Raw genomic sequence first — 144,179 nt, 5'->3', positions numbered from 1 at the left:
GTTGGGACCAATTCTTTTAACTCTTTTTATCATTGACCTTATGGATGGGACTGAGTGTAAAGAGTCAGTTTTTGCTGATGATACAAAACTTTGCAAAATACTCAAAATATAGTTTGATTCTAAAATATTACAGAAAGGCGTAGATAAGCATTGTCAAGAAGGTGGCAGATGAAACTTAATGTTGATAAATGTAAAGTAAAAGTACTTTATAAATGTAAAGTAAAAGTGTTACTGCATATACATTACATGGAATACAACTGGGGACAAAAAGAACAAAGAAGGACCTGGGTACAGGTAAGCTAAACAGCAGTACTCAATGTCAAGCAGCAATGCAAAAGCACGTAACATTTTAGGGTGTATTAAAATAAAATAAAAAGATTATTAAAATGGAATATTGCCCCCTGGAATATGTTTTGGGCTCTACATGGTGAAAAGGATATAGGAAAGATGGAGGGGGTTCAAAAGCAGGAGACTAGAATATTAAAAATAAGATAGGAGGTTTCCCTTACAACGAGAGGCTACAAAAATTAGGCGTGTTCAGCTTGGATATTTTAAAGACTATTAAATTAACATGTAAAAATATAATACAAAGAACTGGTACATGATTTACCTATTCCAAGAACTGTGCAAAGGACCCGGGGTACATAGAGTAATTGAAGTGAACCCATCACTAAATTTTCAGGCACTTGACCACTAGCAGGTCATTATACTGCTGAAATAGAGTCCTGAACATGCCCAATTCAATACTGTCCGTTTTAGCATTTTGCCTAAAAAGAAGTTATAATGTAGCGTGCACAGTATGTAAATTACCAGAGAATAATCGACATTGAGGGTTATAATTTATTTTGCAAAATATGTATTTTTGCGTTTCAATAATTTTTATTGAAGGTTTACAAGAAAAAAGGTAAACTGTACATCAAACAAGGCAAATAACAGTCGGGGGCATTCCCGGTACATCTAATCATTACATACAAATATGTTTCAAGGAATTGCTATATGTCGTAAAAGAGAAGAGGGAGGGAGAAAAAAAATAAAAAAGGAATAAAAAGGGGGAGGGAAAAAGGAGGGTCAAGTGTCCTCTAGGCAAAATGAACCGTGGTATCTAAGCCATGGCTGCCAAACTTGAAGGAAGAGCTCCTCCTTATCGGAGACCAAACAGTGTAAACGGTCATCGACCATAATCCAGTTCAAAAATATGTATTTTTATCTAAGAAAGGTTGAACGTCTTATTTTTCAACCTAAGTAACCGTATCAATTTTTTATTACTCGTCTGCATTCATGTTGTGAAAGAATTTTTTTTCCCTCATCACCTCACGCCACGTCCATCATAATTCTATCAGTGCCTTATACCTTTAGTTTAGTGGAATCACATCCATGTTTTAATAGATTTATGTACTCAACTCCATGTGCAGATTCAATATCAAGCCCTATCCTAGTAGTCTTAAGCTTTTCTTAATAAAGGAATAAAGCCTTTTGGTGAAGGCGTACACAAGTACTAGCAAAGTATTTCAACATAACTTAACCCCTTACTACAGTTTGTAGTAAACTTCATTGTAAAGATGCATACTTGTGTATCAAGGAGTGATCTATACCAGATGATGCTGGCACAGGACACGAATGGTCTTACTGGTTTGTTTTAGGCGACAGCGGTTGTTAACGGTGTGGTTATAAAATGGACTTTAGCAAAAACATTGCACCCTTCGTTTTGGCCCTATGCTTAGCGAGTACATCAGGAAAGCTCCTGATTTACATGCTAAATGTGTCCACAGGGCTCCATAAGCCCGGCAGAGGCCAAAAGAGTGTCCTTTTGGCCTCCGTTGGGCTGGTATACGTCAGTATACCTTTTTTATTTTATGAATGAATAGCGTAGCAGTCTATGCTTTTCCATCCCAAGGGATACCTAAAAAGAACGTAAACCACGCGGTATCAGATTTTTTTTTTTAACATGGTAGTCGCTGGATGATGTATGCCACTGTATGGCATATGTCACAGGTACACGTTAAACATATACATCATAAGCTTTTATAGTATATGGCGACGTGTGCGATAAACAGATGCTTAACAGTGGCATCCACATCGAAGTTAAGGCACCAGTCTACGTTTAACGTATACGTCTGGAGTTTCCCGGCTAGATGTTAAACGTAGGCAAAAAACTAAATGTGCACATTGCATTACAGGTAAGTTTAAAACTAAAAAGGAAACAAAAATATAGTTTAGAAACAGAAAACAAAAGTAAAAGCACAAAAAATTTATTGCATGAGTATAGAATTAAAACTTGCGTTTGAACCATTATTTTCTAGTATGGCCTCTTGTGCCGCCCAATAGAAAGCAGCAGAGGGACACAAGCCCTGCACACAGCGCCGTACATGCCTTCACACAGACAAATATACTGTATACTGTGTGCTGCCAAGTCAGAAGATCAATGAGGCCACCACCATTGACATCATTACAGCCACATAAACTGCGGTGTGTGAGAGTGAAGGACTTTAGAGCATACCAGGCCACATTATAGCAGATATGTCAGTCACATTGAAGCCCCACCCACATTCAGTGACACAGCTTGTAAACATTGGGCACAACACAGCAGTGGCCAGCGCAGAAGGGGTTTTCTTTCTGCTGGATATACACAGTTGTCCTTTTATTATAGTGCGCCATATTACAACATTCTTAACCCCTTAAGGACGCAGCCTAGTTTGGGCCTTAAGGCTCAGAGCCCATTTTTCAAATCTGACATATTTCACTTTATGTGGTAATAACGTCGGAATGCTTAAACCTATCCAAGCGATTCTGAGATTGTTTTCTCGTGACACTTTGGGCTTCATGTTCGTGGTAAAATTTGGTCGATATATTCAGTCTTTATGTGTGAAAAATTGCAAAATTTAGAGAAAATGTACAAAAAATAGCATTTTTCAGAATTTAAATGCATCTGCTTGAAAAACAGACGGTTATACCACCCAAAATAGTTACTAGTTCACATTTCCCATATGTCTACTTTAAATTGGCATCGTTTTTTGAACATTATTTTATTTTTCTTGGACGCTACAAGGCTTAGAACATAAACAGCAATTTCTCATATTCTTAAGAAAATTTCAAAAGCCTTTTTTTGAAGGTACCAGCTCAGTTCTGAAGTGGATTTGAGGGGCCTATGTATTAGAAACCCCCATAAAACAACCCATTTTAAAAACTAGACCCCTCAAAGTATTCAAAACAGCATATAGAAAGTTTTTTAACCCTACAGGCATTTCACAGGAATTAAAGCAAAGTGGAAATGAAATTTGCAAATTTCATTTTTTCTGCTGAATTTCAATTTTATTCAATTTTTTTTCTGTAACAGAGAAGGTTTTACCAGAGAAACACAACTAAATATGTATTGTCCAGATTCTTCAGTTTTTAGAAATGTCCCACATGTGGCTCTAGTGCGCTCGTGGACTAAAACACAAGCCCTAGAAGCAAAGAAGCACCTAGTGCATTTTGAAGCCTCTTTTTTATTAGAATATATTTTAGGCAGCATGCCAGGTTTGAAGAGGTGTTGAGGTATCAAAACAATGGAAACCCACCAGAAGTGACCCCATTTTGGAAACTACACCCCTCAAGGAATTCATTTATGGTTTTTGTTATCATTTTGACCGCACAGTTTTTTCACAGCACCTATTTGAATTGGGCTGTGAAATGAAAAAAAATGAAATTTTTTCCAATAAGATGTCATTTTTGATCAAAATTTCTTATTTTCACAGGGAACAACATACCCCATTTTGTTGCCCAATTTGTCCTTAGTGCGGCAATACCCCATTTGTGGTGATAAACTGCCGTTTGGGCCCATGGGAGGGCTCAGAAGGAAAGGACCACCATTTGGCCTACTGGAGCTTTTCTGGTGCTATGTCATGTATGCAGAAGCCCCTGAGGTACCAGCACAGTTGAAACCCCCGAGAAGTGACTGCATTTTAAAAACTACACCCCTTAAGACATTCATCTAGAGGTGTAGTGAGCATTTTGATACCACAGGTACTGTGTAAAAGATAATGCGCAGCAGATGGTGCAGAGTGAGATTTGCAATTTTATATATATATATATATGGCATGTCAGTGTCCGATATAGTGTGCCCAGCATGCGCCACCAGAGATATACACCCCTTAAATTGTAATGTGGGTTCTCCTGGGTACGGCAATACCCTACATGTGGCTGTTATCAGCTGCCTGGGCATACGGCAGGGCTCAGAAGGGAAAGATGAGGGGGATAAGCTGTGCGGAGTGCATCAGGGTAAATTAAAAATCAAGGGATGTATGATACATTTTAAAACAATCTTTCATACAGAGCCCTGGTTTTTCGGGACACGTGTCACATTGATATATTGTGTTCTTCCTTATCCCCCTCTTATAGCAGACTCTGCACCTCTTTTGACTCTTTCCCTTTCCACTGGTTTGGGGAACTTCTCCTGAAAAGTGTTGCCCTGGTACGATGCGTGTGGCCTCGCTTCCAGAAGTACTGGGTGCCCCCCCCTTCCTGGTCCCTAAAGATTAGATTTTTGATAACCACCTCTTGAAATTCCAGGAAAGTTCCCCTCTGACCTGCACATCGACGTAGCACGTACGCGTTGTACAATGCCATCTGTATGATGTGCCCGGCCAGCTTCTTATACTAAACCGCATGGCGCTGTAGGGCTTCAGGACTTGATCTGACAAGTCCATCCCTCCCATGTACCTATTGTAGTCCAGGATGCAGACTGGTTTGGGAGTGGCCTTTCCTTCATAAATCCTAAATCTGTAGGTATACCCTGATGCACTCTCGCATAGCTTATACATCTTCACGCCATACCTTGCCCTCTTACCCGGCAGGTACTCGCGGAATTGAACCCTCCCTTTAAAATGTACCAGGGACTCATCAATAGAAATACACTTCTCGGGGGTGAAAGCTTGGGAAAACCGGGCACTGAAACGGTCTAATAGGGGTCTCCGTTTATACAAACGGTCAAAACTGGGGTCATCTCAGGGTGGGCACGGCTCATTATCAGTATAATGTAAGAAGCGAAGTATTGCCTCATTTATTTATTTTTTTAGGTTACAGTTCAGTTCTGAAGTTGCTTTGAGGGGCCCATATATTAGAAACCCCTATCAAACACCCCATTTTAGAAACTAGACCCCTCAAAGTATTCACAACAGCATGTAGAAAGTTTATGAACCCTTTAGGTGTTTCACAGAAATTTAGAGCAAAGTAGAGGTGAAATGTACATTTTTTTTTTGTCAGAAAATCCTCTTTATACCATTTTTTTTTATAACACAAAAGGATTTATCAGAGAAACGCAACTCAATACTTATTGCCCAGATTCTGCAGTTTTGAGAAATATCCCACATGTGGCCCTCGGGCGGTAATGGACTGAAGCACCGGCCTCCGAAGCAAAGGAGCACCTAGTGGATTTTGAGGCCTCTTTTTTATTAGGCACCATGTCCGGTTTGAAGAGGTCTTGTGGTGCCAAAACATTGGAAACTGCCCAAAAGTGACCCCAATTTGGAAACTAGACCCCTTGAGGAATCCATTGCAGTTTTCTTGGGGTGCATGCGGCTGTTTGGTCAGTTTTGATTCTATTTTTAGGTGGCGTGGTGACTAAAAAACAGCAATTCTACTATTGTTTTTTTATTCTATTTTTTTTACAGCAATCACCGTGCGCTATAAATGACATATTCACTTTATTCTGCGGGGCGATACGATTACGGCGATACCAGATGTTTATAGTTTTTTTTTATGTCTTATGGCGTTTGCACAATAAAATACGTTTGGTAAAAAATCATTCACTTTTTGTGTTACCTTATTCTAAGCGCCAGAACTTTTTTATTTTTCAATCAATAAAGCCGTGCGAGGACTTATTTTTTGCGTAACGAACTGTAGTTTCGATCAGCACCATTTTTCGGTACATGCGACTTTTTGATCTCCTTTTATTCCATTTTTTGGGAGGTGAAGTGACCAAAGAATTGTGATTCTGGTACGGTTTATTATTATTTTCTTTTACGGCGTTCACCGTGCGGGATAAATAACAAAATAATTTTGTAGTTCAGGCCGTTGCGGATGCGGCGATACCAATTATGTATAGTTTATTTATATATTTTTATTAATAATAAATGACTGATAAGGTAAAAAGGGGGATTTTTACTTTTAATTCTTTTAAAACTTTTATTTTCTTATTTTTACACATCTTTTTTTCACTTTATTACTTTGTCCCACTAGGGGACTTGAGGGCAGGAGGCCCTGATCGCTATTCTAATACACTGCACTACATGTGTAGTGCAGTGTATTAGAACTGTCAGCTACTCACTGACAGCAAGCATAGTGGGTCCTGACGTTGTCAGGACCCACTAGGCTTCCGTCTATGGCATAGCCGGACGCCATTGTTTGGTGTGTGGTTGCCATAGTCACCATCGCCGGCCGCTATCGTGTAGCAGGCCGGCGATGGCGGATTAACCCCTAAGAAGCCGCAATCGCTATTGAACGCGGCTTCTGAGGGGTTAATCTGCGGGGACCACCGCGATCGGTCTCTGCACATTGAGCTGTGATAGCCTGCTGTCGGAAACAGCAGCTATCACAGCTCATGAACGCGCCCCGCGCGAACGGCGCCGTGTTTACTCCATGACCTACTATTAGGTCACTGAGCGCGAACGCTACAGTTAGCATGACCTAATAGTAGGTCATGGAGCGTTAAGGGGTTAATATGCGTTATGCTCCTCGAAAACCCGATATGACACGGATAAGTGACAGGTGCAACAATACAGTAATGGACACATCAGTCAGTAGAAATACTGGTAGTTCTCATTCACACTAAGAAAGTGACAGGCATACCATACAAAATAAGAACCATATGAATTGTGTAGAAGTATAAAATCATAGCTTACATCTCAAGATACCATTTAAACACATTTTAATGATTTAAATGTGATTAGATTTTAGATCCTGTCCAGCTGCATAGAATACATATAAAAATACAATGTCGGTTTAGAAGAATAGGCCATAGAAAATCTAAAAATACAGGACAGGATCACATTCATAGAAAATACAGGCATTGGCACAGAAATCTCATTAAAAAAGTGATCTGTAGAAGACAAAATAATTGTAACATGTATATTGGAGAACTCTTTTTTCACATGATATATGATACATGAAATTCAAATGTAGCATGCTTAATGTTCGAACAATATGGATATTGTCATTTTACACAGTTCTTACATCATACCTCTTATAGTAATGATGTCTCATGTTAAACCCTTGAAGGGGTATTCCCATCTCAAAGATCATATTTATATGTGTTTCTTATGTAAAGTTATGAATACTAATAATAATTTTTGTTCCGTTCTTGAGATATTGTTTCTGTTGTATCCCAGGTCCCTTTGTGAGTTTACACTCTGTTTCTTATGGATACGACCACCGCCGAGATGCTGATGCAGTGGCCGCGCTTGCGCAGATGCTACTGAATGGTTTAAGAGTATGGCCGGGTTCTCGGGCGTGCACATTTGAAGAGCGCGCGCAGTAGCGCCTGACCCGACCACCTCTCTGCTGCGCTATAGAAGTGAATAGGAAAGCTCTCAGGCAAGCGCAGTAGTCAGAGAGCCGTCCTATTCAGAAGTACAGCTAATGTCTGCACATCCCAGATGAGACGTAGCAGAGTCCTCAGGGCTGGTACAACGCTCAGAAGCACGGTCATCGCTATATGCAAATATAGAGAGAACAGTGTGAACGTTGCAAAGTCAGTAAAGTAAGCTCATGGGGACAGCCCTGATAATGGACTCTGCTACAGTCATCTCCTCAGGAACGTGTCGCGATCAGCTGAAACCGATGCTGACCGGGAAGTCCACTCCACCAATGTTTATTACTGACATTATTACACTGAAACAGGAGATGGTAGCGAGAGGGGAATGGGAAACCTCCTTTACCATTCCTGTTAGAACATAGTGGCACAGAATTGTACCCCCTGATGCTGCATGTAGTAATACTCATAGCAGCGGTGTCGGGAGCGCGCACACACATACAAACAGTGATGTGATAATATCACAGCGCCACTTGCCGGATTTGTACAGAAAAGCGGCTTAGTACCGCCTACTAAGTCAGAAAAGCCAGGGAACGAGGAGCAGGACCATGCCATGAAAAAGTGGAAAAGGAGAGGTATGAAAATATTATGAAGTGGTATAACAGGTTTATTTTTAATAGAAAATTAGTTTTGGGGAAGATAATTTTTAAAAGTGAAGATGGGAATAACCCTTTAAGTTTAAATGCAATACCATGCCTAACCTCACGGTGTGCTGTTAAGGGGAAACATTTATTAACTACACAGAGCCTAAAGCACAACCATCTAGGCAAATATAGGCAAACATCCTATAGCACCACAAGGTGGTAGAAAAGTTCAGTAAAGTAATTTACAATTTTTGTTCTCAATACCACAAATGGAACATCAGGATTTGGTTTCTCATATGTCGAGGCACAGTCTTTGATAACCATTTAATGCATACTTGATTATCATATATATTGTCAGATAGATCTAACAGTCGCATTTACTAATACTGTAAGTTTTACACAGTGTAAACTTAGGCAAGGCAGTCAGAACATGCCCCAAATTTATCACAGTGGTGCATACTATATGATGAATTTACCGCTTCTAGCTACACGTTAGACAATTTTGTCTTCCTTATACCACCTCTTGGTTGGCTTAGCGTACGCTATTTTTTTTGCGCCAGAATTTTGGTGCATTGGTGTAGAAAAGTTAGCAAACTTCCCTCATAGTGTCTCTGCATGGATCATGTGCAGAACGTGCTGCCCTGGTGGTTTTCACTTTGAATTAGCATCTTAATATATCGTCACTTTGTTTTAGCATGAACATGCCTACAAAATGCCAGTTGGTCATCAATTTCTGAGAAGCCTATTCAAAGGTGACAACTAATATGGCTACACGTCCGGTCGTCACTTTTGCAAAAATCGCTATATACTATACATAGTTTATAAAATCTGCCTACATACATGCATTTTTTTTTGCGCAATGTGCCTGAATACCCAAGATGTGTTTCACTGGATGAATACCAATGGGAATTCCCATTGGTATTCATCCAGTGAAACACATATATTACTCAAGGGAAAAACCACGTATATTTACTATTGCACAGTGAATACCCAAGATGAAAGTAAAGGAAGCGTGCCAATAATTAAGCCTTTTGTATGCCACACAATCTCAATTGTAGGATTGCATTGCCATATAAAAATGTGGTCAGTGTGGGCATAAGCATGGGTTAATTGACTAGCAGGAAGCAGTCTATGCAGATGTGGCAATAGAAACCCCTTTTTTTCTGTTCTGTCACAGGAGCTGAAAAATGGATCGGATTCATCATATGACGCCAACATTGACTTTAATAGGGTATGTCGGGTTTTCGTCATGATGTCCATTATCTTACCGGAAAAAGTAGCACAGAATGCTGCTCTTTTTTCAACATTTTTACAGAATCTGCAACGTGGGCTTCTGATGGAACCTCCAATGCAGATGTGTACACAGCCTCTGGTTGGGTTCCCACAGTGCAGATTTGCTGCAGATTTTGCCTGCATTTTGTAAGTCAAACACAGAATTCTATCCAGGGGAGCAGACCTGTAAGACCTTCCTTTATATATTTCTTCTGTTTAGGTTTCTTTCCTGGTTTTGGCTTGAACAATAATGGAAAATCTGCAGCAAATCTGTACTGTGTGAACCCAGCCTAACACGGTTGATTAATCTTCCAGTCTAAAACGAATGTATCAAAAATAATTATAGCTAAAAAATAGAGCGCTGTAAAACGTATTGAACATTATCAATACGGTGAAAACTACAAGCGTTGCGGTTGGTTAAAAGCTCATTAGAAAATGCACTAACTGTTACATTGTTATTTCAGACCATTTGGACATAGACACTTTTCCTGAGTCAGTCTATGATGATAAAATGTAACCATCATACTATGGTATTCAGTGGCTCCTGTAATAATGTGCGGGAAATATTTTAAGTACGTACAAAAAAATAAAATAAACCATTAACAAATTATAAAAGTTTACCACCTAAAACTATTTCTAGACAACATAAATCTTGACTGTTACCAAGTGGCTTTTCCCTTTCACAGTCTTCAGAAGAATACCAATCTCTCTCTGAAGAGTTGGTAAAAGGCCAGGAAACACCATTGCCATGTTTAATACGTGCATTGTGGTACAACAGATACCAATGGTGCCAGACTTACAATATTTAATCATCCTTGGCAATCGCAATACCACAAGTGTCTCTCTCTCTGATATATTATTAACCCCTTAGTGACCAGCCCATTTTAGGCCTTAATGACCAAGCTATTTTATTCGTTTTTCTATAGTCGCATTTTTGCACAATAAAAACACTTTTGAACTAAAATTATTTGTTTTTGCATCGTCGCTTTCCAAGAGCCGTAATTTTTTTATTTTTCCATCAATGTAGTGATTTTTTGGGCTTGTTTTCTGCGGGACAAGACGTAGTTTTGAATGGTACTGTTTTGGGGTACATGGGACTTATTGATTCATTTTTATTATGACTTTTTTGGGGGGCAATGGAAAAAAATTGCAATTTCGCCATAGTTTTTGGCGTTTTTTTTTTTACGGTGTTCACTTTGCGGTTTAAATTACATATTAACTTTATTAATGGAGTCATTACGGTCGCGGCGATACCACATATGTGTACTTTTTTTTTTTTTTTTTACACTTTTACTAAATAAAACCACTTTTTATGGAAAAAAAATGGATTTATTTTTTTACTGTACTTTTTATTAATAATCTTTATTTCACTTTGATGACTGATTTTATTAGTCCCACTAGGGGACTTTACTGTGCGATGTTCCGATCGCTGCTATAATGCTCTGGTATACCCAGGCATATGTCCAGGGCAGACCTGGGGGCTTTTATCAGTTCCCCGGCTGCCATGACACCCCATCGGAGACCCGCGATTTCATTCGCGGGCCGCCGATGGGTGAGAGAGGGAGCGCACTCCCTCTGTAAACAAAGTTAAATGCCGCGGTCGCTATTGACGGCGGCATTTAACGGGATAAACGGCCGCGATCGAAGTAAACTTCGATCGCGGGCGTTGGAGCAGGAGCTCAGCTGTCATCAGACAGCAGAGCCCCGGCTCCTGCCTGCACGGGAGACCCGTGCAGGACTTAGACTAGGCTGACGTGAAAAGGCGTCAGCCTAGCCTAAAGCCCAGTAGTGAATCACGTTAAAAGGCGTATTAGTGGTCACTAAGGGGTTAAGATTATTTTAAAAATAAATTTAGGTGGAGAATCTTTTTAAGTGGACAAAATTCACACATATACATAACCACCAAACAATTAAACATAGTACAAACTAAAAATTTGTGATACAAATTAATTCTGAAAAATGTATTGACAAAAATGGTGTGTTTTTGGTGAAAGCAGCTGATACTATTAACATAAAATCTTGTGGAATTAAAGGGGGGTGTCTGGTTTTGAACAATGACCAGCTCCGAATGCTGCTCTACTGAGACAAACTCATTACGAACTGATCAGCAATGCAACCACTGTAATTGCAGTAATAGTATTGCAGAGTGAAAATCAATAGGTATCTTTTCTTTCAATAGATTCCCCTCATCCTCTAGAGATTAGTCGTACTAAATTTGCCACCTAGATTCTAGATCTACCAAGCAGACAATCCCTTTAAAGAGGACCTACCACCTCTCCGGACAGGTCTGCTTCAGAAAAAAATTCTATTCTCTGTGAAACAACAATTCTAGAACATCATTTCTTAGAACTTGTTATTCCTCCTAGAAATTTATGAATTAATTCAAAACTGGGTGTTACCAGTTGGGGGGGGGGGTGCCCCTACACAGACTGGCACTGGCCAATCAGTCCTGACAGAGCGAGACTGCATAGGGAAACCCTTTGCTAAGGGGAATGGGGAAACTCACTTGCCAATTTATTTATACATTTCTCGGAAGAATAACAGAGGGACAGCACAACAAAAAGTTCTAAGAAAAGATGCTCCAGAATTATTATTTCATGGGGAATACAACTATTTAGGGAAAACAGACATGTCAGGAAAGGTGACAGGTTCTCTTTAAGGGTCCACAAACTCAACAGTGTCTAATAAAACATAGAACAAAGGGCTTCATGAAGTAGACAAACCCTTTAAAAGGACATTGATCGACGTGATTATTTACTAAAATTACATGTTAAGATATGGAAATGTTGTTGTCTTTGTGTATAGATAAAAATAGTATATTCCTGCATGTGAATAATGCACCTATGAATTGCGATGTAATGGATTGTATGGCTTCAATTCATATCAAGTTTTCACTTTGTGGTCAATGAGGCAGCATTTTTTTCCCCCGTGCTCCACAGGTTTTCTTCAGATCAAGTAGATCTGTACATGACACATAAGTTTATGAAAACTTCTTCAGCAACTGAATGATTTCATTGTACATACGCTCTGGAGCATCCAGGCCCCAGATAAAGTCCAGATGTTCCCAGTCTGGAATCTCTTTGTGGTATACCAAGTTACTGACTTGAGTAAGTAATAAAGCCATATCCTTGCGATCGGCCAGCCAGTCGTTGCCTCCACTCCATAGAGCAGTAGGAATCTTCATATCCTTCACGTTATAAAAGGGAGGAGTAGTCTAGAAGACAATAGTCCAACAGTTAAGGAGAATAAAGTCATAACTTTTTAAAAAAGAGTGCGGAGAACAACAATGGCATTCTCTATAGTGACTATTATATTATATTATTGATGTCATTTTATAGTGTACCTTTGAATAGAGAAGCAAAGGGCTGATTTGTAGGGATGGGCACCTTCTATCCGAATACTAGTTTTTGTAGACTTACTGTGTGCATCTGGTAGATGCAACTGGAATAATGGCGTTATTGTCTACATCTGGATAATCTTGTTTTATTACCTGGTTGTAGTGAAGAATATTGCCCTTTTGTCCAAAGTCTAATGCCTTTAGTTCACCACTTTTTACCGCCTAAAAAAGAAGAGACATGAAAATGTTGTCAGTCACTTAAGATACCTCGAGTTAAACATTATTTCAGTGTACCTGTCAGCAGGCAGTGCTCATTTATTTTAGGGCACAAAAGAAGATAAACAAGCCATTCTACCTCGAATGCGAGCACATGAGCCCCCCCCCCCCCAGCACTTCTTACTGGCAGAGGGGGGGGGTTCATTGGAGGGCTCGATGCAGCTGATCATAGTCAGTAAGAGAAACCAGCAGGGCTCATGGGCCCGAATTAGCATTCAGCGCAAGTAAACGTTTAGTTCTTCGTCTTGTCTTTATCAGGACATCATAGAGACACCCCAAAAAAAGAGCTGTCTGGTGAAAGAGGAGTTTTAAACCATATTTCTAGGATCTGTCATCAGTCGTGGTCCGACTGTTCCCAGACACCCGCTGTGCAGGGACATGCCACACAGCTTGCACAGCGGGTACTGGGAGCGGCACGGGTCCCAGAAGTCAGATCTGCAACAGTCAGAATGTTACGTCATAAACTAGCAATATGCCATTTCAATCTATGATGGGAATACCCCTGTAAGAACAACAACTATAGGTACTTTACCAAACAGATATTTCAAATGAACATGTAATTTGTGTTCATTAATATACATCAAAACCACATTAATAACGTAAAAACCCATTTTTACCTGGGCCCAGTGGATCATATTTTGCACAGATGTTCCTGAGGGACAATGGGCGGAATATACATTTACTCGGCTCTAAAAGGAAAAAAAATATAAAACATTTACAGCTTAACAGAATATAAGGACCCCCCTCCACCACAACAAGTTACATTTCTGCCAAGACTGGTTGACTAGAGCCGGCTATTTTCTTGCAATACTCTATATTACTCTAAAATGTATCCCAACCACCCATCAATGAGTATCCATACATATCAGCACTAAGGGACAATGTATTACTTGCAAGTATTTCTACTTAGAACACTGCACTGTAGCAGCCCACACTGCCCTGGGCCATCTGTGCCATTTTTTCCCCCAGGAATGTGTTGATTGTGGCTGTATACTCCTAACACTATCATCTATCTATACCTGCAGCCTGGCACATGTATGCATAGAGATATGTTGGGATGCAATGACCCTATTGTGATCTGGACAAAATCCTGCTATCCAAAACAAGTGCCAAATAGCCAGATCGAATTGTGGAAGTGAGCCAGTACCTTGACGTTCCGGCTGAGTACCTCTGACCCATGTGTGTCAGCCTCGTGTCCTGATATGCACCATGTCTGGTCTATTGTAAAACAATATAGGTAAAATAAAAAGTAATGATTAACTTACCATGTTGAGGTTTTTCTCGTTAAATCCACATAGAACAAAAAAAACATTGCCACATATTTCCTCAATCACTTCACGGGTGCAGAAGTGAGTGGCAAGCCATTTAATGAGCTCTGTCTGGGGTAAAAATTCCTTCCTGCCAAACAGTTCCTAAATATGAGGAAACTAGTCAAATTATACTGAAAAGTATCATACAAAAATATATCGATTGAGGTGAATGGGATTTTCCAGAATTATTATATTTACAGCCTATCCTTAGGATAAGAGAATCAGATCAGTGGGATTCAACTCCCGAGACCCCCTGCGATCAACTGACTGAAGGGGACATGGTGCGGTGTTTCCTTCATTGTTTACCAGAAAAAGTACTATACATTTGGTAGTGGTTGTGCACGGTATTGCATCCCCCTCTCGTTCATATGAATAAGAGTGAGCTGCAGTACCAGGCACAGCCACTGGCAAATGTATGGCGCTGTGTACACAATTAAGGGGGCGCAGCCATGGGCCCTTCAGACAGCTGATTGGCGGGGTGCCAGGAGTCAAACCACAACCGATAGGCTATCATTATTAAAGTCCTGGGAAACCCCTTTAAGCATTACACAAAGCTCAGAATTACCATAGGTTCCTCAACAAGAAATATAATTTTAAGGGGCTATGAGGTTTTGTATAAATAGAAATTGTCCCCTGCATAAAATTAGATTTTTTTTTTTTTTAAATATACCATTCTGGCAATCTGCAGTCACCACAAGAGGGAGCTTCGGAGCTTGATGAACATCTACTTAAAATAAAGTTTGCTAAAAGGTGGTTTACTGAATAATGTGTACTTATATTTGGTTTACTTTTTGGAAAAAAGGACTACATATTATTAAAGGGGTTTTCCCATCAGAGACATTTATGACATATCCACATGATATGTCATAAATGACAGATAGATGCGGATCCCACCTCTGGCCCCCTAATCCCCGTTCTGCTGCTCTGTGTTGTGGCTGAAGTGTGTGATTTCCGACCATGAATTATGGAAACAGAATAGCTCGCTGAACTATGCCGTTTCCGTAACTCCCATAGTAGTGAACGGCAATTACAGAAGCAGCGTAGCATGCGAGCTACGCTGTTTCCATAAACTACCAGTCCGTTCTATGGGACTTCCCGAAACAGCGTAGCTCAGCGTGCTACACAATTTCCGTAATTCATGGTCGGAAATCACACACTTCAGCCACAACACAGAGCAGCAGAACGGGGATTAGGTGGCCCCACTCTAGAGATAGGTGCGGGTCCCAGAGGTAGGAATCGCATCTATCTGACATTTATGACATATCCAAATTTCTCCGATGGGAAAATCCCTTTAAAATCTGAACTTATATGTTTGTTTCTAGAAGTTTGTGAGGACCTCACCATTGGTATTTAGGCCCTGATAAATAAGGACGGAAGTGACTAAACATGAAAACACTATCTGGACCACATGCTGCAACATCATTGGTCGATCAGTATGGTCTTTGATGAAACTCCATCATTATTCTGTGTTAACAAATTCACAACTACCATAATCATTCTAGCCAATAGGACATCCTGAGATCCATAATATATCAATTTAATTATAGCAGATACCTTGATGACAAATTCTGGAAAAACACCCAACTTTGCCAATGGACTGCTGGAGAATTTGATTGTAGCCACAGGAGCCAGACCAAAAAACATTTTCACTCTTTTTGCCAGCTGGGGCAAACTCGAAAATGCAATAAATCCTAAAGCACAAAACAAAATATACATTTTATCCAGTTGTCCAAATGCAGACTAATAGAAATAACAAATCCGTGCGTAGTACGGTGCTCAATACTAAGAATCAAAGAGTATGGGAATTATGGGGACAATTAATAAATGCCATTTAGTGTCCACAAATTTTAAACCGCTTAGGCTTCGTTCACATCTGCTTCAGGGCTCCGTTCTGGCGTTCCGTCGGAGCTTTCCATCAGAACGGAACCCTCATTGAAAGAAACGGAAACCATAGGTTTGCGTTTGCATCACCATTGATTTCAATTGTGATGGATCCAGTGCAAATGGTTTCCGTTTGTCTCCGTCGTGCAGGGGTTCCCTGGTTTTGATGGAATCAATACTGCAGTCGACTATGGTTTCCGTTTGTTTCAGTCAGGGTTCTGTTCTGATGGAAAGCTCAGACGAAGCGCCAGAACGGAGCCCTGACGCAGATGTGAACGAAGCATTAATAATGTTGCATGAGATCAGAAACAAATTATTTAAAAAAAAAAAAACAAAAAAACATTTTTATTGTGCAAAGTAAAACAAAACAATGACCTGCTTAAAAAAGTTAACATGTTATTTATACAGCATGGTAAACAGCGTAAAAACAAATTCCAAAACACATGGCAGAATTGCAGGGTTTTCTTCTACGTCGACAGAAAAATAAGGTTATAGCTTTCAGAATGCAGATGAAAAAAAACAAAAGACAAAAATAAAACACTCCATCTTTATAAAGGTCCAAAATATGCTTTGACCTTAAAATAGGTATTCCTAGCTTAGACATTTATGGCATATGCACAGGATACCGAATACATGTCTGATAGATGGGGGGGGGGGGGGGGTGTCCCAGCTCTCACTCAACCCCATATTTGCCTGGTGCGGCACCTGCAAACTGCTGGTTCGAGGCTGGGATTAAAGGAGAGGGGGTCGGGCACGCGCCTCTCTCTCCATTCTGTAATATCGGATCCATTCTGTAATATCGGAGTTAGGGAGGGAAACAGCCGAGCAAGCACTGTTTGGTGGTATCCGCAACTCCCCTTGCTGCCGCGGCACCAGGCATAATGGGTGTCACAGATCACCCATGCTTGATATAGGTGCGCTCCCACAGTGGTCTATCAGACATTTATTAAACACATTTAATGGGTTAATAATGAAAAAAAATTATATAGTTATTTTTTCATTTTTTTTGGAGCACATACCTATAGTGGTTCCCTGAGAATGTCCAATGTAATAGATTTGCTCCTGTCCAGTTTTCTGTAATATAAAGTTTATGACTGCAGGAAGATCAAGCTTAGCCATCTCGTCATAGCTGGAAGAAAGCACACATATATATATTAAAATTAATTACAAGACTAATCAGCAAAATTAGAAGGTTAATTAACAAAACGTATTATTAGTTATTGGATTCATTTTATATCCACCTTTAAACAGTATTGTGCAATTTTCATAAATAATTTACATACAAAAACGGAGTAACTTTGTAAAGACATTGCTTTACTTATCTCGTACCGATTTTCAATTAATTATTACGGTCCAGAACATTCACAATTCTGCAGGCCTCTGAGCTGAAATCTCTCTGCATTCCCTGCTGGCTCAATGTCTGCACAGGATTTGTATCCTGGAAAAGTGTCAAGACTCTTAAAGGTTTCCAATGACAACTTGCATAACTGAAGACAAGTTAATTCCCCCAGTAGTCACAGCAGTGTTTAAAGTCCCCCTTCTCCCACAGTGTTCATAGAATGCCTGGTCATCCCTCCAGCATCCACCTTGTTCATAGTCATGCCTTCCACCCTCACTGCCCGCACAGTGGTCACAGCATTGATGCCCTATTTCCACCATATACTTACTTCTAGCACACTCCCATCATGCCTCCTCTGCTGGCCTGTTTTGTAACCTTAAATAAACTGCTGAGCAACACTGAATGGGATTGGTTAAACCCCATACTGTACAAATCTACAAGCTCCACCCCATAGACTTGTTCAGAAATAGACAGACTCCACAGACTTATTTAAATAAAAAAAAAAAAAAAGCTCAATTGGGCAAAAAAAGTCAAAGTTTTAATTGAATATTCTTAAGAGAATATGTTCTAAGCCAGGGGTCTCAAAAGTTGCCAGGTAAATGGGCCACATATAGAAAAAATGTGAAGTTGACGGGCCGCATTACTTTAAAATTTGATACATTACAAAATTATTGTTAATCAATTAGTTATTTGAACTACTATAACAATACTACATTACTATAATAACACCGCTAGGTTTAAACTTAATGGAAATTTGTGAGTTTTCTCCACGTGCTTATTTCAACAATCCAGTTTTACAGTTTAAGTGTCGCTAAATGCTGTCCGGCAGCTCAGTTGGCAGCGTTTGTCAGACACACAAATGTCAAGATTAGTCAGCCTCTTTTTAGTTCGTGCCACAGTGCCCTCTATAGATGCTGCCACAGTGCCCTCTGTAGATGCTGCCACACCCCCCCATGTAGATAGTGCCACAGACACCCCCAGTAGATAGCTCCATTGGGGCTCCCTCTAGGAGCGGATTCCCCAGCCAGAGCGTTGCCGACGCTTTGGCCAGGGATTCCTCTGCTGGAGGAGCCTCTGAGGTCACTGTCCAGGATCCTCCTGGACCGGAATGTGATGTCAGGGGCAACCCCAGAGCCGGTGTCCCAGAGCGGAGCACTAGTATAGGCTCTGCTCCGGAACTCTGGGGAAGCAACTGACATCAGTGTCCATATATGGACAGTGATGTCAGGGGCTTGCCCAGAGCTGGAGTCCTGGAGCAGAGTTGCTTCTAGCACCCTGCCTGGGATTTCAGGTCTGCTCCTGACATCACTGTTCATATATGGACAGAGATGTCAGGGGCAACCCCAGAGCTGGAGTCCCGGGCAGAGCGCCACTAGAGCTCTTACTGGGACTCCAGCTGTGATCCTGACATCACTGTCCAGCTCTGGGGAAGCCCTAGACATCGCTGTTCATATGAGGACAGCAATGTCAGGGGATTCCACAGAGTCCCGGAGCAGAGCCTATGCTAGCGCTCTGCCCAGGACTCCGCTCTGGGGAAGACCCTGACAAAATTGTCCATATATGGACAGCGATGTCAGAGGATTACACAAAGTACCGGAGCAGAACCGATACTAGCAGCTCTGTGTCCGCGGGCCACAGATGACAGCCTCAGGGGCTGCATGAGGCCCGCGTGCTTGAGACCCCTGTTCTAAGCTAACCCAGATTCTAAATCATAAAATAATATATAAATAGATGTTGTTTAAAACTTATTCAAACAGTTTATAGTTGTACAATTGTGAATTGTTTATCGTTGTTTGGCCATACCTAAATGCCCAAAATTCTTCCTCATCAGGTGTGAGAGTCTTGTGCTTCTGAGACCAGGTATTTCCCCGACTATTTCCCATCCACACATCATAACCTGCATCTGCCAGGATGAATCCCAAACTGTTGTTCTCCAGATTAGTGACCCAGTTACTTCCATCTGCCAGCAGGCCATGCTGCAGGAACACCACGGGCTTAGGTCCTAAAATGTGTGGGGAAAAAAAAAACCACATACAAATATCATGAAATATAATAAAAATCAGACAGAGTTACAGATTTTTGGGATTTCAAGAAGGGGGCTTTTGTTTTGAATATCTACCAATAAACAACAAAGACACATTCTCTATACCTGGTCTAAGCCGGGGAAAAACAAAGTCAATGGTGCAGTACCCACAGTACACTGCTATACGGTATTGGAAGTACTGCATAAAATTACAACTTCCAAATTATTTGCTATGTTGCAAATTACTTTCTCAAATGCAATTTAAAGTATTTAAAAAAGGTGTTGTACTAAAACATGGCTGCTTTTTCCAAGAATTGGCACCACACCTGTCCATGGGTTGTGTGTGGTATTGCTGCTCAGCTCCATTGAAGTGAATGGAGATGAGCTGCAATACCACACACAACCTGTGGAGAGTGGTGACACTGTTTTTGAAAAGTGCACAAAATACGTTTCCCTTCATGACCCCCATATGCCCAATTGGGGTACGAAAAAAAAGAAAAAAAGGGTCTGCTGGGTTGTATGTAACAAACACATACAATTCTTTTGTAGAAGGAGAGACCCTTGCAAGTTATTCTACCCCTTTACTGTCAATTTGTTTGCACAGATTGCAGTAGAACATATGCAAATTAATGCATTATGGCATTTATGTGAACCCCATAGAATTGGAAAAATCATGTCATCAATTCCCTCTTCCCTATAAAAAACAAACCTGCTGTGAACAGTCTTATTTTGACTGCTAATTTGTTTGTTTTATAAAAGTCTGTATAAAAATCAAAATACAATAGTGATTGGTCTATAAAGGACAGTATTTTTATTAATTGTCAATAATAAATAATAATGTTTGTCAATAATCAATGCCTTTATCATCATTTTATTAGTGAGAAGTTGTTTGGCAGGGAAACACATAACAGGTCCAATTGTCCCTTATTCTCCCCTATTGGATCTCATAGTTACACCATCATATACTGTAACATTAGGGGGGGGGGGGGTTGATACCGTATAGTAGAATGCAGACAAATTGCTCTCTTCACAAGTTGTAGTACAAATGTCATCTTGCTTGGGTGTTTTTAAGGTTTAAAATGCCAGAGACTTGGGCACATGAGTGATATACAGGACCAACTAATGATGCTTACCATTAGCGGTATATAACCAATAGCCGTTTTGTGATTTAGTATTAAATTTCAACTCTTTAGTCCTGACGGCAAATTAAAGGGCAGGAAAAGCACCCAATCTCCCTGAGCCAGTGCCACCTCCGTTACCAGGCACCACGACTCGTAATCCGGTCTAGGTTATTATAACGCTCAGCGATCCTGGCATTTGTCTTCAGAGCTTATCAGATCTTACAGTGCGTAATAAATAAATAATTTCTTGCAACAGGAAAACAACGTAACATCCTGACACCGAAGAAAAGGGGAACTGAAAACCCCATTTAATCTTTAGCTCCACCAAGATTAAATCATGCAATGACACAACGTGGTATAACCAAGTTCCCATCTGTATCATCATCACCATCATAAAAGCCAAGTTTGAGTCACGAATCACAGTGACAATACCTTTCCAAAATATCCAGCTTTCAAAGGCTTCATGGTACTAGAGGAAAAACAAAGTCTGAATTCTAAAGAGTATAAAATCCGAATGTTCATTGTCGTGATTATACCAGATTAGCTCAACATTGCCGTGTCCAAAGGATAAAGGAGATTAATAGAACTACCCGTTTCCATGAAGTAGACATTGGCACGTTCTTTTGGGTCGTCTAATGGAAGTCATGTTTGGTCATCGTTCCTCAGAGAGTCTTCTATTCAGTCTCAGTTTCACGCATCTCCAAATGAAACGTTGCTCTTCCTATGTTATTTCCAAGAACACGGTTGGTCATGGACATAGTGTCCTAGCCGCAAGGAATCCTCATGTTAGAACTTGGCTTGGCTATAGATGATGTTACTGATGCATCATAGTCCACGGCCAAGTGAGAAAGAGAAGAGTACAGATGAAACCCTGTCCTTGTGACCGGCCAACATTGGCATCTGCGTGAGGCCCGGGTCACTGAACCAGATCAATGCCCAACTTTTCACACTTCACTAACTAAAAGAGCAGAATGTACGTAACGAAAGAGAAAAATAATGACATTTCAAACGGAAAATATAATTCCTGCTCATAAAAATATATTTTATGGGCACGTATTCCAACAAGCTACTGTGTTTAGGGATGAAAGCCAGAATACCACAGTAACAAGACAGCTGTCCTCTAGAACGGTCTAAAAGAATGAAAGGAAAAAGTCTTCCCTCACTTGCAAAGAAGACATGTTCACAGATCTGGCTGGAAAACTGACTCATGGGTTAAATTCTGTCCTCAAGCAGCAGAAAAAAGGAAAAACTAAACCTACATTAGTACCCAGGCATAAAAAGTCATTTTGCGGTTCGCAAAAACAAAAAAACAAACAAAAACAAACAAAACGGAAAAAAATAAAAATAAAAAAAAAAAAAATAAATTACCAGGTGTGTGGCAAATGCATTGTTTGTCAATAGTATTCCCCTTACTATATGTAGACGAGTCAGGTCCGAACTTCCTTTCCAGCAGCTTCTGTCATGCCCAGCGGTGCTCCCATAACCCCCCTGGCGGCATACAGCGTAAAGCCACGAGATCTCACAGCTATGACTAAAACAGTGCTGTATATTGAAGTGATACAGATGTAGCAGTTATAACTGCTGTATACAGCGCCTGGGGGGGTTTTGAAAGCAGCGATAGGCATAACGGGAGTTGGTCTAAAGGAAGCTGGGAGCCAACTCTGGTGATTTGTCAGGTTATTTTTTTTAAAAGTCTGCCACCTTAAAAATTATTTTATTTTTTTAAATGAATTATATTTAGTTAATATTTTTTTTTGTGAGGGCTAATGATTTTTTAAATAATAAAAAAAAAAATATCGACCTCCCCTTGATAGGTCCTCGTTAAATGTATCTTTTTTATTATTATTAATGTTGTATTTCTATGTTGTAGCTATTTTTTTTTTTTATCTTAAATAATTTCTATGGAGCAGCCAAATTGGTGGCACACACTTCCTTCCTCTATTCTGTATAGAGAGGGCAGAAAGGTGACGGCGTGCTTAAACAGGGCTTTGCATGCATTTATTTCTTTTTTACCTAGAGCTCTTAATTGTGAAGAATGAGAGGGTTTCCTAATGGTTTTAAAAAAATACTGTCAGTATGTAACACGGCTGCAGTGGGAAAACCCCCCTGTGGGTAGTAAAAGGCCTTAGTGCCTGTTCACATCTGCGTTGGAGGCTCAGTTAGGGGCCTCCGTCGCAGATTCCGCCCAAAAAAAAAGCAGCATGATGTGCTATTGTTTCCAGTAAATCCACGGGCACTCCGATGGAACCCATTAAAGTCAATGAGTTTCATAGGGCGCTGTTGTGTCCGTTATTCAACGGAGCCTGCGCTTTCTGTATTTTCGTTCTTCTGCTCATCTGGCGAAGCAGAATAACAAAAATCCGAACGCAGATGTGAACAGGCCTTATTCTTCATGAACACTAGTATTTATGCAACAAAATATTAGATAATACCATGCTTTAACACCCACACGTACCTGTAAAAGGATATTTGAGGCCATGTGGTATTCGGTTGACGCTCAGGATATAGCCGTCTTCAGTAGTCACCGCATATTCTTCACTGGGATACCCCCTATATTTAATCAGTTCACTCTGCAAAAAAATAAAATAAAACGCAACGTCGCTGTCAATTTTAAAGCAAATATGTTGTGCGAGATACACAGAGGCGTTGAAGAAGAAGGCCAAAATGACCAATTTGGAAGGCCGTTTGTAAGGCATAAAACGATGCTGCAGAATGGAATGGGCAGGTGGAAGGGGGTGGTGAACGACCTCCGTTACAGGTGTCAGGATAGTCTAAGACTACTACCCCCCCACATATTGTCAATGGAGAGAAGCAGTAGCCATGACAGCCGCAGGGATCTCAGTAACAGGGAAGAGCAGATATCAGGATTCTAACGAAAAACAGACGTCATTTCTAAAGCGACTGTCCATCCGGTTATACCCGCTTACTAATATATTAGGGCAACTGCCTAAAAGGATACTACTCAACCTGCCTTATTTATGACCAAGAGGAAAATATCTCATGGCTAAAGGCAGCTGACGGGAAATCAAGTAGCTCAAGGCTGGCCTCTTGGCACAGTTATTGAAACGAATAGCAACAGACCCTCTAATCTCTCCATTTATAGAATGAAGGCACTGACCATGGGTTATTCAGCTAATAAAAGCATATTAGGGTATGGATCAGTTAAAGGTAGAGTTTCACTTTAAGTATATCTACAAGATGCCTAATGTGCACAGTGACTAACCCTAACCTTGTCGATTGACAGATATGCCAAGTAGCGCACGCATTTATTTTCAAAGAACAGTAAGTAAAAGCCTGCTTATATGGACGCTGAGAAGCAATATTCACTGGACACACCGAGAGAAAAGTTATTTCATTGCACAAACAGAAAGTACAAAGTTGAAACTGAATGAAGACTCTTTCGTAACACTTAACTACCTCAAGGGTAGGTCAAAGATTGCATAGGATGACATCATGGATCTTATGAAATACATTTTTTAAATGAATCACCTAACCATGAAGGTACACTATAAGGCCATGTTCACACATAGCGAGTTATTGCAGATTTTTTTAGCCAAAGCCAGAAGTGGTTTCAAAAGGAATGGGAAATATAAAAGGAGAACACATACTTCTCCTACCTTCTGGTTCCACTTCTGGCTTGGACTAAAAAATCTGCAACAAACTGTGATATGTGAACGTAGCCTAAGGAAGAAAGACTAGGCACCATTGGCAAAGCTCCATACAAATAAAGTTTCTCAGGAATAAAAACAGAATACATTGTGGAGGGTAAATCTTCATTGCACACATCTGCACTGGGCCTCTAGTTTTAACAGATGTCACGACGCTCTCTCGGATGCACCCGATACCTTAGGCACCCAACAAAATTAACTGACTTATAAATAAGGTCGTCGTTTTAACTTCAAGCCTAGCCCTGTGTTATTCTTGCCGAACGGAAATCTGACGGAACAGAGCCTTACCCATAGCAGCCCAATATATCAAAGTAAACATGACAGCACATCCCTAACACGGCGCGCGTGCATCCCTAACACGGCGCGCACATCTCCTTCTGATGTCATGAGTGGGGGGGGGGGGGCAACTGTTTAGAAATCGGCTGCATTATTTTCTTCACCACACAGAATTACAAAAGTGTTCCTTTTGGGATTAATAAAATTATCCAATCCAATCCATCAATACAGGGAAAAACACCCCGTGCAAACATAGCCTATGACTACAGCTGTACGCCTCTCTTGAGGGTGGACAGTCTCCCAGTCACAAGACTTTTCTATTCTCTAGAATATCCCGAGTTCTGTCTTTGCAGTGTCAAATAAGAAAGGTTTGGAATGAAAATCGTCCCCGTTTAGCTTGACACACACTTTACTGACATCGGTTTTGTTTATTTATTTTTTTTAAACCGATGGATCTGAAGTTTTCCCCAACTTCTTTATAGAAAACTTTCCAATACAACCTCGGTAGTGGCCGGCCCGGAGTTAGTATACAAATATCTTGTTGAGAAAGTGTAATACATACAGTACTGCCATGTTATAACTTCCCCCATGGCATAAAAAGAAGGGATGTGTGTGATCACAAGACTCTCACATGTCTCTAATAAAATTAACCCTTCCAATATAGACTTGGAAAAACAATTCAATCACTGTTCAATTTAAAAACCATTTTTCCAAAGACAGATTTGACTGTTTTAGGTCGGTCTCTACTACGGTTTCTAGTAAGTGATCTACTGTATGCAGTTACACCACACATCACTCCATATATATATATATATATATATATATATATATACATATATACACACACACACACACACTTTTTAACCAACATTCTTGCTTTCTCTGTATACATTGCGATGTTACATAAATAACAAGATATAATGCCAAAAAAGGATTGACTCAAGGGGGGATGAGAATTTCACATGCTCAGGACCCCACTCTATGAGCCAGAATGGAGAGCAGCATTGGCACCTCTGGGACCCGCACCTATTTATAGAACATGGCCCCCTGATCCCCATCTTACCTTCTGCCGCTGTCAATAGGCTCCAGCCACGGAGTTACGAGGTGACCGGGTTTTACGGAAACAGCCACGTTTCCAGAGCCCAATAGCGAAGGAAACCGCATAGCTCACTGTGCTGCGTGGTTTCTGTAAGGGCTTATTCACACGAACGTTGTATATGTCTGTGTGACGGCCGCTAAAACAACGGCCGTCACATGAACGCATGTATTTCAATAGGGGCGTTCACACGGCCGTTGTTTCAACGTGTGAAGGGTCCGTTGAGAACTAGAACTTCCTATTTTCTTCCATTTTCACGGATCCCTCGGTAGACTCAAATCTAAGAGGGATCCGTGAAAACCGGTCCTGCACTGAACACTTGCTGCTAGATTACCCCTTCTGAGATCCTAACCTCGTGCAGCATTAAGAAAACCACAAATATCTGACAATTTAGAGATGAGATTCTAGGAGTAGGAAGATACTTTCAGAGTTTCCCCACCTAATATTATTCTTAGAGATATATGACCAATATCCATGAGGTTGCTAAGCAGCACGTCCCTAGCAACCAGTCAGTCTCAAATTAATCAGGTAAGAATAAAGGACAAAGACGGGGCTAAGTCTAAATGCCACATTACCCATATCCTTGTATTAATAATGTAAATGTGTTTTCCTTTCACCCCGGAGATACACCCCTGGCTACATGTAGCAGTTTAAATGTAACTTACAATATTCATGGTTGCTTCAGGGTCTGCGGTATAGAAGAAGTCCCCAACATCTCGTCTCGCTTTCTGTGTAACCGCCAATGACTGTGTTGTAATTCCACCGATCAATATGGTCACTGCAGCGAACCACCACATCTTGGCACAGCTAAAATAATGAAAATGACAGGTATATTAATTAACAATGTGAATAGTCTTAGAAAGGTACACTGCGGTTTTGACGCACGCAAATACGCACCGTGTGCATTGACCCTTAGGCCCCATGAACACGACTGTAAAACAGGGTACCGTAACACAGTCCGCGGTTTTACGGACCAATTCAGTTATATTGGCCGCGGAAACCTTTCCGTATGCCTACAGATGGGTGTCTGTGCCGTAGAACTGTGCTGGGAATTATGGAGCATGTCCGCTTTTTCGGGTTTTATGGGCCACGCTCCCATAGTTTGTATGGGAGCACTGCCCGAAAATGCGGGCGGCCGTCAATAGATGGCCGTGAATACAGGTACGGTCGTGTACCTGGGGCCTTAGAGTGCAGATTATTTCCGCAGGAAGTCTGTACCATATTGTACAGATTTTACTGGGCTAGCTTAAAAAAAAAAAGAAAAAGCAAACTGGTTTAAAATTTTGCTACGGTCCCGCAGGTAATCCGCAACACTACATTACTTGCAGATCTTGCAGAAGTCAATCTGGAAAACTTGCAACAAGTCTGCGCCCTAAAAGTTCTGTAATAGGGCATTACATGCAATTGGCGCACGTTCGGATATATCGTATACTATTACATAATAATTAAAAAAAGGTATCTGTAATATGTGCAATGTCTAAAAATTAATTAAGCCATTTTTGGGGGAAAACAACCAACAGCTCCAAAATTTTGAAGAATAAGGTGAACAAACTGGCAAGAAAAACATCAGTTTCAAGCGCTGCCCCAAATTCATGTGACTGACAGCGGATACATGCCCCCCATTATCTAACAATCCGGGTATAAAACTTGAGCAAACTATATACATAACATAACTTCCATAGTAAGCAGAGAGAAGAGGCGCTACAATGTAATACCCATCAGCAGCCTTTATAATATCACACTTATAATAATGTACATACCGGGCAGGAGCAGCACACCCGGCAGCAGCGCTTTACTATCAGACTGACAGGGAACAGGCTGCAGCCTATCAGCGTGCACCCTGCAGCTCACACCATACCCTCCTTACTGATGAGGCGGGGCCGAGAGCCTTCATCCTGACTGCTGATGTAACCAATCAAACGGCTTGTTAGCTTTGAGACCGGCATGTTCCAACCAATAAGAGCACACGTCTCATGCTACACAATGTAGAAGGAAGTCACTTGATCTAGTCCCGGAGACTACAAACAGCAACCGCGAGTCATGTGACATTAGGAGTCCAAAGACAGGGTATACATGGGTGAATGGAGCCGTTTACAGGAGTGGTGCCTGCACAGTGTACAACATAGCTCGTACTCCAGATTAGGAGGAATACATTGTGGTTTAATCTGGTTTATTCTCCTACATTATTCATTTGAAAATACTGTTTACTAGAAATATACAGGAGGTATAACATCTAATATATGAATATATTAGTAATTCATGGAATTTGCGCACGATTTTCTCATTCCGTGTCAATCATATTTCCTTATTGAATAATATTATGAAAAGATCGTCACAAAGAAAATGAAGCGGTTAAGCAGCCTGGCCTCATTCACACACACTTTGTGATGCGTTCTTTGGTGCATCAGTTTTTTTTTGTAAAACGGCACATGCGACTTTATGCCGGTTGGTGGCGTATTGTTAAAATAGTGTGTTTTACCAATTACGTGTTCTTTTAGTTTGCATTTTTCACATTGCAGTTCAAGTGATGCAAACATCATGTGATTGAATTTGTTGCGGAAAATCTGCAGCAAATACAGTAGCAGCAAAGATGAGATTGAACAAATGACGCTTCATCTCATGTGACCGCCGCTGCAGCCAATCACAGGCTGCAGCGTCTCCTGGGATGAGACGTCATCCCAGGAGGCCGGCCGGCTTTAGTGCTGCAGTTTTTCGCAGCGGACATTCTGGGTGGAAAACTATACCACGGTTTGGTGCGCATTTTCGCCCGGAATTCCCTGCGGCAGACAGGGCGGATGCGCTGTGTGCTATTACACAGTGTATCTGCCACGTGTGAACTCGTCCTAGCAGAGTTTTATATGGCGTTTTTGGTGGTGTTTATAATTTAGTGTCATTTTATACATGCTTTTTTTTTTTTTTTTTTTTAAATCCTATAGAGAAGTCTATGGGAAAAAATGCCACACCTAAAGCATGCCACGTTTTAAAAACAACGCCACTGACAAACAAAAACGCAGATGGATGTAGCGCAGTTGTATGGGAGCTCGCTCTGTAGATCACATAGACAACTATAGCTTGGTCCGCACTGCTCAGAAGAAGCAAAATCGGCTAGTCAAACTTTAGAAAAACGATTTTATATTTTTTTGCACAGTCCTGCACTATAAAGCCGGGTTCCCACGGGTCGGATACGCTGCGTAAAAACTGTGCAGCGTATCCGACCTTGAACCCGCAGCACCTTCCGTCCAAAAAACCGCACCACATTTTTTTTGAACAGAATTTCCGCTGCGGGAAAAAAAGCGCTTATACTTACCCCCTTCAACTTCTCTGCATGTAGTCCGGCCTCCTACGATGACATTGCAGGCCATGTGATGCTGCAGCCCGTGATTGGCTGCAGCGGTCACATGGGATGAAACACATCACGAGGTCGGACTGCAGGAAGAAGGTGAGCTTTCTGGGTAAGTTTGCTTTTTTTTTTTGAGTTGCGATTTTTGCGGCGTAATTGCTGCGAGACGCCGCAAAAGTCGCAACACTTGGATTTCTGGTGAGGATTTTGCATCCCCACTGAATTCAATGGGGAAAACCCGCAACAGAAATCAACAAAAACGCAGCATACATTGACATGCTGTGGAATTAAATTCAGCACCGCAGGTCAATTTATTAACGTTTACGCTGCGGTTTTTTCCGCAGCGTCGGCATGAGATTTTCGAAATCTCATCCACTTTGCTGCTGCTGTAAATGCTGCGGTATTTCCGCACACAATTCTGTTGCTGAGATTCCGCAGCGTTTACGCTACGTGGGAACTCGGCCTAAGGCCTTGTTCACAAGGTGCAGATTTGGCATTCTTTTAAAACTAAAAATGATCCAGAATTGGATCCAAAGTAGGAGACACTTTCAGCCCTATATATTTATTTTGTTTATGTTTAGTTTTTTGTTTTGACTGCAAAATTTGCATCAAATCTCCCCTGTGGGAACAAGGCCTAATCATTGTTTTTTTTAATATATAACAGGTGGTACACATTAACATATACACCGTTCAGCCATAACATTAAAACTACCTGCTTAATAATCCTGTAGGTCCCCCTCGTGCCACCAAAACAGCACCAAAACAAAAGTTGTGAGGTGGTGCCTCTATGGCTATGAATTGTTTTTCCAGCATATCCGCACACGCACCCGGCCGTCCACATGATGTAAAAGAAAAAGTGACTCATCGGGTCAGGCCGCCTTATTTCATTGCCTCATGGTCCTGATGCTCACGTGCCTAAAGCCAGCATTAACTTTTTAAGCAATTTGTACTACAGTCGTTCTTCTATGGGATTGGACCAGGCGGGCTAGCCTTCCCTCCGCACACACATCAATGAGCCTTGGCCGCTCATGACCCTTCCCCCAGTTCACTGGTTGTTCTTCCTTCGACTATTAGGGTATGTGCACACACACTAATTACGTCCGTAATTGACGGACGTATTTCGGCCGCAAGTTCCGGACCGAACACAATGCAGGGAGCCGGGCTCCTACCATCATACTTATGTACGATGCTAGGAGTCTCTGCCTCGCTGCAGGACAACTGTCCCGTACTGTAATCATGTTTTCAGTACGTGACAGTGGCCCTGCAGCGAGGCAGGGACTCCTAGTATTGTACATAACTATGATGCAAGGAGCCCGGCTCCCTGCACTGTGTTCGGTCCGGGACTTGCGGCCGAAATACGTCCGTCAATTACGGACGTAATTAGTGTGTGTGCACATACCCTTAGTAGGTACTAACCACTACATAGTGGGAACACCCCACAAGACCGGCCGTTTTGGAGATGCTCTGAGCCAGTTGTCATCAAAATTCAGCCTATGTCAAAGTCGATCAGATCCTTTCGCTTGCCTGCTCATCCAACAGCGGAATGTAAAGACAGATTGAAGCTTGGATCCACCGGCTCGTTCACCTCTTTTATATAAAAATAACATATTTGTTACGTAAAGTGTGTGATTGTATTGTGTGTCAAATGTGCACACTGGGAATGTTTCGGAATGTTGCAATATACATCTATAGCAGAAGTCCTGACCAAATCGAGATACTGTGCTGGGACCACAAACAAGAAGTACTACATTTTGTATTTACACAATATCCATTTGTAATATTATTATTTGTTTAAAGTTCAGAAGGTATTATGACAAATATGCCATACTAGGGAACAAATACATTTAACAGCAATGTACATTGTCAGCTTCTATACACAATTGTCATTTAAGCACATCATTTCATTTAACTGTAAATCAAGTCATATGACTGGGACTATGTAAAACTTGTATGTAATGGTACGAGTACATAGTAAAACGAATGCAATTTAATCTTATTGAAAGAATGAGGCATTCATTATACCCCTATGAGAAAAATGTATTTTTAAATTAAAGGGATTTTCATTAAAAAATTGGCAAATCACACTGATTTCTAGTTAATCTAATGTGTATGAGGGCTCCTGACTGTGCCCAGATGGCAAATGTCAGGGAAAATGAAGATTGGACATGTTGGAGCTGTTGGCAGCTCTACATACAGTCTTGGACTAGCGGCACCAGGAAGGTCAAATCATTACTAATACTTGGCACCACAGTCAAAACCATATCACTGGCAGTATCAGTAAGAGCTATACCAAGACATGCAGCATTTATTTTTTTGTCCAGCGCAGAGGGGCGGACGGGCGCAATCACAATTGATGCATTGGATGAGGAAAACTGCTCTTATAGCAAAGCATGGGAATAATTTTGCCATCTGTTTCCGCCATTGTTTTTGTACAACATGGGATAGAAACAAAACAGGATCACTGGACATACTGTATGTGAAGGGGGGCTTAGTGGTTCCCAAAATTATTAGGGCTCATCCACACGCAGCGGAATTGCTGCGCTTTTTCCGTCCAGAATTGTTGATGGAAAATACTCAACAGAATACAGTAGCAGCATAGTGGGTGAGATTCCACAAATCTCATCCACGCGCTGTGTAAAAATTCCGACCCGAAAATGACCTGCGGTGCGTAATTTTCGGACCGCAGCATGTCAATTCCTGCTGGGGAAAGTGGACTGAATTGAGACGTTTTTCAGAGGAGATGTCACCCTCTCCCAGCATTGTGAAAGACGCAGCAAAATATGCAACATTTTCTGCAGTAAAAACCGCGGGAAATGGTGCGTTTTTATCGCAACAGAAAGTTTGCAAATATCAACGGACAGCGTGTGGACAAAACCCTTACCATAGGGAAACCCGTGAAAAGAAAAATCTCTCAGGGAACCCATACTCCAATTCTTGCCTCAAAGAAACTAGGATTAGGGACAGGTAAAGCATTCTATAATCTATATGCTAACCAAGATTTGTTAAGTTCTTTGCCAGCCCTCATGCCAAGCGTCTTTGAGAAACTGAAATAATTTTGCCATCTCTACTGAAAAATTGACAGCACTTGCTGCTACTGTCTTCCATGTAACCCCTAAATAGATAAAGAGATAACAACTGAATAACCCCAAATTCGGGGGTCCCTGACCTTGTCCTACCTTCTTCCGCTGTCACCACTTCGCCACTAAGTTACGAGGTGGATTGGAGTATGGAAACCGCAAGCTATGCTGTTTCCATGACTCTCATTCACTTCTACGGGCGGAAGCTAGGCTGTTTCCGTATTTCTGGCCACCTCGTAACCCAGTACCCGAAGCTCAGCAACAGCAAGGGAAGGTAGGACAGGGGTCCCCGTTCTAGTGATAGTTGCCACCTCTGGGACCCTCATCTATCAGACATTTATGGCATGTCCTCTGGATATGCCATAAATGTCTGAGATGGGAATACCCCATTAATTATACAAAACAATAACATTAATTTGCTGAGAATGGACAGCCCCTATAATATTGACCACAGTAAATGTACCCTGGAGTGTGTGAGCATAATTATACTTTGCTGCTTACCATAAAATGATACCATTTCAGCTCCCGTGACAATAGATATAAAAAGATTTTTACTATACAGTACAAAGCTATGGTGAGATACTTTCCTTTATTCCGCGGATCTCCTTATATTATTTCTTTAGATGAATGATAATACAGTTGTCATTTTTACTGGTTGACTCCAGCTTTACAGTTTCCATGGAAATAAAGAGGATATTTAGCTACATGTAGCATTTATTATTATGATAATAGGCTTTATTTTGCCTCCAGTGCTAGTGGCATTATTAGATCTCGGCACTATATTCCCGCTGGAATAAGGAAACCCACAATGCAAAATGTTTAATTAATGACATCAATGTAATAGAAAGAAGAAAAAAAGATGGCAAATGCAAAAATTGTAATACCCATCTCCATTATTGCTGACAGTTTTACTTTATAGGAAACATTTAGATATGCTCCTTCCTTCAATCTGAGCGCCATTCTTCTCAACACATTTACATCTTGCAGGCCATCTCCGCAGTAGAAATATTCTGCTGTCTGGGAACGTTTCAATAGAGCCATATTGGTTGTCTCTTAGCTTTTTAACAGAAACCGACGTAACAAAGATATGCTTGAATAAACAATTGTACAATAAAAGAAAATAATTTAATGACTTTTATTTTTTAGTGATTGTTTTGTTATTTTAACATTTAATGTGCAAGCATTGTTAAGAAATATATGCTAGAATAATACAATAATGTTATAGTCAAGGGAGTGTAGCTATAAGGGTAAGTTCACACGTAGTGTGAAAGTGATTAGAATATGTTTAAAAGATAACATTTTGCATGGATTCCATCTTTTATGGTAGGCGTCCATTTTGGATTGTTGGAATCCATCTTTTGGCCTGAAGGAGCCATCTTGAGATTAATAAGTAAAAGGTAATATGTCAGCAGATGTCCTGAAGCAATTCTATGTTGTGTTCTTGAATTGAATGTTTTATTACTCTTGTGAGGAGCAGATCAAATAGCCTTGGCCGAATGAACAATGACATTGTTTACCATGAGGGAAGGGGATTCAGCCCTCTGTTTAAATGATTTAATCTTATCTGTAGTCTCCATTCTCTAGTGAGATAAGAAGGAGACAAATTAACTTGTGTCTCTGAAATGTGTGTCTTCCCATGGGACAAGGTTCAGGCCACCTGGGGCTTGGAGGGTGAAGAATTATTATAATGCATTGAAATATTCTCATTGGCTGAATCAGAGTCATTATCATATTGTAGATGATTGGCTGAAACCACAGCCTACACCTTTCCTGTCATTATACTTATATACTTGTTTGGATCAATAAACCGCAGAGAAGGATTTTGAGCATACAAGCATGGTCTCTTGTGTCGTCTTTTCTCTCAGATATATATATATATCTATCACCTATGATTTGGAAGCTGGATAAATCACTGGAGGGCGGGTATCGGTTGACATACCCATTACAAATTTCAGTCTGATATATTTTGGCCCATGATTGCGTTAACAGTTTCATACATACTGCGGACTTTCCGCAACAGATTTAGTTGCGGATAATCCGCAGCATAATACAGCAGCGGAAGTGTGGATGAGATTCGAAGAAATCTCAACAATGCAGAAGCGGAAAAAACGCTCAAATTGACCCGCCGTGCATGCCAATTGTATTTGCGTAATCGCTGCTTTTTTGTTGCAGGTTTTCCCCATTGACTTCAATGGGAGGTAAAACCCGCAACTAATAGCAGACGTTGCAATTTTTGCAGCAGAAAACCTGCAATTCCTTTGCAACATCGCAACTCAGAAAACATTTTTTTTTTTACTTACCTTACTTGTTTCTTCATCTAGGCCGGCCTCCTGGGATGTCATTTTATCCGATGTGACTGCTGCAGCCAATCACAGGTTGCAGCGATCACATGGGATGAAGCGTCATCCCAGGAGGCCGGGCTGCAGAACGACAGAGAAATGCGTTGCCATGGCTACGTATGTATGAAACTTTTTTTTTTATGTGCAGATTTCCACAGCGAACATTCCGGCCAAAAAACTGCACCGTATCTGCCCTGTGTGAACATACCCTAAAGGGTACAGAGGTAGCAGTTGCAGCCCGAATCTCGTGCCAGGGCGGGCCCAAAGTCCCCTCTGCCACATTAGAAAACCTGAGTATTATAAATGGCACATGGTAGGTGAGGGGCTGTCACAGATTTAGTTGGTCCAGTATTGATTATTCAATAATTATATACATTTAGTACTTGTATATATAGAAGTCATGTACAGTAGCTCTAGTTTGTTAAGTGTGCATTTTGTTTTCCTTCACGTCTCTTCATTTTGGGACATAAAAAAAACACCAAACCTTGCCTACAGGCTCATCCACACGGCTATATTTTTTGTTAGATCTATACATTTCTTGCTAAAGAGAGGGGATACTTTAAAATCTGTTTTTAATATTCACGGGGGTAACGCAGAAACAAAATACAGCCGTGTAAGCTCCCCATGTGACATGACCCGTCCCTGAGCAGGTCGTTATGATTGATTTTGCTATATCTATCCATAATTAGTGATACCTTCCATTTGTAGCAGAAAGTATTTTGCATTGTAAAGTTAATGTTTGAGCCTGATCTGGAACTAAACTAGCGAATACTAATGTGACCTTTACCTTCGTAGTCTAGAACGCAGCAAAAAAATAAATTAGAGAAGCATGATTAAATCTGAAAGGGGAAATTGGACTAAAATGTGTGTGATAGTCATACACTTCATACTGCCAAAAATAGATCATCAGATTTCAGCATAAAAAGTGATTGTATGTAAACACAACTTAACTTTTTATGTAGAGAATAAAATTAATTCACTATTAGGGTACGAACAGACACACAGCGTAAACACTGCAGATTTTCTGCAACAGATTAATTGTGGAAAATCCGCAGTGTATTACAGTAGCAGCAGTGTGGGTGAGATTTCAACAAATCTCGTCCCCACACTGCGGTAAATTTCCACCGAAAAAAACGCACATAAATTTACCTGCGGTGCGGTTACATAAACCGCAGCATGTCAATTGATTTTGCGGATACGCAACTCCACTGTTGCGGGTTTACCCTTTGAATTCAATGGGGGTGCTTAAACCCACAACAAAGTAGTGTGTGTTGCGATATTTGCAGCGGAATCACAGCGATGCACTGCAAAAATCACAAGTAATAAAAAAATATAAAATAAAGTTATACTTACACAGAGTTCCCTGCTTCTTCTCCAGTACGGCCTCCCCGGATGACGTTGCAGGCCATGTGATTGCTGCAGCCAATCAAAGACGGACAGCAATCCCTGCGGTGTTCAGGGCGGTTACGCTGCGCAGTTTGACGCAGTGTATCCGCCCTGAATACGATGTGTGTGTTCCTACCCTTAATAGATAGAGATATTTTGCTGTTGAAATAATGCATATGAGGACTACACTATAGTTATAATATATATATATCTATATATATATATAGATATATGTATATATAGATATGTATATATATATATTCAGATAGAACAGATACTGAAAACTGTGTCAAATATACAGCTCAAAAGGACTTGTATTAAAGAGGCTCTGTCACCAGATTTTGCAGCCCCTATCTCCTATTGCAGCAGATCGGCGCTGCAATGTAGATTACAGTAACGTTTTTATTTTTTAAAAACGAGCATTTTTGGCCAAGTTATGACCATTTTTGTATTTATGCAAATGAGGCTTTCTAAAGTACAACTGGGCGTGTTTACAGTAAAAGTCCAACTGGGCGTGTATTGTGTGTACATTGGGGCGTTTTTACTACTTTTACTAGCTGGGCGTTAGGAATGGGAGTGTATGATGCTGACGAATCAGTGACGAATCAGCATCATCCACTTCTGTTCATTAACACCCAGCTTCTGGCAGTGCAGACACACAGCGTGTTATCGAGAGATCACGCTGTGACGTCACTCACTTCCTGCCCCAGGTCCTGCATCGTGTCGGCCACATCGGCACCAGAGGCTACAGTTGATTCTGCAGCAGCATTAGCGTTTGCAGGTAAGTAGCTACATCGACTTACCTGCAAACGCCGATGCTGCTGCAGAATCAACTGTAGCCTCTGGTGCCGATGTGTCCTCGCTCGTCCGACACGATGCAGGACCTGGGGCAGGAAGTGAGTGACGACACAGCGTGATCTCTCGAGAACACGCTGTCTGCACTGCCAGAAGCTGGGCGTTCTGAAGAGAAGTGGATGATACTTCTTGTCAGAACGCCCAGCTAGTAAAAGTAGTAAAAACGCCCCGATGTACGCACATAATACACGCCCAGTTGGACTTTTACTTTAAACACGCCCAGTTGGACTTTAGCAAGCCTCATTTGCATAAATACAAAAATGGTCATAACTTGGCCAAAAATGCTCGTTTTTTTAAAAATAAAAACGTTACTCTTATCTACATTGCAGCGCCGATCTGCTGCAATAGCAGATAGGGGTTGCAAAATCTGGTGACAGAGCCTCTTTAAGGCAGGACATGCAAGTGACATATTCAGGTAAGGGTGTGTTCACATCAATGTTAGGTTCCGTTGATGAGTTCTGTCAGAACTTTCCCTCAGAGGAACCCATCAATGGAAAAGCAAACAGAAACCATAGCTTCCCGTTTGCATTGCCATCGATTTAAATGGTAATGCTTCCATTGCAAATGGTTTCCATTTGTCTCCGTTACGTAAGGTTTCCGTTACTTTGGCGGAATCAATAGAGCAGTCGACTCACCACAAAAGTACCTAAAAAACGCCACAAACCAAAATGCATTAGTGTGTAGTGCATTTTATATTTCACCATAGACTTTAATGTAACATCTGGTGGCACTTAAAACTGCATGCAAAAACGCCACGAAAAATGTGTGTGAAATCCCCTTAAGTCCACGTTCCCACGTAGGGTAAACGCTGCAGAAGTTCCGCAATGGAATTGTGTGCGGAAATGCCACAGCATTTACAGTAGCAGGAAAGTGGATGAGATTTAGAAATTTGGGATGCTGCGTTTTTGTTGATTTTCTGTTGTGGGTTTACCCCATTGAATTCAATGTTGATGCAAAACCCGCAACAGAAAACCAAGTGTTGCAACTTTTGCGGCGTAATCGCATTAATCGCATTATACCCAGAACATTCTCCTCCTTCCTGCAGTCCGGCCTCCTGGGATGACGTTTCATTCCATGTGACTGCTGCAGCCAATCACAGGCTGTCGCGTCACATTGCCTGCAACGTCATCTTAGAAAGCCAGACTATGCGCAGAGAAGAGGCAGGGGGTAAGTATCGTCAGGTTTTTTACATGCACAATGTGGTGCGATATTTCGGACGGATTGTACTGCGGGTTCCAGGTCGGACACGCTTCGTTATTTTTACACAGCATATTCGACCCGTGGGAACCCAGCCTGGTGTATTTACACGAGACTTTTTGGTCGCACCTTAAAAATCACATGGCAAAAATTGGGCATGGTTTTACTGTTAATTGCCATGGTTTTGCAATTTGGTTTTCGACCAATGCGTTTTTTACAGGTGAAACATATAAAAAAAAACATTTTGACCTGTAAATAACTGCATAGAAGAAAGCTGCATCGCAATATGCTGTAAAACAGCGTGCGGTTTTTGCAATGATTTTTAATTCTATTTTTACCGCTTGCCATCTAAATTCTCTCTTTGGCCGGGTTCCCACGTAGCGTAAACGCTGCGGAATTTCCACAACAGAATTCTGTGCTGAAATTCCGCAGCATTTACAGTTGCAGCAAAGTGGATGAGATTTAGAAAATCTCATGCCCATACTGTGGAAAAAAACTTTTTCGTAGCTTTTCTTTTGCGGGTTTTCTCCATTGAATTCAATGGGAGGCAAAACCTGAAACTAAAAGCCAGTGTTGCGACTTTTACGATTCCGCCGCAAAAAACGCAACTCAAGAACAAAAAAAAAAAAGAACATACTTACCCAGAACTCTCTCCTTCTTCCTGCAGGCCGGCCTCCTGGGATGACGTAGCATCCCATGTGACCGCTGCAGCCAATCATAGGCTGCAGCATCACATGACTTGCAATGTCATCTTAGGAGGCCGGACTACGCGCAGAGAAGAGGGAGGGGGTAAGCATGAACTTTTTTTTTTTTTTAAGAAAGGAGATGCATCAGTCTTTTCTTATATCTATGCTTCAATTTGGATCCTCTTCTGGCTTTGACTAAAAAAACTGAGCCAAAAAATGCATCAATACTGTGTGTATGATCCTGGCTTTACAATTTAACTTTTATCTGGAACCACTCCTGGCTTTAGCTAAAAAAACTGCCACAAAAAAAAATGCATGTGTGACTCCAGCCTTACATATAAGCTAATGTTATACAGCATAATATTTCCAGATGTATTTCGGAGTGTAAAACGCTTGTATTAGTAGTGTATGTTCACACGCTTAGCAAAAAAACGTCTGAAAATACGGAGCAGTTTTCGAGGGAAAACAGCTCCTGATTTTCAGCCGTTTTTTAGACAAACTAGCGTTTTTTGCGGCGTTTCTTTACGGCCGTTTTGGAGCTGTTTTTCTACACAGTCAATGAAAAACGGCTCCAAAAATGGCTCAAGGAGTGACATGGACTTTTTTTCCGCTGGTGTTTTTCTATGCTATGTGTTTTTCTGGCTGCAGCACTCACAAGGGATGCAATGACATCACAGGATGCCGGACTGGACGAAGAAACAATTGCGATTTTTGCTGCATAATCGCTGCCAATACGCCGCAAATGTCACAAAACGACTTTCTGTTGCGGGATTTGCATCTCCATTGAATTCAATGGGGAAAACCCGCTACGGAAAATCAACTAAAACGCAGCATAAATTGACATGCTGCGGATTTAAATTCAGCACCGCAGCTTAATTTATTAACCTTTAGGGTATGTTCACACGCACTAATTACGGACGTAATTCGGATGTTTTTGCCCCGAATTACGTCCGAAAAATGCGCCTCGATAGCGTTGACAAACATCTGCCCATTGAAAGCAATGGGCTGACGTTTGTCTGTTCACACGAGGCGTATATTTACGCGCCGCTGTCAAATGACGGCGCGTAAATATACGCCCGCGTCAAAGAAGTGACCTGTCACTTCTTGGGGCGTAATTGGAGCCGTTATTCATTGACTCCAATGAATAGCAGCACCAATTACGTCCGTAACTTACGCGGCGTTCAAGCGCCTGCACATGCCGTTACGGCTGAAATTACGGGGATGTTTCCTCCTGAAAACATCCCCGTAATTTCAGCCGTTACGGACGCTGTCGTGTGAACATACCCTTACGCTGCGTCTTTTATCTGCAGCGTGGGCATGACATTTTCTAAATCTCATCCACTGTGCTGCTACTGTTAATGCTGCGGGATTTCCGCACAGAATTCTGTTGCGGAAATTCTGCAGCGATTCTGCTACGTGGGAGCCCGGCCTAAAAACTGTATGTGATCCTGGCCTCAAAAATGCTTTGAAAAGCAGCTCCAAAAACGCCTGAATTTCAGAGGCTTTCTCTTGAAATCAGCCTCATATTTTTCAGCTTGAACATACACCGTGTTCTGCTCCAATGCCTTCTGAATCCATCATTCAAATGCATGTTACATCTCGTTCACATCTGCGTTGAAGGCACCGTTAGGGGCCGCCGTTGCAGATCCGTCTGAGATTACCGGAGACAATAGCGCAGGATGCTGTGCTATTGTCTCTGCTAAAATCACGGACATCCCGATGGAAAGCCAATGTAACTTATTAAAGTCAATGGATTCCATCAGGCGCTTCCGTTATTGGGTTCCATTGCTTACGTTATTCCCTTGTTCTGCTCCTCTGACGGGGCAGAACAACGGAACAGACCGACTCAGGTGTGAACATAGCCTTATTCTAAATATTGTAGGTAAAATGTATCATATTTAACATCTACTTGGAAGTAGCAATAAAACAAGACACTTTTGCAAAGTCTGTTGTAAAAATTAAGAGTTTATTTAGAGAAAACAGGTTCTATTATTATTGTAAGTAGTTACAGGTCAGTGCTGATTGTAGCAGCACTGCATGTAGACAGGCCTACAGCTGGTAACCCAGGGTAAGTTATGTTTGTCCAGCAGCTGTTGTGTAAGTGTGGAGGAGAGACAGAGATTAGTGAGGTTTCCATTCACAGACAGGAGAACCATGTCTAGGATATTAATCGTGGGTGCCGGCCTGACAGGAAGCCTGTGCGCTTACTTGCTGAGAAAGGAACTGGCCAACAAACTGCAGCTCGTCATATGGGACAAAGCCAGGGGTGCAGGTAACGATCACTTTTATAACAGGGGGGTTTGAAGGGCAGAAGTTCCTATAGTTCTATGTCCTTATATACAGGACATAGGGCAGAACATGTAGTGTCATCCGATCTCATGATATGCCGTAGAATGTGCTAAAATGTACTCCCTTCTCTGCGACTAGAGAATGCGGGGAGGTGTGTCCTACAAAAAACTATACTCCAGTCCCTGTTACACACATGGAAGCCTATGAAAAGACCATAGGTGCCCCACAAGTGTGCAACATTTAGTGCACCCCCCCTCCCGATGCCTCCTGTAGTGCCCCTTCCCGCAGGTGCTCCCCACTCCCTGTAGTGCCTCTGCCCCAGGTGCCTCCTGTAGTGCCCCTGCCCTCTTGTGCTCACTTCTCTCTGTTCCGCCCCTGTCCAGGTGCCTCCTGTACTGCCCCGGGTGCTGATTGCGCTCTGTAGTGAACCTGCCCCAGGTGCCCCCTTTAGTGACTCCTCCATTGGAACCCACCATAATAGATCCAGCTAAGCACCAGGACGTTCTAATGCAGAAAGCTCTCTGCTTCGAGTCTTTGAACTTGCAACATTCGTGTACGTTTACAGGACTCATTTTTGACCACTGCATCAAACAGATGAGCCACATGTTCTCAAGGTGCTTCACTTGTACGAGCTGCGTGTGCAAAAACCGCATCACAAAGCTGCGGCAATTTGCGTTAAACCTGTGTGCGATATATCCCTTCTTTCTTCTAATATTAATGTACTAGGGCATTGCTGATAAGGAATGTCTTTATTATAATTCTTTAATTATTGGGTGCTCAATGAGAGGGGCTCTATAAATACTGGTGCAAACCAAAAGTGGAGTAGCTGCCCATAGCAAACTATTATTTTAATATGATGTAATTTTCCAAAATGCTGCAGTGAAATTAGAGTAGTCTGGTTGCGATGTACAGCTGATACATTTTTCCTTTGCACTAGTTTTGATAAATCTCCCCCGTGTGTTTTATGATCTGAGATAAACAAATTCATAAATTGTTAATTATTATGCATTTCATCTTAAATATGCCAGCATCCAGAAATCCAAATATTGGCGTTAGGAAGAACAAGACTGGGCTGTCAATTTGTTTTATGTAAATAAGAAAATATAAATGTTTTATATATGCTTCTTAAAAGTAACAATTTTTTATTGCTTTTTCTAGGGGGACGCATGTCTACAAGTCGGTCTCCTTCAGACCCAAACTGTATTGTTGACTTGGGAGCCCAGTATATCACAGTCACCCCGGATTATGCCCAGAAGCACAAAACGTGGGGCACTTCATTGTTTTCCTTATTGATATTAAGTCTGTGTACATCATTATCAGCAAATATAACTTGCAAGCTTCTTTGACTCCTTTTAGCTATTCACATGACTTTATTGTGTGTGACGTTATCTGTGTTGTATATCATATGCAATATGGCACCCATAGCCTGCCATAGGCACATACTGTTCTTCCATGCGTCTCTGATGTTACAAGGCGTCACACAGAGGAAAAATAGATGCACAAGAAAAAAATTGTGACATGCTGTTCTATTTTCCCTTTTCCTGTTGATGAATTTGTATAGTAATAAATATTTGGTGATGATTTTAATAAAGGTGAAGGCCTCTTGCACACGACCGTAGAGGTGTGCACGGTCCGTGATTACATCATGGACGGGCCGCGGAGTCCGCAATCAAAGACCATGCACACAAAAGATGTGCATTGACTTTAATGAGCAGAGACCCTGGAGATCACAGTCGTGTGCATTGGCCATAAGATAGCATGCGTTCTATACTATTCGCAATTGCAGATAGTACAATCTGCGGCCGCAAATGCACGGCCGTGTGCATGAGGCCTAAAGTATACCTATACTTTCATAAAGCTTTTGACATGTCAGAAGTTTTAATTTGTGGATGTTCGAGCACCGAGACCCCCTCCGATTGCTAACACGAAGTGGCAGAAGCGCTCGGGTGCGTGCTGAGCTGCTTTATTTGTGAGCCTATCAGAAACAAAGCGGCTCAGTGCTCACCTGAGCGCTTCTGCTGCTCCGTTTTAGCGAACTGAGGGGGTCTCGGTGCTCTGACCCCCACCGATCAAAACTTCTGACATGTTAAAAGTTTTATGAAAGTATAGGTACACTCTGTTTTAGTTGTAGTCCATTCTGTGAATTGCTGTGCTTGTTTGACTCCTACTTCCTTTGATATATGCTTTTTGATAGCCCATTAGTCTGAACTGTAATTTTAACATCTCATTACACAGACTGCAAAATATTGTCTTTTGTGGCTAGTTCATCAAAATCGATTTTTCTCCCTCCCAGGTTTCATGATGAACTAGTGGCTAAAGGCATCTGTAAACCTCTAAGTGCCGCGGTAGAAGGAATGGTGATGAAAGAAGGATCTTACAATCTAGTCACCCCTCAGGGAGTCTCCTCCATTGTTAAGTACTACCTCAGTCAGTCAGGTACTATATATATAACTTATCTATATCACTACAGTAGTATTTTTTTATTTATCCAAAATAGGATTACTTTGTTTTTGTTTTTTGTGAAGATGAATAAAAGAGCAACTAATGTTAATGATCTAACATTTAGACAACGTAAACTTAGACAGTCAGAAGATGCACCAAATTGATCAAAATGCGGGTAAAACGGCCCTTTACCTGCAAAATTCAGCGGCCATAAAGGGTGCATTAATTAATGGCCGCATGTTTTACCTGCAATAAAGGGTGGCCATTACCAGGTTAATTTGATAGCTGCACCGAACATAGAGCCGGCACGGTTGTTGGCCGCATCTTGCCCGGGTCAGGGCCGCTCCGTGTGGCCTTACCCTGAGACTGTGTAGGGACACGCCTCTTTGACGAGGGGAATGGTAAAACCTAGTTGTCAATTTATTCATACATTTCTAGGAGGAATAACAGAGGGATGGCACAAAGCGGAGTTCTTAGAAAACGTGTTCCAGAATTGTGATTTCCTAAAACAGACATTGCAGGAGAGGTGACGGGTCCTCTTTAAGTAATCTATCTCCTGCTCTAAACAGGTGCTGATGTCTTTTATGAACGACATGTAACTCACATAAACCTTCGAGAGGGAAAATGGGAAGTTTGCAGAAAGTCTGGATCCTCTGAAAACTTTGATATTGTGGTTCTCACAATGCCAGTCCCACAAATTCTGCAGCTGCAAGGTGATATTTCAAAATGTAAGTTGCATTTTTTTTTTCTACATATTCGACTAATATATATTTCAGTAATATAATATTCTAGATCCTTTTATAGTAGGCACTGCAAGAAAAGTTAAAATAATAAATAAATACAGGTGTGGCTGCAGTATTACTACAGTAAGCTCAGATCTGCAGAGTTTGGCGTGGGCCTAACACTTCTGACATACTTTAACGGTCCCTTTGTCTGCTTGTAATAAGAAGGGAACGAGGTTGATAATGATTTTCTGTCCCTTTATATACTTTTATAACTTTCTATAAATTTAACTCCATTTTGGACCATAAATATACAGATGAGTTTTTTTGTTTTTTTTTCCCCCCTCTATTTCCTCCGCTAGGGGTGTTAGATCAGTATTCCTCATGTTTACTTCCTCTGGCAACTGCTGCCATAAGATTTAAGGAGAGCAGCAGTGGTAGTCAAAACCTGCCCCTTCCCCCTCAGTCTGTGACTTTTAGTATGTTTATTGGGTCAAATAAAAAAATGGGCAATGCTACCAGGTGTGTGTCTTGTGCAATGTATGCATGCCTTGAACAGCCGTTTGAGGGTGAATATTTCTGCACTAGATGCCAGCATGTTGTGTGCTGAAAGCCCAGGTTTTGGCTCTAAATATGCTGCTTGTAACTTTGAGGAGCATTGCAAACCTGGAGATTAGAACTCCCTGAGCAAGCACTGGCTGGGGCCAGCGAGATGGAGGTGGGCGAATGTGGGAAAACTCAGGACCCAGAGATCATTGGCTGGGTAATAATTAAAAGAAGAGGTAGGGGAAAGAGTGCAGAGGAGGCTAGTCCCGGCTTACAAAATTCTAGTAAATATGCCTATTTGGCTGATATTGGGGATGCTAGTCCAGGGCCAGCATCATTACAGCAGGGAGCTGCTCCTAACATCCAGGACAATGACTGCTGTCGAAGGATGGGATCAGGAGTGCAGCAAAGGTCAGACAGATGCTGGTGGTAGGGGTTTCTTTTATTAGGCGGATAGATTGGGTCATCTGTCGCCAAGACCATGAATTCTCCGAACGTTGTATATTGTCTGCCAGGTGCTCGGGTTCGGAATATTCCAGATTGGGTAGACAGATTGTTGGGTGGGGCTGGGGCAGACCCGGCAGTCTTGCTACACATCGTTATTAATGACAAAGACAGTGGAAGATGGAAGGTCCTTTAAAAACGATATTTATGTCACAAGCAGAGCAGCTCTAGTCCAGGACCTCTAATGTAGTCTTTTCAGAAATACTACCAGTGCCACGAGCGTCACTAAGACAACAGTAGAAATACTACCTGTTCCATGAGCGTCACTAGAAAGACAGCATTAGAAATACTACCTGTGCCACAAGTGTCATTAGAAAGATGGGATATTAGGGAATTAAATAAGCATCTTGGATATTGGTGCAGGAAGGAAGGGGTTGGGTTCCTGGAGAACTGGCCTGACTTGTCTGTTGGATACAGGCTCTATGGTAGGGACGGGCAGCGTCTAAATGGGAAGGGGCAACTGTGCTGGAAGAAACAATGGTTAGATGGCTGGAGGAGCTTTTAAACTAGGATCCTGGGGATACAAAAACATTGTTTGATAAAGTAGATAGGTAGTGGGATACAGCAGGGGTTAATGGGGATGAAGTGGGAGCTGGAGTTAGCAAACCAAATAGGGAGGTGACTAGAATACACTAAAATAAAGGTGTTCATAATATCGATTGTCTGCCGGTGAATGCAAGAAGTCTTGCAAGTAAAATGGACGAGTGGGAGATTCTAATGACTGATTATGATGTAGTTGGCATAACAGAAACTTGGCTGGATGAGAGCCATGACTTGGTAACTAATGTAGAGGGCTACACCAAATTTAAAAGGGATTGGAAATCTAAAAAAGGTGGAGGGGTTTGTCTGATGGTAAAATCCAGCCTAAGACCAGTGCTGAATGAAGACATTGGGGGAGGTGGTGACATTGTGGGTCATTATGGGTAAATATTCATGGAGTGGCCAATAAGGGTATGTTCACACGGCTTATTTTCTGCCATTTTTCGGTCCGTAAACAGCCGAAAAATCAGAGGCAGAATGCCTCCAAACATCTGCCCATTGATTTCAATGGGAAAAATGGCGTTCTGTTCCAACGGAGCGTTTTTTTTACGCGGCCGTTTTGAAAGACGGTCGCGTAAAGAAAAGCTCGCAAAAGTGAAGTACATGTCACTTCTTGAGCCGTTTTTGGAGCCACTTTTCATTGACTCTATAGCAAAATAGTTCCAAAAACAGGCGTTAAAAAAATGGCACGAAAAACGTGAGTGCCTAAAAAAACGGCTGAAAATCAGGAGCTGTTTTCCCTTGAAAACCGCTCCGTATTTTCAGAAGTTGTTTGCTAAGCGTGCGAACATACCCTAATGGTAAACGATTAATTGTAGTTTATCAGACACTGAACATAGCGAAACAGACTGAGGATGAAATGCTGCAACAAATAGAAAAGACATCGAAAAATAATGGGGTCCTCATTATGGGGATTTTAACTATCCTGACATTAACTGGGATATAGAGGCCGCTGGATGTGCTAAAAGCTGTAAGCTTTTATCCATCGTTCAAGACCATTATTTCGCTTGGTTGGTTGATAAATCAACCAGAGACGATAATGTGCTGGATCTCATCTTATCTAATAGACCAGATTCAATATCAGATATGGAGGTCCAGGAGCATTTGGGCAACAGTGTCCAAAAAATGGTACGTTTCAAAATAACATTCAATAAAACCGTACGAAGGAGTGCTACGAAAACCTAGAACTTTAGAAAAGCAAAATTCAATCGAAAAAAGGAAGCGCTTAGTCTAGTAGACTGGGATCATGTAATAGTCCGTAGGGATACTGAAGCTAAATGGGGAGTTTTTAAAGATATGGCTGAAGAGGAAATACTAAAAAGTACTGAAAAGCGCAGCAAGAAATTCACCATTTTCTACAGTCAAAAACGCAGGAAATGTTGCGTTTTTGCCGCAGCAGAAAGTCTGCTACTTTCAAGGGAATTGCTGCAGAAATGTTATGCAGCAATTCCGTTATGTGTGGACATGCCCTAAAAGTCGTCATGTTTTTATTTTTTCATCAATATTGCCATAAGCAATTGCTTATTTTTCCGTGGGACGAATTGTAGATATTCACGGCACCATTTATTTTACAATATAATGTAATGGGAAACTGGAAAACATTATTTGTGGGTGGAATAGGAAAAAAAAAAACTGCGATTCCTCCATTTTTTGGGGGGGTTTTCTTTTCATGGCATTCACCGTGCGGTAAAAACGGCATGTTAACTTTATTCTGTGGGTCGTTACGATTCTAGCGATACCAAATTTATATAGTTTTTTTTTTGTTTTGTTTTTTCTTATGTTTTACTACTTTTACAAGTAAAATTTGTGTTTTATAGCCATATTCTGGGAGCCATAACTTTTCATTTTATGTCGATTTAATGTTGTGAGGGCTTATTTTTTGCAGGGCGAGCTGTAGTTTTTATTAGTACCATTTTGGGGTACATGAGACTTTTAGATCACTTTTTATTAAAAATTTTTGTGGTTGATAAAGTGACCAAAAAAACAGCAATTCTGGCACTTAAATTATAATTTTTTTTACTGCAATGTCATATTGTAATAGTTCTGACTTTTACAGAGGCAATACCAGTTATGTTAATTATGGTTTTTTTTACATTGCACTTTGAGGGAAAATGGGGAAAAACCTTTTTTTTTTTTAGCTTCATTTTTTTATATATATTAAAAAAACTTTATTTAACTGTGTTTAACTTTTTTTTACTAGTCCCCCCTATGGCACTGAACCAGTGATACTGTCAGTGAATGACTGACAGATCTAATACATTGCACTACATAGGTAGTGCAATGTATTAGAAAAAAAATCTGACAGTTGGACCTTCAAGTCCCCTAGTGGGACTAAAGAAAAGTGTAAAAAAAAATTGTAAAAATATAATAAAAGTTTCAAGTAATAAAATAAAACACAATCGCCCTTTTTTCCTTATCAAGTCCTTTATTATTGAAAATAAATAAATAAACCATACATATTTGGTATCACCACGACCATACCAGCCTGAACTATAAAAATATTATGTTATTTATTCCACGCGGTGAACGGCGTAAAACAAAAAAAACCCCATTAAAAACAATGCCAGAATTTCTGTTTTTTGGTCACTTTGCATTACAAAAATTGAAATAAAAAGTGATCAAAAAGTCGCATGTATCCAAAAATGATACCTATAAAAACGATAGCTCGTCTCGCAAAACACAAGCCCTCATACAGCTCCGTAGACAAACATTTTTTAAAGCTATGGTTCTCACAACATGGCGACAGAAAATATACATTCTTTTTACAAAAATAATTTTATTGTGCAAAAAGTTGTAAAACATAAAAAAAGTTCTATAAATTAGGTATCGCCGGAATCTTATTGACCCGCAGAATAAAGTTAACATGTAATTTATAACGCATGGTGAACGCTGTATAAAAATAAATAAATAACTATACCAGAATTGCTGTTTTTTGGTCACCTTGCCTCTCAAAAAATAGGATAAAAAGTGATCAAAAAGTCACTTGTACCCCAAAATGGTACCAATAATAACTACAGCTCGTTCAGCAAGAAAACAGCTCTCATACCACTACGTCTATGAAAAATAAAATTAGTTAAAGCTCCAATAAGTCAGTAAATAAAAAAGATGCAGTTGTGCAGCCCGAGGGGAACATTTCTTCTGATTCAAGAGGCGATTTATCAAGGCCCTAAAATTAGGGAACCAGGAAGGGGAGGGCCCAAACATATCACTGGCATGTGCAGAAAGGATTGCTTCACAGCGTAACCCACATCTATGGATTGTTTAATCTTTTTTTTAACCCCATTATTATACCACCTGACTATGCCCCTGATGTACTCTGCCCAGCTCACATGTACCCCCCACATTATAAACTGAAATACCAGTAAAACTCCAAACAAATCTACTACCAAGCAAAATACACGCTCCAAAAGCCAAATGGCGCTCCCTCCCTTCTGAGCCCTACAGTGTGCTCTAATAGTGGTTTACTTCCGCATATATTGCATCGCCATACCCGGGAGAACCCTTGTAAACATTTTTGGGGTGTGTGTCTCCAGTGGCATAAGCTGGGCATGACATATTTGCCACTGAAATGGCATGTCTAGGGAAAAATTTTAATTTTTACTTTGAACCATCCGCAGCGCAATCATTTATGGAAAAGAGATGTGGGTGAAAATGCTCACTACACCCCTTAATAAATGCCTTGAGGGTGTAGTTTCCAAAATTGGGTAACTTCTCAGGGGTTTCTTTTATTATTTCACAACAGAGCCTCTGCAATTGTGAACTAATACTTTGTAAGTTGCCAAATTAGGCCTCAACTTTGCATGGTACTATTTCATTCCTGAGCCTGGTTGAATGTTTAGGCAAAGTATTAGGGCCACACGTAGGGTGTTTCTAAAACCAGGAAACACAGCATGATAATTAGAGCTGTCTTGTTATGCTGGCACAAGCTGGGAACCACATATTGGCATATCTATGGAGAAAAATCCAATTTTCACTATGCAACATCGAGTGCACACTAATTTCAGCAAAACACCTGCGGGGTTAACATGCTCACTACACCCCTAGGTGAATACCTTGAGGGGTGTATTTTCCAAAATGGGGTCACTTCTATTTTGGTCCCAGAGGGGCTTTGCAAATGCGACATAGCGCCCAGAATCCAATCCAGCAAAATCTGTACTCAAAAAACCAAATGGTGCTCCTTCACTTCTGAGCCCTACTTTGTGCCCAAACAGCAGTTTATGACCACATATTGGGTATTGCCGTACTCGGCAGAAATTGCTTTACAAATGTTGTGGATCTTTTTTTCCTTTATTTGTTGAGAAAATGAAAAATTGAGCTAAATCTACTTCTTATTGAAGAAAAATGATTTTTCTTATTTCCACTGCCCAATACTAATAAAATCTATGAAATACCTGTAGGGTCAAAATGCTCACTACACCCCCAGATGAATTCTTGACGTGGTGTAGTTTCGTGAATGGAGTGACTTTTGGGTAGTTTCCACTGTACTGGTACCTTAGGGGCTTTGCAAAAGCGACATGCTGCCAAGAAATCAATCTAGCAATATCTGTACTCCAAAATGCCAAATGGCGCTCCTTCTCTTCTCTTCTGATCCTTGCCGTGTGCCCAAACAGTAGTTTATGACCACATGTGGGGTATTTCCGTACTCCAGAGAAATTGCTTTACAAATGTTGTGGTTCTTTTTTTCCTTTATTTGTTGAGAAAATGAAAAATTTTGAGCTAAAGCTACTTCTTATTGAAGAAAAAATGGATTTTTTTATTTTTATTTTCACTGCCCAATTCTAATAAAATCTATGAAACCTGTGGGGCTCAAAATGCTCACTAGACCCCTATATGAATTTCTTAAGGGGTAAAGTTTCCTAAATTTAGTCACTTTTTGGGCGTTTTCTCTGTTTTGTTCCCTCAGAGGCTTTGCAAATGCGACATGGCCTCTGCAAACCATTCCTGCTAAATATGAGCTCCAAAAGCCAAATGGCTCTCTTTCCTTTCTAAGCCCTGCTGTGTGTCCAAACAGCCGTTTATGACCACATGTGGGGTATTGCTTTACTCGGGAGAAATTGCTTTACAAATGTTGAGGTGCTTTTTCTCCTTTAGTCCTTGTGGAAATGAGAAAAAATTAGCTAAACCTACATTTTCTTTGAAAGAATGTAGATTTTCATTTTCACCGTCTACTTCCAATAATTTCTACAAAAAACCTGTGTGGTCAAAATGCTCACTATACCCCTAGATCATTTCCTTAAGGTCTGTCGTTTCCCAAATGGGGTCACTTTTGGGGGATTACCACCGTTTTGGCACCGCAAAAGCCCTTCAAACCTGACATGGTGCCTAAAATATATTCTAATAAAAACTAGGCCCAAAATCCACTAGGTGCTCCTTTGATTCTGTGTTACAAAAAAAATTGATTCACCTCTACTTTGCTTTAATTCCTGTGAAACGTCTAAAGGGTTAAGAAACTTTCTAAATGCTGTTTTGAATACTTTGAGAGGTGACGTTTTTAAAATGGGGTGACTTTATGGGGGTTTCTAATATATAAGGCCCACAAAGCCACTTCACAACTGAACTGGACCCTGAAGAAACAGCCTTTTGAAATTTTCTTGAAAATGTGAGAAATTGCTTCTAAAGTTCTAAGCCTTGTAACGTCCTAGAAAAAGAAAAGTATGTTCAAAAAACGATGCCAACATAAAGTAGACATATGGGGGATGTTAATTAGCAACAATTTTGTCTGGTATAACTGCCTGTCTTACAAGCAGATACATATAAAAAAAAAAAATTTTACGCTAAATTTTGGTGTTTTCACAATTAAATACTGAATGTATCGAGCAAATTTTGCCAGTAGCATAAAGTCCAATGTGTCACGAGAAAACTATCTCAGAATCGCTTGGATAGGTAAGAGCATTCCGATGTTATTACCACATAAAGTGAAATATGTCAGATTTGAAAAATGAGACAGTCAGGAAGGTAAAAAGTGGCCAAAGCGGACAGAAAGGGGTTAAAGTCCAAAAATTAACCTTTACCGTTTTTCCTCTAAAGTAATGCAAAAAATAAACAAAATTTGTATCGCTGCATTCGTAAAAGTCCAAACTATTACAATATACCATTCTTTAAGTTGCACGGTGAATGCCGTAAAAAAAAAAAAAAAGGATTTAAAATTCCAAAATCGCTGTTTTTTGGTCAAGTTGGGTTTTAAAAAAAATGTAATAAAAAGTGATCAAAAAGTTGTATGTACAAAAAAATGGTACCACTAAAAACTACAGCTCGTCACGCAAAAAATAAGCCCTCAGAAATCGACCAGAAAATAAAAAAAAAGTTATGGCTCTCGGAATGCCGTGAAACAAAACGTTGTTTTTCTTTAACAAACAGTTTTTACTTTGTAAAAGTAGTAAAATATAGAAAAACTGTATAAATTTGGTATCCCCTTAATCGTATTAAGTCAGAAAAATTTAAGTTGTCGTTTTTACCGCACAATGAAAGGCGTAAAAACTAAACCCGAAAAACAATGGAGGAATCGCAGCTTTTTCCAATTTCAGCCTGCAAAGAATTTTATTTTCAGTTTCCCAGTACATTAAATAGTGTCACTAGAAAATACAATTCCTCCTGCAAAAAATAAGCCCTCACACCACCCTATTGACAGAAAAAGAAAAAACTTTATGGCTCTTGGAATATGGGGAGGGAAAAACGAACATGAAAAAGCAAAACATGGATCAGTCCTGAAAGGGTTAATTCATTTCTAATGAAAAAAAACTTTATGACCACATGGGGTATTGCCGTACTTGGGAAAAATTGCATTACACACGTTGCGGTGCTCTCTCATTTTATCCCTTGTGAAAATGAGAATTCAACATTTTAGTGGAAATAATGTTGATATTTATTTTCACCGCCTAATTCTAATAAATTCTGCAAAAGACCTGTGGGGTCTAAATGTTCACTATACCCCTAGAAAGATTCCTTAAGGGGTGAAATTTCCCAAATAGGGTCAGTTTTGGGGTGTTTTCACTGTTTTGGTACCTCAGGGGCTTTGAAAATGTGACATGGCACCCGAAAACTATTCCAGCTAAATTTGAGCTCCAAAAGCCAAATAGCGCTCCTACCCTTCTGAGCTTTGCCGTGGGTCCAAACAGCAGTTTGTTACCACATATGACGTATTGCTGTAATCAGGAGAAATTGCTTTACAAATTTAGGGGTTCTTTTTCTCCTTTATTTATTGTAAAAATTAAACATTTCTATGTTTTTTCAGAAAAAAATTAGATTTTCATTTTCACTGTCTAATTCCACTAAATTCAGAAAAAAACTGTGGGGTCAAAATACTAACTATACCCCTAGAAAAATTTCCTTGAGATGTGTAGTTTCCAAAATGGGTCCCTTTTGGGTTTTTCCACTGTTTTGGTCCCTCCAGATAGTTGCAAACGCGACATGGCACTAAAAACCAATCCAGCAAAATCTGCTCTCCAAAATCCAAATGGCGCTCCTTCCCTTCTGATCCCTGCCGTGGGTCCAAACAGCAGTTTATTACCACGTATGGGGTATTGCTGTAATTGCGAGAAATAGCATTACAAGTTGTGGGGTGCTTTTTATTCCTTATTCCTTGTAAAAATTTAAAATTTCTATGTTTTTTCAGAAAAAAAGTAGAGTTTCATTTTCACAGACTAACTCCAATAAATATAGCAAAAGACCTGTGGGGTCAAGATGCTAGGTGCTTCTGAGGCCGGTGTTTCAGTCCATTAGCACACTAGGGCCACATGTCGGATATTTGTAAAAACAGTAGAATCTGGGCAATAAATATTGAGTTGCGTTTCTCTGGTAAAATTTTCTGTGTTACAGAAAAAAATGTATTACAAATTAATTTGGGCAAAAAAATACAATTTGTAAATTTCCCCTCTACTTTGCTTTAATTCCTGTGAAACGCCTAAAGGGTTAAGAAACTTTCTGAATGATGTATTGAATACTTTGAGGGTGCAGTTTTTAAAATGGGGTGTTTTATGGGGTCTATATAGTATATAAGGCCCTTAAAGCCACTTCAGAACTGAACTGGTCCTTGAAAAATAGCCTTTTGACATTTTCTTGAAAATGTGAGAAATTGTTACTAAAGTTCTAAGTCTTGTAACGTCCAAGAAAAATAGAATGTTCAAAAAAAGATGCAAACATAAAGTAGACATGGAATATGTGAAATAGTAACGATTTTGTGTGGTATTACTATCTGTTTTACAAGCAAATACATTTAATATTAGAAAAATCATAATTCTTGCAATTTTTTGCACATTTTGGGGTTTTTCACAAATAAGCAATGAATTTATTGACCAAATTTTTCCGCTAACGTAAAGTACAATATGTCACGAGAAAACAATCTTAGAATCGCTTGGATAGGTAAAAGCATTCCAGAGTTATTATCATCACATAAAATGACACATGTCAGATTTGAATAAAATGAGGCTGGTCCTGAAGGCCAAAATGAGCTTGGTCCTGAAAGGGTTAAAGGACAGCCATTCCTCTGAATGGCTGCATTCACCGTTCTGCAGGCTTCAGAGCTGAAATCTCATACAATATCCTTCTGACTCAATGTATGCACAGAGCTTGATCTAGTGATTTGTTTTCTGGGAAATGTGATAGTTACACCAGGAACTGTGTTTTCTGATATATGAAAAAAAATCACCTATCCCAGTAGGTGCTCAGTTAAGCTGTCATCAATGTGGATGTCGACAAGCTAATTGACTGTTTCCAATTAGAGCATTTTAAAACTGTGAATGCAGGTCTGGACAGAACGGACAGGGCTGTAAGTCAAGATCTGTGTAAAAGAAGTTAAGCAACGTATTTACAGAATGACATACCTATATATATATACCTATATATACCTATATATACCTATATATATACCTATATACCAGAATGACATACCTATATATATATACCTATATATATACCTATATATATATATATACTGCAAAATGGTTATAATTATTTCTTATTTCAAGGATGTTTTTGTTTAAAAAATGTAAGCATATCTAAAAAGGGATTTTTATGTCCCTGTTGAAGGGGGTCATAAAACCAAAAAAATGTCCACTTGGTGGCAGTGATGGTGCATTTCTCTGCATAGAGTTTGTAATAGTATAGAATGTCTAAGTATACTTAGTTTTAGGACTTTTCTAGAAAATTAAATCTTTGTGACATGTTTTGTTCTGTACTGACGGTTCTACTATGACTGGCATAAATATAGCAAATTATTACTTGCACTACAATCTGTGTTAAAAATTGTCACCTTTTTGAAGCTACGTATGTAATAGGGATAGCTCTAATGTGAACATCTATGTGGATCAATGGAACAGATTTATGAGGTATGGCACTTTTAGAGTAGAAATCATTATATCTCGTAATGGTTGCACACTTGTTGGGGAGTATGCACCAATCAGCCATAACATTAAAACCACTGACAGGTGCAGTGAATAACATTGATTATATTGTTACAATACCACCTGTCAAGTGGTGGGATATATAAGGCAGCAAGTGAATAGTTAATTCTTGAATTTGATGTGTTGGAAAAATAATAAATGGACATGCGTAAGAATTTAAACTCATTTGACAAGGGACAAATTGTGATGATTAAATGACCAGGTCAGAGCATCTCCAAAACGGCTTGTGGGTTGTTTTCTGGGATGCAGTGGTTATTACCTACCAAATGTGGTACAGGGAAGGACAGCTGGTCGACAGGTGACCATGTCATGGGTGCCCAAGGATCATTGTTGAGTGTGGGGAGTCAAGGCCAGCCCGTCTGGTCTCATCCCAAAAAAAGAGCTGCTGTAGCGCAAATTACTGAAAAAGTTACTGCTGACTATAATAGAAAAGTGTCAGAACACACAGTTTGCTGCGTTTGCGGCAGAGTAGTCAGACTCGTCCGAGCGCCTATGCTGACCCCTCGCTGACCCCTCCCCTGGTTACCGTAGAAAGCAACGACAATGGGCATGTGAGCGTCTGAACTGGACCATGGAGCAAAGTAAGAAGATGGCCTGGTCCGATGAAGCACATTTTCTTTTACATCATGTGGACGCGTGCGTGTTCGTCGCTTACCTGGGAAAGAGATGGCACCAGGATGCACTATGAGAAGAAGGCAAGCCGGTGTAGGTAATGTAATGCTTTTGGAATCATTGGGTGTAGGCATTTATGTTGATGTTACTTTCACACCTACAGTACCACCTATCTAGGAGCAGTTTGAGGAACATGACAAAGAGATCAATGTGTTGACTTGGCCTCCAAATTCCCCAGTTCTTAATCCGATGGAGTATCTGTGGGATGTGCTGGAAAAACAATTCATAGCCATAGAGGCACCACCTCACAATTTACAAGACCTAAAGAATCTGCTACTAACATCTTGGTACAAGATACCAGAGGACTCCTTCAGAGGTCTTGTGGAGTCCATGCCTGGATAGGTCAGAGTTGTTTTGGTTGCACGAGGAGGACCTACACAATATAGGCAGGTGGTTTCAATGTTATGGCTGATCGTTATCGTGCACACTAGTGAACAAGGAAAGTTGACATTGTCAAACACCAGTTTTCGGAATAGAAAAGTGTTGTAATTTTCCAGGGAAATTAGTTGTTGACCTATACCAAGCTTAGAGCACATTAAACCCTACCGTTAACACCTTCATCACCCTAGACTACCAGTAAATGTTGTAGTAAATACTCCTATTACTCATGTAATAACAGTTCTGGAGCTTCTTTTCTCAGATCCCTGCATTTTGTCAGTCCTCTGTTATTATTCCTGAAAACGTATGAATAAATTGACAATTGGGTGTTACCAGTCCCCTTGTAAATGAGTCGTGTCCATACACCGTTTGAGATTCTCCAATCATTGCTGACTGTCTCAGACTGTGTAAGAACGCACCCTATTGACATGGGGAATAGTCAGTTAGACCACTGTTTAAAGTTAAAGAGGTCTTCCCACAATAAGCATTTACAGAATTAGTGGGGACAATTACGAAAGATCAGGGTCTGCAAAAATTTCAATTATTAACTCAAACCAAGGGTAGCATGGCGTTAGTGATTGTTGAGGGGGTCTATGACCTTTAATGCTTGGTCCAGATCACATTTGGTCCACTCCTTTCAAGACATTATTTTGTAGCATTAGGGCTCATTCACATGAGCGTGATTCTCGTCCGTGAGCTGTGTGTTGAAGCAACACACGGACCCATTGATTTCAATGGGGCTATTCACACTTGCGTGATAAAACTCACTGCGAGTGTCCATTGCGAGTGTCCGATATTTTTGCGTTTTCACGCACCTAGCCGCCCATTGAAGTCTATGGGTGTGTAAAAACCATGGACAGCACATGTCCGTGTTTTACACATCAATTCCATTGAAAAAAAAAAAGTAGTGTTTGCGAGTGTGTGAAAAATACATGCCACTCGCACAATACACTGATGCAAAACGGAACGCACACGGACAGATTTATGCGATTAAATCTGTCACACTCGTGTGAATGTAGCCTTAGAGACATGTTAAAGTATTCCTAGGGATGTCTGATTGGAGGTCCTGACATTTATGGTCTTTCTTGGCATTGTTAAAAGATAATTATGTGTGTCCATATATGCCATGTATATTTTTTAACAGATTAGCAAATATGTAATGTTCCCTTTAAAACCGTTGCATAAAATCCCTTCATATTAATAATGCAGATTTTAAGAGAAGACCTTGGCTGAATTCATGACATTTCCCATGTTGCAGCCTGCCAAAAAAGCACAGCATCATAGCGAAATCCTGCCTATAAATGTGTAATTCTCCATTTCCTGCTAGGATATTATCCTGCAACTCGCACGTAATCCATAAGGCCCTAATAACTTCCTTCATCCTTTAACACAAAAGTTTTAACTTAAAGCGCAAACCCACCAAAATACAAAATTCATACTGCACAAGATGGTTTTGATTGTGTAGTAAAAATGACACTCCAGGGCAATGGCCGGGGGAAGGGTGCTATAAAGTTTCAGCGGTTCAGCTAAGCAAAAAACGTACTCAGAGATGTTGTCACTGGACACTCTCACACAATAGGTGTATGAAGTTGGCTCTACATTTTAAAGTGACGCTCCACCTTTTGTTTCCTCAATGGCTTTATCAGTATGCTAGATGAAATATCTTGCATATAATTGCAAAAAAAGTAAGTGAACCCTTTGGAATTACCTGGAATTCTGCATTGAGTTAGCATCAACAGTACAAGGAGAAAAAGTAAATGTAAGGCTTTGTTCACATCTGCATCAGGCCGCCGTTCTGTCTGAGCTTTTCGTTGGAACGGAGCCCTGGCTGACACAAACTGAAACCAAAGGTTTCCGTTTCCATCACCATTGATTTCAATGGTGACGAATCCGGTGTCAATGGTTTCAGTTTGTCTCCGTTGTGCAAGGGCTCCATCGTTTTGACGGGATGAATACCGCTACGGTATTCATCCCGTCAAAACTACGAAACCCTTGCACAACAGAGACAAACTAAAACCATGAAAAAACACGCAGAAAAGGCCATACTTGCATAATGGGCAGGTAAAAACCCGTTCCCAACAGGACATGGACAGGTCAGAAATGCTGCTGAAGCCATTGGCACCGGATTCCGTCACCATTGAAAATTATTTTGACCACTTAATTATTTTAACTTAAAGCTCCAGAGTAGCGGCTGGATGGAGACAAGGAGAGAAGATGAAGTTTATTTCTGTTTGTACCTTTTTTGAATTGCTATATACACTGCATATAGAGCAGAGGAATTGACCGTGTCACTTCCTCTATTTGTCCTGATGATCAAGGGATTGTCTGGATTGTTGTAAAGTGACAGGTGCTGCTGGGTCTAACTAGACCCACAATTGTAAATGATCGGGGCTGCTTTCCATGTAAGGGTATGTTCACACTATGGTCATTACGTCCGTAATTGACGGACGTATTTCGGCCGCAAGTACCAGACCGCACACACTGCAGGGAGCCGGGCTCCTAGCATCATAGTTATGTACGACGCTAGGAGTCCCTGCCTCGCTGCCGGACAACTGTCTCGTACTGAAACATGTTTACAGTACGGGACAGTTGTCCGGCAGCGAGGCAGGGACTTCTAGCGTCGTACATAACTATGATGCTAGGAGCCCGGCTCCCTGCACTGTGTTCGGTCCGGTACTTGCGGCCGAAATACGTCCATCAATTACGGACGTAATGACCTCGTGTGAACATACCCTCACAGTGGCTACTATGGGAGCTTCAATTTGAAATAGGAAAATATGTAGTGTGAAAAAATTATAATAATGTCCCCAAAAACAATTTTTTTTTATCTTGTGGAGGGCAATTTGTAAGTTGTAATATAGAAAAGGTTTAAAAGGGTAAAAAAAAATATAAAAAATCTAGCAACATCGCAAATTTGGTCTAGTAAATAGTGTCTAATTATTAAATCCCAAAATACATTTAAGGGGTTAAAGCCCCTGCAAGTCCAGTGCTACTTGATGACTTTTGTATAATGTCTTGCGACTCCACAGTCGTTATCAGTACTTAGGACTTAGGTTGGTTAAAAGGAAACTTACCTTGCATTAAATAATCCTAAAATTATTTACACATGTGCTGGCAGACACAAATCAGTAAGCCGAGAGCTTGTGTGTCATATTTTTTTTTGAATATTCTTTTTGCATGATCCCTGATTAAAAGAAAGTTGTTCGCGAATGTGTCAGGATGTTTGCCATCATGCTCAAATTTTTAATGCAACTCACAAAGCCAAGTTTCTGTTCTCTTTGAAAAAGTCCAGAAACCGCCAAAGACAACAGAAAGCAAAGGAAAACCTATGACATGCCTTCGACACCTTGTTCCTTTTTCACTATTGCGTCTTTTTACTTTTTCCATTGGGTCAATTTTTTTGTGTTTATTGACGGAGACCAGGCTCCTCAAGATGTCCATTGGAAAATTAAATTAATGACTCTTGTGTGACATGTGAATGGCATAGTCTTATAAATGAGATCCCAAAAAATCAACATTCATATTAACATGCTAAAATTAAATGTTCCATTTCAAACTAAAGTCTTTTGAATGTTTATGTGTTTGTAATTTCCTCACCACTAAGTGTTGGTCCTGCTGATTAAAATCAGCAGGTGTGGTACTTGGGTACAGATGCCTAAAATATTGGCAGGAAAACGATCTATATACAGATGTAGCCATTTTTATCTTGACTCTTAACGCATTAAATACACAGTGTCAAGAAATTCTAACTTGACTTTGCAATGGCCTTTGTTGTGTGATGTCACGCTGAAGCAAGTTATGAGTGAAGATAAACTTGGCTACATCTGTACCTTCTGAACCATAGTTGTCAGGCGCCTTTTGTGTTTTATGTTTATTTTTTTTGCTATACTAAATTTAAGTACATTTGACGTTTTGCCAATCATTAAAATGTGACACGCAATACAATAAAGTGTGTCACATTTTTATAGGGTCTTATCCTATTTTAGGAATTGTTATATGCATTGAAGTAGGCTTCACCCTTAATCAGGCAGGCCTGATCTAGTTTGGGGTTCGTTCACACTTTACAGTGTATCTTATTGTGGATCATTTTTTCTTTACCTTTTGTATACAAGCTTTTTAACTTGTTTGTCTTTTTGGTGTCAATATAATTTTGTTATTATTTGATATTCTCCGGGTGTGCATGTCTCCTTTCTTGCCCTACTTTTTTTGGTAGTTACATTTGTTTTTATAGGGCAAAGACTGTCTTATATAGTCAGTGTGCCTGCCCATTCTTGGTTCTTTTTACTGCATAAAACTGATTTTAAAAGCAAAACACAATTGGGGAGGGAAGGCGCCCACGTAGGCAGCTCTATTGTCCAGGTCTCGAGCAGCGGTTCTCAGAAATCTCCTGGGAACCTGTACAGGACAGGCAGTTCCTGCAAGAAGACCACCTTGGATCTCCAGAACGGTGGGGGCTAGGTAACTATAACTATGGGGTGGGCACCTCCCCACCACTTTTCATCATAGCACACCCCTACACACCTGATTGGACTTATTTTATGTATATTGTATTGACTTCGCTGCAATCCAGTATTCTGTCTGCTTTAGGTCAGATTTTTGGACATTTAATTCTGCTTTCCTTGTGCTATGCTCTTTATCCCATGATTAATGGGATCATACTAACAGGTGGAGCCAGCGCCATCTCTGCCTGCTGGCTCTGAGGACAGGATGATTATACTTCCCTCAATATTCTCTTGAATAAGTTGACATATTTAAAAAATTCTAGATTTTCTTTGCCGTGAATGTGTATTGTCGTATAGGTTTTATTAGTGAAGGTGCTAGAATCATTCGGTTCTATAGTCCTATAGTAGACACCAAGTTCAACATGTAACCTAGAAATAGATTTACAGCTTTCCACGTCCCATAAAATGATCTTCATGGATTTGAAGAACGGTCTTTGTTTAACCACTTTTGCTGCTACAGCAAATGTCTTCAAAACATCAAAGACAGATCAACGGCTTCCTTCATGGGATCAAAGTAAATAAAACTTCTTCTAAATTGCTTATTGGTGGACTAACGTATGTGGGAAATTGTACTTGATTTAAGGGAACCCGGAGGAAAATATTTTAATATGCTTTATTCATTTCCCTGAAGAGAAGAAATATATCCGTTATAACTAAGTGATTTATATTTTCATTTTGTGAAATCTTTCCGGAGACCATATGCAAATGTGTTAAATTATTGAATTAATATTCGCCAATTAGGAAACATTGCAGGCTGTGTCTTTTCAAGTATTGCCTTGGTATCTACATATAAAACAGCTTGAAAGTCTCTCAATATATTCAACAGAAAGATTTATGCATTTGTTACCATTCTTTTAATTTCCTAACTATATGTACCTTAAAGTATAATACTTTAGCCTACAGCTACTTGTTACATGCCCTATTCTCTTGACAGAAGAGGATAATCCCATCTGGACCTAATAGTAAGAGACAAAAGTCACTGATTTCAATTAGCTCTTAATATGGACTCACAATCTGTAAAGGGTTTGTCCAAACCGGGTAACCCCTTTAAAATATACCCCCCAATTAAGGAAAACTTATGATGTGGCATCTGAATAGTTTCCATCGGTGGGGGTCTGGACTCTGTGACTGACACTATTCCCTAGTTTCAGACATATGGCCTACTGTTGTGTTGGCTCCCTCCTATTCTTATTTGCTGTAGTGATCCAACTGGACATAAACTATTCTCAAGCTGCCTCGCGTTGATTGGTCAGCATTAGAGGCAGGGAAGCTAGCTCCACCCTGTTGGCTAACTACAGAAAATTAGCAAATTAGCATATGGGGAGCTAACTCAACAGTGGGCCATATCTCTGGAATGGGGGGGCAGGGGAGTGTAAATAAATTTAAAAAAAGGTCGCTGGGATCAGGAAGTCAGCTCTATTTAGGTCAGTAAACCAGTTCAACTTATATGAGCTAGTCACAGGTCCTATTTAATATATGCGTTAAGGTTTTCAGAATAGATCTTCTGGATCCTGTATTCTGCAGAATTATGATTATAAATGATGCTAGAAATTAAACACAGAAGTTTATCTTGACTTGATTTCCATGGTCAGTCCTGTATAATGTTGCTCTTCTAATCTGACAAAAGACATATAGTATATGTTCTATTAATATAAAGACGTAGCTCTTATGGTATAAAAGATTGGTTTCATAATGGAAATGTGACCTTAGGATTACAATGTGCTTATATACAAAAGTGGTCCTAAAGCAAAATTGCTCTCCTCAAGAAGGAAGAAAACTGTCTTTCCAGTGCTACCTATAAATGTCCCACCCTCTATAGTTCCTTGGAACGTGACTTGGGTGAATAGCCAAACCAGAGACACCCATTTGTAGACAGCACTGTTTCGGATGTGTTGCTCCTCATCATAACAGAGTGGGGTTCGGGTTGGCTGATTGAGATGCCATTGAATCAGCTGTAGGAGTCAGATCCAAGTCTGAAGTACGTATTCAGCTTAGTTATAAAAACTAAATAAATATGGTGCTAAAAAAAAAACTTTACCGAACATTAGAGATTATCTGTTATTAAAAATGTCCTAAATTGAGCCAGAATTCTGTTGTACATTCTGTGCGCAACATTTATTAACTGTTTTAGACACACTTTTTCAACACGTTGGACAACCGGGTGAGGCTAAGTGTAAAAGGGGGCATGGCCTTGCAGAAAGGGTGTGGCTTAAAATGCAATGCCGTTCAGAAAACTTTTGGCGCAAAAAACTGGCGTAAGGTAAACCAATCAAAATGTGATATGAGGAAGAGAAGTGTTTAGCATGTTCAGCTGGATGCACCAAATGTATCATACAGTATGCACCACTATGATCAATTTTGCGCATTTTCTGACTGCCTTGTCTAAGTTTACACTGTCTAAAATGTAGACGGTATTAGTAAATCTGCGCCTGTGTGGGGACAGGTAAGGTGGAGATCTTGTAAAAAGACCCAAAGGAAATTAGAAAGCAGCCGAAAAATAAAGGTTCCACAATAAAATAGGACTATATATGTCAAGACTGTATGCATAATAGATCTATTCCGCTATCGATCATGTATTTATTCACACATTTCTAGTATAAGAGTTCCTAACTACAAACAGGTGTCTGGCACTTTACAGAACTAGTGAAGAGGAGAAAATACTACTAAAATGAGCATTTAAAAAAATAATAATGCATTCAGTGCCAGTCACATCTTGGCATGTACTTCGAAATCTATTCTTGCTTCTAAAGAAAATTATAACAGATGAACTTTTTGCATGTGCGTGTTTTCAAGTGAGAAGTGTATTTTATTCTTGGTCTTATGGGAGAAGTAAATGATTACTTTCAGTACGTAGTCTTTTCTTTCTCTACCCATGGGTCCGTCAAAGAATGTTTGTTCCAAGCTACACAGATATTGTACGCTCTGCATTCACTGCAATAGACTGTGACGTATCCTTTTGGTTGTTTTTATATGTTTTGGCAGTTTGTTATAACGTTCATGAAATTAGGTTCTAGGGCTGCATGGGATGGTGGCATTCGAATCTCTTTGCAAATTTGGAATTTCCCCCAGCTCAGCTGCCTTTTTCTTATGTAATGACCATACTCGTCAAGTGAGTTTCTCTGACTAGAGGTACTTTTAATAGATTTATTAAACTTTATGGAAAATCCAAGACTACCGTCAAGCTTTTACCTGAATTGGAATTTGGAATTTATATTTTTACATTTTGTATTAAAGTGGGGAGGGAAGGTGCTAGCATGGAAACTGATGTTAAGGGTGTGTCCAAAAATGAACTTTAACCGTAAGGCCCCATTCGCATATTTTTGGCACCCCCGTATTGAATCCCTCCGGCATAGTACAAAAACGCGTGAGGGAAACAGATTACAAAATTATGTGTCTCTCTGAGCCGACAGAAAAACGTTGCATGCAGTGTTTTTCTGTCCGGAGCGGTGCACAACCCAGTCATTTGCTTTGCCCAGCTTAGAAATAAAACAACTGGCTGGAAACAACGGATATGAAATTCTTGCCTTATGTTTAAGCTATCTTTAACCGCTTAACGACCAGACCTAATTTTCATTCACAACTGGGCTCCCGCGGCAATCGTGCAGGAACTGCTCCTGTGCCAGCACATTTAGAATGATGTCAATGCATGCCATGCTGCACCAAATAACCACTGCAGATGACGTACGTGCACCTCATTCTGCATTAAGGAGTTAAGCTTATGTTTAAACTCATAACAATGCTTTTCTTAAAACTGTAACATCTAACAACTCCTTTAAGAAAAACAAGCCCAATTATCTAAGTTTAGTGTCTAGCTCGGCTGATTACCCTAGCAAACCACGTGTCCACATGCATGGCACCTAACATACTAAAGAACCAAAGATATGGCCAGCTGGCACTACTCAGCCAGTCAGCAATGGGCATGTTATCTTGTGGGGTCACTCAGCATGTGCAGGAGTGCCTGCTGACTTGTTCTTCTTAGGGTATCTGATCGATGACATAACTATCAGATACCAAGATCTATCTATCTATCTATCTATCTAATATCTGTACCTCTATTAAATCCTTAAAATTAAAAGAAATTAATAAATTTTAAACTCAAACATGGAGCTTCCAGTGTCAAAAACGCCTTTACCTGAAAGTTGGTAAAACAATATATTATGATTTTATGAACTAGAAAATCGCCAAACTTATGCTATTAATTACTAACTATACATTATTACAAGTGTCTGTATTCTATAATTCTGTGCTTGAAACAGTCTGTTGTATTCTCAGTAATTGCAAGCTTAAAAACCTTGTTTGCTAACTCTCATTTGTCTCCAGAATCATGGGTTTTCTGTATGAGGATTAGCTAATGCCTGTAAGTTATGCCAAAGTACTGATTATACATTAGTTTCAAGCCCAGATGGTTTGGAGGATTGCTGCGTTTAATGCTGCCTTTCTGTTCCATGCACTTTTCTGAACAATATTGCAACAAAATTAATTAATAAGTGTTCTTTTTATTTTATTGAAAGGCTTTTCAAAGGGCACCTCATTTATAGAGAGATAGCGAGACGTCTCGTTCAAGAGGTCTCCTTCTCTGTCATGACTTGTATTTAATATACAAAACGTATTCAATGCTGTTAATTAGAAGAAGAATGGAGCTGTTGCATTTAGGCTTTTATGTGGATACTGGGCATGTCAAATCCTTTATTTCCGTATTAGTAGAGGGTCAGTGAGTGGATCATGGTGTTTCACATAAAAGAAATGGAATATTTAGAAGGCTTATTTGTTGTTCTGGAAATCCTTACTCTTGACAATAATGACTCAATTTAATAAAAAAAACTAATGTGGAAAAAAGATTGGGGAACCATGAAATCTGTCAGATCTGGTTCAGTGGAAATACTTAGATGTCATTTTCAGATGACCGCAATGTGCCATCAGTTTAGCATTCATATTACGACTGCAATACTCAGACCTCCTGGGGTTCTACCGAACCGAACTTAGATCACCATAGGACTTTGCAGATGTAAAATTGTGGCTGCATGATGACCATCTGATCCGGCCCTTATTTGTTTCTTCCTTTTAAGTCCCACTTATCCTCACCGTACAAACTAACCTGTGATAGTTCTACGCAGCTCCTGCACGATAGAAGCAATGATTTTCATACCTTGCACTTATGAGAGCTAACAAGCCTGAAACCGTTGTATGGAAATTGGAATTCATGGCTGTTTACTTTAAAAAAAATATCTATCTTTTGCTGAAGATTTTGTGGTGGTGTTGAATATATGTGCAAGTCTCATCCTCCTTTTATGGCTAGTAATACAATTATGCGTTTTATTTTTATTTTTTGCCCCAATTCTTGGATGCTTTTTTTGTTATATTTTAGGCCTCGTTCACATCTGCGTTGGGGTCCCGTTCTGACGTTCCGTCAGAACGGGACCCTGAACAGACACAAATGGCAACCAGAGGTTTCCGTTTCCATCACCATTAATTTCAATGGTGACGAATCCGGTGCCTATGGTTTCCGTTTCTCTCTGTTGTGCACCGGACCCATCATTTTGCCGGAAGCAATAGCGTAGTTGACTACGCTATTGCTTCCGGAAAAACGACGCGTCCCGTGCACAACAGAGACAAATGGAAACCATGGGCACCAGATCCATCACCATTGAAATTAATGGTGATGGAAACGGAAACCTCTGGTTTCCGTTTGTATCTGTTCATGGTCCCGTTCTGACGGAAAGTTCAGACGGGAACGTCTGAATGGGACCCCAAAGCAGATGTGAACGAGGCCTCAAGTATTTCTGGGAAATGTTCTTGCAACTAAGCTTGAACTTTACTACAAAACAGTACAGTGTTGCAAAAGGAAAAAAAATGAACGATTAGAATATACTTAACGGTTTATAAAATAAATAGTCGACTACGCTATTGATTCCATCAAAACAGAACCCATGTACAACTGAGAGAGACGTAAACCATTAGCACCGGATCCGTCACCATTGAAATCAATGGTGATGGAAACGAAAACCTATGGTTTGTGTCAGTCAGGGCTTCGTTCCGACGGAAAGCTCAGACGTTCCGTCGGAACGGAGCCCTGGCGCAGATGTGAACGAAGCCTAAAACTTATACAAATGGATTGTAATCAGTTTGCATCAGTTTTTTTCATCAGTTAAAAAAAGCCTTTTTTTGCTTTGCCCATTTGCAGACAGCATTTTGCAAATCAATTAAAACTCTATTGACAGGAAAACACCTCTAGTGATGGGAAGAAACTGGAAGTGACCCCCAGCAGACATTCTATTGCCATTTTGGAGCTGTATCTACATAAAGTTTAGTGAGAATATTTTTTTTTAGCTTGGTCATAATGGTGTGAATTGATGAATATACTAATACTCATGTACACTACTCATTTATAGGTCCCCAAGGAAAAAATAATTTAAGATAAAAGATGTAACGGATCCGTTATAAATTGATAAAAACGGATGCAAACAGACAAGTTTGTCGGTTTTTTTTTTCTGACGGATGCATTAAACTAATCCTTTAACAAAACTGACAATTTTCTATCCGTTTGCATTTTTATAACATCCACTAATCTAAAAACGGATCAGATTAACGGATTATACAACGCAAATGTAAATTTAGCCTTAGGGCCTGTTCACATCAGCGTTCATTTTCCGTTCCGGGGTTCCGTTGGAGGTTTCCGTCGGGTGAACCCCGCAACGGAAAGTCAAACTGAAACCACAGCTTCCGTTTCCGTCACCATTTATATCAATGGTGACGGAAACATTGCTAATGGTTTCCGTTCGTCACCATTCCGGCAGGTTTCTGTTTTTTCCGACTACCTGTCACTGTTCCGGATACCTGCCGGAACAGTGACAAACAGAAACCATTAGCAATGATAGGATTTCAATGCAACCTCATCACTACAGGAGCAAGCATTTTCACCCGCACAAGCTTCCTCTACCTGGACAGCCATTGTATATCACTGTAAGGAGAAGCTTGCAATGGCCATACACCTTATGGCCAAACAGCTATTCCTCCCAACATGCACCATCCTATTTTTTTCCCTGACATCGGAGGAAAGTTGGGACACCACCATACACCTTAGATGGTCGGATGTTTAACCTGAAATCGGTGGGTTCGGGTTATGGACATATTAAATCCTTCTTGACTCCTGCTAGACGTTCCCTTGTTATTATTGCAAGTGTTCCTCCAGGATAGCCTTCACTGTACATAGCTCTTCATTGGAACCATCTTGACCTACTATGTCTTGATGATTGCTAGATTGAGGGAGCAGAAGAAATAGAATTATCCAAAAGTCAGCAATTCCTGTAAAGCCCCTTCATAGGCCAAGAGCTATTACAAAACAAGATAAAAAGGTCCGTAGCTATAAAAATGATATAATGTTGTCAAGATGAAAATAAGTTGACTAGTCCATATTTCACTAGAAGACTAAAGAATGAGTATTTCCAGCTAAGAAAGAATAACTTTAGTCCGACCTGCATTAATTGCTGTAGACGTTCCTTTTCAGTCCAAGCCATTGCCTGCTCTGGGGAAATAAAACCCTTTCTAACTTCACAGCTAACGTCTACATTTTGCATTATTATTGTGTCATACCAGATGTCCTCTTGGCCAGGTGAAGGCCAACTGACGAATGAGCTGTGAAATGAAGCTTTCATGGATTCTGTCCCTTCGAGACAAAATGCAAGATGTTAAGGAAGCTGGACTGAAAAATGCTCTCAAGTAAAGAGGTTTTCTAGCCTGTGAAAATTGATGGCCTATCCTCAGGATAGGCCATCAATAGCTGATGGGTCGGGGTCTGACTGCTGGGAGCCCCTCGTATCAGCTGTTTTGAAGGGGCTGCAGCGGACAATCGCTGCTTGAATGGTAGAAGGCTGTAATACTGTGAACCTCTGCTACTGCTTTGTCAGTGATTCACAGTACGAGCGTTGACCGGAATGAAGGGGAAGCAGCGCCCGTACGAGTCGGTCCCCGAGCGATCAGCTATTGATGGCCTATTCTGAGGATAGGCCAGCAATTTTTACTGGCTGGAAAACCCCTTTAAGCTTTGTTGAACAGCACTAGAATATTTGTTAGGATTCTGCACATTGCATGATCAGTGATATGACTAAATATTATACCTTTTTAGTAACTTTTGGATTTATACAATAGAAGTGATGGTTGCATTGAGGCCTTGTTCATACAGTGAAGATTTTGCATGTGTTTTTTTTTAAACCAAAAAACAGGAGCGGAACATCAACAGAAGAAATATATAAAGGTAGGCCTTAAAGTGTCTCCCCTCCTGGATCCAATTATAGTGTTGGTTTAAAAATGCATTCAAAATCTGCACTGTGTGAAGAAGGTTTAAGAATAGTTTCTGGAACACTAATTTATTTGAGAAATAGGTCTTTATTAAATTGTTTCATTATTGCAACAATGGGTTTCTCAGTCTACTTGCTAACGTTTGAATGTAGTACAGTTATTATAACACTTTAATTGTTAACGGGGAATCTGTCAATATAACCTGCTGCCATTGTTAAAGTAGCACTCCAACAATTTTTGTTTTTTTTGCACATATAATGCTTACTCACCGCAATATTCTAGCAGTGTCATTTGTTTCTTCCAAGTTAAATTGCATCCATGTATTTTGAACCCTTTCATTATGGGCAGCCGTGTCATGTGATGTCAGTCTGACCACTACAATAGACCATGCTCTCCTGTGTAGACAGGAAGTCATGTTCACCTGTGCGGAGGACTTCCTGTGAACTACAGGATTACATCATCACCAATCAAATCCCTCCTGGCAGCCCCTAGACCCATCCCCTCCCGACTCAGCTTCACCCTTGTTCCTCTGTTTTTCACCCATGCATATAGTGCTGCTGAAGAGATTATTTCTGTCCTATCTAAGGGACCAGGACTGCAGTGATAATAGGCGAGTCCATACAATGATTAGCTGGAGAATTTTATAACCCCCCCCCCCCCTGATTCACACTGACTGTCTATACTATCTGCGAGTGCTTTGTGCAGAGTATTTCTATGCTTCTCAGTGTCTCCTGGATGTAAGGACTGTCAAATCTATCACAAGCAGGAGGCAGAAGAGACAAGCTGAAGCTATGTAGTAGGATACACTGAGACTCTGCAGAGTGAGTACAGAAGTTCTATGTTACTGATCTATCACTTGCTGCACTTAGATAGGACGCAGAGCAAGTGCAGTGTGATAAGACCCCCCCTCTGCAAAGCCAGAAGCATCATGGGAAATGTAGTCTGCATTATGGGAACCATATCAGACAGGAAGAGGGAACCAAGATGGCGGACAACCCATAAATGGCACATCAACTAGAACCGGTATTCACAAGGTATATACAGGAGCCTCTACATTATTCTTTAATAGCAGCCTATGCTGCACTATATAGGCAGAAAAATTGCTGGAGTGCTTCTTTAAGTCAGCCATTAGGAGTAACCCAGAAAGACCACACATAAGAGTCGTAACAAATTGCTTTGTGCTCAGTTTGCAATAAAGAAACATCATACTGGATGTCCAGCTATTATGCCCTGAATGCATTGAAAGTGGGGTATCCCAAGAAACCCCATCCCTGGTGAACAGTCAGGCCCCGTCAGTGGATTCCTCCGTGATAAACGTCTTTTTTCAAGGAACATCTTTCAATCTGGATGAGTCTTCATAAGGCACTTCTGGAGTTAACCCATGCAGGCAAGGAGCAAACATAACTGAACTTTTTCAAGTTAGTGGGGCTTTGTCGCAGTTCCATGTACAGTGGGTCGTTCATTCTGAAGATTGATGGGGAGTCACAACAGTAGGTCCCCTACCATTTACTAAGCAATGGCATATCCTAGCAATTTGCAACAATTTTTATCATGGGACTATGTTTTTAAAGGGGTTGTCCACTACTGAACAACTGATGACCTATCCACTGGATAGGTCATAATGCGGCCCATAATGCGAATTATGCGGCCCATTATGTGATGTATGGAGCTGGAAGCAGTTGGCTCCGTACATAGCATAACGGCCGTGCAGTCGAACTGCAACTCTGCTCCTATTCACTTCCTATGCACGTGAAAAATGTAATTTAGAACCTAATTGGGTTATATATAGCTAGAGGTGTGTGTATATATATATATATATATATATATATAAAATGTATCACATAAACACAACAAAAGTTTGAACAGCGCATTCCAACAAAATGATACAAAACGTGTGTGCAGGTGCAAGAACACCTGTGACTGCAAATATACAGCAGAAAAAGAAATGGAGACAGCACACTGCAAACTCTAATGCCACCTAAACCACTAAATATAAATAAATACGCATTACTGCTAAATCTACTTACAAATAGGGAGGTTCTTAGTGCACATTTTGATCAAAAAGTGTTTGCCCACCTGCCACGACAAGGCGACCTCTGTAAGGTGGGGACCTACTCTGCACATACACCCAGAACTGGGCATAAGCGTACATATATATATATATATCTGGGGATGGTAGGAACCAGCACTAAACTAATTAAAATCACCCAGGGCAGAATGGGAGAAGTGCAAGATCAAAAATGGAGGCCGTCACTAACCCCACATATATGGATCACATAAACAACACAAAAGTTTCAACAAAGTGTGTATGTATATATATATATATATATATATATGATAAAACGTTATTGATCCTTAGAGGGAAATTAATAATAGTCACAGGAGAGCTCCAAATACAACCAACGCAGCATTAACATCGACATACGTACACTTAGACAGATTACAACGCGTTAACACATCTTAAAATACATGTAACACAGTATAAAATTCAATGATACCACAGTACCAATATTTCCCAACAATTTACATTGTACTAATATTAAATAGACAGATAGCTTCTGGCAGAAACGATCGCTTATATCGGTCTTTCGAACACTTCAGTTGCAAAAAATCGTCTACTGAAAACTCTGCTGTAAATTTACAATCTTAAAAAGCGGATGGTGGGGACACACTACAATTCTGTTAATAAATATATATATATATATATATATATATATATGTATATATGTATCCCAGAAATAAATCCAGCAGCACTCCGATAATCAAGGTGAAAAAAAGTGGTTTATTGTGCCAACATGGCAAGTGCAAAGTTTTTCAAGCATGGTATATGTATATATAGATATATATGTGCATATAGATATAGAATCTTTTTTTTTTTTTTTATACTCTTAGAAGATAGGAATGCAGGCTTTATGTGTTAATTATTTAACATGAAATAAGATTGTTTTAATGTTTTTTTGATATTGCCATGCTCTATTTATAAAGACAATGCTTTTTCTCTCAGAAATACATTTTGGTTTTGTAATTTATATAATCACCCAATGCTTTCAAACAATGATGTCCCTAACATGTATTTATAGCTTTGTAAATTATAGTGTGCTGGTAAAATTTTGATTAGAATTTGCCCTCACATAAGAAATTTTAGACAACCAATGTTTTGCTATTCAGGAATTGCCCAAATTAAGTAATCAAAATGTTAAAACGTTTATTTTAATGACATGGTGTATAGGGCACAATTGTTCCTTAGTACATAGCAACAAATTAATGCACTCAATGTGTTTTTCATATTCAATACTTGATCTTTTGTAACTTTTTTTTTCTTTGGTTTACTTTTCTCTGTGTAAAAGCATAAGGGTATACAATGTTGTCTTTGAAAGTGCCCAATAAACAGGAGTCTCCTATAAGATGCCCATAAAGGGTTTATTTGTGAGCAGCATGGTTCATTATGTGGGAAGCATGACTAAGAGTTCGTCATTGAGTTCAGAACGACATTAATTTGCCTAGAACTACTGAAAAACTGTGCTTTCCTCACACTGCTCAGTCTGGCTGGCAAATTCAACTGGCATTCAAATGCCATGTACAACCCCCAAACTCCCTGAGCTGTTATTAGAGAGGAAGAATAATTAAGTCAAGTAAAATAATTTGCCAATGTTCAGTGCTCGACTTTACCTCTGCTTCCCGACCTTGCCAGTTATTTTTTTTTTTTTTTACAATTAAATTCAATCAAAATAGAAATTCAATAAAAACATTGCAACACTTGTGGGTCGTGGCAAGACTTGCCAAGGACATGTTATATCACCTTTGAGCTCCGCTGTTATCCACTACTGTATGCATGAAATCTAAGCTCCCAACAATTGTCATTGTGATAGCAAAAGACACGGCGGACATCGTCTCCCCAAAATGGCTTCAAAAGACACTGCACTCTGTTTTGTAAATGTTCCAAGATGCACTATAGTGCCTACTTCGCCATAGCTCGCCCTTGTTCCTTCCTCGCTCTGCATTGATCGCCTCCTACAGAATGATTAATCTGCGTTCTGTGTGCAGACTTGTAGTCAACTCTGTAAAAATTATTTGGCTTCCACAACCTTTGTTTATCTGGCCATCCGGGCCTTTCACACTTCTGCCTGACTTCTTTAATAATGCTATACTGAAATTTCCAGATCTAGACCCTTCTCCTCTCACCAACTGAATCCTACAACTACCGACTATCCTGAGGAAGCAGCTACAGTGAGGGGTTAAATACTGTACATCCTATCTGTACTTTTACACTGACCTGTAGGGTCTGTGCATATGGAGCTGTCTTGGAGACATCCACCAGTCGGGCTTTACCTGAATTCCCACCTGCAACAATTACCCCATTTTCCTACCATTATGGCTCAGGGGATCTAGCCGTCTCATCCCCTGTGCCTGTAAACTGGGTCTGAACAGTGGGCTAAGACTACTAATGTAATGACGGGATAGGGAGACAGACAGATGAGCCCTAATCTACCCGCCACTCAGTCCCTGCCTACTTTCACGACCCGTCCTAGGCAACGGCGTACAACTGGGCGACGGTCCCTACGCTCAATAAGTGCACGACAGACAAACAGACAAGGGTACACAGAAGCTAAGGGAAATGGGGCAGTCGCCCACGGCAACACCGTGAGCAACAAGAGTAGTGAACGAGCCGAGTCAAACCAGGAGTGTACGAGGTACCAAACGCAGAGCAGGAGCGTAGTCAGTAAAGCCGGGGTCAATATAAATCAGAGTTCAATAGTTATAGCAGGAGCAGCAGAGCCAGGAAACAAGATAGAATCACAGGCAAAGACAAGCAGCAAATGAAGGTATAAATAGACCGAGGGCGGGAGCTAGAACCGTCTGGCTAGGCTGTGATAGGTTCTCCCACTCCTCAGCCTACCAGCCTGATTGGTAGCAGATCGAGTCACTCTATCAGACCTAGGAGCAGGTGCAGACTGATTAACCACGGGCGTCGACACAGAAGCTGTGTCTGGCAGATCCTTTACAACGAAGGGTATGTGCACACGAGAAGTGCCTTTTACGTCTGAAAAGACGGACTGTTTTCAGGAGAAAACAGCTGCCTCGTTTCAGACGTAAAAGCTCCTCCTCGTATTATGCGAGGCGTCTGTGACACTCGTAAATCTTGAGCTGCTCTTCATTGACTTCAATGAAGAACGGCTCAAATTACGTTTCAAAGAAGTGTCCTGCACTTCTTTGCCGAGGCAGTCAATTTACGCGTCGTCGTTTGACAGATGTCAAACGATGACGCGTAAATGACAGGTCATCTGCACAGTACGTCGGCAAACCCATTCAAATGAATGGGCAGATGTTTGCCGACGTATTGTAGCCGTATTTTCAGACGTAAATCGAGGCATAATACGCCTCGTTTACATCTGAAAATAGGTCGTGTGAACCCAGCCTTAGAGTAACTTATTTTCTCCAGCCATCACCTGCAAGTGCGGACCACGCAATGGAGCCATCTACCAGGAGAACTTAATCACTTTATATTGCGGGAATAATATGTAAAGTACGTCTCTGACTGGGTTTGCTCGTTTTTCTATTACCAATCAATGTGACTTTGTTTCCTACTTTCTCAGTTACCATATACAGGGACGCAAAGAAAGATGAGAAAGGTATATGCTAGAAAAATAAATATTAACAGCATGTCTGGACTTTTGGTGTGAAAATTATTTATGAGATAACCCCTTTAAGTCTACCATAGGGCACATCTATGTAGCTACTGTTCAGTCAAAACAATAGTACCCATAAAGCTGTAGAAAAAAAAAATTAATGTGTGTAAATAAAAAAAGTGTACATTTTAATAATTTTCATTAACTAATTTAATACAGTCCTTTGAATATACATATATTTTATAGTTGACGATTGCTGGGCTACATCACAATCCATACAGCCGGGAGGAAAAAAAAACAAAAAACAGTCCAGTTCTTGGAATTAGAAAATGTCAAACAGTCAAAAGAGTACTCTTCTAAGAACAAAACTGTATGAGTACAATGGGCTGAAAGAAAATATTCAATTTGGTTCAGTATAGAGACATTCTTTAGTCTGAGACTTATGAGTGGGAGGCCATTTCATATCGTCTGTGTGTTACAGACCCCAGTCAGTAGTTGGTGCTTTTTTAATGAACTTCAAAAGGACGGCACCAATACAAAGAGTTCATTAACAGCTCAACCAAAACACGTAACAGACCAAGATAAAATTGCTTGTTACAGTGACAGAGTGTGTTCCAAAAGTAGGAAGAGCTCTGCTTTATTTTATCCCAGATTACAACATAATTGCCCTGGGATAGCTTGATGTTTAACATTACGATTGTTCTATCTTTGTAGTGAAGTTTTGTTTTTGAGCTCTTTAGATTCAATATTTTTTTTTCTTAATATCTGTTCTAGAAAACATAGAAGATCATTTTAAACCGGAGTCAAGTTCTGTATTTTAGAATTCATGGTGCAGCTGGCTGATCATCTGTTGCTATGTGCAATGGCTAATAAAACTGCAGTTTATAATATACTACAAAATTCCAGATGCCAATGTTTACACTGGCATGTTTGACATGGCCTACTGGTATTGACTGCACATATTGCAATGAACTATAGGCAACAATGCTAAGTGATAACTTTAAAGGCTATGTAAACCTTCGAAAGCATTTTCTTAAAATAAACCGGTTAATCAGTGTGTTTTGTGCAACTACGTTTTTATTAAATCTTGTTTTTTACTTTTTGAGATACAGCTGCTCTGTATACAGAGCAGCTGTATCATCTGCTAAGACCTGAATCCGTCATGTCTGGAGGACTGATGGTGTCAGCGGGACACGCAGGATCCACCTGTAATCGATCACATCTAAATTATGAGCTTTAATGTAATCGGTAACTGCTCGATCCAACGTGTCAGAGACACGCAGGACCCACGGACCTGACGGGTACAGGATTCCGTCTAAGATAAAGCTTCTCTGTATGCAGAATACAGAGCAGCTGTATCTCAAAAAGTTAAAAATATTTTTTTTGTAAAAACAAACTTTAAAGTTGCACAAAAAACACTGACCTTTTTATTTAAAAAAAAAATAATAATAATGTTTTCTCTTGCACTTATTACTTCATTACTTCTAGAATTTACAAGCAGCATCAGAATTGTATTACTAGGTTTCATTCATTTTCTTTTGCCAACCATGTTTTGTCTACTAGTTGGCAGCAAGAGTCAAAAGATTTTGCTTAAATTTGAATTGTATTTGGTTCAAAGTTTATCATAGCTCAAGTAGCCATACGCACTGAGAGCCCTACTCATTGTTGCCCAATTTTGCAAATGACAATGGAGCATTATTTATAAAGTGCCAACGTATTCTGCAGCAGTTCACTATTGGGGAAGTAACAAAAGTAAAAGTCAGTAATCAAAACAAATGCGCAAACAATGAGACAAAAGGTGAGAAGTCCCTGCCCATAAGAGCTTACAATCAAAATTGATGATACAAGTGACACAATAGGTACATGGGGCTGATGTGTTTAGGGGACCAGCTCAATGTGATAGTAGGGGGAATATAAATAAGGGTGATTGAACCAGTCACCCAGCGAATATTTGATTCAATAGATATCTCACTCACCATAAGTGAAATATCTCATCATGAATGTTCAGGTCTCATTTCTAGGTCTAGTCTGTTCCTCGGTCAGGTAACGTACCCTTCTCTAGCTTTAAAAAAGGTCAAATGGCCATCACTAATATGTAATATTATATTATTTCCACCTTCTTGTCTCCGCTGTATATCCTGTTCCTACTCTCAACATTATTTTTAAAAATATTGGGGGATATTTTGTTTTAGTTCTTGCGCGAACTACTGTCTTTCTAGTAAGTCTGTGTCTAATAATAATGTTATAACCTTATTTATGTCACGCCAATGACATTCCGTATTTCAATCAACTCCTGGAGTTCTTATAACAGAAACATAACGTTTAAGACAAAGGGAGAAAGAAATGAAAGAAGCTTCGAACCGTAAGTCATCTTTGTTTCTGTGAAGGTACAATCCGGTTCAGTGCTTTGATGTGGGTGGTCCTGCAGATCAGTTTTAAGTTATGCACAGCTGTACTTATCAGATGGAGTTTTCATAGGCACTGCTGCATTTTAATATGGCATACCATATCTCGTACTCGCCGCTAAACAATAAAGCACTCAGCTCTTTTGCTAGGTGAAACAGGATGATACCCCTCCCCAGCTCTGCTTTGTATTGCTTTCATCTCTCCTTTGATCATTTAACACTGTCAACATTGCCACATATATATACTGAGGCTGTATTCATCATTACAACTTGAAAAATGCATTTATTTTTTGTGTAAACTATTTGGTCGTGTTGATGATCAACGTTATACAAAGTAGTACTGCTTTTGGATCAAGTTAAATGAGTTGTCCAGATTAGAAAATCCATTTTCATATACCCGATTAGGGAATTCTTAGTTACTATAGGGGGGTCATCTGTATAGGATCCTCATCTCTTGACCAGAGTGGAGAGCCGTTTCTGTGGTAGTGCCGAAGGGAAATTGAACACTTAAGGGCCTTTTACACCTGTTGCTATTCGGCCTGTGCAGGGAGCGCTGAACAAGGAGTCATCGCTGATCGGTGCTCGTTTGCTCCTGTGACACGGAGCTATGTATGGGGACGAGCGGTTGTTACTCCAATCACTCGTCCCCATACATTATTAACATGTTGGCAGTGCGTCTCCCTGTTTACACAGGGAGATGTACTGCTGACAGCTATAATATTGAACTTTTTTAAAAAGATTGCGTTTGCTCGTTCATCTGCTGATCGCTGCCCTGTTTACAACAGGCAATTATAGGCAAGGAGCGTTATATGAACGCTCATCTGCACGATAATCGCCCAGTGAAAAACCCCCTTTACTGTCCGGTTGTCCCACAGATAACAGCTGGCTCCCAGAAGGGGGACACTTTGTGATTTGTTTATTGACAAGGGACCCTTCTATAGTTTATAACCAACCAAGTATACAGTATGTGCTGTTTTGGATTTTTTTTATTCTATATTTTTGTTGGGTTTTCCCAAAAATCATAGGTGGTGATGGTAGATCTGGCAATTATTTTTTTTTTGCTTTTACATCATCCTTGTCTTTTTTATGTATTGTTTTTTTAATGGTATTCAAATATTAATATGACTACTTTATATGGGATGTATGATATGACAGCACGGCAAGTTGTGGACATTACCTCCCACTCATGACATACACGTACATCAAGGTAGACAAACAGGTCAAAGGGAAACCCTGGTAAAAAAAAATATAATTGTAATTATGAATTTTTGGTGTTCAATAAGCAGCATCTGGAGTATATTTCGGATAGACGTATAATTGCACCTGGCATAAGATTTTGCATGATCTTTAATCAATCTTCATTCCATACAGTCTGATTTTGTCTTTCAACATGGTGACATGAATTGATATATTGAGAAAAATGATGTCCGGTACTTGGAACTCAATGTTGATGCAGTTTTAGGCTGTATTTACACGTCCATTTCTTCTTTTTACGTTCTTTTTATTACAATAAAAATACATTACTATAATAAAAATGAAGGGTAAAAAATTGTGTAAAAAATTGCACATATGAATGGAGCCTTAAAGGGGAAGAGGTGACCGTCTGTTGTCATTCAAAGGTTCAAAACATGCAGAAGGATTTGATATCCGAGACTGTTCAAGAAGCTTTCATGTTTTGATGTTACTATTTATTCAATGCATATACGATGTCTGCGTGGATGACTACGGACCTGTTTTGCAGTTAAAAAAGCCAAACATATCTTTAACTTCTCATTTGCAGCAGGCTTTGCATCTAGAAACTGAGGCTGAGTAAAAAGGAAGAATTCATGGTTGTAATCATATGGGCGTACTTTAAAAGAAAACCAAAAAAAACAGCATTGATTTCCATCTTCAAAGGCTTCTGTGTGTAACTAGCCCTAGGTTTGACACCAAAAATTCTCTCTGGTTCAGTACAGACAGTTTAAACAAAGTTGAAAGGAATATGCGCTGGAGCTGATTAAAATAATTGCTAATTTAAACATATAAGTGGAACCCAAGATCAGTTACAGCTCAAGAAATGTTAACTTGTACATTTTTAATGCTACATTTAAAAAAAAAACTAAAAAAAAAGTAAAAGAGGGAAACTGATTATAATTACAAATGATGAAGAATTACACTGAGCCTTTAAAGTATAAGACAGCCATGTATCAAAAACAGAATCTGATGCCAAAGAACTGATTGCTTCATCTATGAAGCACCACCTAAAGCGCTCGAGTGTAGATACTACTCAGAACTTGGTAACATGTACATATGTATACACAATACTTCTCTTATCTTACCACACTATCGTGTTTTTTTGTTTGTTTTGTTTTTTAAATTCATAGGACGCCCTCATTCTACCATCTACCCCTTCCAATTTTATTGCTTATGATGAACGCAACTTATCTTATCATACTATTAGTGTCAGACTGGGGTAGGTTTGGCTAACCAGAGGAAATTATTCTGAGGGCCCACCCTCCATGTATACAGAACATGTGAATGTCCACTTTTAATTTCATTGTAATCTTTTGTCGTTCTCATCACACATGAATACTATATCATTAATTTGGGAATAAACTCATAAGACATATAACCCAGTGGCACGTTATTGGCTCCAAATTGGGTTTTCTTCTGCTGGACCTTTTGAGGCCCAGAACTACACAACAACATTTTGGGGTACATGCAACGTTTTTGGTCACCACCCCTCCCAAGATATAGAATAAAAAGTGATCAAAAAGTTGCATTTACCCCAAAATAGTACCAATAAAAACTACAACCCGTCCCGCAAAACACAAGACCTCCAACAGCTTTTTGGACTAAAAAATAAAAAAGTTACCGCTCAGAATAGGGTGTCTCAGAAAATAAATTATTTTATAGAAACGTAATTTTATTGTACACATATGGTATCGCCGTAATCGTACTGACCCGCAGTACTTAATTTATTGTGCACGGTGAACGCTGTAAGAAATAAAGAATTGAAAGCGCCAAAATCACATTTTTTTTGGTCACCTTAGCTCTAAAAAAGATGTAATAAAAAGTGATCAGGAAGATGTATGTACCAATAAAAGCTACAGCTCGTCCCGCCAAAAATAAGCCCCCACAGCGTTCAATCGACCAAAAAATAAAAAAGTTCTGGATGTCAGAATGTGATGATACAAAACAATAAGTTGTTTTTTTTTTTAAGAAATAGTCTTTTCTTTGTAAAAGTAGTAAAATATAAAAAAAACTATATAAATTTGGTATCACCGTAATCGTATTGACGCAGAATAAGGAGTGAGGAATCACAGTTGTTTCCATTTTCAGCCCGCATTATTTTTTTTACAGTTTCCCAGTACATTTTATGGTACTTTAAATGGTGTTAATATAAACTACAACTCCTCCCGCAAACAATAAGCCCTAACACTGCTCTACTGATGGAAACATAAAAAAAATTATGGCTCTTGAAAGGCAGGGAGTGAAAAACGAAAATGAAAAAGCAAAAAAGGATCAGTCCTAAAAGGGTTAATTAATTTCTACTAAAAAAACATTTATGACCACATATGGGGTATTGCCGTAATCGGGAGAAATTGCTTTACAAATTCTGGGGTGCTTTTGCTCTTTTATCGCTCGTGAAAATGAAAAAATGAAACATTTTAGTGGACAAAAATGTTGATATTAATTTTCACGGCCTAATTCCACTAAATTATACAAAAAACCTGTGGGGTCAAAATGCCCACTCTACCCCTAGAAAGATTCCTTGAGGGGTGTAGTTTCCAAAATAGGGTCAATTTTGGGGGTTTCCACTGTTTTGGTCCCTCCAGGGCGTTGCAAACCCGACATGGCACTGAAAACGAATACAGCAAAATCTGCGCTACAAAATCCAAATGGCGCTCATTCCACTCTGAGCCCTGCTGTGGGTCCAAACAGCAGTTTATTACCACATATGGGCTATTGCCATAATCGGGAACAATTGCGTTACAAATGTTGGGGTGCTTTTTCTCCTTTATTCCTTGTAAAAATGAAAAAATTCTATGTTTCCACAGAAAAAAAGGTGATTTTCATCTTCACAGACTAATTCCACTAAATTCTGCAAAAAAAACTGTGGGGTCAAAATGCTAACTATACCCCAAGAAAAATGCCTTGAGGGGTGTAGTTTCCAAAATGGGGTCACTTTTGCGGGGTTTCGACTGTTTAGGTACCACAAAACCTCTTCAAACCTGACATGGTGCCTAAAATATATTCCTAAAAAAAGGAAGCCCCAAAATCCACTAGGTGCTCCTTTGCTTCTGAGGCCGGTGTTTCCGTCGATTAGGACACTACGACCACATGTGGGATATTTCTAAAAACTGCAGAATCTGGGCAATAAATATTGAGTTGCGTTTCTCTGGTAAAACTTTGTGTTACAGATATTTTTTTTATTACAAATAAATTTCGGCAAAAAAAATGAAATTTGTAAATTTCAACTGTACTTTGCCTTAAACACCTAAAGGGTTAAAATACTTTCTGAATGTGGTTTTGAATACTTTGAGGGGTGCAGTTTTCAAAATGGGGTGATTTATTGGGACTTTCTAATATACAAGGCCATCAAAGCTACTTCAGAACTGAACTGGTCCCTGAAAAAATGGCCAATTGAAATTTTCTTGAAAATGATAAATTGCTGTTAAAGTTCTAAACCTTGTAACGTCCTAGAAAAATAAAAGGACGTAAAAAAAAACCTATGCAAACATAAAGTAGACATATGGGGGATGTTAACTAGTAACTATTTTGCATGGTATTACTATGTATTTTACAAGCAAATACATTTAAATGTAGACAAATGCAAAATGTTTTCACATTTTCGCTAAAATTTGAAGTTTTTCACAAATAAATATTGAATTTATCGACCAAATTTTTTCACTAACATAAAGTACAACATGTCACGAGAAAACAATCTCAGAATTGCTTGGATAGGTAAAAGCATTCCCAAGTTATTACCAAATAAAATAATACGTCAGATTTGAAAAAATCATCTGTGTCCACAAGACCAAAACAGGCTGTGTCCTAAAGGGATTAACCCGCACGATGAACGCAGTAAAAAATAAAATAAAAAACAATGCCAGAATTGCTGTTTTCTGTTCATCCTCCTTCAAATTTTTTTTATAAAAAGTGAGCAAAAAGTTGCATGTACTCCAAAATGGTACCAATAAAAACTACAAGTTGTCCAGCAAAAAAAAAAAGCCCTCATCTGGCTATGTCAGCAGAAAGAGAAATAGTTATGGCTCTTAACCACTTAATACCAAAGGTATTTTAAACCTTAATGACCAAGCAATTTTTTTATTTATTCCATCTTCGCAATCAAAGAGCTATAACTTTTTTAGTTTTCCGTCGACATAGCTGTATAAGGTCTTGTTTTTTTGCGGGACAAGTTGTATTTTTAAGAGCACCATTTTGGGGTACTTTAATTTATTGATTGACTTTGCTTTTTTGGGTGGGTAATAGGAATTTTTTTTTTAACTCTGCCATTTTTTTTACTTAAATTTACGCAGTTTACCGTGTGCTATAAATAACATAATAACTTTATTCAGCGGGTTGTTATAATTGCGGCGATACCAAATTTATAAAGGTTTTTTTTCTTATGTTTTACTACTTTTCCACAGTAAAAACGTTGTTTTTCGAAATTATTTGTTTAAGAGCCATAACTTTTATTTTTCTGCTGACATAGCGGTATGAGGGCTTTTTTTGCAGGGCGACTTGCATTTTTTATTGGTACCATTTTGGAGTACATATGGCTTTTTGATCACTTTTTATAAAAATTTTTTGAAGGTAGGATGAACAGAAATTCTGGCAATGTTTCTTATTTTTTACGGCGTTCACCGTGAGTGTTACATAATGCAATCGTTTTATATTATTGGGGTCATTACGGACGCAGCAATACCAAATATGAGTAACTTTTTTCACTTTTTTTCACAATAAAGTATTTTGTAAAGGGAAAAAGTGGGTTTTTAATAAATTTTCTTTGTACTTGGGACTTTATTAATTACAAACTTTATTTAACTTTTTTAAAACTTTTTTCTTAGTCCCACTAGGGGACTTCACTGTATGATATTTTGATCACTTTTATAATACACTGCGATACTTCTGTATTGCAGTGTATTATACCTGTCTGGTTGGGCATGGCCTAACAGGCATTTACTAAAAGCAGACCTGGGGGCCTTTGTTAGGTACCCAGGCTGCCATAGAAACCATCCGCACCCTGCAATTGCATCGTGGGATGCCGGTAGAGTGAGAGAGGGAGCCCCCTCCCTCTAAAACCACTTGGATGTGGCGGTTACTATTGAGCGCTGCATCTGAGGGGTTAAACATGATCAAAGACCACTGCTAGCGGTTTCCAAACGATGCCCTGAAGCCCGGGGCTGTTAGCATCAGTTTGTTTGCAACAGCCTGGGCTTCAGGAGCATCTTGGCCAATGCGGGAAAACTCCTTCTGAAGCGCCGACATAAAAAAGCTGGTTGTTAAGGGGTTAATATATGGCTACACAAAAACAAATAATTTTGAAAAAAAAGTGTTTTTACTGTGTAAAAGTAATAAAACATAAGAAAACTATAAATTTGGTATTGCCGCAATCGCAACAACCTGCGGAATAGAGTTATGTTATGTACACCACACGGTAAACTGCGTAAATTTCTGTTCTTTTTTTCTATGCCCCCAATAAAAAGTTAATAAAAGTTAATCAATAAATTATACTGTATGTACCCCAAATTGGTGTTATTTAAAAATACAACTTGTCCCACAAAAAAAGTCCTTACACAGCTTTGTCGATGGAAAAATAGAAAAGTTATAGGTCTTTGAATACCGTGATGGAAAAACAGTGCTTGGTTTTACTTTAAGCCTTAATTCCGTTTCTATATTGTTGGCATATCGTCTTGATTTGATCCTCAATGAAGCGGGTGGTTTCTAAAGAACATAGACTAAAAAGGTTTGAACAAAAACATTCCGTATATTTATTCTTCTGTTTATTTGAGGATTTATAGGGGCTGTCTAATTTAGAAAATACATTTTCAGATATGCTCCAGGTGTTTTCCCCTGTTCAGGACCCTCATCTATCGGCTGAAGTGGAGAACGGCTAAAAAGAGCATCTCTCACTCTAGATGACACAGCATGTTGCTGCATTAGAAGCATAGCCCATTGATTTCAACGTGCACCATGTAATTCGAAATTTCTCCTGTGGTGGCGCTGCACGGGAATTGAACACTTGCTGTTGGATTCTCGCAGAGAATACAGCTCAATGCTTGGGGACTCAGAATCAGGTCTTCAAAGGACCCTTCTATTAAAAACGGATTATGTAAATCTTCAAAGAACAGTAATATATCAGCAGGCCTCCTTCACAATATCCTGATGCAATAAATATTATACCCGTAATGGTCATATCTGAAAAAATGTGAACACTGGTTTGCCCATAGCAACCAACCAATATGCAAATGTCCTAATAGAGAATGTAAGCAACTGGTTTTTGTTTTGCAAAACCAATGTGCTGTATGACAAACTGAGCTCTGTACATAAGCAAACTTAACTCTGCTTCATCTCTACCGCTTAGTCTTTAGATATTTATGAGGATGACATAAGGTACCTCAACTGAGCTGCCACATTTGTGGATTCAGTAACTTGCGTTAACAACGTATCACAGTACTACTTGGTTTGTGTCTTATATTTTAAGAGTTATTTCTGTGTTAGAATATCACTTTAAGACTATATTTAAGATCTTAGGGTAAGTTCACACTAGCGTTACTATACGTTTACCTCTCTTCTGCGAGAGGAGGAGAGGATCGAAAAACATTAAGCGGAAAGCAACGGTTCCGTTAGAATTACCATTGATTTCAATGGTAATTCTTTTGTTTCAGTTGCTTTCCGTTTGTCTCCATTCGCTAGGTTTCCGTTTTTTTCACGGAAAAAAAAGTTCTGCAGACTGCACTTTTGCTTCCGTCTAAAGAAACTGAAACCTAGCGAACGGAGACAAACGGAAAGCAACTGAAACAAAATAATTACCATTGAAATGAATGGTAATTCTAACGGAACCGTTGCTTTCCGTTTAATGTTTCGATCCTCTCTTCCTCTGGTGGAAGAGAGGTAAACGTATACTAATGGTAGTGTGGACTTAGACTAACTTTAAATGTCCAGGAAGTTATCGGAAAGTAAAGTATATATCAGTAATATTGCTACTTTAACATGTAATGTGCTCAATAAAACTGTGTACACAATATAGGTCTCCAAAAAATGGCTTGTAAAGCAGTAAGTAATTATCTTTAACAATGTCATCCTGTCCTTGCCTTCTACTTCCATTAAATTGGCTATCTGGAAATGTTTAACAGCCCCTAACTCGGCAAGGGATGCATAAAATGCTCCAGAGTTCTGCTTAATTTCGCGGTCCAGCATTGCACTCGAAGGACGTATTCTCAGTGGTTGCTGCATTTCCTTCTGTTCTACAGAAGTATAATTACAATGATAATAAATAGGCAGCTGCTGGCCATAATGTGGATGTTAATCTCTATACTACTAGCCCACATTATATATTTGGATATGCTTTATTAGCAGATAATTGTTTATTTACAAATAATAATTGTCAAAAGTGATTTTTGGAGCTTAGCAGCACTAATAGATAATTACTGTATCGAAATTAATATATTTTCTGGTTAAAAAGACCACCGAGCATAGTATCACTTCTTCAAATATGAAACATAAGGATAGAATTTATTGCCCTGTCATTGTAGTCCCAGATTTTCAGCTCCCGGAACATCTTGTGTTATAGTTAGCATTCCGGTAGAAGGCTGGTGTGACAGTAAGTGCACAGTAAAGTTATAACCATTAAAGTTTACCTATTACTGTTACAAAATATATCCACAATCCCTCCTTAGGCATCTGTATATGTGCATTAGATGTAGTGGGGCTAGAATGTTGTCCATATTTGGGGTCTTTTTTTTTCTTCCCTCTGTTGGTTTCTGCTATTGCACAGTCTCCATGTTTGCTGATTGGGCAGTCTTCCTGGTAATGAAGTAAGCTCTGCATTGTGTTCTTTGAGCCTATCCGATGCCTCCCTCTGATCCCCCTAAAGTTTTTTTGTTACCCAAATACGGAGTATGTAACTGCAGCTGAATCCCCCTCCTCCCTATTTTCATGATACTGTTTCACACTACATTTTTTGGTAATTGTGGTGGTTTGTGACAATTTAAAAGACTTCCGGCAAAGAACGGAGTAGGTGGGAGAGAGGGCACATTCCCTTATGATAAAAATCAGAGTTTTATGTATTTAGATATACTGCTGATTTATGAAAGAGAAAAATATAGAATAAATGAAAGTTATTAGTACGTTTGAACTTAATAAAGGGGTTGTCTGGTTTCCGCAAATTAATGTTATTTTTTTGTATATTTAAAGTCATACACTTTTATAATATACTTTCTGTATTAATTCCTCATGGTTTTTAAGATCTTGTTCTTCAGTATGAACATTCATTGTTTACTTCCAGGGGATACAATTCTGTCCATGGTCATGTGATGGACACACAGGTGCATGGCTCGTTACAGTATGTGTATCAGAGTTGTGTCTTCTAACGATCCCAGCACCTGTGTGTCCATCACATGACTACGGACAGAATTATATCCACTAGAAGTAAAAATTGAATGTTTCTACTGAATAAAAACAAGCCGAAATCTTAAAAACCTTGAGTAATTAATGCAAAAAGTGAATAGGAATGTTTGTGTAATTTTTAATTATAAAAAAATAACATTCATTTGCTGAAACCAGATAATCCCTTTAAGTTCTACTTTACAATGCACTCTCCATTACTTTACCAAACCTCTTACCATAAAGTAGGGTTTGTATTGACAATTATGCCAACAGGAGCGAATCCAACGTTGATGACCCACACCCCACCCTGGGGAAAGAGAGATCAGAGAAAACTTTTTCACTGTTCTCCTAGCATGGAAATAGCTAATATGTATAACATTCCAAATCTATTTTACACAGTAACATGTGGCATCGTTGGGGTCCTGCTGGAATTGCATAACATATTCTGTTAACTTTGACATCAACAACGCTTCTCATGACTTTGGATCTATCAGTTCATGCTAAGCATTGTAGTTTTTCTTCACCTCTAGTAACCTCTAGTAAGTGCAGGACATCCTTATTCCTTTTGGTGAGGGGAGCATATGTCATGGTTATGTACCTACAAAAATCCAAAATACCCTTGCTCCTAAAAAAAAATAAAAAAGAGAAAAATGTCTGGATGCTTGCCCAACATTTCCATGATGTCCAGACCGCAAGCTGTGAGATGAGCATCACAAATGCAATTCAGCAAAAGCCACATGGTCTAGAAATATCAAGCTGTCCTTTATCTGATACAAGACTCTGAACGGTTCAAAAAACTTTTTCTTGGAAACTTTTAAATATCACATGGTTGTTCTACAACGTAAAATGAACACTTTAGTCACTTGCTTTTTATTAGGGCTGAAATCAAATTATTTCATGTAGAAAATTACGAAGAATTCCTGTGTACAGAGTTGATGAAATTAGCATCAAAAATTATTTTCCTCATCTACAAGAGGCTGTTTTGTTTTAAGGTGTTATATTTAGGAAAGTTTTCAGGAGTACGTAGTGCAAACTGGACCACCAAATATCTTCATGAATGTTTAACTAATTTTCCATGTCCAGACATGACCAGTGCTGTAGGACTGATGAAGGTAATCCAGGATTGTAGAGCACTGTAGCAATGGCTTTTTCCAAATCGGACCATACCGTCACTTGTTCAGCACTATAAATATACATATATATATATCTATATCTCATTGGAGACACCTAAACTAAATTCTCAGGATCATCTTAAGAATTATTTTAATAAATACAAAAAGGTACAAAGGTTGATGTGTGGTTTTTCTTATTTGATTTTTTTTTTTTTTTGTGCTTTTGTGTTTAAAGAACAGAGGCCATAATGCTTGTGTGAACAGTGCCTTAGAATTTGTTGCTGTATTATATAGGATTTTTTAATTATGTTGGAGTGTGGACAGATTGGAACAGACAGATTCGTAGCTAGGCTTTACTTCACCCCAATCAAAGGTTCATTAAACCTTTTCAACCTTGTTGGGAGGCCACATGCACACGTTGCGTTTTTTGGTGCAGAAAATCTGCATCAAAACGGCAAGTTAGGGCAGGTAATTCCGAAGGTAAAATCCGCATAGTGCGTTTTTTATGCATTTTTAAGTGCAGTTTTTACATTTCAATGCGGTGCAGTTTAATGGCGCTGTGAATGGCACATTTCAAGTATAAAGCTGTCCTTCAGCTTTACATCAGTTGTCAAACATTATTGCTTTCCTATTGAGATGATGGGGTCTCATTTTAATACAAATATTCTGCCTGTATAAACGTTTAAAATAAATATTTATTGACAAAATTTATTAAAATAAGTAGGGCACAGAGTGCCAAAAGATCCAGGTACAGGCGTTGGCAACCAGATCAAGGACGCACAATGACGTGTGTGTGATATAGACAGTCAGCGTGCACTCATTCACAAGTGCCTGAAATGTCAGATGTTAATTGTCACAAAGCCTAACTCCATGTGCTGGCAAATATTAGTTTAGTCTGATTGCCACAGATTCACAGGCACACTTCCCAACGCGTTTCTGCACCACATAGGGGAGCGTCCTCAGGGGTACGAGTTGCCTGATTATTCTCGTATTATTCAAAAAGTGCCGGTCAGCTGATATTCAGCTGTTCATTTCGTGTAACGGCGCATACGAGACACTGATAGCGGTCTGGCGCGCGCCGAGGAAACTCAGAAGCTTTAACAGCCCAAGCCCCACCTACCCTGCATTGCGTAATGCCGGGCCGATCCAATGGGAGAGTGAAACGTCTGCAACCGACGCCCAGAGGGCGGCTCCATGGTAACCACGCAGCCAATGGGATGGATGCATAGAGCATCATTGGTAACAAGGGGGAGCTACAGGCGGCCGAACATACAATGCCGATAGCAACATCAAAACAGACGCCGTGTGAGTTGGTAGGAGATCCAGGGAGCAAGTAAACAAAGCCACAGTCACAGAATACAGCATCGATGGCCCACCGTATAGAAAGCACAGCACATCGAAGGTGCAACAATGGAATAGAAGGCACTGCCACAATGAAGTAGAAGGCCAATTAAAAACATTCCTGAGTATACATAGATGTCAGAGGATACAGTATGGGACAAACAGACTAGGTGGGCATGGAATATTACAGGAAGGGAAGGTAAGATATAGACTCATTAAGGCCCAGTGGTTTGATGGTTTGCATCCTGAAAATCCACTGGGCCTCCTTCTGCAGAATACGTCTATCCCAATCTCCTCCCCTAACAGGCAATTTGACATGTTCCATCCCTTGGAATTTAATAGCAGAGGAATCACCCAGATGACAATCCCACACATGCCTAGAAACAGAGGTATCAGCTCTATTCTTGATATCACACATGTGGTCCCGGATTCTGCGTCTAAACTCCCTTTTCGTTTTTCCAACGTACTGCTTCCCACATTGGCACGTGATAAGGTACACCACCCCCTTGGTGAGGCAGTTGATGAATGACCTGTTATGAAACAAAGCTCCTGTGACAGTACTCTTAAAGGTTTTACTTTTCAGAACAGAAGTACATGCTTTACACCTCCCAGTACGAACCAGTGACGTTGGTAGAGAGCCATGTAGTGGCACCAGTCACCTCCAAATGACTGTGCACCAGTCGATCCTTAAGATTACGGCCTCTACGGAAGGTAATCTGAGGGCGGTCCCCAACCAGACCACCCACATCAGGGTCCGCTTTGAGGATATCCCAGTATGAGGTAAGTATTTTTCTCACCTCATAGTGTGCAGCATCATAGGTACCTATTATTCTCATGACATTATCCACCTCTGGGGGTGTCTTCGGATTTAATAAAGACTCCCTATCTGCTGCCATGGCATGTTGGTATGCTGATTTCAAAACACCACTAGGATATCCCTTATGTTCAAATCTCTTTCTCAAATTATTGGCCGACACTTTGAAATCTGACAAGGTGGTACAGTTACGCCTTGCTCTAATATACTGACCCTTTGGTATGCCCATTTTCAAAGGTCTAGGATGACAACTGTCCCATCTGAGAAGGCTGTTCGTGGCCGTACTCTTCCTATACATTTGTGTCTGGATATGGCCCTGGTCCGTCTTCTCTATTTGAATATCGAGGAATGTAATCTGTTTATCCCTGATTTCAGAGGTGAAATAGAGACCCAGGTCATTGATGTTCAAGATTGAGACAAATTCTCCAAATTCTGCTGTCGTACCCGACCACAGTATGAAAATATCATCAATGAATCTTAGCCATAATAAAATGGAAGAGACAAACTTCTCCATTTTATCACAAAACACAAATTCTCTCTCCCACCAGCCCAGATAGAGATTGGCATAAGTGGGAGCACAGGGGCTACCCATAGCCACTCCTCTGAGCTGGTGAAAGAACTTATGTTCAAAGACAAAGAAATTATACTCCAGTACGAAGCGTAATAGGATGAGTACAAATTGATTGTGTGCACTAAATTGAGCCCCTCTCTCATTGAGGAAATACTCCACAGCCCCACACCCCAAGGAGTGGGGGATGGAGCTGTAGAGAGCCTCTACATCCAAGCTCGCCAAATAGACATTGGACTCAACCTTAATCCCTTCAAGCTTCCTAAGTACCTCCATCGTATCACGAACATACGACGGAAGTGCCGTAACAAAGGGCCTCAAAATCCTGTCCACATAGATGCTTGCATTCTGTGATACACTATCAATCCCAGAAACAATAGGTCTTCCCTTGAGTGGACTGAGACCCTTGTGGACCTTAGGAAGACTATAAAAGGTTGCTACCTGTGGATAATTTCCCACAATAAATGCCAGCTCTCGCGCATCAATAATCTTGGCATGTTTAGCTTCCCCCAAGATACCCTTAAGCTCAGCCAAATATTTTGTTGTGGGATTGTCAACCATAATACGATAGCAAAGAAGGTCTCATTTTAATGACTCTTCTGTCAACCTAAAGCAGAGTTTGCAGTCTTGTACCCACTGAACTGACACAAGGATAAGTACCCTGCGGCACTAAGATATGTGTAGACATTTAATATTTGTATAGGTTCTCAGCACACATTTTGATCAAATTTTGTGGGCCCACCTGCCAAGACATGGTGAACTTAGCACTCCTGAATCTAAACATTGCATTGGTCCCCCCTCTCTCACGGTCTGTGCAATGCACGGGACATCTATACGATGCAAAGAGAGTCTTTTTGATTGGTCCGGGGCTTCCCCTGCTGAAGCTGTATGTGACACGGCTGCAGCGGGGAAAGCCTCTCTGTACAATGTAGAAGTGGCCTGTACATTGCACAGACACTGAGGGAAGAGCCCATGTTCGGACCTGAGTGCCCTTACATTGGGAGGAAGTTAATATTTTTAAAAACATAATTGAAAAGCCCTCTTATTTTTTAGAAAAATCAAGTGTGAGCAAGATTTCGTGTACCCGGCCTCAATTTTACCTCGACTGTCCCTTACTTGCCATCTTGTGTCAACTTACTTTGGAGGGCTGTTTAGTGGAGATAATTGTACCCACATGTCTAACTCTATAAGAGTAAAAAGTCTGTCATAGTGAAGGGTTCCCTTTTAACCCCTTCCCACACCGCACTGTGGTGCCCAGTGCCTGACATTATTGCCTGGGCACCTATTTGTAAGCGATTATCAGTAAGCAATGCTGCATTGGTGGCTGTACTCAGGCCCAACTAGAATGGCTTTATAAGACTCTAATATAATCTCCTTGAAAACTAGAATGTTATGAGGCAGATTTTATCAACTTTTTTCATTTACTATTAGATTATGTCACACAGTACTGCATTGTACATTAATGGGAATAAATAATGGGGATAAATCTAAAGGGAAAAATATAACTAATCTCAATTGTATAATGAAATGTTTTCAGAAAGATGCTGTGTAAGGACATTTCACTTAATAGAGGTGGGCCCCTCATTCAGGTCCTCCTTCGATAAGCCCGAGTAGAGAGCAGCTTCAAGGAGCATCTCTTACACTAGAGAACACGGCCTATTCATTGATTTTAATTGACTCCATGTAATGCCTTAGTTACCCTGTGGAGGCACAGCACTAAAATTGCACATTTGCTAAAAGGTTCCTCCACAGATCCCAAAAAATTGCTTTGGGTCCCTCTCTGTTATCAGCTTTTATTCAAAGGAAATCCCTTCAATTGAAAATAAATGCCTTTAAAAAGAGAATTTCCAAAAGCCACATATATAAGCCTTTTTAATGTGATTTATTAATGTTAGAACATTTCAATATCCTACTCCTGTAAGATTTTATTTTTTGTCATATAAAATGTATTTTATAACGTATCAGAACAGTAAGAACATATACAAGACTGGCTTATGGCACTCTCCTCCACCAACACTGTTTATGCATGAGCCCCTATTAAAGTGAATGTTAACTATGAGAAAGAGTTCTGCGCCTGGTGCAACGTATGGAAAGTTCCGATCCCTCATTGCTGAGATGTTAGAACTTTATTAAAGCAGAACACTGATGCAGTAAATAGAGGAGTACAGAGTATATTAGCAGCACATATTGGATACATTGACTTTAGCAAGACTTGCTACAAAGCAGGGACTTTTCTCATAACCTTTGATACCACCTACGCAAGCAGAGCAACTGCAAGACATTCTGCTGCTTGAAATAACCACAGCACGGGCAGCCAGCCAGCTTTGTTTTACGAGAAAACTGCATTAAAATAAATACGATTTTCAGTCTCGGGACATTCAACCTTTAACCCTATATGTCCTAGTGTGCAAATCACGAGCAGAATATTTCTAACAGGCTAAAAGTTGTTGCCGCCAGAAGTAAGTTGGTGTTTATACATACAGTTGAAAATGTGTTATTTTATTTAACTGTTTTACTTTACTTTATATTTTTAAAAGTGGACTTTTGGCTGGGATCCTTTAGAAGGTGTCTTACTCTGGTTTGTTTGCCTTGTATATAGGGCATTAAACGTTTTATTTAAAGCAAAGACAAACTGGGTTCCTATGGCACCCATTCCGGAAGTAAGCAATATGCGGGGCGTATATTATTTTTATCAGGCAGGTAGGTAGGTACTTACACCTCAAAGATATCCAGCGTGGAAGTTGACCAGAATAAAGTATAAAGTTCGTTTTACATGTGCAAATTTGTTGTAGATTTCTTGATGTGGATTTTGCTTTGAAAATTTGCAACAAATGTGCATTAAAGTGGATGCGGTCTTCTGAAAAAAATGTGCGGATTTGAGGACATGTTGTGGATTTCACCCATTGTAGTTAAATAGATCAAATCTGCTTCGGAAAAAGTCGAACAGAAACGAAGCGGCTGAGCGCTCACACGAGCACTTCTGCTGCTTCCTTCTAGCGATTGGTGGGTGTCTCAGTGCTCAGACCCCCACCAATCCAAACTTCTGACATGTCACTATGACATGTCAGAAGTTTGTCAAACGTTTAGCTACACTTTAATTACCAAGCAATTTTATAAGTTTTTCCATCGTCGCATTCAAAGAGCTATAACTTTTATATTATTCCGTTGACATATCTGTATAATGTCTTGTTTTTGGTGGGACAAGTATTTTTTAATAGCTCCATTTTGGGGTACTTCTAATTTATTGATTAACTTTTATTACCTTTTTTGGTGGGGTAATAGCAAAAAGTAATAGAAAAAAAACCTGAAATTTTGCCACTCTTGTTTAAAATTTTCTTACATTTATGGCATTTACCTTGTGTGGTAAATAACATAATCACTTTATTCAGTGGGTCGTTACGATTGCGGCGATACCAAATTTATATCGTTTTTTATGTTTTAATACTTTTAGATCGTAAAAACACTTTTTTCTAAATTATTTGTTTTTATGTTGCCATATTTTAAAGAGAACCTTTCACCTCCCCATACATGTGCAGCTGAGTACAGCATGTAAGGGGGAGGGCTGCACAAACCCTGGGGCACTTTACATTTTTTTTCTACCTCCCTTCATTATTTAGATATCGGTGCCGTTATATTTGGCGCCCGATATTTAAATAACCCCCTGAACAGTCAACGGGGCATGTACTGGCAAGGGGGCGTGTTACTATGGCTGTGACACTGTCCAATCAGATATGGACAGTGCCACAGCATGAGAGAGTGTGCGATTGCAGTCTTTTCACCCGAACAGGCAAGGGGGCGTGTCAGTGCTACGGACAGTGTAAGAGCTCTTACTGTCTGTAGCAGTGACACACCCCCTTGCCAGTTCGGCAGACAATATATGACTGATCTCTCACGAGCTCAAGAGATCCTCTCCACAGCTCTGTCCATAACACTGACACGCCCCCTTGCCTGTTCGGGCAATTCACCTGGAGATTTGCGGGTGAATTGCGGATGCAAAAACACGTTCGTGTGTATGAGGCCTAAGTTCATAACTTAGATGTGATAGATTATAGGTGGATTCTGCGTGTGGATCCTGCAGCACCCACTGACACAGAACCCATCAGTTCCACAGGACTAAAGGATTCAGGTCATAGCAAAAGATACAGCTGCTCTGTTTAGAGGCTACAAAGCAGTTGTATCTGAAAAAGTAGAAATCATTTTTAATAAAGACTAATTAAAAAGTTACACCAAACACACTGACCGATTTATCAAAATAAAAAATAAAAAAAATGCCCCTCAAAGTTGTACAGTACATAGCTTTTAAGGAAACTGTTTAGGTCTTTAACAGCCCTTCAAATTTATTTAAAAAACAAAAATCTATATATGCTGCTAAGAACATAATCCCTGTCCTTACAGTCTGGCATTATGAATAGCGGTTGGGCCATAGGAAAGCATGTTACTATTTATACGTCCTTGAAACCACTAAAAACAGTTTGTGGTCCCTGCACCTACTTCACTGAATGAGGTGTTATTCTCATCTATATGAAATGCAGCCTACTAGACCGAGTAACAAAGACCATCAACATATTTTAAAAAAAATGAACATTAATAACTTTTTTTTTTGTCTTGTATATTATTACCTTTCAATATGTTTTTGTTTTTTTTATTAAAAGGTAGTATCTGAAACGAATAGCACTATCTTTCTGGATGGAATCACAACAGATATACGGCAAACCCATGATAGATGTAATATGACAATTATTTCAGGATTTCACAATACAAGGGAATTTATTCAAATATGAAATTAGGGCTTTATGCACATTGTCCCTGTGATGGATTGCTGGGAAATATGGAAATCTAATCGTTTTAGCCGTAGTACCCATATAATGACCGCAAAAATTTTCAAATGTTGCCAGTTGTAGCTCCCTCATGATGGCCATAATGAACATGTAACGCCATTCATAGTGTCCATAAAATCGGGCTGGCATATGGGTGTATGACCTGTAAAGCTTGCATAGGGTGTATCTCCCGTCATTACTGAAGGGGGTACCACTGGTCCTTATAGCCTAGATACCCAGAGCTTGCCTTTCCGATTCCACACTGTGTCCAAACCTATGCAATGGCAGCAGCACAGGGTGAAAATTCATTCCCTAGTTTATTGATTATGGATTGTTATTTTGGCAGCTATCTGGCAGTATTCATTGGGCACTTTACAGCAATGTTTGTTGTACACTGTATGATTGTACTTTATGGGCACTATATGGTCATAAAGGTACTGCACAGGGCACCATCCAACCTGAGGATGGCCCTGCATTTAATGAGCGCAATAATGGCCATATGCCATCAATAGTGCACATATAACAGTGGCAGTCATAGTGCCCATATAATAATTATAGCCCCTGTGCCTAAACAACATACTCTTGTTCTGCTCGCTCCTCATCTGATAAAAAGAAGTCCCATGATTGGCAGAAACGATCACTGACTGATTGCTCCTGTTGACCGATGTTTGTTGGCACAGGATATTAGGATATCCTGAGTCTGGTGCCCTTTCAACAGGGAGGGATGCTGTTTGTGCAGGCCTTAAAACCCTACAGAAAGAAGACCGTGATGAGTCGTGGGTGTTCTTTCCCAACTGACCCTCTTTGAGTGCTGCTTGCTGGCCAGGATGTTATGTTTCAACCATTGAACAGTATCTCTTTTGTGAGTTTTTGAAAAGTTTGTTCAGGATTAGAAAAACATGGCTGCTTTCTTCCAAATACATCTCCACACCTATCTATAGGTTGCCTCTGGTATTGCAGCTCCGCTCCATTGAAGCGAATGAGGTTGAGCTGCTATACCACACAAAGCCTGTGGTCAGGTGTGGTGCTGTTTTTAGAATAAATCAGCCATATTTTCCTAATCCTTCACAAGACTTTTAAGGACTTTTATTACAAAGTGTTCCTAGAAGGTTTTTTTCCCCACAGAAAGCATATGGAATATCAGAGTTCTGCATGTCCCGTTATAAGTTTAAGGAATTGGTATAAATCTCATGGGCTTCTAGGTCAGGCAAAATTCCTGCCTTGGCTAGGGTAGACATAGCTTCACTATATGCTGTACAGAATGGAGACAACCATCGTAACTCCTGAATCACTATTAATCATAACATTTATTAATATTGGTGAGCCCCCACAACGTCACAAAAAATTATATTTGTACCCTTAAATTGCATTGCCAGAAAAGTCTGCGTTATTCTGGAACCTTTTCTAGATGTGGCCCATATAAACTCCTAATTCAAAACAATAACCAATCCAAAAATTCTATTAAGGGTGAACTACTGCTTTTGTTAGCCAGAAAGTGGTGGCTCCATTATAATATTTTTATTTTTATTCTTTCACACATGTTTTTCATAATGGTACCGAATGATTGATTGCACTTTGTGTGTGTTAAAGGAGAGACAAATCCACTGCTAATAGGGTAGAAAGAATTACACCCACCACAAAATTCTCCCTTTCATAGTATTTGCTAAATCATTCGCACCACGGGTTGCTAGTAAGTATGACATCCAGGACTTCATACCCTACCACAGAACTTGTGTTAAAGTCCACAGTGGTACTGTATGGATATCACAAAGTCACCAATAGAACTTCCTATTGCAGAATAGGGATTGGTAGTAATGGTAGCTTTATGATATATTAATAGGGCAACGAATATCATATATATGGATTGCAAAACAGTGTGTTCTTTTATCACAATTGTTGAGCTGTGAAAAGTAGATTATTCTGGCTTGAAACCTCGATATCCTTTGCCGTTGGCAGTTTTTAAGGTGTGCCTAGAATTAAAGTAACATTTTGTTTTCATTCCTCATCTGCTGTTTGTTTGCCTGTTCTCTGTTTGGATGAAGGAGAGGACAGAACAACCTGGAATCCATTATGTTAGGGGAATGTTCCCAACAGCACACCATGTATCAATGAGTGTGCTGATCTTGTGGGAGGCAGTGACGTGTCCACTGACGTGGTTATGGTAGCAAGGACAATATGTGACACGGCACAGTTATAATGTCTGGTCGTGATTGGAGACAACAAGAGAGCTACAGAATGATATATTGCTAGCATAGAGTCCCAATGTAAGGTTCCTTTTTAAAATGACGTATGAGAAGTGCATGATGGACAGCATTGTTAGTTTTATGTTATATAATATATTGACCATATACTTTTTATTGTTTGGAAATGTTCCCAAAGTGCAGATAATTAGATAAGGAACTATTTTTAGTAGAGCCTTAATTTCAGGGCTGCCATTGGGTAGTACAGATGGCACTGCTCTCAAGGCCAAGCCAAATGAATCCAAATTGGGGCCCACCTGGGACCTGCATAATGAGCCATTATTAATAATGAGCTATCTTTAATGTGGCTAATTTATTTCACAAAAGTAAAATTGCTCAAGCTCCAATTAGTCTTCTGTTTACCCATTTTACATGGTCCTAAGAGATATTTAGTATACAATCCACAAATCCATAGGACATTGTGTGTAGGAAAAAAAGTATTGTGAACTTAGAGGCTCTGTCACCACATTATAAGTGGCCTATATTGTACATGATGCAATCGGCGCTGTAATGTAGATTACAGCAGTGTTTTTTTTATTTAGAAAAACGATCATTTTTGACGGAGTTATGACCTATATTAGCTTTATGCTAATGAGTTTCTCAATGGACTACTGGGCGTGTTTTACTATATGGCCAAGTGTGCGTTGTACAGAGAAGTGTATGACGCTGACCAATCAGTGACCAATCAGCGTCATACACTTCTCTCCATTCATTTACACTGCACTAGCGATATGGCTATATCGCTATGTGCAGCCACATAAACACACAATAACGTTACTGCAGTGTTCTGACAATGAATATACATTACCTCCAGCCAGGACGTGATGTGTATTCACAATCCTGACACTTCTGTAGTGTCTGTGTGAGACTACAGCACAGCACAGTGAGATCTCGCTGTAAATGACAGTTTACAGCGTAATCTCGCGAGACTACGCCTGTTATGCTGTAAATCACAGAGAAGTGCATAGAAGTGTCAGGATTCTGAATACACATCACGTCCTGGCTGGAGGTAATGTATATTCATTGTCAGGACACTGCAGTAATGTTAGTGTGTGTGTATGTGGCTGCACATAGCGATATAGCTATATCGCTATGTGCTGTATAAATGAATGGAGAGAAGTGTATGACGCTGATTGGTCACTGATTGGTCAGTGTCATGCACTTCTCTCCACAACGACCACTTGGCCATATAGTAAAACCCGCCCAGTTGTCCATTGAGAAACTCATTAGCATAAAGCTAATATAGGTCATAACCGTCAAAAATGATCGTTTTTCTAAATAAAAAAACACTGCTGTAATCTACATTACAGCGCCGATCACATCATGTACAATATAGGCCACTTATAATGTAGTGATAGAGCCTCTTTAATGCTGCGAAACATTACATAACTCTCTCCAAGTTTTCACCTAGATAGAGGATGGAAAGGAGAGAGCCTAAGGCACCCTAAGCCTTTCCTTGTATGGGACCCAGATTATATACACCTTCAACCCTTCAATTCGTAGTTTTTGACTTGAGGCGATCACGTTTGTCTAGTTTGAACTACCTAATTCAGATAGCAGGTCTCCTAATGAGTTAAACTGATTATAGGGTTCTGGCTACTGGGAACCCCCTTGTCAGCTATTATCTGCTAGGGAGCTGCACAGTAAATATTTAATGAATGTTGCCCACTGAAATAATTGGGCGTTCATTCTTTTGAAGAGATGTAAGGTGCATTAGTTAGTGTTATGCTGTACCAAAACTAAAACACACCAGTCATTGGTTGCACAAAGTCCTCTAAAGGGGGAGGCTCTCTGTTCTGGCTGTATGACGTCCATATGCCCTTATCAGAGCAACTCCTCTTCTTATCATACAAGGAAGTGTCCCAGGGCACGCAGAGGGTGGTGTGAACACAGTGTGTCACCAAGGGATTTGACATGGTGCTAAACTGGGGAGCGCAGTCTAAGAGAAGACCCCGGTATTCACCCTTTAAAACCTATACAGGTATCTGAACTTCGCTGTAGGGGAACCCCAGGTCGCTACCACAGAGTAGTCTCCCTTGGTAACGGCCAACGTAACAGGTGTAGTGCCAGTTAGTGCGGTCTAGTATAGCAAAACGTCTGGGTGGCAAAGTTCGTAACGGGTCAAGTAGCAAATGGTCAGGGCAGGCAGCAGAGGTTCGTCATAGATCACTTAGCAAGAGGTCAGGGCAAGTGGCAGTCAAGGATAGTCAAAGGAATCCAATAAACGAGAAAGCTAAGGAACACTGGGAACACTAGTAAGAACCAAATTGCTCTGGCAAAGAAAGAAAGATTAAAGGGAGGACCCTATATATCCAGGAAAAACTGGGTAAAAATAATTTGGCGCGCGCTGGCCCTTTCTGAAGGCAAGAGTCAGCGTGTGCGCACTTGGACCCAGAGTATAGCGTGTTCAACTGTTAGATGCTAAGCTAGAAGGAAAGGAGCGCCGTGGACCAGGAGGAAGAGGATGCCACAAGAAGGTGAGTACCTGATGCAGGCGTCGAACGGGGCCATGACCGGAAGCAATAAATTATATTAAGTTGTGTTCAAACTTGGGTGTAATAAAGCATATAATTTCTTTGAAACTTTTCAAATGTGTTTAAATGGAAAACAAAAATGGTACACCTCTGGTTACTACATGTAAGTATAGCTTATTATTGCGATTGCATTGTTACTTTGGGTCTCATATGTTGATATACACTGATAGCTGCTGCTGCTGATGATGATATTATAACCTTGTTATATGGATTTAGTCCTGTTCAAGTATATGTGTCTATAGAGCATTAGATGCATTACTACTGTTGTGTTTTTTGGCTAGGGATGATGAGTAATGTAGTCTGCAAGCCATCAAAGTGCTGAATATTGCATATTCTCATATTAATTTTTTCTTTTTTTTTTGTCTTGCAGTAATTAAGGAAAGCCAAAGGCGGCAACTGGAAACTGTGAGCTACTCCTCCCGCTATGCTTTGGGACTCTTTTATGAAACTGGCACACAGATTGATGTCCCCTGGGCAGCAAAGTACATCAATGATAATCCTTGCATACGCTTCATCTCCATTGATAATAAGAAACGCAATGTCGGTCAGTGGTTCCATTATTCCTCTTAAACACAGGGACAATAGAGGGTGGAGATCATAAGATTTGTTGCTTAATTGAGTACTGCGGCTACTATGAGAATATATACTATATGTAGCGACAAGCCTCTACTGAGAAACACATTGTTACTATCTTTATTCTAGAGAATATTCCTTCACCCTTTCATTACAAGGTAACTAGACATGCATCTTTCAACAGAATGCACGGTTGTTTGCACGCACATCGACGGATGTAAGTAGATCTCCTCGTCTCCTTCTCATCGTCTCTGTTTCTCCTCCTCGTCTCTTCTCTTTCCTCGGCGGCGGGAGTGGTAACGTCGATGTGCGAGCGAACGGCCGTGCGCGCATACGTGAGGGTGCGCGCATGCTATATGCAGCACAACCACCAAGACTGTGTGTGTTCTCGCGGGAGGGAACACAGCGCAAGCCGCCCTGACACTGTCCGCAGCTGATTGGACAGTGTCAGAGCGAAGACCTCACGCCCCCTTGTCTTTTAATTAGTTAGAAACACCCCATTGACTGTTCAGGGGCTTATTTACATATCGGGCGCCAAATATAACGGCACCGCTATGTAAATAACAGAGGGCGTTAGAAAAATAATTTTACATGAGGCCGTGTTTGTGAAGCCTTTCCTATAACATGCTGCACTCAGCTGCACATGTTTGTGGAGGTAAAAGGTTCTCTTTAAAACCCTGTGGTGTTGGATCTTTTTCGGCAGGTGGTTGGCCATCTCTTGAATTTTATGGAACAATCAGCCAATCAATGGCTAGTCGGGCAGCAACGAAAGCGTTGCTTGGGTTTTTTCTTTTCCCCCTGCTTTATTCTCATGATATTTTACTTTGGTTGGTCATTAATGTTTGTAATGGTATCAGCCTAAAGTACAGTTGGATGACTAATCGGTTATTTACCTGTTGGCTGATTGAAATGTCATATATATGGCCAGGCTTAGAACTGTATGCACATCCACAAAGTACTTTTAGCTGGGTGATACTTTTAGGGAATTTAATTATAAGCAATTTACTAATGTATTGTTTTTAACACAATAGTTCCTGCTTCCGTCGGCCTGAGATCCCATCCGCAGACTAAAGCTGCAGGGACTTTGAACTTCCCCCAGGACCCCTGTACTGTTTGTGGATTGCTCCCACTTGCAGCAGGAGCAATTCTATTTTAATTACTGATAATGGAATTCCCTAATATATAAGCTAGAGTACATTTCCTCTAGACAAGGAACATGTGAGATCTGACAGCCCGAGATCTTGGCAATTTCTTTTAACAAGGATACAGGTTTTAAGAGAGCTAGGAGGGAAAATAAACCTGTAAGGTCAGCACTTGAGGACTACATTTTAACGCTACATGAAATCACTAGCTTGTTTCATTACCTTTTATTTCACTACCTGTTATTACCTTTATTTAATACTTCAGAACAGCTTTAAACTTCATTTTAAAACCAAATAAACTTGTGTTCTAGAACACTAGAGCCCTGGGCATAAAGCAAAGTAGGGCACTCCATTTTTAGACATGATTTAGACATGATTTCAGCCACATAATACCACCATATACAGCCCACATAATACCACCATATACAGCCCACATAAAACCACCATATACAGCCCACATAATACCACCATATACAGCCCACATAATATCACCATATAGTGCCCAAGTAATATGCAGTATCTTATTAATACTCCCTTAACTAGCTCACATAATACAGCCATACTGTACCCAAATAATACTGCAATTCACTTCCCCAATAATACCACCATGTACTGCTAAATAATACTGGGTGATTTAAGTTTGTTTCTAGGGTTCCTAGTTCTCTAGAACCTGAGGCCACCCCTAAAACAGGCCCTGCAAATATCAAAGTAGCAGTCTATTTCTAGGGTTGCTTTCCTAGCAATTCATTTCTCTTTCCTGTGTCCTCCCTGCTTTGTACATGTCTCATTTATTTACCTATCTATGTATCTGAAAAAAGCTCATTTAGATTAGTCAGTGGATCTCTAGGTGTGTTTAAAACTGTCATGTAGCGGAGGTGTCCATATATAACGCTGACATAATTCTTTTTAAATTGGTGTATAAATATCAAACTACCTCACAGTGTCTAGAGGTTGTATCTATGGAAAGCCTTTGCTTTAGTGACAAATTAATTGCCCTGGGTGTTCAAATTCTCGTGTGAAGTTACTGTGCTGTGGAAAAAAAGCCATGGGCAGAATGAAGTAACCTGTCAGCACTTAAAGGGAAATTAACATTGCAAAAGTAGGTTAGCAGAACATCAATTCAGAATATTTAATCCTGTGAATCCTGTGTGTTGTAGAATAGGTTTCTCCATGAACCAAAAATGGCTACATTTACTGTATAAGGTAGGTTCACACAGGGCGGATACGCTCCATAAAAGCACACAGCGTATCCGCCCTGTGCGTCGCAGAGAATTCCGGATGACTAATTGTCGTGCAGCTTTACGGCAGGAATATCGGCCGCAGAAAACTGCACATAAAAAAATAATAATAATAATTCATACTAGCATAGCCCTGGTGACACGTCCCTCTGTCGTCCTGCAGTTCGATCTCCTGGGATGACGTTTCATCCCATGTGACCGCTGCAGCCTGTGATTGGCTGCAGCAGTCACTTGGGATGAAACGTCATACCAGGATGCAGGCAGAAGTGAAGAATTCTGGGTAAGTGTAAGATTTTCATTTTCTTGGTTGTAATTATTGTGGCAGAATCACAGCTTTTCCTCCGCAAAAATCGCAACATCTGCTATTTTGTGTCCGGTTTCACCTCCCCATTCAATTCAATGGTGAAAACCCACTGAAAAAAGCAGCGATAACGCATATACAATTGACATGGTACGGATAAAAAAAAGGTCAACTTCTAAGCGTTTTTTCCGCTCAGCCTTTACGCAGTGTGTGGATGAGATTTGTTCAAATCCCATCCACTTTGCTGCTTCTGTATTATTCTGCAAATTTACATCAACAAAATCCCTTGCGGAAAATCCGCTACGTGTGAACTTACGTTTCACTTGTTTTGTACTCATTCTAAAGGGATTGCCTGCTCTGTTAGTCCTGAAAATAAGGTGATCGCAGCAATCGGCTGTAATGTGTGGGGTATTCTGTTAGTAAGTGGTTTGGTTTTGCTACAGCGCTGCCACAGGGATAATGAAGCATTACACAGAGCCAGTTGAATTCAATAAACTATCAATGTAATACAAGGACGTGTTGGGTCTTCCATTGTGAGGAATTCCTAGTAGCTGCTCTCCGCTAATATTTGATGGTCCTGAACGGAGGATTCTCTCTGTTGACTAAACCAGACAACCCCTTTAACTAGCATGTGCTAAAGGTGTATATGAAAATGCATAAATCTATTAAAGGTGGGATATCACTCCAACCACCAGCCAACCAGATCACATTGCTGGTAGGTTCACATTCAAAGACACACCAATGAGGATTACAAAAAGTACAGGATGATTCGATCCCATAAAAAGATCAATCGATATTCCCAAATGGCCTTAATCAACAGAAAATAATCACCTTGTAGGCCAGTCTCTTTTAACCCTTGACATATTTTTAGCATTATCTCCTATGGAGTCAATGTGGACCTTTGTGAATTTAGGAAAAACAAATTATTTGTCACATTATTTGGGTACCTCATATTGGGACATTGGTAAGTTACAGGTAGGCCATTGCTGGTGTGGAATAATCAATGATGCCATGAACGTAGTATAAATGTTAGGGTGTCTAATGTTTGTTGTGTGCCTAATTGTATTAATTCCATGATTAAAACAACCACAAACCAGACAAAAATTCTTCAGTGACTTCAGTGACTTCAGTGATTGTCCCCTTGAAGAATATTTTTTGCTGTGTAATAGCTTTAAATAAATATAGAATGCAAATACCTTTTCATAACAGGAACTGGAAAGTTACTGTCTGTTTTCCTGTAATGGGGATCGGACCATGAGAAAAATAGGGCTTTGATAAAAATTTTGTTACACAGTAATTTCAACAAAAAATCCAATGAAAATAAGGAAAAGTACCTAATTAATGGAACAACCCAAATCTGTTACTTTCCTGTCTGCAGTCTTAACCAAAAGGAACTGCGAGAACTCTGCAATGTTTTGCTAAAAGCTATTTTATGCTTCAGCCATGGATATTAAGAGTACTTTTTATGTAAATTTTCCATGAAAACAACAAGTTCAGCGTCTGAATGGAAATTGGAACACAGTTGTTGATGAACTAACAGAAAAGAGAGCACTTTTCACAGCTGTGTTTTTCTTCTGCAGTTATGGCTACAATTATTTTATTTCCTCCTTAAATTTCATCTTTTTAAAGGATTATCCAATAACCTCCAATGTAGCCAACTTCTTCATGCTTGGCCAAAATAATCCAGATGACTAAATTCAGTTATACCATTTACCTCATGTCTTCCTAGTACACAAAGCAACTTTTTTTTTTTACACTGTTGTAGACAAAATCCATTCATGTCCACATTGTAAAACACAAAGGTGTGCAGTTTATTTGGCTAGATTGTTATATAGCCATATAATCTACATATAACATATAGTCATTTACAGTATATGTAAATTGTAGAATATTGTTCAAAGGTTAACCTAAACTTAAAGAGGACATATCACTAATTATCCAGTTAATATTCACGGTGATATTTCATATACCTTTTAGAGGAGGTAGTGACTTCAGTCATTGGCTTAAACAAGCCGCTAATTTGTTCTCCCTGCTTGGCTGCGCCAAGTTGGCACGTCCGGAGTAGTGGCGTCACCATGATGATGAGATACCATGACTTTCCTCTGCTTGGGATTGGCGACACCAGACTCAGGATCTGGATCCAGCGTGGCACGTGACTTCACTCCTCCTGGAGTTCCCTGGCGATTTTCATGTTGTTCCCTGTTTTCTTCTGGGTCAGCTGGCTTTCATCTTACCTCTACTTGATCCGACTTAACCATGTAACGACCTCTGGCATGACTGTAACCTTGCCTCCTGTACTGGACCTGGCATTGCCTGCCTTTAATAGAGCCAAATGTGTTTGACCACAAAACAGTTCACATCCACCATCTCCAGCCCGACCATGTATTGGTGACTATCCATGGGGCTGTGACCTGTGAATTTTACTGGCAAAGTACATATCTCCTTGCTAAGGGTTAAGGGTTATGTACACCTTTGAAATCGTGTTGTTTTTTTTTTAAATGCTGATGTGAATATAGCCTAAGGGGCACAGCCATCTTCACTGAGCCGTCTCTCTAAAATATTTTATCAGTGTGATTGGTGCAACTTTCAAAATACTTTTTATTTAAAATTATTTTTACTTTTTGAGATACAGCTGCTTTGTATCCTGTATACAGATCAGCTGTATCGTTTGCTAAGACCTGAATCCGTCAGGTCTGTGGGACTGACAGGTTCAGTGAAGGTGGCTCCTGCGTGTCTCTGACACACAGAATCGGCCTGTAGTCGTTAACATCTAAGTTATGAACTTTGATGTGATCGATTACAGGTGGATCCTGTGTGTCAGACACGAAGGACCTGCTGACACTGAACCTGTCATTGGCGCGGGCCTGACAGATACAGGATTCAGCGCTAGATACAGCTGCTTGGTGTACAGGATACAAAGCAGCTGTATCTCAAAAAGTAAAAATCATTTTTAATAAAAAGTATTTTGAAAGTTACACCAATCACACTGATAAATTGTTTTAGAGAGACGGCTCCGTGAAGATCGCTGTGCCCCTTAGGCTATATTCACATCATCATAGTCAACTACACTATTGTTTCCACGAAAAAATTGAATCTTTATGCAACAGAAACAAACTGAACCCATCTGCAACGGTAGCATTACCATTAAAATTAATGGTAATGGTTTCCGTTTGGATTTCCGTTCACCGATTCCTCAGATGGAAAGGTCAAACGGAACCGATAATTGGAAGCCCAATGCTGATGTGAACAGGCCCATAATGCTGCAAAGATAACAAAATAGAAAAATATATAATCAGAAAATAGAAGCAAATTAGAGAAAATCGAAACGCTTGAGTATATAGTTTTATTTGGTAAAAACCAATATATAGGCGCTACATTCCCTTTAAATGCAATAGATGATAGCTGAGCTTCTCCTTTCAGAAGTAAAGCTGTGCATGCTTTATAGAGAAATAAGTATCCGCTATAAAGTACTTAATAGAATAAACTTCTGCAAACATATCCCAACATTAATGTTTGTGTATATCTTGGCTCCAGCGCATAGCTTGGTGTGAGGTTAGTCTGTAATGTAATATATTAACCAAGAAAATCCTGTAACAGGACACCTGTAAATAATGGACAAACATAAAAACCGAATCCGACCCAGAAATCCGAAATTACAGAAAGAAATAATCTTATGTTCAAAAACATTTTTATGTGCATGAATGGCTTTAATTACTTTTTTCATTTAACCAATCTATTTTATCTTCACGGCTTAACCTAAAGCTGTTTTGTGTCCAACTACTCCAGCCAAAACTGCTTCACACGTTTGTATATTGGTCCCAACAATAATACTATACAAGTCTTTACTGATCTCTTTTGTTCTTGTCCGTACTGCATGACTTTTTTATCAAAGTATTTTGTAAAGGGAGCAAAGAGGCAAAGATTTATGTCATGACTGGAGACGATGTGTATCATTTTGGGCTTGGCACATATAAATATACCTATCTTTCTGTCTATAGATATACTATATATCAGTAGTGTGTATTATATATAAACCTCAACCATGTCCTAGCTGCAGCTGGAAACCCATAAATACAGATAGAGATCTAGGTCTCCTCTATGAGACGCGACATTTATATAAACCTCACGAAAATGTTGCACCTCCAGGTTCAAACTACAATAGGAAGACATTTGTGGTCATGTATCAAATTTAAATCATATACACCAGTAATCTGGTATAATTGCATTGTTTTCAAGTTATTGTTAAAGTTGCATTACTTAAATTTTGGTCCAGATTTACAGACTGTATTATATTCAGAGCTGAAATCTCCCAGCATTCTTTGCACAGAGCCTGCTCTGGAGATTTCATTCTGTGAAGTGTAGACTAAACCATGCACAGCAATGTAAGATACACTAACTCTCCCACTTCATTATAGACGTTTAAAGGGGATGTCTGTTTTTTTCAAAATTTTATTTAGCATCTAATTACAGCAAACATTGCAGCGGTGTTCAAGTTCGCACATGGTGCCCCCTCCCTCATATTCTGTGCAATATTGGAGACAACCGTACATGCACAGAGAGGCTTTATGCTATGGAGTTCCCCACTACACCCTTGTCACATATGTAACACAGCAGCAGCGGGGAAAGCCTCTCTATACAAGGTATGTACATTGCACAGACTATCAGGGAGAGGCCATGCATGGACTTGAGCGCTGCTTCAATATTTACATGCACGCTCCCACTCTTCATCTCTCGGCAGACAAGGACAACAAGACTGTGTGGTTTATCGCGAGAGATCACACAGACTTGTCGTCCTTGTCTGCTAAGATCTGAAGAGTGAGTGAACACGTGCTAGCCTGCACACAAGCGCGCACAGCTCCGATGTTGCTGCCGAAGATACTCCCGCCGTTATGGAAAAGAAGAAGAATTCACATTCTTCTTCCCTTCTGTTCCATGGTGGCGGCGGAGCTGTGCGTGCACACGCTCTCACTCTCCTCCCTCCAGCTCTTTCTGTGACACTGTCTGTAGCTGATTGGACAGTGTCACAACGATGTTACACGCCACCTTGCCAATTACCGCCCCATTGACAGTTCAGAGGGTTATTTAAATATCGGGCACCAATATCTAAATAACAGAGAAAGGTAGGATTTTTTTTTATAGTGAGACAGGGTTTGTACAGCCCTGCCTATTACATGCTGCACTCCGCTGCACATGTATGGGCATGTGAAAGTTTCTCTTTAAATCTCATACACTACTGTAATACGCTGCAGATTTTCTGGCCGCAAATCCGGATAGAAAATCCACAGCTGATCTTCCCTGTCTGAACATAGCCTATAAAGGGGTTTTCCAAATGATTAAAAAAATTGGCCACGGTAGGAGGGATGCAAAAAAAAAAAAGACCCATTGCTCAACTCACGGATCCCCATTGTTCCAGCGCCGCCACTCCGTTCTTTCCTGCCGCTGTGTTTTGACATAGCTGCAGCAATGACGTGCCTGTATACAGACGTGATCGCTGCAGCCAAGCACTGGCCTCAGCGCTCCTGTACCGTATACCCACTGAGACCAGTGATTGGCTGCAGTGATCACATGGGTATACAGGCACGTCATTGCTGCAGCTATGTCAAAACACAGCGGCAGGAAGGAACCGAGCAACGGCACTGGAACGACGGGAATCCGTGAGTTGAGCAACGGCTCTTTTTTACATTGACCTAATTTTTAAATAACCCGGAAAACCCCTTTGGCCCTGTTCACACAGAGTTTTTTTGCAGACAGAAAAAAATCTGATTTTGACCTGCCGGCAGAGCATTTGCAGCGTTTTTCGCAGCATTTTACGCTCACTCACGGCAAAAAAAACGCCGTGTTTTTTGGCGCTGTTTCTGACACTGTTTCCACGTCAAAAAACGGGCCAAAATACCCCGTGTGAACTAGCTCTTTGTGTTTTTGTGTTGTTGTTTTTTTTTGTATTTTGTTTTTTAGTTTACTTTGTGGCTTTCTCCTGAGTTGATAAGCTTGGTGTTATGCAGAGTGAAAATGACAATGTTACAATAAATTTGAAGTATTATAATCACATTTACGCATATCCCAGTAAATCTGTTTAAAAGATGTATGTTTCTTTAAGCCACAACTTTTCTTTTTTAACAAAAAAGACCTATAGACCGTAAAGTTTTCTGAGGTCACTTCTGGCTCATATTAAGTGGGTCCAAAAGTGAAATTCTACCTCCACAATTTATTGGTCTTATGTAACAAATATATGATCCCAGTACAGATCTACAAGCCGCAGCCAACATTCACTGACATGCTCTTTCTTGTTGGACACTTTTCATGCTCTCAATATCACTCTGTGTTTTAGTCAACTAAAAATTTAACTCTGCGTATACCATGTAGTTTATATAATAAGCAAATCTAATATTTGTTTTACAAAAAATAACATTAAAGGTAAAATTATTAGATTATTTATTGCAAAAAGAGAACGTTTGATCTGCTGAATATCTGATCGTATTTACCTTTTCGACCAGTACGTTACTGTCTACTGGTATTTCAATTAGCCAGAGACTGCATATGACCTTCTTCGCGAAGAGGGGTGCAGAGACCAACAAGTGCCACAGTAGAAAAAAAATTCAGCAAATAATCTTAGTTAGTGTTGTTGTTTTTTGTTGTTATTCTTTTAAAGAAACCAATGATTCCTACATCTGCCTGTATGGAAAACTGCAACCAATAAACTGTGATTGTGTGGAGGAGGGATTCAGGGCCCTGGAAGCCAAGCCTGGATGCATGGGTGCCATTGGGCTGATGTCCACTGTGGTTGTTTTGTTGCATAGGCAGGAATTATTGTTAGATCTGGCATTCATTGTTAAAATAAGGTCCCAGTTGATGGACGTCGTCATGTGCTTATACAGTTTGATTAAAATGGGTCACATTAGATCAAATTTCACTTTATTATGCAGTTAAATTCATTTAATCTGACATCAATGAGCCCTGGAATATAAAATAATCTGGATGATAATATAAAAGTTTATAAAACCTTATTCGTAAGAGTATATATTTAGTAGAACCTACTGGTCAAAAAAAAAAGTCCAAAATGTTAACATATATGCTGCCAGAGCAATGTTTTTTTCAATAGGAATTTCCTAATTGGTTATCTCTGTTCAGTGTTCTGCTTCTGACATTGTTGTATGATAGAAACGTGCCGAATTATCAGACTTTCTGAATTATTGGGCACCCGATTAAAGAAATGTCACTTTATGTCACAAACTGTCTCTGATATCCATGAATAAATCAAACTTTTTAAAGATGTTTGTTGGTATTGCTCAGCTAGACAAAATAATTCATGTTCCCCTGTTCTGCGGAGTATAAACATTTAAGATTTCTTGGGCAAGATTGTTTAAAATCTCATGATGGCCAATGTAGTGCTCTGGTTCACTGAAACATGATTTGGAGATTTACATTGTCGTTATCAAAACATAGTCCTTCTTTCGTCCGTCTTATATTGGCAATGGAGCAGGTATGACAGAATGGCTGGTAAGTAAGTCTGCTGATCTAGATTGATCTCCCATTTTCGTTAAAACTGAGCTACTCAGCCTTACTTTACTCCAAGCCAGAGCAGTAGCTAGGCTTTCCTTCACACAGGCTAAATGTTCAGTTTGCTGCCCCATCCCTGTATCTAAATATCCTGGCCAGGGCAGAGTGTTTGGCACCTCCCGGCACTCCGCACCCAGGGCACATGCTTCAGTAGCCCTCCGGAGCTGGAGGTAATAGGTCACGTTATTTAGCACACGTGTGTGAGTCCAAGTAAAGCATATTGGGATGTAAAGTGCATGTGTGGTGGAACTGTCCTCTAGTGTTTAACTTATGGAAGACCACATTTACCCTTATTGGTTCTATAACATCTTTTAGGGTATGTTCACACGCAGAGTCGAAAAAGTCTCAAAATATGGACCTGTTTTCAAGAGAAACAGCTCCTGATTTTCAGAAGTTTTTTGTGCCACTCGCGATTTTATGGAAAACGGCTCCAAAAACGCCACGAAAGCGCTCCGTCGGAACAGAATGCCGTTTTCCCATTGAAATCAATGGGCAGATGTTTGGAGGCGTTTTGCTTCCGATATTTCGGCCGTTTTTTGGGCGTTTACGGCCGTGTGAACATACCCTAACGATTACGCCCTCTCCTGCACTAGCGTTGTGCTTTTATTGGACTTTCTGATGCTCAAGCATCAATCCGTCATGTAGTAGGTCATATAATTCTGAGATTGATAATCGCTAGGTCATGGAAATCCCCCATCCCCCTCACAAAAGTGGAATTAATCAATCAGATCAAATTTGATTACACGATGGAAAAAATAGTGGCAGTACGTCTCAACCTGGTTGGAAAATTTTCGGCCAGGTGGTCTGTGTGGTCGTCTGATGTGATGTCCGGGACTCCCCCCCCCCCATCCCCCACACACGCACACACTTTAACCCATCCTGATGTACAGTGTTGTATCGAACGTACTTAAGAGTATTGATTCTCATTTCTTATATAAACAGCACTGCCTGTGTAATATAATTTTGGGCATGAGGGTCTCTGGCTTTCTCCATCTCCTTTGTTCCTATTTCTCTTTTGTCTACTAGGGATTATACTCTTTAATAATAGACATCCTCGTTGTCTCCTGTTCTTCAGTAGCATGTGGATTTGCTACCAAACATGGAATATTGTTTGCTGTTATCTTTGTTATTTTACAACATTTTGTCTTCAGTGTGATGCAACATTTATTGCGTAACCTTAACGTGGCCGTGTTGGCTTCACTATTTCCTGTGTTTTATATGCAATCTTTTTGTAAAAGAAAAAATCTCCAATAAAAAATGAAATTTTAAAAAAGTAAAGTGCAAACTGCTATTAATAATATGGGACCCCATGTTATTTACTGCACTTTACACTGTATTTTTCCTTTGGACACATAGCATTGGTTATGGTCATTTGTATCAGTGATTTGTGCTCCTATTTATTCAGCTCTTTTTTATTGTGTCACCTGTTACTTATTATAGGGGAAATACATCATATTGGCCATATATATTGTGGGTACACAACTTTTTTTTTGGGGGGGGGTTGCTGCCTTATCGTGATGGATCCCGTATTATGATATATTTTTAAAATCTGTTTAATGTGTGGCCGTTTTGTTACCAATAAAGAGTGATTTGGCCCTTTTATTTGGATGCCCACTTTGTCTTTTTCTGTTCTTGTTACTTTGCTAAGAAATCATAGACACTTTACTTAGTGTCCCTCCTGTTCAATTCTCTCACCTGATCTGACATCCGGTGTAAAGTGGTGCAGGCTGCACGTTGTTGCCAAGGCAACCGTACGATGCCCGGAGAGTCTTGGGAGTGCACTGGTACTATTCTAATTAATAGGGCACAAGCACAAGATTTTCCAGGTGTCGTATAGCTGCCTGTACCTCCACATAGTGTATTCTCTGCCTCTCCACTCCCCATTTCAGATCGGGTGGAGAAGTTGAATCCCTCATACTATACTGGTTTGCTGATGTGTGTAATGGACATGGAGATTCGGGTCTTGTATGGTCCTAACTTTCACAGCATAGGTAGAGATTGGGACAGTATTAAATAATGATGAGCAACAATTTTTTTTCTTACAAGAGACACCAAACCTCATCGTATGCATTAAGGCAGTCTTATGGGTTCCTCACTAGCAAAGACAATTTAATGAACTGATATTTTATTTTTTACTCTTTTTATTTTTTGCAGAGTCTTCAGAAATTGGACCTTCCCTTGTTGTCCACACCAGTGTACCGTTTGGAAAAGAACACTTAGAGCAGGAGAAAGAAGATGTACAGCCCCTGATTCTGAAACAACTAGATTCATTACTGCCAAACCTTTCTCAACCAAAGGAAATCAAGTGTCAGAAATGGCGATATTCTCAGGTAGGCAGTCCATAAATAAGGAGTTCCTGTAGGCATCAAAAGTGGGTAGATCTTTAATTTTGAATATTCTGCTTTCTCAGAATAAAACCAAATGTAAAAAAATACAAGAATATTAACGTTAATTCTGCTAATCTCAGGATGCCAAGTATCTTAGGCACAGTTGACGCTAAAGTTCAGCAATCTGCACTCCCATTCCTCTTTTTTTCCACCAAAACCGGCAAAATAAATCCCAACCAAGAGTAAAACGGAAAACATTCCTGTTTTTGGTTAAAAAAGATGGAAGGGAGAGCCTATCCCTATAAAACGAGTGTGAACTGAGCTTATTATCTAAAGAATGGAGCATGGTTGTGGTGCTAAAGGATGTAAAGGTGGCCATACACATTAGAAAGTTGCCGGTTGAATGCTGGAAATTGGCAGGTTCAGATGACTTTAACATTATGTATAATTCCAGCTTATTTGTAGACCGACAAATATATTTTTAACCTTTTTAGACATAACCTTAACCATATTGGGTTGGGGAATTCTGAAATGTACATATTGTAGAGTTGGATATAGTTGAACTTTGTGAACAGAGATCTATCACTCACTACCAAATGGCAGCAGAAGTCACATCAATGGAATACTACAGAGTATGTTAGTAGCGTGAAGCCAAATATTTGGTAGACCAGTAAAAATGCTACAGGCCTAATGTTTAAAAATGTATGTACATTGGGGAAGAATTACTAACACGGTCTAAGATTTAGACAGTGTACACTTAGACAAATTTTTCAAAGTAGTGTATGCTGTATGATAAATTTGGCACATCTTGCTAGACATATTAGACACTTTTTTTTTTTTTTTTAAATCCTAATTTGAACCAGATTGTAACACAATTTTTATTTTCTAATCTGTTTTTATTTTTTGATTTGTAGATTTTTTTAATCCTATTTTCTGTACATGGTTATGGAGGCGGACATCTTGCCTGAGCTTCTGTTAACAGCATTTAGAGTAATGCTTTACAGCAGCCACTAGAGGAACCTGTGAACAGGAGATATTCATTGACTTCTAAGGGTGGTTTCCTAGACATGCTCTGTGACCTGTGCAGATGTCTTTGTGCAGGAAGGGGTAGGAGGGGAGCTGTGTCCATCGCGTGTTGTCAATGGTGGATCCTGTGTTATCTACAGTCCGGGCTAAAATTTTGAGACTGACACAAATTTTGGTTTTCACAAAGTTTGCTGCTATGGTTTTTATAGTGGCAATTTGCATTAACTCTAGATTGTTATGGAGAGTGATCAGATGAATTTAAATTAATTGCAGAATTATTTCTTGCCATGAAAATTAACTTAATCACAAAAAAAACATTTCCACTGCATTTCAGCCCTGCCACAAAATGACCTGCTAACATCATTTTAGTGATCTTCTCGTTAGCTCAGGGGAAAGTGTTATCGAGGACAAGGCAGCTGATATCACTTTGAATTATAAGAGCAGACTGGTTGCTTTAAAAGGGGAATGGTGCTTGAAATCATTGTCTTCTTCTGTTAACCATGGATACCTCCAAGGAAACACGTGCAAGGACATTAAAAGGGTTTTACAGACAAGGATATTGCTGCTTGTAAGATTGCCACTAAATCAACCATTATCGTATCATCAAGAACTTCAAGTGGAGAGGTTAAATTGCTGTGAAAAAAGCTTCAAGGCACCCAAGAAAGTACAGCAAGTGCCAGGACCATCTCCTAAAGAGGATTCAGCTACGGGATCGGTTCAACACCAGTGCAGAGCTTGCTCAGGAATGGCAGCATGCAGGTGTCAGTGCATCTGCATGCACAGTGAGGCAAAGGCTTTTGGAGGCTGGCCTGGTGTCAAGAAGGGCAGCAAAGAAGCGACTTCTCTCCAAGAAAAACATCAAGGACAGACTGACATTCTGCAGGAAGTACCGGGATTGGACTGCAGAGGACTGGGTAAAGTTATTTTCTCTGATGAAGCCCCCTACAGATTGTTTGGGACATCTGGAAGAATGCTTGTCCGGAGAAGAAAAGGTAAGCGCTACCATGAGTCCTGTGTCATGCCAACAGTAAAGCATCCTGAGACCATTCATGTGTGGGGTTGCTTTTCATCCAAGGGAGTGGACTCACTCACAATTTTGCTCCCCAGATCTCAATCCCATTAAGAACCTGTGGTCAATCCTCAAAAAGCGGGTGAACACAGAAAACACAGAAATTGTGATAAACTCCAAGCACTGATGAGACAAGAATGGGGTGCCATCAGTCAGGATTTGGCCCAGTACCTGATATCCAGCATGGCAGAGCGAACTGCACAAGTCTTGAAAAAGAAGGGTCAACACTGTAAATATTGAGTCTTTGCATAAATATATTGTATTTGTCAATAAAAGTTTAAAAACTTATAAAATGTTCAGAATTGTACTTCAGTATACCATAGAAACATCTGACTAAAAGATCTAGAAACACTGAAACAGCAAACTTTGTGAAAACCAAAATTTGTGTCAGTCTCCAAACTTTTGGCTAGGGCTGTATATAGAGGGGTTAACTTTCATTGTGATCCTGCCTGTGATGATAATGAGATGACTGCTGAGACGTGATCTCTACAGAACAGGAAGTGTCAGTCTATTGTGAGGCTCAGTGGCCGGAGTGAAAACGGCAAGATTTAAGGATTATTTTTTACTACAGATGACAAAAAAATCACCAAAAATTATTTCAAAATATGTCAAACATTAAATCTTGTGTTAATCAATAGGCCATTTTCTGATGACTTATTCCCTTTAAATTTGGAAACACTATAAACATCTCGGTTTGCTTTTGGTGGAGTTATTCTTTGAAAAAGTCAAACAATGACAGAGTGTACTCCATATAAAATATTTAGGATCCTGATTATTTTTGTGCTCCGATACTAAAATTTGGGGGTTAAATTACAGATGTGTCCTCCGTTACCTTTCCTCATATCTTAACATATCCTTAGATGTGTGGCACAAGGAGACCAGCCTTGAAAAAAATCTTGATTTCGCGATACTCTGTCACAAAATGTCTATGCTATATATGTCTTTGTATGGCCACCCACTGGTTGTGATGTGAATTGCATGTTTTGTTTTTTTAGCATGTTGTGATATTGTATTGATTTTGTTTCATGATAAAATGGAGTCTTTAACCAAATTCAAGCAAAGGTATGTGTGGACACATCGGTATAAGCAGGTTTTCATTTCATTTAAGAATTATGTTGAGATGCAATATTATATTGTTAGGTAGGACCATTAGAAGAAATAGAAAGTCCGCAGCTCCCTCATCACTATTTGTATACTCAATAACTTAACATGAAGACATTTACAACATTGTAATACATTTTTAAAGAAGTCACGCATTTCCTATAGCATCCCACTCATTTGTCTTGAAAGCCAAAATTTCTTTTTTTTCCATATGAACGAAATAAAAAGCTCACTGTGGGAAATCCATTATTTTGATGCTGAGTTAGCAACTTCAATTACTCACCAGAGATTACATGAATAGCAGTAAATATTAGCATTAACTGTCCTATGTATGCAGCATGTTGTGTGGGGGTGGCTGACATCTATCTTTGCACAGCTAGCAATGGCTCTCATATCTTCTCCACACTGTAGAGTGAATAAGTTTAAGAAAAAACATTTTAAATGCTATGTAGACCTTTGAAAATTTTATATAGATATAAATATATATTTATTTATTTTTAAAATGTGTATCAGTGTGATTGGTGCAACTTTGTAATTACTTTTTATAAAAAAATTATAATTTTTACTTTTTCAAATACATCTGCTTTGTATTCTGTATACAGAGCAGTTGTATCATTCGCTGAAACCTGTATCTTGACAGGTTAGCGGCACTGACGGGTTCAGTGTCAGCGGGTCCTGCATGTCTCTGACACGCAGGATTGAGCTGTTATTGATCACATCTTAGTTCGTAAGTTGCATGTGATCGATAACAGGTACGCAGCACCCGCTTTGACTGAACCCATCAGTACCGATGATCTGACGGATTCAGGTCTCAGCGCAAGATACAGCTGCTGTTTATCCAGGATGCAAAGCAGCTGTATCTGGAAAAAAGAGAAATAATTTTTAATAAAAAGTCATTACAAAGTTACACCAATCACGCTGATACACATTTAAAAAAATAAAAATATTGTTTCCAAAGGTGTACATAACATCTTGCATCTGAAATTTGTAAGCTGACCATGAATGCAGAAGCAGGACTTTGAGTCAATGTTCTGGTAATCTGATACCTAGAAGAGAAGTGACTCTTCCTTTAGCATTAAAGCCATGAGGAAGGACGTGGTATACGTCTGAAACGCGTAGGCACCTTACCTACATTTTCACCCTTTCATTCGGGAATGATCTTGTTTTAACTATCCAAATAAAATTGGAACAACGTTCTGTTTTAAACTTGACTGCGCTGGACCATCGACTTTTGTCCACTTTTTTCCTGTCTACAATACCGTGAGCCGTCATGGAGATCCAGGCGCAGAGCGCAGTGAAAATCTGCATCAAGGTGAGCTGGAGGATCCCTCCCACAGTTTGTTTGACTCTTCCTTTATCAAGTTCTTCTTCCTTTAACATGTTGTAAGGCATGTTCTTCAGGATGACTTCAAGCGAACAAAGCCGCTTAACACCACACCTCACAGACTTGCCCACAAAATGATAACCACCAAAACACCATTGGAAACAGGTGCTTCCATACTACCACAGAACCCGTGCAACTCATGAACCCTCTTATAGCGGACATCTTATGGCAGAAGTCAATGTCTAGGCCAAGCTTAATGGCTGCTTTCTTCCAGAAACAGTGCCACACCTGTCCACTGATTGTGTGTGGTATTGCAGCTCATCTCCATTGAAGTAAAAGGTGTGGCACTGTTTCTGGAAAAAAGAAGACCTGTTTTTCTAATCCTGAACAACCCTTTTTAAGCTATATTTTGAGTATTTAATTATACAAGGTGTCCTTATCATAATGCTTCTGTCTTTGTCACCCACTGTTCCAGAATAGTGGTAGACATTGCTTGGATCCATGTAAATCAGTGCCCACATGCTAACTGCCTTGAATAGGGTGTGAACATTGCTATGGTTAGCATGATGTCCCTATGACAACACAGAAAGTACAGGGGAAGAAGCATTATCATAGAGACACTGGAGCAGATGAACTGCAAGTACCAGGCCTGTGGTAAAAGGAGTAAGTTATGTTTTGGGTGTTATTTGTTGTATATTTTTTTTCTTTTTCAGATTTTTTTTTTTGCATGCTCACAGATCTTTTATATAACAATTTATGGTGGTTTTTTTATTGATCATTTAAGTTTGATAAACACACAAATATGTTAGGGAATTGCATAAATAGTAAATCCGAAGTACTGTATTTCGTTGTTATTGGAATTATTTATTTAAGTAGCAGGGGGATTCCAATAATTAAGCCGGGCTGCGGAAAGAAATCAATGGCCCATGGCTTTACTGTCAGCCCATTCGCTAACTGCATGTTTTCCCATCCCTTGGTTGAACTTGATGGACATGTGTCTTTTTTCAGCCGTACAAACTATGTAACTATGTAACTATGTGTATGTCATTGTGATATAATTATATACTGTGGTGCATACTGCATCATCTTAAAGAGGATGTCCGGGATCAGCTTTTTTTCCCAGAAACAGGGCCACTCCTGTCCATGGGCTGTGTCGGTATTACAGATCATCCCCATTTAAGTGAATAGGACTAAACTGTTATGCCAGACAAAACCCATGGACAATAGTGGTGCTGTTTCTGGGTAAAAAAGCAGACCCTTTTTTCTAATCCCGGCCAATCGTTTTTACTCTTTTATCACAGTGGCCAAATGATGCAGGCCCAAACAGAGAGATCACAAATCTAGTCTGCTGTACAGACTGTTTATATAATTTTTTCAATTGTACATGAAATTCTGCACACTAACTTATCGTAGAATCAAAAGCGCTGCCTGCAAGCTCAGTAATGTTGTTCACAGAATGCAGCACATGAAATCAATATAAGGGCTTGTAGAAATGTCAGAAGAAGACAGAAAATGTACACCAATAATGGCATCCTGAATCTGGGATGATTCGAGTTGTTATTGCATACTATCTATTTCCAGCACAATGTAAGCCACCCCCGTGGGATTGTGAAGAGAGACTTATTAGAGTTTTATTTGGTGGAAACCATTATTTGGATTAGTAAAAAATAATAAAAAAATCCTGTGTAAATAGAGAAAGAAGTTCTGAAAATGTGTGGCATCCAGTAAACCGCCTAGCGATTTTTTTTTTTTTTTTTTAGTTAAGCCCAAGTGGCATTCTTCTAAGGAACACTCAAAATTGGTGCATTGTGTCATGAGGGTTGGTACATGACTCCAGGATCCTGAGGGATTTACTGTCTGTAAATTGATATGAGACCTACCGAAAGGCAAACAGTCAATTCACAAATACTTTGCATTTAACATACAGAACGTTGCATACATAATGCATACGTTCAAAAAATAAAAAACTATATACTTGCTTTACCCATTACTCCTCTTCGCTCCTGGTCACTGTAGTGTAAAATGGGCAAGCAGACGCTGGTGACGTCACCATTATCTGACTGCCTGCTTCATAGACCCCTATTATTAATAGGAGGAAGCAATAGTCTGAAACTGCCTCCGGAGACACCGCTAATGCCCTGTGTCTACTGCGGGATAGCGGTACTCTGAATATTCAGCACTTTGACTACCACTATAATTGCAATAGAGGCTTATTTTTCTACCTCTATTGCATTTTTCATAAAAAATAAGATATCAGGGGTGTGTATACAGTAGCTCTTAAGTCCCTGAAATTGAATGAAAAATGTCCCCCCAATTGGTGGGTTACTTTAATATGACATGCATCATCACTAGCAAATCTAAAGTCATCCAAAACTCAGCCACTCAACATTTTAAGACATTTAATGATAAGGGGCACTGACACATATATGGGCCCCGGGGCAAAGATTAGGAACATCACTATGCAGGAACAGCACATTACATCCAAATGACCAGCTGATGGACTCCATCACACAGGGTTTTGTAGAGACACTGCCTGAATGTTAGCTGCTCAGGCCATCCCATGCAAGGATTATTTATTTTCCTATATGTTGCGTTGTTTTTGGGTAACTGTAATGCTTTTCTGTAATATATTGCAGTAGTCTAGGAAATGTGATACTCTGAGACTGCTAGAGCCATATGATCCTGTTGTTTTAAGCACATGAATAACAATTATGATCATGTTTCTTTGCAAAACATTGATTCACGACATGTGTAGTTTACCCCTCTCCTTTCTATGCTGTATATCTCCAAACCATATAAACCCTTTGTGTATATTTTTTCAGCCAACATTCCCCCCCCCCCCCATTAAAATTACACTGCTGATTTATGGGGAAACCAAAAAAACTGTAAATCTATATGCCTCAAATATCTGTTGCCAAAATGTTTGGAGATGTGGTGCCTTGACTTTTTTTTACCTATTGACCCTACTAACCAATGAAACAATAAATTGTAGGATGTTAATCTCTTGGAGTATATTATAGTCATCCATGCTTAATGGAAAGGTTTGGATATCCTGACTACAGCCACTTCTGGCACAACGGCAGGATAGTCTGGAACCCCCACTGTTCATGAGAAATGAAAACCCCCGACCACAATGGGCAAACCAAAACATTCAGCAGCAACCACATAATACAGACGAAGTGGTGAGCTTGGCGTGTATGTGCACGGCTCTCTCCATTGAAGTCTAACTGTCGAAAAAGTCAAAATACATTATAATGAAGAGTATGGTAGATTTATGCGGCTCACAATAGCTGTCGGACAAACAAGTAAACATCTGTTCCTCTCGACTCCTCCATATTCATGCACGTGCGTGTGTTTTCAATGGGGAGAAGGGTATAAGCCGTTGCCAGACACCTCTTATCTTTCACGGCAACAAAAGATCAGTCATGTTGAAATCCAACATGCCCGATCCTTCTTTCCTCCCGACATCTGCCATCGGGGATAGAGGGTTTGGACATTCCCATACATATTAGATAGTTAAGCGAGTTCAGACGACTTTTATCTAATGTGTATAGGCACGCTTTGGCGATCATTGCCCTTTCTTAAAAAAACAACTATAAATTATTTCTTACAGAGAGAAGACAATTTCTAAGGGAACACCCGGTATCCCTAATTATATCAAGTGTGCATGTAGTATTTGTTGTAAGTCTTCTCAAATGTGCACAAATCTGCTCTGTTTATAGATACAAACAGTCCTCGGCCATTTACATCACTCACTCAGCCAATTATTTATCTTGCTGGATTCTTCTGTAACTATACTAATTTAGCGCTGGGATTCTTCCCTGCATAGTTTACATCATTATTCATTCCCCAAATGACTGTAGCGAAAAAATTTATTGTTTATAAAGTTACAATGTATTGCTTTACTCTTGAAATAAGTATCCAGTTTTATCAACCATGACATGTCATATCGTGACAGTAGCACAAACCTATATTAGTCACTGGCTAGATGAAAATTTCTGAGACCAAATGCAGAATTATGTCTACTCATAAGAAACTCGGAACCCGGTACAAAACAATTGTCTACGTTACATGCCTCATTACATGAGGGCATCTAATGGACATCTGCTACTGATAGAAGATAATGCAGGGGGCATCAGGCCCTTTTACATGGGTCAATGAGCAGATGAACGAGCGTTTATACAAACACTCATTCCCATTCAGGCAATGATCAGCAGATGAATGAAGAAACGCACATTCATCGGCTGATCTGCAGCAATAAATATAATCGCTGTCGGCAGCACATCTACCTGTGTAAATAGGGAGATGTGCTGCCAACATGATGCGAATGCATGGGGACGAACGGTCGCAGTAACTATTGTTTGTCCTCATATGAACAATCACTGCTCAGTTTGAATGAAGCAAACAAGCGCCAGTGGACATGCTGTATTGTCAATCGGCACTCAATTAAAGGTGGTAAACACTGGCAAAATATTTGCCCGTGTAAAACCACCTTTAGCAAAAATGAAGATAGATAAGTCAGTAACTAAAGTAATGATGTAACCAAATGTAATGTGATCAAAACCCAGTGCAGCTCATATACTACTCGGCATAGGCTGATCTGCATCGCCCCTTGTAAAAATAAATTATTTGATAATAGAGGCCTTCCTGGAGAAATGTCCTCTTTACTTAGGAATTTGGAAAAGGGTTTGGCCCCATGCACACGAACGTGCTTTTGCGGCCGCAATTCCCCCGAAAATCCACGGGACAATTGGGGCCCCATTCATTCCTAAGGGGCCATGCGCATGGCCCGCAATTTGCGTGCGGCTCGTCGCTGACAGTCCGCTGCCGGCCGACCCGAAAATCACGGCCGTGCACATGGCTACGCTCGTGTGCATGAGGCCTTACTGTATTTTTACTCCAGAAATATTGCCACACCTATTATTGCAGCCCACCCTTATTCAAGTTAAAGTGACTGAACAGCAATAACAGACGCAGCCCATGGACAGGTATGGCACTGTTTCTGAGAAAAAATCAACAATGCTTTTCCTTATCCTGGACAACAATAATCGATGCATTTTATCTATAGTTATAGCTCATGACAATCGTGTAATAGTAAACCATAATTAGAGACAATGATTTAAAGGGGTTTTGCAGCCAGTAAAAATTGATTGCCTATCCTCTGGATAGGCCATCAATAGCTGATGGGTCAGGACCCTCGCCGATCAGATGTTTTCAAGGGGGTGCAGAGCTTGTACGAGCGCAGCTTCCCCTTCATTTCTTCTTGCTCACTGTGAATCTTGGACACACATTTAGCGGCGATTCACAGGTATTGCAGCCTTTTCTCCTATTAAAGTGAATGGGAGAATTTAGCATGTAGATGTAGAATTATATATAAAGTAGTGATATTATTGTAGAAGCTGTATGCTTGTTAGAATATGTGGCACTCATTAATCTGTGCCCATCATTAGCATGTCGTCGGCTGTTTAGTTGCTGCAAATATGGCCAATTCTTGAGTATTAATTTACAGTTTAAATGGGTTTTATTGATGACACATTACCATTTCAGTTCATCCATATCATAGCGAAATCCCTTAAAACTCTGTGTCTTGACATGTTTGTTTTTGTAAATAATTGTATTCCTTTTAAAATAACGATTCTAGAGCATAATTTCATAAAACTCTGCATTGTACCATTCCTCTGTTATTCCTCCTACAAATCTATGACTAAATTGACAACTGCGAGTTACCAGTTGGGGGTGTGATCTTACACAGTCGGACAATATCCAATCAGTGCTCGCAGTCTCAGACAGTGTGGGGACACACCTCTATGACAAGGGAAATGGTAACACCCACTTGTCAATTTATTCATACATTTCTAGGAGGGATAATGGAGGAAGAGCACAGCGCAGAGTTCTACGAGAAGATGCTTCAGAACTGTGATTTAGTGGGCAATGCAAGTATTGAGTAAAACAGACGTGTCAGGAATGCTGACAGGTCCTCTACAACCAGCTAATAGATAAGGTAAAACGACTCTATAGAAGAGGTAGAACTTATTGGTGTCCAGTTATGTTGGAGCAGATATTCTAGCTGACTTCTATGGCTGACAGATTCCTCTTTTTTATGTTGCAGGTTACAGAGGCCTTTCCTGATTGTCCCGGTCAGATAACTCTGCACAGCAAACCTTTCCTTCTATGTGGTGGAGATGGATTTACGCATTCAAACTTCGATGGATGTACCGAATCAGCATTACGGATTGTGGAAACATTAGTCTCCCAGTCGCAGCATTGACACTAGGCGATTATATATAAAGTAGTGATGTGATCATATCAATTTTTATGGGTGAGCATTACAACATTGTGCTCTCAACTTAATTACATTTATTGTTTAGAATTGCTCTTTTGGCATCATCTAAGACTGATGCTTTTTATTGATATGACTTCTAGTAACTTTAAATCTACTGTTTGTTATGGAATAATGAAACTGATTTATTAGAGCTTTATGGCGGTAATGTTATTTAAGGCTATAGAACAGTTTTTACATTACTCAGTGCATTTTGTATTATAAACAATAAAACAGACATAAAATATTTACCAACTAGAACCTCAACTTTTGTTGAATGACCTCCTTATAGAGGACCCGTTAGCTCTCCTGCTTTAGTAAATACTTGCATTCCCCAAAGGCATACCAATTCTGGATCATCTTATCTTAGAACTCTGCTTTGTACTGTTCCTCTATTATTCCTCCTGGGAATCTATGAGTTCATTGACAACACAGTGTTACTATTACCATTTTAATTACGCGTGTCACTACACTGTCCAATCAGAGCTAATGGTGACAGCCTGTGCTGGGACACAGACCTTTGACAAGAACAATGGTAAAACCATTCATGGAGAATACAGCTACTTACAAAACAGCTGTATATTAAGGAGGAATCACATATACAAACCAAAAGAAGTCAACAGGTCGGTACTACTCACAGTCCTCACTTATCTTGGTAGCGGGTATGTCTCCGAGGGTTGATATATATAAAACAGGTCACTGTGGTGTTCAGCTAAAAGATAAGTATCCAGCTATCCAACAATCCACTGGGAACATCCTCCCTCAGGATGGTGAGTTGAAGCTTTTTGCTTTTCGTTCTTCTCTGAATTGTTGTATATTAAAGAGGACCTGTCATCTGTCCTGACAAATCTGTTTTAATAAATGCGTGTCGTTCATATTAAGTAAGAATTCTGGATTATGCTGTTCATCCGTTATTCCTGCGGGAAATTATTAAACTGACAACTGGGTGTTATTAGTCACCTTGTAGATTGGCTATGTCCCCACGCAGTATAGCACTGTCCAGTGTCAGTGTTTAGGAACACACCCTATTGACAAGGGAAATAATAACACTCAGTTGTCATTTAACTCATACATTTCTAGGAGGGATAATAAAGGATCGGCACAATAAAGAGTTCTAAGAAATGATGCTCCACAATTGTTATGTATGGGGAATACAAGTATTTTCTAAGGCCAGATTCACACAAACGAGAGCAAACTCGGACGTGAAAAACGACCATTTTTCACGTCCGAGTTGCACCCGTGCGGGTCCTGTTTTCACGTATCCCCATAGACTTGAGTCTATCGAGGGATCCATGAAAATGGAAGAAAATAGGACATGTTGTATTTTTCAACTGAACCTTCACCTTCAAACAACGGCCATCTGAATGGCCCCATTGAAATACATGCGTTCCGTGTGACGGCCGTTGTTTTAACAGCCGTCACACGGACGTATACTATGTTTGTCTGAATTCGGCTTAAGTCAGACATGTCAGAAGAGCAGACAGTACCTCTTTAGGCCCTGATCACACAGAGGATTTTGCAGGCAGAAAAAATCTGCCTCAAAATTCCTGCAGGAATTTTGAGGCAGATTTTGACCTGCTTGCACCTTCTTGCCGTGGTTTTCACAGAATTTTTCGCTGCATTTTTCGCCCGCGGCCATTGAGGACCGTGGGCAAAAAACGCAGCGTACATCGCTATCTCTGCCTCCCACTGATTTCACTGGGAGGTCAGAGGCGGAACCGTAGCAAGAAAGAACATGACACTTTTTTTTCTTGCGAGTGGCTAACAGCCACCGTGAAAACTAAAACGCCACAGTCTTCCATTGAAATCAATGGGAGGCGGTTTCAGCCATTTGGGTCTTAAAAAGCAAAAAAGATCAGGTTTTTAATGTTAGTCAATGTTATTTTATTTATACCACTGAATAATAATGAATAGGAAAGTGTTAAAATAGTCATACATTTAATAAATTTATGTTAAATTAACCTGTTAAGAACCGTGTATGTCCCATACTTTATTTACAGCAGCTGCTCAAGCGATCGTGCAGTCAAATGCTGAGTGCTTGTCTCTTAGAGACTAAGAAGAGCAAAGCAGTTTATTAGCACTACCGTCTTCTGTGTTCATTGAGTGCCGTGTATAGAACAGAAGAAGTAGCAGTGCTTCCGCCTCTATAAGCCTTGAGCATCATCTAACAGGTCATGTCATTGTTGGCACGCTGGTAGCAGGGTCTATTTAGATGTCCACTATCACAGGGCTGAATTCCCCTGCTTTGGTATCCCAGATTACAGTTGAAAAGTATAACGTAAAATTAAAAACATGGCAAGAAGTTCTTTTCTTCAGGAATTTTGCGGCAGATTTTGACCTGCCTGCAATTTTTTGCCGCGACTATCGCTGCGTTTTTTACCCGTGGTCATGAGTGCCATGGGCAAAAAACGCTGCGAAAAACGGTTTCATTACCTCCCATTGATTTCCCAGTGGGAGTTCAGAGGCGGAACCGCGGCAAGAAAGAGCATGCTGCTTTTTTTTACCGTGAGTGGCTGAATGCTGTCGTGGAAAAAACGCCTCTTGAAAACAAGGGAGGTGGTTTCGGCAGTCTTTTGGCACGGATTCCTACGCGGTTTCCGCATTAAAATTAGCGTAAAAAAAATGTGCGAACTGAGCCTAATAATAAAAACGAAAACCTATTCCTTTAAAAATAGTACAAATCTGTAATGAGGAAAAAGACACAAAATGTGGGTGGATAGTTTTAGAGTACAAAAATAAAATCTGTTAACAGGCATGTGTACTAATTAATGCTATATTTTATTTGGTCGTTAAGGCCGAAAATACCCTGGTCCTCAAAGGGGTTGACTCACAGTGACCACCCATTGCACGTAGAAGCCGGTGATCAGCTGATTTTGCCAGGGAAAGTTCAGTCTGGCCATACATTTCCCCTGCAGGGCAAATATAGTATTACATGTCAGCAAGAATGGCCTACCATGTGATCCATGAATGAGCTGGGTCTGCAAGAGCCTCTCTGGCTCATGAAGGAGGGATCCAGAGTGAGTAACTCCCCCTAGTACGTCACGAGACAACCGCTTTATGGGGTTAATACCTGTTATTAATGTAGATCACTTTGCAGAGATTTTTTTCATTTTAACATTAAAGAGATTCATCTGGATTTTATTGGATGAATATTAGATTAAACTAATGTTGTAGTTGCATATTCTATTCTACTCCTCTTTCGATAACTCCCACTTAGATTTACCTACACCTTTTAAAGTGAATTATCCTGTTAGTTACTTCCCACTAACTACTCTTACACCCTGCCTTTCTTTGGCTTGCTAATAGCCCTTGTTATTGTTTTTTGTTTTTTTAAATAAGAATACAATTATCCAAAATTTTGTCTTTTTTGCAAATGGGTAAAAATATAAAAAGGCTAATGAAATTAAATCTGCTGTGATTCATGTTGTTGCACAATAAGAACATAAACAAGTTCAGGGGGGGGTGAATACTTTTTACGAGCAATTTACATATTTATTAAATAAGATTTCATAGAATACGTCTTCGGCTAATGACCAGAGTTGTAACACAATTTGGTTTGAACTTCAGTTAAAATTGTACATAAGAACTGTTCAGACCCTCCACAGGCGCCCTTCAGCTGTCAGAAATAAGGCGAGGGAATTAGAAGAACAGAGAGAGCAGGCCTGGGAACCAGAAATTAAAAAATGTGGATTTTAACATTCTAGGCTTAACATTTCTAATTTACTTGTGCAATGAATATTTCCCAAGGCCGAACCACAGTTACTGTTTATTTCCACAGCACAAGATGGGAGTAGAACTATGTAATTGTCTATACAAAGAGAATAAGAAGGACGTTTGTACGCAGCTTTATTATAGTTCATGACTTTGTTCATTTAATCCACTTTCTAACAATACATTCAGGACGGGCAATAATTGGTCAGGGCATTACGCATGCTGGCTATACACATCAGATGGATGCCGGCCGAACCAACCGATTTTGGCAGTATAAGCCGACCATCTATTTTGTGTATGGGTGGTATCCCGACTCTCCCCTGACAGCAGACATCGGGGCACAGAAGGGTCAGGCATGTTGAATTATAACATTCCCTATCCTTTTGTGGAGGAGTCTGGCAGCGGCTTTCTCCCTTTTCCCATTGAGGACACATGCACGCTTAGAGAGCCGAGCGTGCATGTGTATGAGGGAGTCGGGAGAAATAGCGGTTGACCGAATAATAGTGTGGCCGACAGTGTATGACCAGTTTAAGGCACTCATTTCCCATATTAAGAAACAACAGCCATTTGAGTTCATGTGAATTTTATTGGCACACTACAATTGTCTGGCAGGGCACCGCATTGTTTCCTTAATGTGATGCATACAAATTCAATACCATTACATTTTACTGTAAACTGATTATCATGGAGGATGATTTATTTTGAGCTCTCTGGTGAAGGGAAGCTTGTTGAATAAGTAGAGCCGGAAGAAAGTAATCTTCATATTTTAAAAGAATAATATATACCATGTACAGTTAGTGTGCAGTCATGCTCGCTGCCTCTAGTCCGCTCTTTTTCCTCACCAGAGGTACCTAACTCATATCCTAGAGACCATTAATTTTTGTGGCAGGGATTTGCTTTGAACCTGTCCAGGGGCTCCCCAGAAGACCGCAGCAACAAGGGCTGTGACTTTTACAGCAGGGACGGGGAGCCCAAACTACCATGCTGCTTTGAGGTAGGAATGGGGTAGGGGTTCCTGGAGCAAAAACATTTTTCAGAGACTCCCCCCCCCCCCACAGTAAAAAATTTAGAAATCACCGCTCTATTCGGAGCAGTTGTCCGACTCCAAGATGGCTCTTGTGCATGCTGTGCTACTTCCGTCTCTAGATACAACACACTGTGGATTGTCAGTATGCCAAATCTGTCCAGCCAGATGCATTTTCCAAAGAAGCACGTATCACTTTTTGGCAACTCTGCTGCTTTTGATATCTGGCAATAGAGGCAGATCTGCAAAACGCACAACTAGGGGTTGTCCGGTTTCAGCAAATGAATGTGTTGTTTTTTTTATAATTAAAAGTTATGCAATTTTCCAATATGCTTTATGTATTAAATCCTTCCGGTTTTCAAGATCTCTGTTGTTATTCTTCTGGAACATTAATTGTTTATTTTGAGTGAATACAATTCTGTACATGGTCATTTGATGTACACACACATGCAGGGTTTGTTACAGGTACAGTATGTGATTTCAATTGAAACCTGTGTAGTGCTTAATTTCACCTGTGGTGGCGCTGTAGGGCAACAGAACATTTGCTGGTTCCACCCAAGAATACAGCTGTGATCAGTTTATACTCAAAGAAACCTGTTACCAATTTAAAATAAAATTAAAATCACGTATTGATACCCACTATAGCTACAACTACTGCACATATAAAGAAACCCAGACATACAACTGCTGGATATAACTTAAGTGGCCAGATGAAACCTACTTCTCTTGCCCTCACATTTACACTATTCCCCATTTTCTTTCTTTCTTTCTTTTTCTTTCTTTTTTTTTTTTTTCTTAAGGTGGGTGGCCCATAAAATGTTTATATTGGGTTTTGTGGTAGAGTCGATTTCAGCGGGTTCATAATTGTAGTGAGAACTTGCAAATAAGAACTTTAGAATGATCTTGCTAAATGGACTAGAATGAAAATGAAACTTTTGCTGTGTCAATGGGAACACCTTCTATACACAGTTCTGCAGATTAAAACACAAAAATTAATACTGTAGCTACCATGATTAATTCACAATTTAATGCATCCTAGGAATCAGTCCAAATATGACCACATCCAGAAGACCTTGAAAGACCTCCTTTACAGTCAACCAATTAATACAATTGAGTTTTTTTGTTAATTTATTTTATCTTTTCAAGTACTACGTATATCACCAATGTCATTACCTCAGCTAGACCTTTGTGCACATACATCTATTGTCTTTCACAATGCTGTTAAGGGCAAAAAAAAAAATATGAATCACCATATTGAGGAACATAGGGAACTTCTTGAAAAAGATGAATTTTGGCAGATTGCTTCAGAATTTCCATATCATTTACCCTATTATATGCTGTAGCTAGAAGGCCTCACGTGCCACATTTCTTATTCTTATCTTCACGGTTCCAAATTTTGATTGTTCAGAGGTGGTGCACCTAGGCCAACCGCAATTCTATTTTCCCAATTTGCAGTGTGGAAAAAGGGAAGTTACAAACATACTTTGTGCTAAGAGCAACTTTTTCAGCACTCCCTCATCCATCTCTTCAGCAAAGTGCAAGTTTGACTCATCTTACACAATCTAAACCATATTCTGAACAAATAAATTCTAGTCCACCAGTGACCAACAGAGTTACTAAATCATCAAGTGCCAGTATTTAAATTGTTTAAAGGGGATTTCCAAGATATAAGAAGGGGGGAGCAATGGTTAAAAATTTATAAATACAAAAACACCTTATTGACTACGCTCCGATCCCGTGATTCTAAGGCAAAATTATAATGACGGTTCTTCCGAGAATCCTCTATTTTTTCTGTACCTTACCAATAGATATTCCTGCTTCCCATTTACAAGACCTTCAGAAGCTGATTCTGTTGTTCGTGTGGGGCCCTAAATGTTGCAGAGTCTCTCAGGGTACCCTATATGCTCCTAAGGTTTCTGGGGGTCTGGGTTTACCGAATCTCACCAAGTATTATTATGTTGCTCGTCTGACCTCCTTTGTTTCACTCCATAAAATATGCAACCAACCGCGCTGGGTACCCATTGAACAAGCTGCTACTCCTAACATTCCTGTAGACCTGTTGATGTGGTGAGACCCAATCAAAGACCAACTGTGTTATGGCCACTCCACTCTTCTTCATTGGTGTTATGGGATCTATTGAGCCATAGATTCCAACTTCCATCTATACACACTCCAGCTGCTAGATTATTTTCTAATCCTAATTTTGCTCCTGGGCTTCAACCTTCAGCATTCAAATGGAGGATAGACAAGAATCTTTACCGTATTGGACATGTCTGCATTAGATTAGGTATAAAACCTTTCCACTTTATCAATCTATATATCAAATGCCAGATTTTGAACTTAACCATTTTTATCACATGCATCATTTTATGTCATCTCTCAAATTTCTGACATTACCATTACTTCTGTATTTGAAAATTTCTGTCTGAATAATTCTGATGGTCGAAACCTACTGTCCAGTATATATGTATATTTGGTATCTCCGTGGTATAAACTATCATATATGCAGTGGTGTAACTATAGGGGTCGCAGCAGTTGCAATTGCAACCAGGCCCCGAAGCCAGGGGGCCCGCTGCCCCCCGCACCACATTAATGAAAAGTTACCATATTAACTGGGGCCTATGTAATAAACTACATGGGCCACCATTACTATAGTAACTGACAGTACTTACCTCTTTCTGGAGCGCAGCGGAGATCCTGACGTCACACCGCTGTGCGTGGCGCATGACATCACAACGCTATGCGCTGCGCACAACATCCTGACCCTGGATGGAGTCAGGACCTCAGCTGCAGCTGAAGAGGAGGGCAAGTTTAATACCACTGTCTTCTGGCTCTGATGGGTCGGGGTCTGACTCCCAGGACCACCGCAAATCAGATGTTTTGAAGGGGGTGCAGCGCTCGTACAAGCGCTACTTCCCCTTCATTCCGGTCACTTTTTTACACACTGAATTGCTGAAACGGACGTGTAAGTAAGGACAATGAAGGGGAAGCAGCGCTTGTACGAGTGCTGCACCCCCCTTCAAAACAGCTGATTGGCTGGGGTCCCGGGAGTCGAACCCCGACTCATCAGCTATTGATGGCCTATCCTGAGGATAGGCCATCAATGTTAGGGACTGGACAACACTTTTTACGCCTACCATGTGGTAGGCTTAGATACAGGGCCCCAGCAGACAGTAATCTTATACCGTATAAGATTACTGTCTGCTTGACCCTGTATCTAAGCCTACCTTAGGCTTAGATACAGGATCCAATAAACTGTATCACACATGCACTTGGGCCCTGTATCTAAGCCTACCATATGTGTTAGGCTGTGTTCACATCAGTGTTGCCCTTCCGTTGAGGGGCTCCGTCGGAGGTTTCTGTTGGGTAACCCCTCAACGGAACGGCAAACTAAAACCTCAGCTTTCGTTTCCCTCACCATTGCTCTCCATGGTGACGGAAACGTTGCTAAAGGTTTCCGTTTGTCAACATTGTGACAAAATAATAATATGTCTGTGCAATGTTACATTATATGAACGTGTCTGCCGTTGGGATCCAGGTAACCTCACCATGGATGAGACATCACCAATCGGCTTCTGTGCTCACATGACGTCACATGGACAACATTCTATTTCTTGGGTGCACATCTTTAAAAGATACCCCACTGCCTGCGGGTGGGTCCAATAATTAATTCAAAATAACTGTGAAGATAGCACTCCCTTTTTATGCACTTTGCATAAATTTCATTGAGCCATCATATCGGTGCACAATCGGCCAAGTTTTTGGCCAGTGAATGCCCTTCATCAGTCTTTATGTAATATGCCCCCCAGTACTTGACAGGTTATCATATCACTGGGTGCACAATGCAAAAAAGTCTGATAAATGGCAGTGACTGGCCCAAAACTGTGCACCAATAGGGCTGCTCAAAGAAGATTATTCAAAATGCATAAAAAAGGAGTAATGTCTTTCATGTCATTACATTGCCTTGGAAGAAGGAAGAGCTGCGAACCAGTGGGGTGTGGTAGCGTTGGAATGGAGCACTATAGTTTAACATAGAACTAAAACATATGTAGACACACATCTTATCTTCTTATCTTTAAGTGATCTTTGGGCACATACCAACAGTATTAACCAAACCACATTTTTATTGTAGTCTTGCTGTTTTCTGAATAGCCATAGGGTAAGCATTATTCCAACATGATTGAATTAAATATATTTGCAGCATGATGACTCTAGATTATAAACAGTGTCTATGAATGTATCTCCCTTTATACACCAGATTACTTCAAAAAGATTACAGGCCCTGCAGCTACAAGTCCAGTCTCGGGGTGATACACGTGCACTGCAAGTTGTCTGATCCTATATTCAGTCACTAAATGACATATTGGATTAATTTTATGCAAATTACTGCTAATTCCGTTTGTTTGAAATGTCAACTTTTTCCGTTGCACATGGACATGGCATTTCTATTTTTACTGTTGTTTCAGCTATTTTCAGCACTTTTATTTACCTTGGTGATTTGGTGAGCTTTAAAACCTCAGCATTTTTCTATGCTCAGCATAACAGGAGCCAAAGCTGAAGGAAAGTCTGGAGCTAAAGCAAATACATATAGGAACAGTAAAGGATTAAAAGTTGTATTAAATGTTTATATTCCTCCTAAAGTTGGGATAATTGAAGAAAAATGTGTTTACCAGATAGAAAATACGTATCTGCTCTCTTCTTATACTTTGACCAGTGTTGTTTTCCCAATGTGCATTACAAACAATTGAAAATCTTTACCTTGTAGGCATTTACGTAGTCGCAATTACTGTTATTTGACAATTAAAATGTATAGTCTTTGTTTTGGTGTAAAATATAAAATTTTTTACCTGTTGCTTAAATGCGTTATTTGCGATATTACATTGATGGCCTACCCATAGAATAGACCATCAAAGTCTAAGTGGTGGGAATAGAAACCCCAGTACAACCATCATTCAGCAGTACAAAGGGACCAGGGTGCTCGCCGGAGTGTTGTGGGGCGATTACTGCAGTACCCAACATTCGATGTACTGTGTCTGGTACTGTAGCTCAGCCAAATTCACTAAGGACGAAGGCTAAACCATCAGTTTATATGTATATAATGGAAAACCCCTTAATCATTGTATAACTAAAAATGAGGTAACTTTCTGATAAACTTTGGCCCCATGCACACGAACGTATTTTTGCGGCCGCAATTCACCCACAAATCTGCGGGTGAATTGCAGTTCCATTGTTTTCTATGGGCCTGTGCACACAACCGTGGTTCCCAGGAATTTTGCGGTCCAGGCTTGTTGAAATGAATGCACACGGCAATGTGCACGGCCCGTGATTTGCGGGTGACAGTCCGCGGCCGTCCAAGCCACAAAGCACGGCCCGTGCACACCACTACGGTCGTGTGCGTGAGGCCTAAGTATTTCAATTCCTCATTATTTTCAAGATCTCTTGACTTAGGACTTTTCACATTATCTATTAGACTCAGGGGCTTTGCTTGGGTCTTTAAAAGGCCAAATGCACTGGCCAAAATGCCACTCCCCCATTTTTCTTTTTACATATATATAAATAAATAAATATATAATCTTAAAAACCTTTTGTTACCACACTCCGTAATAATGTACCCTTTTGTGTCTCCTACCCACATAATAATGTCCCTTTTGTGTCCCAGAAAATAGTTGTAAGGACACAAATATAGTAGTACATAGCGGTTAACCAGAAGCCCACCGGGCCAGAAAACTGGGGCATCTGCCCTAATGCCCTGTGCTAGCGAAGCCACTGATGCTTCCCTGGTTCATTATTAATTTAGTATAAGAAATACATGTACTGTTGTTTTTGATACAGTTATTCTCATAAAAAATTCAGTCAAAAAAATAAATCAGGGAAGAAGACCATCTTAATAGCTTTGTTGTGCAGCTTCCAAATATCTTTAATAAAGTGTAAACTTATCCTGCATGCCTGGTACATACAATTTATGAGGTTCTGCAGTCAAGAGTCTATGTATCCTGCCCCTGCAGCTGCTTTATGGCCAAGGAGAGGGTTTACTTCAGTCATGGTTGGCCCATCATGTTTCCCTATAGGCATTATGAAACCGTGCAAGGCCCCTCTGGCATGGGGAACTGGCTGAACAATAACTATGCCCTTATATTCTCAATTATAATATGTAGTGGTGTAAAGTAGAGTACCCCGAATTGAATTTTGCCATGGGGTGCTCTGTCCACGTATCTCTTGGTTGCTGTACACCTGACATTTATGCTATATATTAATGAGAGTATCGCTTTAAGACTTTGTACCGTATGGTTGAGTGCAGCAGGATATAAAAAAACTGATTGTAAAATGGATCCAAAAAAAAATGTGTGTATCAGTTGTCAAATCACTTTGCAAACTGTATAGATATACAGCGGCTGATAAAGTTTTGTGGATTTTATACAGTGTATATATATATATATATATATATATATATATACATATATACACGTTGACCTACATTGCAGGCTCCCTGTGCCATCAGGAACGTTAGCTCATCTTTCCAACCCTAATTGACATTCCGCAAACAGAAAGTGTTCATATTGGAAACATGTTACTGAGCTGTAATGTGACAAAGCGATGTGACAACTACTAGAGATTTATGACTGAGCACATCAAATCTGAACATGTGAACAGAGCTGGTAGCCTGAAGGGAAGTAGTCGGCTGGTACAGATGAAATTGTTTAACTAAAAATCAAATGTAAAATGCCATTGTTTATGATCTTTTTGTTATAGCAATAAATACTTATTTTTCCAGAAAATGCTAATTTGTATTTTACTCATAAACCAAGACTTCCATCTAGTTTTCCAGTGCACGCAAACATTGCTTCTAAAAGGAACAAATAAACTGGATTTTACATGTTCCTATTAGGCATAATGTCATTGTACTTTACGCTCCGGTATAAAGACAGGTTTTTTAACTAGTCGTTTTTGGGCCATCTGCAAGTCTTACGACAAAAATCTAAATGGGCTCCTTATTATAATTTGGGGTTTTGCCATCTAGACCAGGTGTTTCCTCCTCCACACCCAATTACCCACTTCCCTGCTTGCCATCATTGCAGTTCTTCTGGAGAGAGGAGTACTGCATGGGTTGTTGCCACCGAGTAGCAAACTTGATGGGACCAACCAAGGCTGGGCCTTATCTCTCCAAGGGCCACATGGTCTGCCTCTATGGTATGTGGCCCCTGTACATACAGAGGATGAGATCTGACTTGAGAACTCCGATTTGTTCAGGTAACAGCTATCTAATGTGTAAGGCCACTTTAAATGTATAACAGGCTCTTGTTATACATTTATTATTCAGGGTTGTATTTCATACCAATACAGTGTCACTACCACTTGCCATTTCCTTTGAAACATTCTTTTATACTTTATCTTTTGCTCTTTTAAGTAGTTAAAGAGGCTCTGTCACCACATTATAAGTGCCGTATCTCCTACATAAAGAGATGGGCGCTGTAATGTAGGTGACAGTAATGCTTTTTATTTAATAAAATGATCTGTTTTCACCACTTTATTAGCGATTTTAGATTTATGCTAATGAGTTGCTTAATGCCCAAGTGGGCGTGTTTTTACTTTAGACCAAGTGGGCGTTGTACAAAGGAGTGTATGACGCTGACCAATCAGCGTCATGAACTCCTCTCCATTCATTCAGACAGCGCATAGGGATCCTGCTAGATCCTTATGTGCTGTCTTATACTAACACATTAACAATACTGCAGTGTTTAGACAGTGAATAGACATTCCACGAGATGTCTATTCACAATCTCTGCACTTCGTTACTGTTTCTATGGTAGTTACAGCAGAGGAGGCGTAATCTCGTTGTAACCTGTCATTTACTGCGTAATCTCGCGAGATTACGCGACCTCTGCTGTAACTACCACAGACAGAGTAACGAAGTGCAGAGATTGTGAATAGACATTCTGTGGAATGTCTATTCACTGTCTAAACACTTCAGTATTGTTAATGTGTTCGTATAAGACAGCACATAAGGATCTAAAAGGATCCCTATGCGCTGAGTAAATGAATGGAGAGGAGTGCATGATGCTGATTGGTCAGCGTCATACACTCCCCTGTACAACGCCCTCTTGGTCTAAAGTAAAAACACGCCCAGTTGGGCATTAAGCAACTCATTAGCATAAATCTAAAATCGCTAATAAAGTGGTGAAAACAGATCATTTTTTTAAATAAAAAGCATTACTGTCACCTACATTATAGCGCCGATCTCCTTATGTAGGAGACAGGGCACTTATAATGTGGTGACAGAGCCTCTTTAATTAAAATTTTGGTAATTTCACTCAATATCAGGGAAATATTAAAGTCAAATCCATCTTTAAATAATATTATTTACTGATTTATTCATTTATGTAAATTGAATGCGATTTTTTAAGCGCAAGCACACCTTGCTAACTTAGGCGCAGAGCCATCACAACTAGCCTAGCATTGTGGCCGTAGCCACAACATGTTCTCATGTTATCTAGTTACTGGTGCTATAGATGCCAGACCATACATTTTCAGCTCTCCAATTTGCCAGATCACTTCTTCCTCAAGTTTTCTATGTGCTGTTCCACTTCTTCACCTGCTCCTATGTATCAAACCACTGCTGTACTAGCTGGTTTGGATGTCAAACTATCTCAGCTGTTCAGAACTCACTTTTCACGGGCCACCTATGTAATAGACCACTCCTTCCTCAACTGACCTGTGTGCCAAAACACTCCTTCACTAGCTCTCCTATGTACCAGACCATGAGACGCTCATTCCCTGGGACCAAAGGTGTGAAGAAATTTTGATAAGAATAAAGGAAGGATTAATAGTATGAGTGTGGCTGAGCAAAAGAGGTGAAGAGGGAATGATGGCTGATAGCTACATGAGAAAAAATGGTCCAACTAAAGGTAAAGACAGACTAATGACTAATCACGCTTTCTAGGCCCTAGAGGAACCTCAAGTGCAAACACAGGCATCAAGACCATTGTACCCAGAGCATGGCGTGGTACCCGTGTTTTAGTATGTTTTCCCAAACTCATGAATAGTCCTTTTTAATATGTTACTGGACATGGAATTTAAATATTGTCTTTCAAGAAGTCCTAAATTCCAGTGGTCAAATAGGATGGAATTAGAATGAGAGTATTGAAGTTAAGGGTTGTAAACTTGTCCTAAACATATATAGTAATGATACAATTAACATGACTGTCATGAAGTATCCCATATAAAGCCATCTTTTTTTTATTCTAAGGCCTTGTTCACACAGTGCAGATTTTTCATTCATATTTTAGATCCAGGAGAGTGGACACTTTAAGGTCTTTTTATATATTTCTTCTGTTTAGGTGCCCTTCTTGGTATTGGCTTAAAAACAATGCATGCAAAATCTATCAAATCTGCACTGTGTGAAGAGGGCCTATTGATCCGCAGTGTCGGACTGGCCCAGCAAAGTACCAGAAAAAACTCTGTTGGCCCTAAGCTCTGACAGAAAGGTCCAGCAGTAGGCAATCCTGTTTGAAGGTGACTTTGGAGCCAATCACTTGCCATTAGGGTCTATTTCTTATAATTTAATTCACAAATGACTGATAAGACCTTATTAATTATATGTCATGTGTGAGCAATGATAACAACAAAGGATGAAATGAAATGTAGATGGCCACGGGTTCTCTAGAGATAGAAGGTGGGCCGTCAGAATCATTTCCTCTGAGGGATCCCTGGAACCCAGTCCGACACTGTTGGTCAGTATAATAATAGATGGCAGGGTGGAATGGGTCATTGTAACATTTTATTAAACAACTCCTAGGTGTCACCCAGCACGGCTGTTGACCCTAGGTTCCCCACGAACAGAGATGACATTATAACTAGTAGTAGGCATATTTGATATTAGCACCATGTTGTGGTGTATATGCTTTATGTCTGCATGATTACCACAAGCCAAAGATAAATAAAACAGGAAATGCTTGAGGCTTCTGACCTTCCTCTGACTCTACAATCTGATCATTAGTAAACCTCAACAAATCTGATAAGCCACATGAATACACAAGCAAAGTTATTTTCTCTTCAAGATGTTTAGAATCTGGTGTTTATACCTATAAATATGTGCAATCACTTTTATTTGATAAACAGACACACATGCATATTATCCTTCCACCGGATAGAGACTGTGGTGGGAAAAAGAACAGCGATCATTTCCGAAGTTTATTACATTTCTTCCAAACATTGCTCAACACATTCATATATTTTTGAAGAAAAGGAAGTTTTACTGTACCATTCATGCTTGGATTTAAGCACAGCTGCTTCCAGTTTTGTAAAACTGTACAAAAGATTTGTCTGCTTCGCATTGCGTTGACTTGTGAGATTCAAGGTATCCCCCTCACCTGTTTAGATGAATATTGAGAATCTAGTAAACTTTTATCTTCCGAAGAAAAACAAAGAAAAACTGGACCATCTATAGATCTGTCATGAAAATCCTGATACAAATCCTACTGGACTGGCTCCTACAAGCAATTATTTATTTCTATTATTCATATAACCCCAACCTATTCTGCAGTGCTGTACAGAAGTTGTCCTCACTCATATGCAAATTTCCTATCTGTATGTTTTCTGAGTACCCGGAGGAAATCTATCCAAACACTGGGAGAACATACAAACTCCATGGAGATGTTGTCCTTGGTTGGATTTGAAACCCAGGACCCCAGCAAGGCAACAGTGGTAACCACTGAGCTACCATGCTGCCCATATGCAATGTCCAAATGCCAGTGGAATTTCACATCAAAATGTTTTCAGGTCCAGATGTGAACGTAAGGACCACAAACCTAAAATAAAAACCTAAAACTATAGCCCGTTACATACTTGTTATGATGTTCTCTCGAATCCCCTGATTGAAGAGATGTAGTCGCTTCCAGAGCTGGCCTGCACAATAACAGAAGTCACTCCACTACCTGTGTACAAAAGGTTACAGGCAGAGTTACTGGGCATGTGTGGGCACTGGACACATTGGGTAGACCTTCTGAGCGGGAACCAAAAGAACAACATGATGCGCCATAACAAGTATGAAACAGCAATATGTAGACACAGGAGCATTTACATTAAATGTTTTTAATCAAAAAAAGTTTATGTTTTGTTTAAACTAACATAGAATTTGTCATTTTTAATCATGGAACGAACGATTAAGCCCTTATATAATCATTTGCCATACTATTGGAGGCACACAGTTTTCTAGAATGCAATGCATTGCTATAGTACTGATACTATCAGCCATTATTCTTCCTTCACCATACTTTACATTGGGCACTATGCATTTGATTAAGAAGCATTTACCTACCACCTACTAATACCATAAATGTGATGTATCACTACAGAGAACGCGTTTCCTCTCTTCCAGAATCCAGTAAGTCCACGTAGCATTACACATGATGATCTCAGGCCTGGGTGCTGTTGCTCGGCCATAGAACATCAATCTTTGAGATTTCTAAATTTTTCTCATATTGCTTCCCATAACAGTTTGGAACTCAGTAATGAGTAAACTGAAAAACAATGATTTTAATAAAAATGCCCACTTCAGCTCTCAGCATTACCATTCTGTGAGCTATTGTTGTCCCTAAATGTTTTTATTTCACAATACCAGCACTTATTTTTCACGGAGGCAAGATTATCAAGGCAGAAATTTGGCAAACTGACTTGTTGGAAAGGTGGCATCATAGCGCCATGCTTTGAAGAATGATTCTGCTGATATTAAAAGGGACATCCATTTCCTAGTAAAAAAAAAAAAAATGTTTACTGGACATTAATCATCAATATAACCAAGCTTCTTCATTCTTGGCTACTATGTATCTGTGTAAAAATGTTCCTATTGCTGAAAGCACTATGTTCCATATTATCCCAGAACAGGAGTATGCAGCAGTCCTATAGCAACCCTCTATAATCTGTGTCTGTCCCTAACCAGAACTGTCAGTCACACGGCAGCAGTCTCACCTACATTCAGGTCCTTATAATACAGAAAACACAAGTGTGGCCAGTTTTTTAAGGTAAAAAAAATATGTGTTAAAATAACAAAAAAAACAACAAAAACATTCTACTCATCTTTGAAATCCCCCACAGCTCGTGTGACAATGTTTTTCTGGTCGCCCACTGGTCTTTGTTTCTGCTAGTACAGCGAGATGATTGGCTGCCCTGGTCATATGGCATAGTGTGAAGAAGTGTTTATCGAGCCCACACATCATTGCTGCAGCACAGGAAACGCATGTCGTGGGGGGTCCAGGTAACCATTGGCACAGGAGCAGTGGGGGATTTCAGAGGGGAGTGTAACGTTTTTTGTTCACTTTATTTTAAAAAAAATGTATGGGGTTGGAAAACGTCTCTAAGGAATTTAAAGATAAGAAAGGGGTTCCTCTACTTGGTGCCACCTTTTTGAATCCTGTATGGTTCTCTGCTCTAAATGACCTCAGCCTGATTAAATCAATGGGTAGATATAGATATCAATAGGTTCTCTCTAAAAGTATGTTGACGTATCCGCCCTGTTCACCACAGGGAATTCTGTCCGAAAATCCAAATTGTTTTTCTGCCAAAATATCCGCTGCGGAAAACTGCACGTGAAAAAAACCCCACCCGTTTCATACTTACCTGTAGCCATGGTTACGCGTCCCTCGGCCATCCTGCAGTCCGGCGTCCTGGGATGACGTTTCATCCCATGTGACTGCTGCAGCCTGTAATTGGCTGCAGCGGTCACATGGGATGAAATATCATCCCAGGAGGCCAGCCTGGATGAGGAAACACAGAATTCTGGTATAAGCATAAGAATTATTTTTTCTGAGTTTGCGATTTTTGCGATGGAATCGCAGCTTTTCCGCCGCAAAAATCGCAACATCTTCTATTTGTTGTAGGTTTTACCTCCCCATTGAATTTAATAGGGAAACCCACAATAAAAAAGCAGCAATTATGCAAATACAATTGACATGCTGCGGATTAAAAAATGTCACCGCAGGTCATTTTCTGAGCGTTTTTTCCACTTATCATTTAAACAGCACATGGATGAGATTTGTACAAATCCCATCCACTCTGCTGCTACTGTATTATGCTGCGGATTTTCTGCAACGAAACCCGTTGCAAAAAGTCTGCAGTATTTACGCTTCAATTTTCCTGCAGCAGCACTTACCGTCTACAGTGGTTTCCACACTGATAACAGCTGACGGGTTCTTCCAGCAGTGGCTCTTACTCAGGGCCTTCTATAAACTACAGCTAAGTGTTGCACCCTGCTGTTTTTGAGGTCTTGAGGACCGAAGCAGATGTCCACTAAAATCTGTGTGGTGACCATTGCTTTCCAGCGGTATTTATGCTGCTGATAACTGCTGACACCTTGTATTGTTCTCCTCTAATCTCCCCTTCTTGTTCTATATGCATAAGTATTCTGCATATGTTATATTGACACCATCTGCTCACTTTTCTATGTTGATCAGATGAAATAGTGAAAAATTATTATCTCAACTGCTGTCACCCACAGACATTAGCCTATTGTGCCTAATGACAATAAGTCTGGGCAAAATTCAGTATATTGTATGTAACAATTCTCTGCCTAAGGCTACATTCAGACGAGCGTAGCTAACCTCGGCCGTGAAAAATAGCAGTTTTTCACGTCCGAGGTGCACCCGTGCGGGGCGCATTGTCACGGATCCCCCATAGAATAGAGTCTATGGAGGGATGCACGACACACAGTAAAAAAAAAATTCACAGACCCTTCACACGCTCCGTTGAAACAGCGGTCGTGTGAACGGCCACATTGAAATACACGAGTCCGTGGTTGAACATCACCTTTCTGTACGATGCCTCATTTATAAAAGAAATATATATTTTTGTAGCCCTTGGCAGAAATTTAATATTTCTATAAATTATGCAACATATTATATAAGAGGCTGCTTATATTTTTATGAAAGGCTTTGTTTCCTTTAAATTGATGTGACAACTTACCTTGTTCACAGGAAAGCCTGACCACTCACTCACTCACGCTAGCATCCACACATCCACAAACAGGCATGTGAACATAAAATATTTATTTCATTTGTAAAGTTTAGGGTACATATCTCTATGTTATACTTGTTTTAATTGCTATGAAAAGCAGCATCAGAACTGTCACAAGACAACAAATTCAGGAAAATAGTTAAAAGCCATTTTTCTAATAATTCATTTGAACTTCTTTTGAAGATGCAACATATTGTATAACTAGCAAAGCCTGGACAATCGCGACACCTTATCGCTCTCAGCTGAGCCAAACTTGCAATTGAACTCACCTACCTCAGATACAGTTTACCCTAGACCAGCTGGACTTTATCTGTAACCAGCTGGTTCAATAATATAATAATATAATCAGATGATATCCATACCAACTAAATGGTGACCTAAACCAGTACCCACTGTTGGCGTACACCAATACACAGAGGGAGAGAAGTGGGCGAATTGTACAAATATTTCTCTCTTTAAATGTCCTGTAACTTTACCATTTTCTAAACCTCCTATTCCTTGATTGTTAGCTCATATGTGCAAGACTACTACCAAATGTATCTTGTAAACAATAGTTTCATTTGTTTGTACCACACTGTCTTTTGTAATTGTAATAATGTGTTACCCCAATATTGTGCTACTGTATGAAAAGTGCTACGTACGCTGTTGGCGCTATATATATAAATAAATAATAATCCCTGACAATCAAACATGCCTATTTTCTAACTCTTATGAACTATAATACCATTTTATTTATTTCTCGTCTGGTCCCAAGCTATCCTCAATAAGCTATCCTTGTTCACATATACAGCCTGATCCCCTGCAAGGGTCTCTCCAATTGTGCAGTTGACAGTATCTCCTGCCAAAAGTTTAAAACCTATGGCGGGAGATGTGGGCTATAGAGTAGGCGGACCAGTTGCCTAGGCAACTGCATGATGCTGACAAACTCTCCGGCAAAGAAGCTTTGCAGGATAGGCTTCCTGCATCATCCACTTGCCTAAGCTACTGGAAGGCCCCCTCTCCCAGCCACGTTTCCTGCTGCCACTTCAGGTAGGAGACACGGTCAACTGTGCAATTGGAGGGACCATTTAAGGGGATTAGACTGTATACAGTATGTGAAAAAGGATAGCTTATTGAGGACAGCTTGGAGCTAAGAACACTTTAAGCCTCTGTGCACAGAGCCCGACCTTGTCACTCATAAATAAAACATACACCGCTCATTGGTCATTACTTTTATTGATCCATGATGCCTATTTTCGGCCCTTGCACTCAACTCATGAGAATTTATCAGCGGGACATCTACCAGTTAGCGGGTCATAACTGCCAAAAAATTGTTACTGTCTTCTATATGAAAAGCCGACAGCTACAAGTTCCTGATTTAATCACTGGGTTAAAGGGTTAAAAGACAACATTGAATGTCTGTCTTACAAACGCTTTCACACAATTAAAAATAAGATTACTAGTTGAGGAGAGACTACTTTCAATCTCCATCCAATTTATGTTTGTTACTAAGA

The 144,179-nt window shown here is 39.9% G+C and overlaps 2 protein-coding genes across 2 annotated transcripts; one reads left to right on the top strand and one right to left on the bottom strand.

Moving 5' to 3' along the window:
• Positions 1-6,696: 6,696 nt before the first annotated feature.
• LOC142662922 (lysosomal acid lipase/cholesteryl ester hydrolase-like) lies at positions 6,697-27,585 on the bottom strand. The gene is made up of 10 exons (XM_075841204.1): positions 27,511-27,585; positions 26,416-26,557; positions 23,166-23,280; positions 19,370-19,568; positions 17,247-17,356; positions 15,901-16,037; positions 14,302-14,448; positions 13,654-13,725; positions 12,914-12,982; positions 6,697-12,637 (listed from the first exon to the last, which is right to left on the bottom strand). Exons 2-10 carry the CDS (start codon positions 26,545-26,547, stop codon positions 12,404-12,406), a joined length of 1,215 nt encoding a protein of 404 aa, XP_075697319.1. The 5' UTR covers positions 26,548-26,557; positions 27,511-27,585; the 3' UTR covers positions 6,697-12,403.
• Positions 27,586-40,761: 13,176 nt separating this feature from the next.
• RNLS (renalase, FAD dependent amine oxidase) lies at positions 40,762-128,048 on the top strand. Its single transcript, XM_075841202.1, has 7 exons — positions 40,762-40,902; positions 42,078-42,183; positions 43,213-43,355; positions 43,931-44,089; positions 100,341-100,514; positions 112,936-113,111; positions 123,738-128,048. Exons 1-7 carry the CDS (start codon positions 40,785-40,787, stop codon positions 123,894-123,896), a joined length of 1,035 nt encoding a protein of 344 aa, XP_075697317.1. The 5' UTR covers positions 40,762-40,784; the 3' UTR covers positions 123,897-128,048.
• Positions 128,049-144,179: the final 16,131 nt, after the last annotated feature.

This window comes from Rhinoderma darwinii, chromosome 11 (assembly GCF_050947455.1).
Source record: "Rhinoderma darwinii isolate aRhiDar2 chromosome 11, aRhiDar2.hap1, whole genome shotgun sequence".
Taxonomy (NCBI): domain Eukaryota; kingdom Metazoa; phylum Chordata; class Amphibia; order Anura; family Rhinodermatidae; genus Rhinoderma; species Rhinoderma darwinii.
The sequence above is the reverse complement of the archived record's forward strand: the minus strand, read 5'-3'. Positions and strand labels throughout refer to the sequence as shown.

Excerpts from the sequence above, each read along its gene's own strand:
- LOC142662922 (XM_075841204.1), bottom strand. The coding sequence starts at position 26,547 with ATGTGGTGGTTCGCTGCAGTGACCATATTGATCGGTGGAATTACAACA. Across the intron at positions 17,357-19,369 it reads GAAGAATTTTGGGCATTTAG|CTATGACGAGATGGCTAAGC; the intron begins GTATGGCCAAAC and ends GCTTTCTTCCAG. Across the intron at positions 14,449-15,900 it reads TTCCAGAATTTGTCATCAAG|GAACTGTTTGGCAGGAAGGA; the intron begins GTATCTGCTATA and ends CCTCATATTTAG.
- RNLS (XM_075841202.1), top strand. The coding sequence starts at position 40,785 with ATGTCTAGGATATTAATCGTGGGTGCCGGCCTGACAGGAAGCCTGTGC. Across the intron at positions 40,903-42,077 it reads GGACAAAGCCAGGGGTGCAG|GGGGACGCATGTCTACAAGT; the intron begins GTAACGATCACT and ends TGCTTTTTCTAG. Across the intron at positions 43,356-43,930 it reads GTACTACCTCAGTCAGTCAG|GTGCTGATGTCTTTTATGAA; the intron begins GTACTATATATA and ends TGCTCTAAACAG.